The sequence below is a fragment of the Ambystoma mexicanum genome, chromosome 2p (assembly GCF_040938575.1).
Source record: "Ambystoma mexicanum isolate Mex_15411 chromosome 2p, UKY_AmexF1_1, whole genome shotgun sequence".
NCBI classification, from domain to species: Eukaryota; Metazoa; Chordata; class Amphibia; order Caudata; family Ambystomatidae; genus Ambystoma; species Ambystoma mexicanum.
This window is the reverse complement of record NC_090923.1, coordinates 1,125,589,805-1,125,733,983: the sequence shown is the minus strand read 5'-3', so window position 1 is coordinate 1,125,733,983 and position 144,179 is coordinate 1,125,589,805. Positions and strand designations below refer to the sequence as shown.

General features: G+C 48.3%; 1 protein-coding gene across 1 annotated transcript; it reads right to left on the bottom strand.

Moving 5' to 3' along the window:
• Nucleotides 1-39,956: 39,956 nt before the first annotated feature.
• LOC138567191 (calmodulin-1-like) lies at nt 39,957-131,034 on the bottom strand. Its single transcript, XM_069645166.1, has 6 exons — nt 130,861-131,034; nt 117,268-117,298; nt 107,508-107,651; nt 106,782-106,888; nt 76,750-76,885; nt 39,957-41,478 (listed from the first exon to the last, which is right to left on the bottom strand). Exons 1-6 carry the CDS (start codon nt 130,861-130,863, stop codon nt 41,450-41,452), a joined length of 450 nt encoding a protein of 149 aa, XP_069501267.1. The 5' UTR covers nt 130,864-131,034; the 3' UTR covers nt 39,957-41,449.
• Between the last annotated feature and the right edge of the window lie 13,145 nt (nt 131,035-144,179).

Sequence of the window (144,179 nt, the reverse complement as noted above, 5' to 3'; positions counted from 1 at the left end):
ACTCTTTAGCTAATAGAGATCTTTAGCTAATGAAAATGCTCCTGTTTATGTTGTCTCACCCACTGCTTATTGGACACTGATCACTTCAGCTTTAGATCAGACCAAAATAACAGCAGCCGAGCAGATGCATCAAAATAAGATATAGTTATGAAGCAAGCCCTTTACAATCCTGTTTCTGCAGCTCTTACCGTTATGGCGTGATGTAATAACTGCTTGCCGAGTCGGATTACAATCCTCTTCTGTTATCCAGTTTCTCCTCACTGTCAAGTGGCCAAAAGTTTGAGACGCTTACTGCCATACACTTGGCCACTTCCAGCTCTTCGCTGTGGACGCTTGCAGATGCTGATGAGACGGGGTAGGTGAAATAAATGCTGCTCTGCTTCCGTGGCAAGTACGCGAAGGACCAAAAGACCGGAAGACTCTGCACCCGACTCCGCGGAAGGTCCGCGGCAGGGGTCGGCTTATGAAAGGATATGGTTTTGTCGCAATAGAGAGAGGACTCCGTGGCTGTAGCAACTAACAGGAACAACAGACAGTCAATTGGACCGGAAGATTCTGCACCCGACTCAGTTTGGCCATTTTATGTTTGCACTTGTCACATATGTTGTATAACCATGGATCAGTTGTAGAAGTAAAGTTAATATGGGTGGCATGAATGCAAAGGTTGGGCAGTTTATGCTTGTTTTTGTGACGAATAATTCTGTTTAAATGTTTTCAGTATATTGGAGTTCAGTTCCCACTTGTTTTGCTGAACCCCTAGCCTGCCTAGACTGTTTTCCAGGAAGTTGTATATTCAAGCACCAGCACTGAGAATCCACATGTCATTCCTTACGCACCCGAGTGCTAAATCTGTTGGGTGGTTTGGCACAGCACTGGGGTGTATGATGCCTTGTTTATGTAAAACATAACTGGGCCATTTATTAGTGTGCCCTTGTGGACTGTTTGGAAACGGTGCCATGACTGCTTCCCAATTAGTAGTTGCAGGACATATATACTTGAAGGGCGCCTTGTTGAGGGGTACACCTGCCCTGTGTGTGGCAGTGAGCACTCGCTCCCCCCATCCCAACATGAACGCATCAGTTATGGTCACTTGTACAGGCGGATTAAAAAATGGATGGGCCTTTAACACTTTTTGGGGAAACCGTCAAATTACCACTATCACTAAACTATGAGCCACTCTTAAAGGAGGTACATGTGAAGGCATGCAAACAGGATAAGAAGCACAGGAAAGAAGGCTTCTTGGGAGTTTAATTATTGTTTAAAGCGCTAAGGACAGGTTTGGCTGATTGAAAATGAGTCAAGTCAGCACCTCTATGGTGTGTTCCCCCTTCCTGCGATGGGTAGACCATCGACTCCACTGAGTTTGTTATTGCTCAAAGGAATGTTATGTGATTGGGGGTTGGTGGGGGTTAGACTATTGCACATTTGAGAGCCCGAGCTGATGTAGGTCAATCGTCAGCTCAGTGTTTAGACGACACTGAGAGGCACTAAGCCCCATTATGATCCATCATTTTAGCAGGGGTACAGTTGTATCGCCGGTGCACAGCAAGTACCGAATGAATTAATTTCATGATGATTACAGTACTCTCCCTCCTATCCAACTGGTCGAGTATACAGGGGGCAGTGGGGAAGCTTCCTCAAAAGAGGATGCAGTCACTAGGTTTTGGAAGGAGTGGGTACACGCAACCATCCCTTCCAGTGCCAGGCCCTTCCCCACCCATGCATCACCAACCATCATCCCAGTTCCACGAGTTCTTTGAGCTGTGGAGGTTGTCACACAGCATTTGATTAAGAGTGGATGGCTGGTAGAATGTTATAAAAGAAGCAGAGCAAGGATTAAGAGTACCCAAATCCCCATGAAGGTATTTGTGTACTCTGGAGTCCTACTATTCCTCCTTTCTAACTGGTTGGGAGACTAAACTACAGACCCAAATACTAAATGGATGACACAGAATATGCCTCATCAGGCTATAAGCAGAGAGATTGTGAAGGACTTGCTGGCCAAAAGAAGCAAGTTCTTGAGAAAATGCGTCCAAAGAATAGTGCTTAAAAGCATGACAAGTGTCCCAGGTGGATGCCCTGCAGAGGTCAGCGATGGGGGGACATGTCTCTGGAAGGCCACTGATGTGGACTTGGCTCTGGTGGAATGTGCAAGATGTTTTTTGAAGAACCCGGAAGTCTCAGTACTCATAAGCTTTTCAAGAGACTATCCACTAAGCAATGGTAGCTTTAGCAACATTGTTCCCAGGTCAAAGGCACCATACATAGCTTATGAAAAGGTGGTACCATTTACGGTTCTTGTCACAGCAAGATTGTGCAAAGTCTCCCCGGTTGATGAAGCATTCGATATGGGGTAGAAGAGCAGAAGAACAATTTCTTGCTTGAATTGAAAATCAGAAAGAACCTTGGGGGTGAAGGAACACACATAGTTTGAAAGACATACTTATTCTTATGGAAGTTGCTATCAGGATCCTCTGAAGAAAGAACTGGAAGCTTGCTTATCCTCCTTGCTGAAGTAATGACAAGTAAGAAGGAAACTTTCCATGTAAGAAGATTCAAGTCATGAGACACCAAGGGTTCGAAAGGCTTAGGCATAACAGCTGCCAAAACCGGATTAAGGCCCCACTGGGGAACTCTTTGAAGGACAGACAAAGATGAAGACCATCAAAGTGCTCGAAATACATTATAAACGGATATCAGACAGATCTAGGTTTGGTATCAGCAAGCATAGCAGTAATCCTTTCCATGGCGCACACATGCCAAATATTTGCCCACCACAATATGCATCAAGAGGCATCTGTTATTCTCCAGTTATGGGAAATGGCAAGTTGTGCAGCCATCAACATGTGGTTGGGCCAGCTTTCGTTGTGCTGCTTCAAGAGTGAACATCTCCTGATCGTCTATATCACCCAGTAGAATTACCAAAGGACCTAGGGGAAGATGCATCCTTATAATTTTGCATGTTAAGTTAATGCCTATCCAGAAAAACCTAATTTATGGACATTGCCTCCATATGTGGGCCATGGAACCAATCCCACCACACTTGCTCCAGCGAAGTGGGGAAGGGCTCAGGGTACATTTTCTGTATTTCACCTGGGGTGAAAGGCCAGCGGTAGATGACTTTGTACACATTTTCCATAATTGTGGTACGTAAGGATGTTTTGGCGGCTCTTTTCTATATGGTTTCTCAGGATGAAATCTAAATGAAGCACTAATTCTTCTTCCCCTCACCTCATGTCACTTTGCGTATCTTCCGAGCCTATGTCCGATAGTTTGTATACGTTAGAAATCCTCTGCATCAAGAGGTTAAACAATGTCAGTTTTTCAAAAAGATGTTCGGTCCCTACTGCCACCATTTCTGATTACCTGTTGGAATAGTCATTGAAACAAATGGAATCTCTTGGTTTCTGAGACAGTGAATGCTGCTTTACTTTGTTCTAATGTTAGAGGAGTGTCTCATATTACAGGGCTGGCCTAAGGGGCGATCGAGCACAGGCAGTTGTACATGGTGCCAAATGGAAGTGAGATGATCCAAATAAAGGGCACCCCACATCGGCCCTTAAACTGGCCCTGTGCCCCGTCAAGCTTTCTGAAATCTGTGTGCATGGGCTCCGACTTCAGAAAGAAAAAGTCAGAGTGCATGCTCTCACTGCACATGACAGGAAACCAGGAAGCTCTCCCCCACTTCCTGTCTGCAGAGTGGAAGCTGGAGCATGGGAATCAAATGCCAGAGTGGAGCCTTCCTGGGGAAGACTGATTGGGTCTGGAGCAGGTAAGAAAAAACATTTGACATTCACAATACAGTTATGCTTGGCCATTAGATAATAAAACCTTATTTTCTCCTTCTAGGGATGAGGTTCTGCAGATGGACGCTTTGACGGATAAATCACTGAATGCCATTTCTACAGTGGGAGAGATCTCAAGAGGGTAAAGGTTTGGACAATTTCAGGTTTCCCCAGTACTGAAGTAGTGGACATAGGTAACACTGGTGCAAGCTTAGCAGTAACGGGATCCTGGGTCGCCCTAGACTCAATCACCAGAAGAAAAAGGAGCTGAGCTTTGCTGCGGTGGTTGTGGCTAGGGCCTAGAGTCTTGGGTGCATGGCCAAGACCAAATTTATAAGCACCGAAGTTATAAGCCACTATGGGTATGATATGCTGCGGCGGTTGTACTTATTATAATATACTTACTGTTTGGTTTGGTAACTGGAGTACTTATATTCCTTGTCAATTTCTGTGATAAAACAAAAGATCATGTTAGTATTGGTGGTTTGTAACGGCTTATTACATTGAATAATAGACATTTTTTATTTATTTTGACCCTCATATTTAGTAGATTACAAACCAGTGTACTGTGCAATTTGCTCAGTTTCTGTGTTGCTAAAATCATTGGGTCTGTGGGGGGAAAATAAAATCCATGTCAGATTAAAAGAAACCTTTTTTGTTATGCTACAGTCTATTTGTTTGTTTTCAGTTGTTTCTGGCTAATGTTCCATCTGTTGGCTTGTTGCAGATTTTTGGAGCAGTTAGATATAATGTTATAATGTAGTGGTATTGATTTATCTGTTTGGTTATTGCAAAATCTTGGGGCAGTTAGATACTTGTTGGCATATTTTGACAGTTTATAGTTTAATTGAAGTTTTGTTAATGTTTAAGTACAGATTAGATATTAAATTTTGGTTTTAAGAAGATTAAATAAGCGTTTGTAAGATTTGCTGGTAATCTCTGCTTTAGACTAATGGTACTATCATTACATTCAAACCATCCACATTTTTTTTATATATATATACATATGCAGTGTAGTGCCCTGCATTGGTTGTGGCTCCTGTGTGGTAGATTATACCTATTGTTGTGAAGGTTTTCTTACCAAGTGATACTTGACCATGTGTGAATCCAGTCAGCTTGCAGTTGTTTTTGGTACCATCTACATTGTAACGTAGAAGCATTAGTATTACGTATTTACTATGCGTTTGTATTAATAAGGTGGAACAATTATCCGAATTGCAGGTAGTACATAATTTACCATGGTTTGCATTTTGTACAAGTTGCTGAAATGGAACAGATTCACAATTAGGTACGGATACATACACAAAGCACTCATTAGGGATTTGTTCCTGTGTCACATTGTTGCAGAGAGTGCATGTATGTTTCCACATGTATGAAATCTGGAAGATTTCATTTATAGGTATGTTTTTGTTTTCCAGTACTTGTTTAAGTACTGGAGAAATTCTTGTGGATCTTCCTGTGATTTTATAGTGAATTTCACCATTCCAGCACAGTAGTCCAATTGTTGTCTTATTCCATGAACACTATACGTGTTGTCAGGATTGTTTGTTGCATTTCTATGAAGTACTAACATTTGCTAACACAATTGGTCTGTACTGTGTAAGTAAATGTCAACAATTGGTGGGAATTGAAATAGAACATTCATTGTTACATTTGGGTAGCATCTTACACCAGTTATATTTGAAAATTTAAATGGACCAGATAGGTGTGTGTCCAAATCATTTTTTTGGAATGTGTGTTGTTTCTTTGTAGAAGTACCCAAGTTACTTTGAGTAATATGTTCTTCTTTGGTTGTAGTAATTGATGAAGTATTAGCTCCTTTTACTCTCTTTGGAGGATTTGCAGTGACATCCTGTTGCATTTCTGTTTGAATTAGTTTTCTTTTACAACGTTTTACTTTTTGTGGAACAGGATGTTTTTAGATGGGGGGGGGGTGTATATTGAACATAGTTTATTGTATTCTAAAATGTAAGGAATAACAGCGTTTACTTTACTTGCATCAAAGTTGATTAGAAATAGACCGTCAAGTGTACGTAAGCGTGATAGTGCTAAGTAGCTCATGCCTTCTTTAAAGACCGTTACCAATATCTATCGATGCTTTGTCTAGGGTAAGACCTTGTGATTTATGAATGGTGACTGCGTATGCAAGAGTTAGAGAAAATTGTTCTCGCAGTACAAACATGTCTTTGAAGAGAAGGAATCGAGATGTTGAGTGTCCTATCCTTTTCACTTCTGAAAGTTTGTCAAAGAGAATATTGACAAACTGAATGTTGTTGTCACATGGGTATGTTTGAAAGCCAACAACTGTACTCAGTGCTCCATTAACTAGTCCTTGATCCACGTCAAGGTTACGTTTAAGCATTACTCTACAATTTAAGGATAATTTTAATATTTTTTCCAACCCAGCTGTGTTGGAGATTGAATTTTCTAAACTATTTAGTCTTGTTGTGGCTTGCTCACACATGGGTGTCATACCATGTACGTCTAGTTTGTCTGTGGCGCTAATTTCCATTATTGGTTGCATTTCTTTATTTAACATTGTTTCATTGAATTTGAAACAGCTTGCAAGAGTTGGCATTAAGGCCATACAATTGACATTTTTGTGCGCCAATTGTTCCATAATATCAGTTGCCCATGCATTATCGCCATAAAGTGCATGAATGTGCCGGGTTTTCAATATTGCTTGTGCTTCTTGAGATAGTATACCAACTCTAATACCTTTTAAGATGTTAGCATAAGTGAGATCTGCAGATTGCTGCAGGTTTTCTGTTACTTCTCTGTATTGGAAATGTTGCCAAAGGTTGACATTTCCTATGCTGCCAACAGTTTTACGGCAGAGTTTGTGTCCTAAGGTTTTAAAAATAGGTACTCCTTTCACTGGTGTCAATTGAAGAAGATCTCTGAAAACAATGAGTTTTCCTCCAAAGAGCTCTTCGTAGTTTGTTTTGAGTACTTCTTGTAATCTGAGGTGAATCAAAGCCATCATTAGGTTGGAGACCATGCTCACTTCATCTATTAGTAGCATTTTCATTTGTTTTAACACTCTGCGTAGTTCTATTGCAGCTTCTGTAGAAAGTTTGTAATAGTCTAATTTGTTTTGGTGTTCTACTGGAAGAAGTAGTAATCGGTGTAACGTGACACTGCCTATGTTGTAGGCAGCTAAACCTGTGGGGGCAGTGACAACAGCTGACAGTTTATCTGTCAATTGTTGAAGGAACTTGCTGATGATTTTGATTAAGAATGTTTTGCCTGAACCAGCTTCACCACTGACGTACAGTAGTATAGGTTTGTAATTTTGGCAGGTGCATTCTTTATTTTCATGTTGTACACCACGTGCAATTACTTTTAATTCTTGAAAAAAGCTATGCTGCTCATTGTTTAGTTTTGATTGTAGTATAGTTAAGTCTTCTTTATCTTCATACTGACACATGGTGTTTTCTACTTCGGTCATAGCTAATTCTGCCTCATTTGCTATTAGTGGCTGTACCAGTGGTTCTTGGCTTCCTGTTACAGAAGGTTGACTACTGTCAGGAGTGTCCTTATTTAGTTGGACCTGGAGTAGTTCTTCGTGTTGCTGTTCATTGTGCAACATTGTTTTGTAGTGTGTTAAGTTTACATCAGTTATAGTGCTTTCATTTGCTTTGAAAGCGTCTTCGTAGGAATCATAGTTATCTAGTATTTCTTCTTTTCTCCATGGTTTAAAGAGTTGTAGCAGGGACATGTAATATAGTTCTTTATGTTGAGGAGTCCTTAATGACAATTTGATATGATTAATTAAACTTGGTTTGGTGAGTTTTACTAAGCTGCCTTCACAATTTGTCACTCTGTATCTACTTTTTTTTTCATCGGGTTTTATATTATTTTTGTATGTGAAGTTTTAGGCTATGTGGTATAGACACATGGTTTCCAAAGTGGTACTTCTGTTTGGGGTAGTATGTGTCCAGCAAATTGTTTTTCAAAATGTCTTGGCTGTTGGGATAATTTTTGGCTATTGTTTCTATGTCGTCGTATGATTTGAGAACTCTTTCTCTAGATTTAGCAGGACCAAGACTTAGCCATACTGTATTTTCAGATTTTCCATACAAAGCAGTACCAGTTAAACAATCTGCTGCTTCATAGGAGCCACATTCTCTGTGGGAGAGCATTTTTATGCCCAAGCTGTACAATTTCTGAGACAGTGTTTTGTCTGATGACAGGTCATTCCAGAGGTCTTGAAGCTCTGTTTTTTCTGCTTTGGTTAAGTATGCTGTAACATATTGTGCAACTGCAGTGGAAATGTCTGCAATGTACTGCACATCTATGTTTGCATTCCATAAGAGGGCAATGATTGCATTGTAATCATTGATATATTTTGCTTCTTCTGTTCTTTTTATGCAATATGTATTTTAGGTGATTTACCTTTAACACTATGTCTAACTGAAGACATGAAGTTGTTCACCTGACCTGTTTTTGTAACCGGTCTAGGGAAACCAAAGTGGCATTTGGTGTAGTATTTCCCCTTTGTTTTTGTATTTGCGACGACAATATTTGCCACATTTGTGTCTTTTGAAATTGTAAAATGTGTGCATGAAGATGACTATTTGTTGCTTCCGATGGAATTTCACAAGGGACATTTTTAGATGAACTGTAACACAGTGGCATCATTGTCTTGACCAAATTTAGGAGCATCTTTAATCCATAAAAGCATGTGGATATGTGGTGCTCCTCTGGCTTGGTATTCTTTTCTCCAAAAGAAGTGTTGCACTTCTGAGGGGAGGAACAGTTTTATTACAAATAAAGTGTAGCATAGCAATGATGAAAATATCTTGAAACATTAACAGTATCTAGAGAACAAAGTTCTCCAGGTGTTAGTATATCTATGTTTGTTTTGTTTGATATGCGTAGGAAATCAACTACAATCTTCACATGCATATTCTGCACAACTTAATGTAACAAACCAGGGGGGGGGGGGGGGCAAGGTTTCTTATCATACAACGTACATCTCCATGGCGTCGGAACCAGTACGCTTTAGTACCATGCAGGTTTGCTAATAGATTTGTAATAACCTCATCTTTTTCTTGCACTTTTTGTAAAAATTGCGTAGCTGACATTTTGAAAGTGGGTTACTGATTTTAATGTGTGTGCAAATCCATAACAGAGTTGCTAGTTCACTTTCAAAGAGTAGGTGGAATATGTATTCTACATTTTGTCTAAATCTGGGATCTCCAGAATACATCCGTAACAAGCGGTATTCTGATACTGTTATTTGAATAGGTCTATCATCGTACCTTCCTCCTTTGCCAGTAGGAAAGAGTAGAGGAAAGGAACGTGCTTCTATACTTTTTTCCCATATGCTGATTGGTGAGCCTTTCATTGGTCACATTTGGTACGTTTCTAGTGCATCTTCTATGGTGTCAGTACAGTGCAATGGATGAATTGTATAATGGTCTAAATATTGGATACTGTAGCAGGATGTAGAAGCTCAAATTGACCAGTTTCTGGTGACTCGAATTATTTCAGTGGTTTCCTTCAATATTCATTACTTTGTAGTATTCATTATTGTCTTTTAGATATTGCAAGACTTGTCTAACTTTATGTAAGTCTAGCAGTTGTTGCCACATTTTTTTGTCTTTTGTAGGTACACAATTTAATAAGATAATGAAAGATTGCTCTATTGGACGTTGCACTCCCAGAGTGTGCACATTTTGTTTTAGATCTAATGGTAAATACACTACTTTGCCATGAATGCCTTTCACCAATTCAGAGGGAGGTAATTCTGCTGTTTTTGGTTGAAAGCGTATTATTGCTTAAAAAAAGGGGTGCACTGTTTGAATTATGATGCTCATATAAATTGGGTTGTTGTAGGGGTTTTGGTAGTGGGAATAATTCCAAATTATTTGTGCTAGCATGCGAAGGAGTTTGGTTAAGTTTTATAGTGCAGTAACTGCAAAGTATTAAGGGGTCAGTTATTTCGTATTTGTTTTCTGCTATAAGGTAGAGAGCTAATTCAAACCATTTAGAATCTTCATTGTCTATTTTCTATGTTAGGTCTACAGTTTTTGAGTTACTTTTTAGTTCTGCGACAACACACACATGGTTTGGTACTTCAGCAGATGTACTTTTAAATTTCAGTATTTCTTTTTTGTATGTGTGTAGTAAAAGGTTGCCATGCATAGAATTGTCGCTAGTCTGTTGTAAAGCTATTGCATTTTGCAAGTTGCTTTCACTTCCAAAATATTTTTTCTGGATATAGTCGATTTCTTCGAGTAGGTCTTTGGCTGTACCATGTAGAAGAATGTTATTTAAATTGGCTAGTGGTAAAGCACGACTTTTAGCATAGTACAGTTTATAGACTAGATGTCTTATAGTTGAATGATGTGTCTATATAATTTTGATATGATGGAAGGTGGTTTTGCAAATAGGTCCTGAAATGCAGGCTAATGAATGTCCTTGTAGTCCTGTGTATTTGTGCACTGGACATGTATCATATTTTGCAGTAGTTTCATTTTGATTTTGTCTTTGCCTTTCACATACCGATTAGGAATTGGCGGAAAGACTTGGAAAGATTTTTTGGGAATGTTACACATTGACGTGCATGGCCATTTGTATACTGGACGTTCTGGTTCAGTCCAATGGAGAGGTAATTCTGAGTTTTCTGGGGATATTTTTGTAAGCAGTATTTCTTGTTCCATTATGTATTAACATTTTCATAACCTCGTCCACTGCTATGTATGGCAATTGTATTTGTTTGCTTTTGTTTGTATGCTTCATTAAAATAAGGTTCTGTGCCTTTGGTGTGACTCCATTCACCTCCACAGATATTTAAGAAGTTATTTTTGTTGACATGTCGTTTATTGAGAATTCTTTTTTGTAATTTAGTCATTAGTTTTGTTAGTGGTTTCATTTTGTTTAATACTAAAATATAACTTTCTTTTGAGAAGGATTGCACTGTCTATCAAAGCTTCTAAGATTCATTTTCTACGGTAGGTTTTAAGGGTTGTGCATGATTTCTCTCCTGTTTTTATAAGATTTTGAAGGACTCTGTGGCGGAACATTTTTGCTAAAATACATTTTTTGGTATGCTTACTTGGCTCTATATCAAGATTTATAGGAGCAGTTTTAGCAGTAGTGGTAGCTGAATTATTGTTAATTGTTTTCTGTTTTGTTTTACATTTTGATAGAGGAGGCAACGTTTCTGTACTTGAAGCTTGCTTTGTTTCGCTAAATGACTATATGCTGTTTTGTTTAAACTTTTTGTACAAATTCTGCTAGAGATGGATGCTTATTTTGGACACTTCTATTTTCATTTGCTCTACTTCTGCATTGCTTTCTACAGACTTGGTTTTTGGTAGGCATGCTTTGTGGTCTGTTGAAAAAAATAAAGACGGTATGGGTTGGGCTGTTCTGCAATGTATGTGTGCATGAGTGAGTATGAGGGTAACGATGTATGTGATGGTGTGTGATTGTGCAACTACAATTAGTTGGGATGGCTATTCTTGAATTGGTATGTTACTATACTGGGGTTCAGATGACAGTAGAAAGTAAGCTAGTGGTGAGGAGAAACACAAATAGTAAATCTAATGGTATAGAATTAAAACAGTTCTTTGTTCTACAATACTAACATTCTAGGGGCGAGTTATGTCATTTGTGCGCTGAAAAACAGGGATTTGTGTGCCATTCTGCCTGCAAATCCCTGTTTAACAAATGGGGATTTGTGGGCAGAATGGCGCACAATCTGTTTTTTTGGCATAGAAATACCATGAATGAACCCCACAGTGTGTTTGAGTAACAGTAAAAATATTATGGTGGTATTTAACTTACTTTTTTGTGTGGAATGAGCAGGTTTCTTCGGAGTTGTTGTTTGTACTTCAGATTCTGCTGCTGCTTTTCAGAAGAGTGGTCTTCACTGCAATTGTAAAGGAAAGAAGTTAGTAATTTTGTGTGTTTATAGCACTGATGTTAATTTAGAGGTTTTTGTAGAAGTATTCTTGTTTGATATCTGAACATAGTGAGTGCATGCAATTTTGTTTGACTATGTGCAGTCTTTATATTTTACTTTAAATATGTTAGTTCAACATGCTTTGCAAATGTGTGTAAAAAGAAATTAAATGGAAGATGGGTTTGTCAGTAAGTTCATTTTATAGGTTATCCAGGTTAAAAGGCAGTTAATCTGTTTATATGCATTTATAAGAATTGTACATGTACTATACAGAATATATGCATACCTGTAGTTTGTGTTCATGCATATGGATTTGCATGCAGCTGCAAGTAGAAATCTTGGAGACTTGTACAGTGGTTCTTGTAGTAGGTGCTTTCCAATGATATGACACTTGTGCTCAGTGATTCAACAGTACATTTGCAGTGCTGATCCATGATGATGGAGTTAGATGTAGAGGTCTTGGATCTGATTGGTGGATGGTTGTGTGACTGCTTAGCTGTAGCCAATCAGGGAATGGCCCAGAGAGTGAAGTGGAAATGGTAGAAGGGCTTTCCATGTTACGATACGTCTGCGGACATGGCGGTAGTCCGCAGACATCACACGTTACATACGGGGATTTTGGGCTGGGGAGGTATGCAAATGAAAATGAGCAGAGCAAGGGATTGGTCAGTAAAGTTTAGTGGGTTTGTTGTGTCAAGAGAGTTTGTCAGAAAGTCTTTTTCCTGAGAGAAGAACAGATAGCTATGGCTGTGTGTTTCAGAAAACAGACTGTCTGGATTTTGGGAGATTTGTGGATACATTGGTTGAAGGTGCATGCAGAAAGCTGTGGAGTAGCTGTAGATCTTGGATTGCCACATGTGGAAGTGCACTGGCATGGAGTGCGTGGAATGAAGTGGTTGGACTTGGTACCTCTCTGTGCTACTTTGGAGACAGAGCATCATCCCGACATAATGATAATTCATTGTGGAGGGAATAGTTTCTGTCAAGTCTACTAAGGGATGGAAGGGTCTCAACCCCCTCTCCCGAACCACAGAAGCCGAATAGATCGACCCTCCCACTGTGGTTGGCACGGGCATCTGAATGTGAATACAAAGATAACCACGTGGCAGCCAATGGGGGGGGGGGAGACGGAGTTAGGGGGTGATGAGACAAAGGAAATGTAGGGAAAAGAAAACATGCATATCTAACACATGACCTCAATCCTGAAATGTCATACTCTTGCTTACCATACTTGATAATGCCTATCCTGTGCTACTCCTGAGCAGAATTGCCTAGCATCTAGAGATCCAATTTATGTTGTACCACACCAATGACCTTATATATGTAATGTATAACACCTAGAGCACATGAAGAAACACAAACGGTATGGCACAAACAAGGGAAACTTCCCTACATGAATTCAACACAACACATGGCCCACATATAACATAACCAAACATAAATCATGACTTGTCCATGGATGCGTGTACGGAAGACTCTGTTCCAGATTCCACTCTTTCCTGCAAGTATTGCCTCATACTCCGGGTATCAAGCATGTTACCAAAGCTTTGGCCCCATTCCTGTAGAGCGTTAGATACTTTCCAAAATTAGACCTTAACACAATGCACAAGGTGCTAACATAAATACTTCAGTGCACTTATCTTGGGGTCCGGGTGACTCGGGAGTGCACCCGGACATCAGGACATGCCGCCTTTGGAGCGCCGTGGCTGTGTGTAACCTCTGCCGCGCATAAACTGGAGACGCTGCACAACGCAGCTGTAGAGCGAGTTCACCGCCACAGCCCGGGAGAAGCTGCCATGGAGTCCGCCGTCGCCCGAAAGGATCTATAGGAGTGGGCAGGCAGAAATCCGCCCGCTAGCCGCCAAGACCGCCTGAATCGCCATCACCGCCGCGGCCTGGGACAGGAGACTCGACTACTCTCTCTCCCCACCATGAATGCTTGGATCACCGTCAGGAGCCCATTCACGCCGTGCCGACCGCCTGTGCTGCACAATCAATCATCAGCACCTGTGTATGGGCGGTCAACGGCTAAATACTCGCATAATGAACTCCAGCTGTCTCACGGCGCAAAGCCCATGAACTACAAACTGCTCCTCAGCATGCTGGGAACGGTAGTCTTTACCCTTAGTTTCTCAGATACTGTCTCCTGGGCTTGCCCCAAACCCTATTCCTGACAGTTTAGGATGTGTGTCTGGAGTTTCTTTGCAATGAAAGAAGGACTTGGGAAGGTCATGGAAATGTTTCCAAATTCTCAAGTAATTTTTTCTCAGATTGCGCAGAAACAAATGTGGCTGCGTTGTTCTTCATTTGGTGCACAAAAGAAGAAATCGAGGCGCAATGTCAATAAGGCTGTTTGTGCCTTTCTAAGAGATGTTGGCATGTCCTCTTTTCACAATGAAAATATTATGTTTCGTAGCACACACATTTTTCGCAGAGATGGAGTCCATCTGACTTATGATGGCAATCAGATTTTTCTGAGAAATGTACAAAATGCATTGCAACCTTTTTTGGAATTACAGCCATCCATTTTGCAGTAGGTGTTGACCATTTCAAGTTTTTCAAACACAAACACCACCAAAATGCTCTTTTCAGAGCCACCACTTCCTCCCAGAGGAAAGTGCAATGGTTATGATAGGGCAGCACACCAAAATTTTAGATGTCCGCCAACTGTCCGCAGACTTCTAAAAAAATACACAGGGCCCTGCTCCATATATTTGCCACTTCTATTTTTAAACTGTGAAAGGCGGCTCTGAAAAGAGCCTTTTAAAAAAAAAACATTTTAAACACACAACACACTAGGAGAGGAGGGGAAAGTAGGGTGGGGGGGCACCAACCACGGGGATAAGAAAGGGCGGAAGATGTAGGGTGGGCCTTACTTGGGTAGTGGGCAGGTCTTCTCGTGCTCCGAGACCGTAGTCTCGAAAGCACTATGAAGTCTCTCCCCCCCTGCAGAGTACTGTGTCACAGTATACACACACACACAAACTGTGACCCTCGAAAGGTAAGGGTCATCAGGATTGCGTATGGCTTGTGAGGCAGCTGGAGGGATACGTGTTCCTTGTGGCGACAGGATCGGAAACGGAGGCTGTAGTAGAGGAAGTCAACCTACTACGCTCCTCTCAAGGTACAACCTTGCGAATGGCCCCACCGTGGAACGACCTTAGGTGTCGCTTCATAGTTGTTGTACCAATGCTGTACGAACCAAGCCTCCCGCGACTGAGCACCATTTTGCACTCTTTGCAGGTGCTTTGTTCGCACGCTCCTTGGGTACGTTACCATTAATGGTAAATAACCGCCACACCCAAGAGTCACGGCGAGTGCTGGTAGTAGGGACTTCCACTACCTCATCCTCCTCTACATCCTCACTCCTGTTCCCCTCTTCAGACCCTTGAGGAGGTGGTGGGGAGGGGGTGGTGCTGAGGTAGATGTAGCACCAGGTGGAAGCAGAGGATCCATGGTTGCCATCAGGTTTCTGAAAAATCAGAAAGATTGGCAGCCAAAGTACAGTGTTCCGTCAGGTAGCCAGAAACACCACGAGGATGAGCTCTGGGGTGTGACCTTTTATAGGGGTGCTGGTGTGTGCTTCGCGGACACCCGTGCTGTCCGCAGACAAATCGACCACCAAAAAAAGGCTAAAAAAAGTCCCAAAAAGTATGTAGAAAGTCAGGATCATTGTCTGGGACATGTGCTATGGTGATTTATTATAAAATATTGTAGATTGCCTGAAAAGGTACTTTTAAATTGTTCAGGGACACAAACAGTGTCCGCAATTAGAACACACACTTAGCATGGGCGTGGTCACAAGATGTCTTCGCGAGCATGTCCGCGAAGGGAACGGTGTCTGCAGGACACCAAATGCACGGAAACTGTTTTGCGCATGCACGTTGGTGTTCTACGGACAGTGTTCGGGTTCTCAAACTAATTAAAAGTGTGACACAAGTGTACCCTGACAGCTACGGACATGCGCAGTGTTCATAGGACTTATGGGTGTGGTGTGCATGTGCGTAGGTCCTGAAACTAATTAAAAGTGCAACACAAGTGAAACGAACAGTTACGGACAGGCGGTTGTTCTTAGGACAGTTTCAATTTGCCTATGAATAATACAGACAGTCATAGCGTCCACAGGACCTCCCCATTTTGTTTATTTACGAACCTCCCAGGACACTTGATGTGTTCTTAGAACAGTTCAACCTGCCTACGGACAGGTATAGTGTCCTCAGGATACCCCCATTTCGTTTACAACATTTCAGGACACCGTGCAAGTTCTTGGAACTGTTTCGACTTGCCTGCGAACAATATGGACAGGCGTAGTGTTCTCAGGACACCCCTATTTTGTTTATTTACGAACAATCCGGACACCCGTGTTGTTCGGACAACAAAACTGACTTTTTTTAAAAAAAAGCACAAAGGACTAAATTAAACACACAGATAACATGTATTTTTCATTATATATATATACACACACACACATATATATATATATATATATATATATATATATATATATATATATATATATATATATACACACACACACACACACACACACACACACACACACAATTTAGGATAGAGAAGGGGAAGCAGAAACTGACACAAACACAGGGGAATTGGGGTTTTCAATAGAAGGAGAATATTAAGGGAGTCTAATCAAAACGTTTTTCTAGGTGGGGAGGGTTTGGGGATAACTGACTGGGATATGGAGAGGGGGGGCAGGTACATGTTGCACAATGGTATCTCATTTTCTCTTTTATATGGTCCTCGACAAAATCTTTCAAAAGGTGGAAATTTGTCATGAGCTTGTTCATTTTTTTTCTTCCATGCGCTGGAGAGTTTGTTCTAAAGTATCTTGTTGTGTATTGTTTTCAATGTTTGTATGGTCTGTAAAAAAAAAAAAAAATTATATAAGTGCACATAAAGTAAGGAACAAGTTACTTACCTGTAACTGTTCTCCAGCATGGGTCTGGCATTGAATCACATGCTCATGAATATTCTGCGTCGTCAGGCTGGGAATCCTCTGTAAAGAAAAAAATCAGTATCAGTTTAGTTTCTGAACTGTCTTTCTTAGTAGTAACCAATCACTGGTCTCTGAATCATACTGCTCCCAACCAATGATTGCCCTCTCCCTAAGCCCCTCCTCTGGCAGCCATCCTCAAATTTGGTAGCACGTAAAGTGGCAGTATGACCAAGTGAAGAGCCGCAGAGGGGAAGGAGGGAGGGTTCACATGTGAATCCATGCCAGACCCATGCTGGAGAACAACAGTTACAGGTAAGTAACTTGCTCCTTCTCCAGCATGGGGTCTGGCATGGATTCACATGCTCATGAATAAAGAATACATAGCAGTACACATGCTCAACCACGGGAGGTGGCAAAAAGGCTCAACATTAAGCAACTCTTACCTCCTCACCAGGCCCACCTTCAGGCGAACAGGTAGCGCAGCACTGCTTGGCCGACTCTGGACTCCTCCCTGGAATCCCAGTCGACGCAGTAGAATCTCGTGAAGGTGTGCGTCGACCTCCACATAGCAGCCCTGCAGATGTCCAGAAGGGGCACACCAGACAAGAACGCCGTAGTAGCAGCGATCGCTCTGGTCGAATGGGCTCTCGGACAGCCGGGCAATGGTCGGTTGGCCAACCGATGACAGTGCATGATGCAGCCGGAGAGCCATCTGGAAATGGAAGCCTTCGAGAGAGCCTTCCCTTGGTTCACAGGTCCAAAGTTCACAAACAGCTGTCTTCCAAAAACTCTTTGTTCGGTCCATGTAGAACTTAAGCGCTCTAGCTACATCCAGCAAGAGTCCTCTCGGCCGGTGACGAAGGCGACGGAAAGAAAACTGGCAACACCAAGGGCTTGTTAAGATGGAAGTCCGATGGCACCTTGGGCATGAAAGAGGGGTGCGTCCTCAGCACCACCCTCGTATCGTGAAAAGTCAAGTATGGAGGCTTGCAGGATAGGGCCTGAATCTCTCACACGCATCGTGCGGAGGTGATGGCCACAAGGAACGCTGTCTTCCACGACAGGAACTTCAACAGAGCCGAATGCAAAGGCTCGAATGGTGGCCCCATGAGCCTGGTCAGCACCACGTTGAGCTCCCACGCCGGGGCTGGAGCCTTCACCGGCGGGAACGATCGGAACAGTCCTTTCATAAATTCCTTAATCAGTTGATGAGACCACAAGAACGGCCGTCCTGCAGTGCTGGTGTATCAGGAGATCGCTGCCAGATGTATCTTGATGGAAGCGTCAGCTAGTCCAGCTTTGGCCAGCAACAGTAGGTATGGTAGCACTTGAGGTGCTATAATCCATAGCGGGTTGATCTTCTGTGCATGGCACCAGACAGAGACCCTCTTCCACTTATGTCAGTAGCACATGAGATTTGAGGACGCCCTGGCCTTTGCAAGAACCTCTCTGCAGTCAGCCGGGATATCGTACCCTCCAAACTCTAGTGCTGCAGGAGCCAGGCCTGCAAGTTCAGTGACTTCGGGTCATGATGAAGGATGGCGCCTCCCTCTCTGGAGAGAAGATCTGAGTCCGTCGACAGCTTGACTGGTGGGGACACAGAGGTCCAGAAGGTCCGGGAACCAGATCTGTCTCAGCCACACCGGTGTGACTAGGATCAACCTGCACTGGGACCTCTTGAGCTGGTTGATGAGTCAAAGCAGCAGCAGCAACGGAGGAAACGCATGCAGGAACAGGCTGTCCCAGGGGAACGAGAAAGCATCGCCCATGCTCCTCGGCTGGGGGAACCTGCTGGCAAACCTCTGGCATTTGGAGTTTGTCGCCGTCAAACAGGTCGATCTGGGTTTCGCCCCATCGTTGGAAGAGTCGATCCACATGATCCTGGTGTAGTTCCCACTTGTGGCACGAGCGCAGCTCCCCGTTGAGTGAGTCGGCGATGGTGTTTATTCCTTCCGGCTGGAAGGGAATCAGAAACATCCCCTGGGCGACGGCCCAGTGCCACAGATCCTGGGTCTCCTTGGATAGGGCTGGGGATCTGGTGCCTCCCTGCTTCCGGCTGTGGTGTTGTCGGTGAAGATCCTCACGACCTTGCCCTTGAGGGACGGGAGGAACGACTTGAGCACCCAGAACACGGCGTGGAGCTCCAAGATGTTGATGTGGAGAGACCTCTCCTCCGGGAGCCAAAGGCCTCTTGCGTGGAGATCTCCGGTGTGTGCACCCCATCCCCTCCAGGGAGGCGTCCGTCGTCACCGTCTCCTGGTGTGCCGGGGTCTGGCAGTCCGTGCCTGCTGTGAGGTGTGCACGGGTGCCCCACCACAGGATCGCCCGTCAGAAAACCTCGTTGAACGGGATCTTGTCTTCGAAGCTGCCCGCCGCTTGCATCCAGCAGGAGTCAAGGAACTCCTGTAGAGGACGCATTCGTAGCCTGCACAGGCGCACTAGACAGATACATGAGGAAATCATACCGAGGGACTTGGGATCTCACCCTGGCCACGTCCGTGGCTAGCAGGCGCTGCACCTTACCTAAGATGGCCTTCGTCCTTTCCTCCGATGGAGACGCCAATCGTTCCACTGCATCGAGCTTCGCTCCCAGAAACAGTGCCACCTGCGACAGAACCAAATGGGATTTCGGGTAGTTGGAGAAACCCAGCTCTGTGAGTAAGCTGACGGTCTCCGCTGTGTGCTCGACGGCGAGTTTTGTCCTTGCACGGATGAGCCAGTCGTCCAGGTAGGGGTAGACGTGGATCCCCTGCAGGCGCAGCCGTGCTGCCACTGGTGCTAGGCACTTGGTGAACACCCTGGGTGCCAACTTCAATCCGAATGGCAGAGCTCTGAATTGGTAGTGGCGTCCTTGGACTACGAATCTGAGGAACTTTCGGTGTCCTTTTAGGATGTGGAAGTAAGCCTCCTCCAAGTCAAACGACGATAGGAAGACGCCCTCCTCCAGCTGTCCCAGCACGTGCTGAGAGTGACCATCCTGAACTTCTGTGCCTTGATGCATTTGTTCAATTGACGTAGGTCCAGGATGGGGCGCTAACCACCCGTCTTCTTTCTGAAGAGAAAGTATCTTGAGTATACTCAAGAGCCCCGGGGCCTCTTGGGGACAAGCTCGATGGCACCTTTCTTGAACATTGCCTTTACCTCCAACAGCAGTTGAGAGACGTGATTTTCCTTCCTGGCCACGGGAGGAATGCGGGGACACTTCTTTTGGAATTTGAGTGTGCCCGTGGGCCAGGGCATCCAGCACCCAACGGTCAGTGGAGATGGACTCCCACACACTGATGAACTACGCCAGCCGGCCTCCCACCGGGGTGCTTCGGTGGGGGCCCGACGCTGCGGCTGGTTCAATCTTGCTTGGAGGCAGCCTTGCCGCCTTGGCGACGACGCCGAGATCCCCTTGCTTGCTGCGACCCCTGTAAGCCTCCTGGGATGAGGAGCGGGCCGCCTGGCAGTACGTAGAGGAGCCACCGCCTGATCCCTTGGAGGCCCCCTGTCTGCCTCCGGCACTCCAAAAGGGCCGTCGTTGCTGAACGACTCCCAGGGCTTGGGCCGTCTCTGTGTCGGCCCTGATGGCCTGCAGCGACTCATCCACCGTTTTTGTTGCCGTCGAACGGCATGTCCAAAACCCTGGTCTGCACATCCTGACGGAAGTCTGTCGCCTTGAGCCAGCCACTTCGTCGAAGGCAAACACGGTTGCCTAACTGGCAAAAACCAGTGTTGGCAATGTCCATTGCCACCATTATGGCGTGGTCTGACGCCACCTCACCTTCCTGCAGAATCTCCAGGGCCTCCGCCCTCTTGACCTCCAGTTGGAAGTCCAGTAGGGGAGCTATCTTGTACCACAGCTCCCTGTCGTAACGGGCCACAATCGCTAAATCGTTGGCCGCCTTAATTGTCGCCGCCGAGATGACCCGTCGCCCCTTGGCGTCCAATTTTTTACCCTCGCCGTCAGGTGGGGAAGTAGAGGTTGAGGCTGTCGCCCCCGTCGCCGCCTTCTTCTTGGCCGCCGCTGAGACGACCGAATCCGGCATAGGTTGAGCCCTGAGGCACAAAGGAGCGGCATCACGGACCCGGTACTTCTTCTCGTACCTGTCCCTCTTGGCAGGCGTCGTGGACAGGTTCTTCAGGATCGCAAGTCCCTCGGTCCCAGATATCGTCGAGTAACGGTACCGCGAGGACCGTCTCTCTCTTGGCCTCTCGCCGTTGATAGAGGAAACCCTCCTTCTGTTCCTCGGGGCAGAGCTCGGATGCCATGGCGATCATGGCGTGAAAGGAGCCAATTTCGTCGGGCGGGGAAGCCCGAGGGAGTGGTGATGGAAGGTCCATGCCATCGTCACCACCGTCGTCATCATCCGTCGCTGTCGTATCCGTCGCCATGTCATCCCTGGGGTCCGGTGAGGGGGATGAGGGCCCACGGGTCGTGGGGGCATGAAGGGCAGGGAGGGATGAATTCTCCGCTTGTTCAGACGTCTTCCCGACTGGCCCGGCTGTGGATCGTCCGCCGGGGTTCGTGGTAATCTTGTCCTTATCTCCGTGCATAAGGTTTGGATTGCCATCAAAATGGCCGCCGAGTTGTCCTGAGGCTCAGGCAATGGCTGTGACAGGAGGGAAGGCCGCTCCTCCACTGGGGCCTCGTCGGCACCACCGTCGCTTTCTTCGACCACCTCTTTGGGATTCCTCCCCTGGGATCGTACCTTCTCGTTGAGGTTCTTCACGGTTTCCACCAGCTCCTCCTGAATCCGTGTCATAATGGCCACCGCCCCCCCCCCCTCTTTTTCCACCAGGGTCTTCAAGGGGGTCTTGTCGATGGGCTGGAAAGAGGATTCCCTCCGCGGTGGCAGGGAAACTCTGGGCCCCGAGGTCACCTCCACTGGTGTAGCCTCCACAGGCTTCGCTAGGATCGCCGCGACTCCCTCGATAGAGGCCTTAGCCAGGTGAATCAAGGCCTTCACCACCTTGGGCGCGCTTGAGGCCTTCACCTTGGGGGGAGGGTACCGCCTCGCTCCCCCTCGGCTGAATCCTTCGAGATCAACAGGGGCGTCTCGGATTTCCTCTTCCCCGAACCAGAGCATTGGCTCGTGGTTGATGGTCCCGGGGAAGGTGCACCCTGCCTGGCAGCCGAAGAGCCTGACCGTTCGGCGCTCCCAGTGCCCGCGGTGCTTAGCCTTCTGCTGGGCCCCCATCACCGGGGCACCCTCACAGGACTTAAAAGACCGCTCTGACCTTTTCTTCTCCTCACCTGCTGGGCCCTTCTCCAGCCAGCTGGCGAGGCGGGTACGACAATCCCTCATGGTCCGTTCTGATAGGTTCTTGCAGAACGCAGTGTCCTTCTCCATATGCGTCTTGTCCTCATGAAGGCAGTAGAGACATCTCGAATGCTCATCCTCCTTGAAAACATTCTGTAACCCGCATCCAGGGCAGTTCCTGAACAGCTTGGATCCGGGCGTCTAGCTTCCCTTGTCCTGGGCCATGTCCATGGTAGGCCTCAGATCTTCTGGAATCCTCCAAGAAGCGTAACAACGAAAACTTCACCCTTGAGGAGCGTAGAAAATTCCGAAACGGGTCCCCGTTGATCAGAAGTAGAACGGTGGAGCTTGAGGCTCGATTTAACCGAAAAAAGAGAAAATCTCTTTAAAAAAAGCGCACACACACAGTAAAAGCTTGAGAGCTATAGCACAAGGACTCCCAACACTTGAACGTGCGGTAAAAATCTGAGGATGGCTGCCAGCGGAGGGGCTTAGGGAGAGGGCAGTCATTGGCTGGGGGCAGTATGACCCAGAGACCAGTGATTGGTTACTACTAAGAAAGACAGTTCAGAAACTAAACGGATACCGATTTTTTCTTTACCGAGGATCAGCCTGACGACGGGGAATATTCATGAGCATCTGAATCAGTGCCAGACCCCATGCTGGAGAATGCTTATTAATTTGGTTATACAGAGAAGTGTCTACCATTAGTTTCACTATCTTCAGACATTTCACCATGTGGGAAATTCTCCTCAAGCCATTCTAAAGTATTTGACATTCCTGTGTGGAAGAATATATATTACTTGTATTGTATCTAATATAGACATTTTAGAAATATATAAGAAAAAAGAAGTTTACTTACTAGATTGTGGTAAATTGTCTTCTCACTGTTCTATAGGTCTGCTGTTGCTCCTAGCTGTGCAGTTTCTGTGGGGTAATTGTGTTAGAAGCATATCTTACTTGTTTTGGTATATTCAATTTTAGTATATATGGTATTTAAATGGATGGTTGATGTGATATATGTTCTACTTCTTATTTATTACTACATATAATGTGTTTGTGTGTTGGTTTTTCAACTTGTGCAGTTTTTACATGGCATGATATAACAATTTAAGATACCCCTGAGTTTTTGGGTAGTGTTGCTGTTGTCCGCGGACATCAAAATCTCGAGCTGGGGGTTCAGTATGTTCTATTACTTTGAACCATAACATTCCTTTAACAAAGTTTTTTTACTGAAAATATATATCTCAAGTCACAGTTTTTTGGGTTTTGTTAGGGCTGGTCTGTTTGGCGACACTTATCCAACTTCTGGTAAAAGTGTAGTTGCTGGTTTATACTTGTTAATGATTTCTTGAATTTATCTGTCCCGTCCTGCTGAGGAGGTTAGAATGCCAAAGAACCACCGAAAGTAATAAACAAGATACTCGCACATAGAACTGCACCAGTTATTTGTTTTTACACATAGGTTTCATCTGAAGAAGGAAATAAAAAAAAAAGTAATGTAATCGCCCTTTATGACGACACATGTTTCGGCTCTGGCAGCCTCTCAAATCATAGCTTGTGCATTATTTTTCTGTATCCGTCAATCTCTTCACATGTGCTTAATATTCAGGTTACATCCCGTTGCTGCGTTCTCCAAAATCTCTTGCGTCGGCTGTTAGGACATGTGATTGACATTATATATATCAATCATGCATTACCCACCGTAATAGCATTTCTGATTGTCTTAGATTCACATGCTGTGCATATAGTCCGACATCTAGTGGAAATCATGGAGTATTGCAGCTTTCTTTCAAAGATCGAAAGGGGCCGTCAACATGGGCGTGACTAACATTATCCGTGTAGTGTACCCAAAATCCCTCACGCGTTGAGGTCCCTGTGGTTGTGTTTTTTCTGTCACGAGAGAGCCTTCTAGTCAGCGTGGGTGGAGTACAGAAGAGAAGGTGTAATAGGTCTATGTTCCATCTACTCCACAAGGGGCAGAAGGGTGGGCACATGCAAATCTATGCAAACAGCATTTCTGATGATTGGATTACAGTAATGCAGGTCTTCTGATGCTTGTGAATCTGCTTAGAATCACATGCTGTGCATAGACTAGCGAGCAGTACCCAGAGATGGTGTGAAGGAACAATAACAAAGATGTCTTGGCATCGCTTGTCCGACCTGAGAAGGCCTAGAGTGTGTATCCAGGCAGTGGTGTGGTGCAAAAGGTATGTACAGAACTCCAGGTTTCTGCTTTGCAAATGGACTCAAGAGGAACATTTGCAATTAATGCTATGGTAGCCCCTGTGCCCCAAGTAGAGTGTGCTCCAGGCGTGAAGGGTAGATCTCTCTTGGCAAGAGAGAAACGGTGTGATGCAGTTTACGATCCACTTTGAGATAGCTGACTTAGAGACAGGGTCCCCTTCTCTACTAGCTGCCACTGAAACAAAGAACTGGTTTGGTTACCTTAGTGGCTTTGTTTTTTCCAAACAGTAGATAACTGCTCTCCTTACATCCAGTGTGTGGAGGCTTATTTTTCACCACATTAGTGGGGTTCTGGAAAAAGGTGGAAAGTTCTATGGATTGGTTAACATGGAACTTTGAGATAAATATAGGTCCAAAGCAAGGGTGTGTGCGCAAAACCTCCTTATCTTTGTGAATCATGACGAATGGGCCTTGAACGGAATGGGACTGCAGTTCACCAACTCTCCTATAGAGATGATCACCACCAGGATGGCGGTCTTGTAGGCATGTGCTTTAAGGCTAGCCTTATGCATTGGTTCAAAGGGAGGCCCCATTAGTCTGGTAAGAACAACTTTTGGGTCGCACCCGGGAGCTGGGTTGGAAATAGGGGGATGAAGTCCCTTTACTCCTTCCATTAATGCTTTAATTACCAGAATTTTCCACCACAAAACTATGCTCTGGGACGTGGTGTACACCGAAAGCACAGCTAAGTGGACCTTTAGAGAACTGAACACCAGACCTGAAACTGACAGATGAGTTAGGTACAGGACAATATGTTTAGGTGAGCTTTCAATAGGATTGATGCATTTGCCGTTATACCAGATGACAAAGCGCTGCCATTTGCTGGAGTAGCAATGCATGATGTTAGGTTTACGTGCTTCTCCGAGTATGTCCATACATCTTTGAGGGAGTTGAAGGTGTCCGAACTCTATGACCTCAGGAGCCAGGCTGCTAAGTTGAGAGTTTGAGGACAAGGATGTGGTGTTTCCTCTTGGTCTTGAGACAGCATGTCGTACGGTCACAAAAGCTTCCGGGGAGGGGAGACTGACATTGTGATGGGAGAACCAAGGCTGGCAGACTCACATTAGGGCCACCAGAATTATCCCGACTGGCTCTTTTTGCATCTTGTACACTATTCTGTTGAGCAGGGGAATCCGTGGGTGGTGGGGATGGGAGGGGGAAGCATAGATAGATTTCCTCGACCATGTTATCCCAAGATTGTTCCCCTTGGAGCAGTTCCGAGGGTACCTGGAGGCATAATATGGGCACTGGGCATTCTCCAAAGTGGTAAACAAGTCGACCTCTGGGAAGCCCCATTCTGCAAAGACGTTGAGTACAATGTCCTTCTGTAGTCGCCACTCGTCTTCTACCGGTAGAGGAAAGTCTCTGCTGAGTACATCCGACAGAGGATGGCGTTTCCCCTGGAATATGTTGTAACCAGAGGAACATCTTGTGTTTGAGAACCCACTTCCATATGTTCTTGGACAGTTTGGTTAGCCCTAGAGAGTGTGTGCCCCCTTGTTTAAGGAATACAAGGCTATAATACTGTCTGAGGACTAGAACTGTATTCCCCTGGAGGTGTGTTTGGAAGGCCTTCAGAGCCTTGAACACTGCTAGCAGTTCCAACAGGTTTATGTGATTGGATGCTACTGCTGGGGACCACAAACCATGTGCCATCTGTTGAAGGAGATGATTTTCCCTCCCCTGCCTCCCCCCACCCCACCCAGTCATATGTGTCTGGTGAGAGTGGCTTCTACTGTGGGGGTGGTGACGGTTTTCCCTTGACCACCCTGCAGAGATGGAACGAGAGCTGCCAAGACAACCACTAGATCTTCCCGACACCATTGGCTTGAGAGCCACTCTTGTATGGGACGCATGCGAGCATGAGGTACTAGGTAGATGCAGGACACCATCATCCCTAACAGTCACCTTGCAACTGGCTACGCAGTGAGGGATCTGGAACAGCATGTTTTGAACCCTCTCATCAGAGGGATAGACGAGGTCGTCTTTGGTCCAAATTGGAGCCCCCAGAAACTGTTTACTTGGCTGGGGTTTAGACAGTACTTTCTCGATCGAGAAACCTAGGTTGAAGAGGAGAGCTACAGTTTTCTGGGTGTTTGTTTGGCATGTTCTGTATGAATCCCCTGTTATGAGCCAGTTGTCTAGGTAAGGATAGACTGGAATGGACTGCCTGCGCAGGTGAGCAGCTACTTCGGCAAGTACCCTTGCGAGTACCCATGGTGCTGAGGCAATGCCAGAGGGGAGAACCTTGAACTGATAGTGGTGTCCTCCATCATGAACCTGGGGTACTTTCTGTGCGCTGTCAACATTGAAATATGTAAGTATGCATCTTTCATATCCAATGTGGCCACGTAATTCCCCTGCAGCAGTAGTGGAATTACCTCCTGCAGTCTTGTCATCCTGAATTTTTGAGCATACTTGTTTACTGGGCGCAGGCCTAACAGGGCGCATGTCGAGATCCTTTTTGGGTACAAGGAAGTGCACTGAATACCCTAGTTTACCTGGTGAATGGGTACGACTTCTATGGCGCCCTTTTCCAGAAGGACTTGAACCTCTTCTAGCAGGATGCGCAGGTGTTCTGGCAACAGGCGTCTGTCTGCTCTTTGGTGGGTGGTATCGAGGTGGTCAGAGAAACTTGATGCAGTAGCCGTGGGTGACCGTTTTTAAAACCCTCTGGTCTGATGCGATCCCCTACCCAGGCATGAATGAATAAGCAGCCCCTGACCAGGAAGTCGTGGGAGGGGACCCAAAATCGGTGAGTCACTTTGAGGTGGAGGCCAGGGAGCCTCTAGGAGTATAGAGTTCCTGCCTCTATGAGGATCTCTTTGTTGATATTGGCTGTTACCAGAAGAGCCTTGGCGGGAGGACCAATGGGTACTTCCCAAGCCATATTGTCCATGGGGAGAGCGGGAAAGATTGTCCACAAAAGGAATGGCAGGAGGTAGAGCCTCCATGTTGGTGGAAGGGCTTGGCCGTGATCTGGCTGAGCGATTTCAGTATTTCGTGTTCCTTTTCACAGTCTCCAGGGCATCATCAACAGCTTTCCCAAAAAGAATGCCGTCCTCAACTGGTTTGTTAAGAGGTCTGAGTTTCAGGTTTAAAACCAGACTTCTTTAACCAAGTGTGTCTCTTAAGTAAAGTCCCCTGGGCAAGAGTGCGTCCAGCAGTCTCAGCAGAGTCCAGAGTATTATGTTGCGGGTAATGCGTGTTCCCTCATCCATGACCATCGGCAGGTGTGATCAGTGGGCTCTGGGACTTCCTGAATGTCAACTTGGGACTGGGTCCCATTGGACATTGCTGTAGCTTGCCAGGAGAGTTGTATTGTTTGCGATCCTAGTAGAATAAGCCGCAGATGCAGTGCCCCGTTTACCGAGGGCATACCGTTTCTTACAATCTTTATCTGATAGGGCTTCCGTTGTGGAAAGTGGAACTCAAACCTTTTCCAAGTTGTTGTAACCACTAGGGTGTCCAGTGTGGCATGACCCTGTATGTATAGTGGGTCGGAAGGTGAAGGGTGGAATCATTTTCAACCCAGAAGTTGACTGCCCTTGTGAGAGTGTGACAAAAAGGAAGGAGCTAGGCGTCTCTTCATAGAATTGAGTAAGGGGATGGCTAGTCAGAGGCTTCTCCTTGAGGGTATCCTTAACAAAGTCAGAGTCCGGGGCTGCCTCATGTGTTGCGATCTGGAAATGATCGTCCACATTTTTTTTTAAGCTAGCCTCGAACAACATTTGGTCATCTACAGGCGACGAATCCCTCTGTGGAGGTGAAGGGGGATCTAGCCAAATGATGTCCAGGTCAGGGGTATGTGTTGGTGATAGCCAAGGGCCCTGATCCCCCGACTGATATTGATCACAGTCTGGGTCTCGATCAGCTGTGTTCTGAGCAAATGGATTCTTGTCCTCAAAGGTAGCCTCCTGTGTTGGGTCCTCTGAGACATCCAAGATGTCCTCCTGGTGGCCTTGTGCAGAGATGGGACATTTCTGCAGTTTAAAAGGAATGGGGCAGGAGTCCTCTTCCCTGGGTCTTTTGGGAGTGATGCATTTGTCAGAAAAGTCAATAAATTGAGCCATTTTGTCCATAGGGAAGACGCAGAAGGTTCTGGCGGTGGAAAATGTTGCCCAGATGGGGGAAGATTTTCCTAATAAGGCCTTAGAGAGGCTGGGGGCTTCAGAATACTCCTCTAATCGAGAGGTGGTGCTCTTGTACTCTGTAGCTGCCGAAAGGATAGCCAGAAGGCTTTTGCAGATTTTCGGCGATTGAATGGAAAGTCTCGACGTGCCTGACGGTGCTGGTGACTTCACCGAGGCCTTAGGTGCTTGTGCACACTTGGACGGTGTGTCAGCAAACGTATTTTATTTTCGGTGAACACCCTTTCCAGAGGAATGACCAGTCGCACGGCGCGAAGACGGTTGCATGGAGGGCACAGAACCGCGAGGTACGGGAGGCGCTGCCAAGGTTTTCGGCTGCCCTGTTGGTGTTTCACGCGTCTTTGACGACTCCGCCAAGGAGGCCTTTGGGGTTGTGTGTTTAGGTATTTGTAGTGCGTGTGCGCCCTTGTCGCCGGGCTGTGAACTCCCCATAACAGAGACGGTCAGTCGGGGCTGGGCATTTGGGAGCCTGGATGGCTTCCAATTCGGAGCCATGGCTGCCAATGGATTAATCGTCTGAAGCAACGGAGCAGACTGGGGAATGGCTTTCCGCCTGCATAGCGTAGGCCACCCACTGTTTAGTCCACCTGTCTTTCAATGTTTTCGGTCGAAAGAGCTTACAGGACTTGCATGAGCGCTCTTTGTGGTCTCGAGGAAGACGCTGATTGCAAAGGAGATGGTGTCCTACCAAGAAAATCTGCCACTACAGGACGGGCAAAATTTAAAGGGCGTCCTCTCCATAGCAGAGGGTGACGGCAGCCAGACCAAAAAGAGAAAAAGAAGGGAAAAGAAAATACATTCTTAAAGAAAAACCCAGGGCTCCACTCACCCTACTGTAAGGGCCTGGCCAGAGGCCCAAGGCCACGTGGTCGACAGCCTTCGAGCACTGTGGATATCTTTGGCAGCAAAAAGCCCACAAAGCAGTTGTCCAGAAGGTTAGTCGGGAGACTAGACAACCATAGGACGTGGGGACAAAATAGGCACTCTTAACTCCTGCAAGCTATGCAAAGGCGACCAACTAGGTTGGCAGAAAAAAACAATCTGAGGAACCTCAACGCATGAGGGATTTTTGGTACACTACACATCAAATTAGGGATAGTGCTACAGTCACGCCCATGTCGACATCCCCTTTCGATCTTCGTAAGAAAGATGAAATACGCTGCAATTTCCACTTGATGTCAGACTATGCACAGTGTACAGAAACAGGCCTTCCCATGGGAAGGAAAATACGTTCCCCATGCTCCTCGGCTGGTGGAACCTGCAGACAAACTTCTGGCATTTGGAGTTCGTCGCTGCAAACCGATCGATCTGGGGTCCGCCCCACTTGATGAAGATGCAGACCACCTGGTCCTGCCGAAAGCTACCACTCGTGGCAAGTGTGGGAGTCAGCAATGGTATTCTTAACTCCTGCCATGTGAAAGAGGACAAGGACTATCTTTTGTCCAACGACCCAGTGCCACAAGTCCTGTGCCTCTTTGGAGAGCACTGCGGATCAAGTGCACTCCTGCTTCCTGATGTACATCATCATGGTGGTGTTGTCTGTTAAGATCCTCACCACTTTGCCCTTCAGAGACGGAAGGCATGACTTGAGGGCCCAGAACACTTCCTGCAGCTTCAGGATATTGATGTGAAGATCCTTCTCTGCCTGCCACAGGCCACTGGCATGCAGACTACAGTATGGGGGGGGCTTTGTAACCCTGTGCCCCAGGGCGATGTTGTAGTGAACACCACCACTGTATCGCCGACGGAAGTCCTCGTAGAGGGGTATCTTGTCCGGGAAGCTTCTGGACACCTGAATCCATCAAATGTCCAGGAACTCCTGAATAGGTTGCATCCATAACCTGCAGAGCTGGATAAAGTAGATGCAAGACATCCTGCAGAGAAGCGATTTGATGGTCTGCACCGTGGCTGTCTTCAGTGACATTTGTTGCACTTTCCCCACAATGGCAGCTAGCCCTCTCCTCAGAGGGCATCGCTAGGCAGGAGACTGTATGGCGTCTGGCTCCTAGAACAGTGCATTCTGCAATGGCGTTCGCAGGACTTCAGATAATTGATGGAGAATCCCAGACCTGTCAGTAGCTGGACGGTCATCTCTGTGTCAGACAGCCAACTCTCATGAACTGGCCCAAATGAGCCAGTTGTCCAGGTACGTGTACACCGGCTTCCCCCGTAGACGCAGATGGGCCGCCACCGGTGCTAGGCATTTCATATACAAGGGGAGGTCATTGAACTGGTACTGCCGTCCCTGCTCTATGAAGCATAGGAACGTTTGGTGTTTCTTGTGAATGGGCACGTGGAAGAAGGCGTCCTCAAGGTCCAGCAACGTCAAGAAGTCTTCTCCTTCCAATTGGCCAAGCAAGTGCTGCGTGACCATCCTGTATCTTTGGAACTTGAGGTACTTGTTAAGAGGTCCCAGGTCTACAATGGGCCGCCAGCCCAGTTTTCTTTTTGGCTAATAAGTATCTGGAGTCAGAGCCCCAGAGTCGGTCGAGGCCCCCTTTCACAGCATGGACCATACCTCCTCCCAGGGCCATCTTAAGCACTTTTGGGGTGCTGGGCACAGACATCTTTGGGGTCCCCGCCACCAAACCAAAGGAATTAAGGAATCAAGAATACTGGTCGCACCCCCTACCCCCACCTGTCACGTTCACAAGCTATAGGTTGATATGCTGTCTCGCAGCATAAGCACATTTACGTCCTCAAGTCCCCTTGCCCTCTTCATTCTTGCTCTAATCAGCATTTCAAGATCAACATTAGTCTACAAAGGGTTTACTGTTGTAGTACATACAGGATACTTTTTATCAATAAAAACCAGGAAGGTAGATGTAGTATTAATGCAGGACCGTATGTTAAAGGTACATGTAACCCACAATAGACAGAACTCACATTAGCTGCCTCACAGAATGCGAAAGTGCCCATGCATGGATGAAGACCACCAATTGGAAGGAAGGAGAACGCTATACGTACTGTAGCATGGATAGTCGAGGCAGAATAGAAGCGACCAGGAAAGTGTCTTTATCCAGAAAGATTGAGATTAGAAGTGTGATACATTTTTCAAATAGTGTTGCCATTAGATATCAAAGAACAAATGCCTGTTTTGTGCGATATGAATATGCTCACTATTAACAGTGAAACCATGAATAAGGCTTTTATGACGATCATACCATAAGGAAATACACTCGGAAGGGCTGACAATTTTGAAAGGTTTAGGGACATGCAATATTGAGAGGTTCGGCAATACAAGATTAAATGAAATGCCTAGGAGCACACATTGGTTAAGTGGGGCATAGGGAGAAGCAGGGATTTGTGCCAACTCTGCAGTTTCTGCATCTGAACACTTTTCCAGTTCTTACCATGAACTAAAACAATCTACTTTTAAAAAAACGGACTTGGATAGTACACAGATCACATGACAATTTTTAAACAAAATATTATAGAAGGGTGTTATTCAAAATGGGAATGAGTCTAGCTTCATTCTCTCCATCATCAAGGGAAGTATATAAGAATCAGCATACCAATCAATGTGATTTAACAAATGTAATCTGGGCTTGTCTTTTGTATTTTAAATCTTTAAATACTTCCAAAACAATGGCTTGTGACATTTTCATTTATAAACGTGCATACAAACCTTTCACTTTTACCAAAAGGCAAACCTTTTTTGTGTCAAATAAGCAGACCTTAAAATAAACTTGCCCGAGGCCTGCAACATATGGTCCACTCTCTTCTGGGGACCATCCCTTCCACCCAAATGGCCTTCATAAGAAAGATGAAGTAATGGGCTAAATGATACTAGCAGCATGCAAGAAGGCAAACCTCACAGAAGACAACACAGCAATGTAAGATATATTAGATGACTTGACCAGGATAACTATCGTCTGCTGGCAAATCCAGGATACAAACGCTGTTGTTCCATAGTCTTGAATTAGAATACTTATTCACCTCTTGGGCTAACAGTTTATGCCATTGTTGGAGGCGATTGCCTAGGTTTTAAAACACCCCATCTAACTAAACAAACCAATTTCTAGACCTTCACCTTACTGATGTTAGTTTTTATAGCAACCCCCATCTTATCTGGTACAGGTACATTGCAGATGTTCTGCAAAGCCAAGTACATATGCGGGCAGGTTTATCAACTTCAGAAATAGGAAAGGCTCAGCCAGCCTTGCTGGAATGTGATATTCTAATTTTGTATATGACCACTTATCGCTGCAATGGGTGCTTCACGCACTGAGCTTACCTCTGAACCATTGTGGCACTCAATTTATCAATATGCATTTCACCATTGCCTATTGCAAATGATCATCATTACAGCAGGAAGGAAATCATTTTACAGAGTTGTGCCATAAGGAACACAACTACGTATACCACAGTGAACACAGCAAGCAATACATGATGAATTGATCAAGGCAGAATGCACTTGCCTAAAAAGAAAGGCAATGGGTTTAGAGCCTCAGCAGCACCCCATAAAATATCCTAACATGTGCTATTTAAGACTAGTGAACAATGGAATCTTACTTCAGATCAGCTAGCGTTGTGGGGCCCGCTCCTGGCAAGTGCCCCTTTAGCCCTCCCATAAAAACGTCTCTGCCTCCTCCAAAAGTTGAGGGATGTGCTGTTCCTGCCGGGTCACCGGAGGAATCCACAGACACCTGTGCTGAAACTCCAGGGTATGTCTGTGGATGAGGGCGTCTAGCCCCCATCTGTTGGTGTAGATCTTCCACTCGTAGACAAATCCCAGTCAGCCGATCTCCCACCGGGGTGCATGGGTGGGGGCCTGATGTCCTGGCCGATTCAGTCCTGCTTCGGCACCGGAGCTCTGCACCTTGAGGGTGACAGCAGCATGGACCACCTCCACCATAGGCCTTGGCATGGCCCCTGTAGCCCCCTTGTGTCATGGACCTGGAGGGCTGGCAGTACGAGGAGAAACCTTTTGGCGATCTGCTCGACAAAAGGGAAGAGCAGTGCCGCTCAAGCGCACCCAGGGCAAAAGGCGTCTATGTATTCGTCTTGATGGCCTGCAGGGATTTGTCGACAATCCCCAAAAAGGTGGTCTCTGAACGGTATGTCCAGTACCCTCACCTGGACCGCCTGGCGAAAAAATTTGTGGCCTTCAACCAGCCTTGACGACGGAGGCAGACACCGTTCCCCATCTGCCAGAACCTGTGTCGGTGACTTTCAGTGCTACCTCCCCTCCTGGAAGAGGGCCATCATGGCCATCATCTTGTCGTCATGGAGGAACTCCAGAATCGGGCCCAGTTTGTACCACAGCACCCTGTCGTTCCTGACCACGATAGCCAGTGCGCTGGCTGCCTTGATGGTTGACGCTGGTGTAGATAACCTTTCCTCCGCATGGCATCCAACTTCTTTCCCTCGCTGTCTGGAGGGATGGAGGATGATGAGGAAGGGTTCGACAACCTTTTCCTCGCAGTCGCAGACACCACAGAGTCAAGCGATGGTTATGACCGTAGGCACTTGGGTGTAGACTGGCACCTGGTACTTTTTCTCCAGCCTATCGCACTTTGCTGAGGCTGTGCAGAGGTTCTTCAAGAGGGCTAGTCCCTCCTCCCACAGGTCATCCAGCAGGGGTACCACCATGATAGTCTTGCTTTTGGCCTCTGGTACAGGAAACCTTCCTTCTTGGTCTCCTCGGGCGGAAGCTGGAAAAGTTCAGAAGCATAGGCGACCATGGAATGACCCCACCTCATCCGGTGGGGACGCTCTCGGGTGCAAAGATCCACCCACCTTGACGATATAGTCATCCGTCGTCACCGTGTCTGTCCCAGTATCCGGGTACACCGGTGGGAGGGCACCTGATGCAGAGGAGGCTGAAGCAGGGGCATCGGGTGACGCTTCCTCTTAGCCAGAGGCTGTTCGGGGGCCGCCTGAACCAGGGCTTGCGACATCCTTTTCTGGATTTCAGACACCAAAATGTGAAGGGTGGATAGGATGTCCAGTGGAACTGGTGTGATCAAAGTGCTAGGGCCAGCGCCGTTGCTGGTGTTTCCGTGGTCATCGTCCTCCATGCCCTAATGGACAGTGTGTAGGGCCTCCAGGTCCTACTTGTCCGTGGACGAAACTTCCATGACCTGTGGCTTGACTGGTACTTCCTTATTCCTTCCCCCGCCCCCTGAGGGGTCAGCTCCGGGCTCAGACCGCATCCTCTTCTCTGGTGTACCAGCCGGCTTTGCCACAGTGGAGGCCAAGACAGTGTGTTCTGTAAGGATGGAAAAGCTCTGAAGTGCGGTGTGTTTAACAAAGGATGACCTGTGGGTTTTTTTTATTTTTTTTACTAGCGGGCATTGCCGGCCATGCTCTCCCCAACCAAATTGCAAAGTCTAAGTATCTGAAGTAATGGCTTCCCATACCCGAAAGTGAATTGCCCAAAGGAAAAAGTGTGTGGAGAGGGGACCCCCCCCCAAAGAGGCGTTGCCAAAATGGTGCTAATGCTGTCAAAGATGGCCTTCTCTGCACTCTCCTACATCTGCTTGGACGAATCTCTCCCCTTCAGCATGTCTTTACTGAGGCAAATTGCATGCATCCCTTGAAGAAAAAGAAAAGGATGGGAAATGTCTAAAGCCTTGACCCTGGAGAAAGAAGAAAAAACGAAAATAAAAATGGCACTTGCAGAGGGCTTGGTTTGTTTCACTGCCATTCTGAGACGTTTCCATGGCCTTAGACCCGTTTTGTGCAATTTATTGCTTTTGTGCCGAAGAGGTTGGCACTAAACTGCATGTTCCCAAGCTTGCCCTGCGCATCTGGAACAAAACCAGACTCTCACCGAAACAGGCAGTCATCCACATACAGACCAGCTTGCAGCAACTGGCATGCTGCCTTCCTTGCCATTGGCAATCATGTCTGAAAACCCATCTCTGGTTTCAACTTCAGGGCATTGGCTAGCACTCTAAAATAATAGACCATAATATATAGGTGTTTTTGGCCAACGCTCAAGCAGTGTGAATGGCCTTTTGTGCAGTAATCCCTGACCCAAAGATCTTTTTGCTAATCATGTCCCTTGTGACCAACCCTATCGGAGGTTTAAATTTGGAAACAAAAACACTTCAAAACGTAGCAGCTTTCACTATCTGGCTCTCACTTGTTGGATACTGCAATAGAACACTGGGTCCATAGGTGCCGCCATATATTTTTCTCCCCCAATTCTTAGTCTACTGCTGGTGTACGACAAGGGGCTTGCCTATGTGAGCGCATTGGATTGGTAGTGGCCACATTGAAAGACCAGTCTTTATGCAGACCTTCTAAAAATGTTTGTTTGATCGTACTGGACTAAAGGCTTTGATGGTGTGCTGCCACCCAACTCCTCCACCATCTCAATTGTTTTAAGGAAGGCAGTGTTTGGATGGCATGAAGGCTAAGCCTGCTGGTTTTCTAGATCCACTGACTTCTTGCGATCTGCAACCAGCTCAAAGATGTCAACGTCCCCTACAGTCAGTTCTGTTAAGGATGTTTGACCAGGTAAGGAGAGGGTCTCCAACCTGGCCTGAATAAGGTCACCCTCATCCTAAATTGTTTTTAGTGTGTTCAAGTATTGTGCCCAGGACCTTGGAGCACAACTCTTCACCTATTGCAGCTTTCCATTCTGTAACCATCTCAAGCAAAGCAGAAATGGATCGGTCAAGGTTGGTCTTTGGCACTAAAGAAACTGGGGAGGTTCTTGTGGAAGTAGGAAGGGCAGAGCTTGAAGCTGTGCTGCAGCTTCCATGTATTAATATCCCCGCAAAAATATCACCATATTTTTTCAGCAATATTAAGGCATGGAACCTGCGGGGGACACACCCGCAAAACCCATATTATTTTAAAAGGTGCGGGTGGGTCACCCCTGCAACCCCCGCTCCCAATAACCCCAAATATCCCCACCAAAAATATCGCCGTATATATGGTCACCGGGAACGGCCATAGGCGATATTTTTAGTGGGGATAATATTACCCGATACCGTGCTGCGTCTACCCTCACAGGAACCTTTATCAGCCAAAGGTGTAGCAAGTCCCAGCTTGGTCATTGGGGCCAAAGCAGTCATTGTCAAAGCATTGGTGAATATTTCCAGCACCTTGGTCTCTTGGCACACACATGGAAGAGACGTCCCTCCCATTATGGGGTTGTGCGGGGTGCGGGGTGAGGGGTGTCAGAGGATTCACCACTCATCCTTTCTGGCTCGGCATCTCTTCTTGTAAAATGGGGAAAGGTGATGCTATTCACTTGAAGAGAAATCTTCACTTTCATGTGCCTCCCCACAAATAGTGGGCAAATTAGACAACTTCAAATTACTGTCCCTGCAATACTAAAGCCATGAAGGTAAAGGGGGTGCAGGGAATGATTTTGCACTAACAATTTCATTTCAGTGTTCTGAGAACCATGTGCAGAGCGCATGGAAAAAAAAGGAACAGAGGTCATGGGGTATGATGTGCTCTACTTATAGTGGAGAATATGTCATATCTGGACCATCAGCACTGAGCTACACTTGACCCCCTGCTGACATTTTTCAAGAGCAGCTGTAGAGTATGTATCAAGAGAGTAATCTGTGGGAGGATACAGGTATCTTAGGTATATTAACAAATGGTGGTTCCTCAAGTTTCTCTTGCCTTTCCCATAGGATGTTTGAAGTTTTGGGTATGGTCTCAAAACTCTGCATTTTCCTAATGGGGAAACCTGGAGTATGGAAGAGGCTTCAAGATCCTCTTCAGACTCTTCCTCAAAATCCTCATGCTCCGGAGGAGAAACCAGGTTCAACCTCCTTAGTTTAGCCTATTATGCTGAATCTGAATTAGTAGTTTCTTTTCGCAACAAAGGTATCGGTGCCAATGTGATTTTACTCGGCTGCTCTATGTGAGAGGTACTTGAAATGTTACACTTCTGGGAGCCAAGAGAAAGTAACATTTTTGGGATTAATGTTTGTAGACTCTTCAACCTTAAGAACAAGGTTCCCTCTTAAAGAGTGGACATGTAGTGTAGACCAGACCATGTACTAGCAGCCTTTCTCAGATATGCAAAAGTGATTTGGCACAATGTTAGGATGGCAATTTTATTGATTGTTGACATCAAACTTTTAAATGTATTTAGAAGAGACACGTGCATGCATTGTATATATAAAAAAAAAACTTTGTGAATAGTAGTAAACGACTCACCCAGTGAGTTTGCTCACCTTTCCGATGCACGTTGTAGAAAAGAGGAAGGCTACTTTGTGTCTGAGCAACTTAAGAGAAGCTGTACTGCATTGGCTTAAAGAGGTCACATTAATTTCTGAAGGACAGTACTTTGATGTCAGGCAGGTTTGTTCAACTCGTGGGTCAACCTGCTTTACTCCTGCCATTGAAGCCTGGACCACCAGCATTTTCCGCCACAACACCTTTTGTTGTGAGGTAGTGTAGGTATCTAGTGCGGCAAAATGGACTTTACCAGAGTAGTAAATTAAGCCACAGTCAAGGAGATTAAGCAGATCGGTAACAATATCTGCAGGTGAACAGTCAATTTGACGGACGTGTTTTTGTCATGCGCTTGGTTTCTGTGCGTCAAGCAGCATTTCCATACATCCCAGCTGGAGGTGTAAATTACCCTGACTTCAGGAACCAAGCTGCCAATTTCATAGTTCATGGATTTGGGGGTTTCATCTGCAAATCTGGTTGCATCAGCTGGCTGCGAACTGGATACACCTTGACTGGTGGGCACACTAAAATTGTAGGAGGTGGTGATATCATGCCTGCCTTGCCTACCTTGGTGCAATAAGAATTATGGTTGTTCGCTTGAAGTAGTTTAACTACACGGCTTAGAATAGGAAACAGAGGTGCATTGGGCAAGCATATGCAATTATCCCTAACCAGTTCATCCATTGTGTTGCCTGGGGGACCCGGTTATTGGTACCTGGCGGGGCAAAGGCTGGTTATTTTGCATTTCCCTTCGTTGAAAGTGTTGGGGAGGAACTAGGATCCTCCTGCACCACCAAGCGCTTTAGAATTAGGCAAGTACTCTTAGGCGCTGGGTAGGCTTTTTCATGCAAATATAAAACACACAGACATGGGCAGGTACTGAAGGACATGGGCAGACACTGAAGAAGCCAGTTATTGTTTAACCATAAGGCACAATTAACGGTTAGCTGAATACATTTATAATGACAGATCCTTGGCAAATGTATGTGCTATAGAGGAGTAGTGCTCCGTCCCAAAATGAATGTGGCCTGTGCTAAAAATGGATCGCAGGGCACATTAAGGCTAGCACTGGCAGAGCACACGAGGTGACTCATCAGCTGTCGACTGTCAAGAGCCCATGCAGGATGAGAATAGTGATCTGCATGTGTCACAAACTGCAGAATTATGAAAATAAGTTTTAAAGGAGATTACAGGACCAGATAAAAATATTAGAATTAGTGAAATATTGCTTCAGAGGCTGTCGAGCCAGGTCTCGGGTTGACACTAAAATGTCTGCGTGGACGTCCTGGTCTTTGGTTTCATTGCTGCAGTGAGTGTTGGTGTGGAAGGTGCTAGTTTTAAATTCCCTTTCTCTGCCCGTTTTGCCGGGCTCTGTGTCACGCTCTCGTCTGTTCATTTGTTGGTGGAGGCTCTGCTCGAGGGTGGTGTATCTTGCCTTTTGCATGTAGTACGAGCTCTCAATGCTTTTTTCTCAGCTACCCTTGTTGTTGGCACCTGTGTTTGCGAATTTTAGTGGCTTCTCCATCGCCTAGAGACTTCACCATAACCCGCTCCGAGGTGGAGCAGTCGGAGCTGGGGGATGTGACGCAGGACTAGCTTTGAAAGGGCCTCATTGTTTGGGTGGGGAAGGGGCATATGAAGGCCAGAGTTTTTGACAGCGCTACCCCCATTATGAAGTTCACTTTTTTTGGCACTCCAGGCAGCGGCCTTCGGTGTGGTCCTTTGGGAGACAACCGTTTAACACCTTGCGCAGAATTTAAATGCTGTATTCTCCATGTGGGCCTCAGCAAATCAAAGCTTGCCTAGTTTTGAGTAAAACATAGGGACAAAGACATTCTCCAGAGCTCTAGGAGTGTATAAAAACGTGTGCCCCTCCCTCACACCACCCCAACTCTCCCTACTGCATGCCTAGTCAGGATGCTCTTTCATAGGATGCTACTTGTCAAAGTTGGCAAAAACAAACGTGATGGCGTCGAAAATGCTCTCGCAACGAACTTTGCTGTCAACAAATGCCAAAAAAAGAAGATCCAAGTAGATGCCTGTACATGTAGGATAGTTCTAGTGTGACAGGCATGCCCCCGTCAACACATTTCTTACTGAGCCAACCACGAGATGGCAGACTATGTAAAGCATATGAAGCCAAGTAGATTCACAAGCCCCAGAAACACATACGTATAAGCGCCCAATATTAACAAAATAGCCCTCTATTAGGACGCATTCAGTGCAGGTATACTATTCATCCTTAAAATCAACACTATAGACTGGATTACCAGAAGTTACCATAAGCAGCCTCACAAAAGCTGAAAGCATTCACTTAGCGTTGCTTCCTTCTCTTAATAGAAGGTCACCCCAAAAAGGGGAAACCAAACGAAGTATTGCCTCCACTCCACCGAAAAACAGTTTTTCACTACTACTTTAGGGATAATCGCAATGGGCACTAGACAAGAAGTGTGAAATACAAGCAGTCCCTGCTCCTACACAATAAATAAGCACATGTTATAGAAATACAAGAGTTTATTGAAAATAAGAACATATCACCATATTACCACCATGGAATGGAAGAGAAGCGCCTCCTCCCCAACCCCAGAGGCCAATATAGTCAGAGGGGATGAGGAAGTGGAAGCACAAGAAGGAATGAAATTCTTTAGTTTCTTATTAAGCAGCTTAAGAAATGTTCAGAGCACACCCAAGTCACAATATCAAAAACGCGAACGCAGACAAAAAAGGCAGAAATGGATATTTGGACACGCAACAGGGGGAGGGGGGGTGGAGAAAGGACCAACTGAAGCCAGCCGTCCAGGGAAGAACAAATTGCTCACTGGAGTCTGGCATTTTGGATGCTACTGGTGTTGTGGCTGCAAGGACAGAAATGTAGAGCAGGCAGAATGAGTACAGCGGGTACACCATTCCACTCACACAAAAAAAAAAGTTTGTTGGTACTTTCTGGGAACTGTACTGATGAGGCCACTGCTCTTGCAGGACCTCTAAAAAATAAAATAAATCTGCTTTCTTCTAATTGAGGGGTTTGAGAAAACATTGGTCTGTCCTTCACTACTTCAATTTTATCATCAAGTTGCATTCCCATTAACCGCCTTAGTACAATCATACAGGGTATACAAACACCTCACTGCAGCATGCACGGTCCTGTTCATAGCTCATACATGCAGGGAGTGAGGTGGATCAGCGGGAGGAGAGGAAGAAAATGTTAGTTCAATGTGAACCTAACAGATAAGACTTCACGTTTGCATTACACAAGCTGGTTTTTGGCTGAAAGAATTCCAGGGATCCGAAACAAAGCCACTCGGGTACTCCACAGCACACTCTCGGGCAAATGAGAACTACTGGAAGAGAGTTCCGGTGAGGATGTCAAGTTCAGCCTCCTCCCAAATTCAAACTGCAACTTGTGAGGATTTCCTTTAAACTCCGCTTTCACAAATTTTCATGGTGAACTTGCACCCAAAAGGCAGAAAGGAAACTACACCACAACAGGCAACTGAGCTTCGCTCTATTTGGCAAATTCATTACTGGAGCCCTTTGCTTCTCCTTAAGTATTTGTCCACTGAATTCCATCTTTAAAAGTTTGAACTCTGACACCAGACATCCTTAAGTAATGACCTGCATGGGAGCAAAACAACCCACGACTCCCCACTGGCACTGGGACAAGAGCAGGGTAAAAGCAATGGCCCTGCCAGTTTGTTTCTGTCCCTGCAGCCATCTTAGAGGAAGGGGTGGTTAATCACAAGATCACGCTCCGACAAGAATGTGCAGCTGCACAGGGCATGCATTGTGGCGATGTCCCAGGGCGCTTGGTATTATCATACGCCCACGGCCAGACGAGGATGGTCAGGTCATACTCGACAGGAAGGGCCAAATGGAACTAAATTACAAGGGTTAATGGGGCAGTGGGGACAAGGAAGGAAGCAGAGGGTAGAGAGCGAAAGCAGGTAGTCTCCATCTCTTGCTCTGCTGCAGAGGAACCTTCTGGAACATTACTTTGAAGTCATCATCTGTACAAACTCTGCGAAAGAAAAAGAAAGATGTAAAAAGGCACGATTAGTTACTACAGTTTAAAGCATTGGCCAGATTTTATTTGTACAAGACAGATTCTACTTCAAAATAGGTGTGAAGAAAGGAATGGTAATATTCATGTTCATCAAATAGAGACCTGGAAGGAAACATGCAGGGCTGAGAAGGAATGGTGTTCACACAGATCCTACATATCGCAATCCTAGACTGTATATTATCCAGGAAATATAGGAGATTTATGCCCCATATTGTCTATTGTCTCAAACCATGGCCTTTAAACGAACTCACTTTGTGTAGGAGGGGAAATTTACATTCAGGCACATTTGAACCTCTTAACAGATTCACTGGTGCGACTGTAGTGCCAAGAATAAAAGAGTAAAGAGGACTACAAATCTAATGCGCAAGAGCAAACTACACTCCGGGCCTCATTCCGACCCAGGCGGTAAGTTACCGCCTGGGTCGTACCTTTACCACCATGGCGTAAACTACGTTTACGCCATGGTGGTTGACGGACTTACCGCCCCATTCCGAGGTTGGCGGGGCGGTAAGTCCTCAATCCCCATTTACCCTTCCCCATTCCCATTTTTGCCCCATAGGGCATAATGGGAGTGGGGAAGGCGTTAATTACGCCACCGTAAATTACGGTGGCGTAATTAACAACAAGGTCCCTTAGCGCCATGGATTTTAACACCTGCTAAAAGCAGGTGTTAAATCCTCCATGGCGCTAAGGGACCTCGGAATCAGGCGGTAAGGGTCGGCGCTGTTTACGCTGCTGTAAACCCCTTACCGCCTGGGTCGGAATGAGGCCCTCTGTGTTTTAAGGATATCCACAAAGCAAACCACATAAAATAAGAGTTTCTTCAGTCTGTGCTTATACTGAAAAACTGGTGTGGTTTGACTCTCAAGGGAGGTACATCAAGATCCCTGAAACAAGAAAATGCCAAGCTTATGCAATAGCTGTGGACAAAGGGCAACACCCAACTGGAAAGGATGACCAATTGCAACTAGAACTACGCTCCAAATCAAGGAAAACCCATTTGTCATTAACTAAACACTGATTGGTGAATAGATCGACCTAAGTTCTGAAATGAGAGGGACTAGGACTAGCATGTGTTGAGAAACCAATTTAGGACATCGGAAGCAAATTATGAAGCTTAAAGCTCAGTAGGTCACACCTGGGGACAAACAAGCTCAAAAGGAGGATGGCAATTCACTGGGGACAAATAGATTCAAGCTCAGAGTGAAAAAAGCCTATTCTAGGGAGAATGAGCACCAGGGTGCATGCTGAAATAGAACATCTAGGGCTGTACAGACATAAGCCCAGAATGAAGGCTAACAGTTTAAAAACAAACCGAGCAAAGCTTAAAATGAAGGTGCCTGAATTTGATAGTCAGCAAATAGGCATAGAAGAACAAGCTTAAAATCCCTATGCTTCATTACAACACCGGAACCAAGTTCAGTCTAGCAGAATAGCCTGGTATTCAGCACAAGCATAGGACCTATACTGCCTACTAAAAGCAAGCATTTCCAATCCGGACACAACCAGTTAGTTGGAAAACCTTCCTCCCAGGATAAAAGGATCCCATGGTGTGTAAAACTATGTGGAAAGTTAAGTAACAGGTTACTAACTGGTAACTGTTGTTCTCCAATAAGGGTCTGGCATGAATTCACATGCTCATGAAATATTCCGTCAGGCCTGGAATCCTCGGTAAAACCACTTTCACTTACAAACGGTCTTCTCCTACAAGCCAATCACTGAGCTCTGGGTCATACTGCCCCAGCCAATGACTGCCTCAGCCAATGACTGCCCTCTACCTAAGCCCTCCTCTGGCAACTATCTTCAGATTTGGTAGCATGTTAGTGACAGTATGACAAGAAGAGCTGCAGAGGGGCGGGAGGGTTTGCATGTGAATCCATCCAGCATGGGGTCTGGCATGGATTTACATGCTCCTGAATAAAGAATGCATAGCAGTACAACAATAAACAATGGGAGGTGGCAAGGCTCAACAGAAGCAATTACTCTAACCTCCGGACAGGCTCACCTACAAGAACAGGCCTTCCCACGGGAAGGAGAACACGTCCCCCATGCTCCCCGGCAGGGGGGAACCTGCTGGTGAATCTATAGCATGAGTTTGTCGCCGTCGCAAACAGATCGATCTGGGGTCTGCCCTACCTGAGAAAGAGGCTGTCCACCTGAGCCTGCCGTACCTCCCACTCGTGGCAAGCATGCAGCACCCTGCAGAGGGAGTCTGCGATTGTGTTTGACTCCCAACCAGGTGAAAAGCAATGAGGAAAAACCATCCCTCGGGCGACGGCCCAGTGCCAAAAGTCCTGCGCCTCTCTGGAGAGCGCCAGGGATCTGGTACCCCCCCCCCCCCCCCGCTTCCTGATCATGGTGGTATTGTCCGTGTAGACCCTCACCACCTTGCCATCGAGGGACGCAAGGAACGATTTTAGGGCCCAGAACACTGCTCGTAGTTCCAGAACATTGATGTGGAGATCCCCCTCCTCCGGTAGCGTGGTGACGTCCAGTGTGGGCTACCCAGCCCTCCAGGGAAGCGTCCGTGGTGACTGTCTCCTGATATGGGGATATGGGGGGGGGGGGGGGGGGGGGGGGGGGCTCTGAAATCTGTGCCGCTGGCGATGTTGGAGCACACGCCCCACCACCTTATCGCTCGACAGAACTTGTCAAGAACAACCTTGTCTGCAAAGCTTCTGGACTCCTGGATCCACCGTGCGTCCAGGAATTCCTGAAGGGATCGCACCCGCAACCTGCAGAGTCGGACCAGGTAAATGCTAGACGGTCAGCACTGTGGCGATCTTAGTGCCAAACGCCGTTGCACCTTGCCCAGCATGGCTGATATCCCCTCTTCCTGGCATCCTCTTCTCTGGAGTTTTCTCCACCGGCTTGGCAGAGGCCTCCCACCTCAGGGGAAGGGCCACTCTGGGTGATGTTGGGGTCCCCTGGACCGTGTAAGCCCCTTTCGCCTTCAAGATGGCGGCCACCACCAGCTCCATTGTTGAGGATTACTTCACCTGGACCACCTAAACCAGATCGGACACCTTTTCGCTGCGCCTTTGTCTTCTCCGGCTTCTCCTGCAGCCTCCCTGGGTTAGCCGATTTCCTCTTCGAGGAGGAGCTGGAGCAATGAATCGAGATGGGACTCGCTTGCTCGGTGACCCTGACGGAAACAGACCAGTGCTTGGCCTTGTTTTGGGCCTCCACGGATGGAGCGCCCTCAAAGGACTTGACGTACGATCCTCAGACCAGCCGGTCCTGGGTGAGGCATGCCCCTGCTTGCCACGCAGGGTAGGGCCTTTGGCCTTAAGCCACGCCACCAGCCTACTGTGACGATCCTAGACGGTGCACTTGGAGAAACCAAGACCGATTTCACAATCTGCTTCCCTGTGGTCCGGATGGAGACAGTATAGGCATTGGAAGTGTTTGTTCTCCCCCAACATGTTCCTCAATCCGCAGCTGGAGCATATCTTGACATGGTCTGGCGTGCGGTGTAGACACAAAGGCCTTCTGGAATCTGATGAAAGTCAACGATTCTTGCCCTTCAGGGGCATTGAACAACGTCGACAAACAGATCCCTGCTTGCTGGGCAAAGGAGCGAAAGAGCACATAGGAACTCGGTGGGGGGGGGGGGGGGTTCGTTAAGCATGAAAACGTAGAAAAGCTATGAGCAAAACAGGAAGATTCCCAACACTTGAACGTGCAGTAAGGGAATAGTTTCTTACTTGTAACTCCATTTCTCCAGCATTGGTATCTTTCATGGATTCACATACTTAGAATATTCCCAGTCGTCAGACTGGGACCCTTCGGTACACATATATAGCCTTTTCCAATAGGAAAATTTATGACACTTTTGTGTCCTATCTACGTCCTTTTAGGACCCGCCTACGCATGCTCCGTAGGCCGTCCCCGTATAAGAGGCCCACCCCCGCGGTTCCCCTTCAGATTTCAGCCCCTCCAAAGTAGGAAGGGTTAAATTTATCAAATACATTACATTCGGGGGAGGTTGGCGGGCGCATGTGAATCCATGAAAGATACCAATGCTGGAGAAATGGAGTTACAGGTAAGAAACTATTCCCTTCTCCAGCATTGGATCTTTCATGGATTCACATGCTTAGAATAGATTGTATAGCAGTCACACTTGAGACGGCGGTGAGAATGTAATGTAATATACCCTCAACATACTACACAATGCATATGTACAGTAGGAATAAGCTACCTCATACAACCTTACCCACATAAAACAAACTGTCATTAAAAAGGTAGACAACAGATTCTCCACAGCGTGGAGCTTACCTTACTGAAACAGATGGCGCAGGACAGCTCTTCCCATCTGCACCTCGTCCGCATGCTGCCTGGCAAGGCAGTAGTGGCGGGTAAACGTGTGGGGCACTCACTGACCATGCCGCAGCTTGGCATATGTCCGTCAACGGAATTCCTGCCCATAAAGCTGTTGAGGAGGACATTGATCTTGTAGAATGGGCTCTAGGATGTCCTTGCAGTGGCCTTCCGGCCTTAGAGTGACAAAACGCAATCGTCGATGAGACCCATCGAGCCAATCCTTGTTTAGAGATTGCTTTTCCTCTCGTCGACGGACCATATGCGACGAACAGTTGTCTAGTAGACCTGAATTCCTGTGTACGATGTAGGTAAAATTTCAGAGCCCTCTTAACGTCCAGGGTATGAAGAGCTTTTTCTGCTGCCGATGATGGTGTGGCGAAGAAAGTAGGGAGAACAATGGACGAGTTTGTGATACACTGTCGGAACGAACATAGGATTAGTTGCCAGGACTACTTTGTCCTTAAAGAATCTTAGGTATGGCGGATCTACGACCAGCGCTTGCAGTTCCGAGATTCTTCTAGCTGATGTGATAGCAATCAAGAATGCCAACTTCCACGAAATGAATTTCATGTCGGACGTGGCCATAGGCTCAAAAGGCGGTTTCATTAAGCCTGCCAACACTGTGTTGAGACTCCAAGTCGGGGGGAAACGTTTTTCCGGGGGAAAAGCTCAAAATAAACCCCTCATGAAGTGTTTTACAAGTCTGTCGCTAAATAGAGGAGACGACTGCCTTTTCCTTGTGAACCTCGAGATGGCCGCCAGGTGCACCTTTATCGATGTGAAGGATAATCCCCTCTCCGCCAAGAGGAGCAGGTAAGGTAGAACTTGTTCCGGCGTCACCGACAACGGTTGTAGGCCTGTTGTCCCCTACACCATTCACAGAACCTCCGCCACTTAAAGGAGTAGGATTTGTTTGTAGAAGGGGCTCTAGCCGCCTGCAGAATTTTTTGACAATCCTCCGAAACGTCTAAAGCACCGAACTCCGAAAAGTCAGGAGCCAGGCTGTAAGGTTGAGACTGTCCGGGTCGTGATACCACACCGTGCCTTTGTCCCGGGATAGTAGGTTCTGGACTTTCGGCAACCCTATGGGATGTTCCAGCTACAGGTGAAGCAGGTCGGAGAACCACGGTTGCCTTGGCCAGTATGGTGTCACTAGAATTACCCGGCAATTGTATCTGCGTATCCACTGTATTGTCCTCCTTATGAGGGGGAACGGGGGAAAAGCATAGAGGAATATGTCCGTCCATGGGAAGGAGAATGCCTCCCCCCTGGAGCCCTCTTGAGGCCATCTGCTTGCGTATTGCTCGCATTTCTTGTTGTCTTAGGTCGCGAAGGCGTCCAGAGGGGGGTGACCCCATTTCTCGAACACTTTCATCAGGTGAACTGTGTCCATTTCCCACTCGTGTATCTGGGCCATGCTTCTGCTGAGGGAGTCTGCTGAGGGAGTCTCCTGGAAGGTGATGAGCCACGATGGAAATTTCGTGCTTTAATGCCCAATGCCATGTTTTCTGGGCTACCATGGAAAGAGTTCTTGATCGCGTCCCTCCTTGTTTCCTCAGATAAAACATGGCCGTTGTACTGTCGGTCAGTATTCGTACTCGCGAGCCCTTGATGTGTGGTAGGAATGCCTTCAAGGCCCATCGTACTGCTCTGAGCTCTAACACGTTTATGTGTAGGAGTAACTCCGTTGGAGACCAGCGACCTTGCGTTTGGAGAGCACCCATGTGAGCTCCCCATCCGGTTAGGGACGCATCCGTGACTATGGTTCGCTGACACTCCGGCTCCTGTAGGGGTACGCCGTTGTTCAGATTGTGGAAACTGCCACCACTGAAGGGTCCGAAGCAGCTGGTCGTCGATGGTTATCTTGTCTGACCACGATCCTTGAGCCTGCGTCCATCGGTCCGCGAGGAATTCCTGGACTGGCCTCATGAATAGGCGAGTTTTCCACCAGATGGATGCAGGATGCCATGGCCCCTAAGACCGAAACGTATTTTCTCACTGAGATCTTGTCGCCGTAGTCGGCATGCTTGTTGATTGAGTCTTGAGGTTCTGTCGAGAGAAGGTTTCACTAGCCCTAACTGGGTCTCGAACTGTGCCCCCAGGAATACCAGCGATCTCGATGGCTGCAGAGAGGATTTTTCAAAGTTTATGGCGAATCCCAGCTGTTGTAGAAGCTGCATGGTGGCTTGTAAACTTGTGTTGGGTCGATGCTGGGGAGGATCCCCTTACCAGCCAGTCGTCGAGGTATGGGTATACATGGTGGCCTTGCTTCCTTAGCCAGGCCGCTACTGGAGCCAGGCATTTCGTGAACGTTCTGGGGGAGGTCTTGAGCCCAAAAGGAAGAACCGTGAATTGGTAGCGAGTCCGCCCTAATACAAATCTTAGGAATTTCCTGTGTTTCCGACACATTGGAATATGGAAATACGCGTCCTTCAAATCCAGGGACGCTAGAAAATCCCCCTCTTGAACGGCGCGGATCACTTCCTGCAGAGTGAGCATCTTGAATTTTAGGCTCTTTAAAGACTTGAGATCGCGCAAGTCTAAAATGGGACGCCATTTACCGTTCTGCTTTTTTACGACAAAATATCTTGAGTAGACTCCTTGACCTCTCTGTGATGTTGGAACAAATTCTATCACGCCCTTTGCTAACATGAGTGTTACCTCTTGTTGCAGTATCTTCAGATGGGAATGAGCGGTGAACGCAGGTGGAATTTGCGGAGGGCTGTGTTTGAATTGTAGAGAGTGTCTTTCTTATAGTATCCAGCACCCATTGATCCGTCGTTATTCGTTCCCATTCGTCGACGTATGCTGAAACTCTTCCCCCCCCCAGAACGGTGTGTTGTATGTCACTGCTGATCTTTATTTTGCTCGTCTCTCGACGACGACAGATATGATGGTCTTTTCCTGGAAGTCCCGGCGACGGTTTGCTGTTTGGGAGGCACGTCTGTATACCTGGGAGGGGTAAGCTGGTCTGCCAAAGGATCTGTCTCCAGATGCAGAGAATCTTGAATTACCTGAAGCCCCTCTAAAGGGACGAAAAGACTTGTAGTTTCTGCCACTCTGGAGGGCACCCAATGAACGTGCCGTGTCCGACTCCTCTTTCATTCCCTTTAGGGCTTCGTCCACCTTCTCACCGAAAAGAAGGTCTCCCTCAAAGGGCATATCTAAAACTTTGTATTGTACTTATGGCCTGAAGTAGGTACACTTAAGCCATGACTGTTGACGTAATACGACCCCATTATTGACTTGCTTGAAGCCTGACTCAGCGAGGTCCACCGAAATGTTTATTGCGTGATTTGAGGCTTCCTCACCTTCTCGGACGAGTAACATTGCTGCCTTCCTATGCTCTTCCGGAAGATGATCAAGCAACAGAGCTAGCCTGTGCCACATCACCCTATCGTATCTGGCAACAATTGCCAGAGAGTTTGCGGCCTTTACTGTGGTCGCTCCCACGGATAGCACTTTTTTGCCAAAGGCATCTTGGCATCTCGCTTCGTTCTCAGGAGTCGTCGTGCACTTGTGCTGGGCCTTCGCCTTCCTCGCCGCTGCCGCCGACACCACCGAGTCTGGCGTTGGTTGGGAGGATAAACACTTGGGGGTAGACTCTGGAGCCTTAAACTTTGTTTTTTCTGTTCTTCCTGGGACAAATCAAATTATTTGCATGCCTTCTCCATCATAGAATAGAATGACGCAATGTCGTCCGGAGGGGACGGGTGAGCTGGGCTTCTAGGGGTTTCCAACTCCACCTCTGACTCCCAGGTTGGATCCCTGGAGGGGGATGATGAGATATCCGACATGGCTCCCGTCAGACTCCGAATCTGGCAGCTCACCTTCCTCTTGTGCCAGTGCTGAGATTGGCGTGCGTAGGTGCGTCGGTTGACGGGACGGGCCTGGCTCGTCGACGGGGACTGTGGCAGGTTTGCCTGAGGTAGTCTCTGGTCCAACGACTAACAACGACTGAAGCGTGGACAGAATTTCCAACGACAAAACAGATTGAGGATTGAGAAGAGGGGCAGATACCGGTATAACGGATCCCCTCGTCGACGACTTGTCAGCCACTCGTAGCCCTAGGTCTGCTGGGCCAGCTATTCTCTCATTCTCGTCCTCCGAGGGCAGCAACACAGCCTGTTCTTGTAGTAAAGTATCCGGGGGGGGGGGGGGGAGTCGGATCAAAAACTTCAGGCCTCCAGTAGAACCCCCGTCGACAAGACCATCGTCGTTGTGACGGTGGATGCCACCTGCGTAAGTGGCAGGGTGGAGGCCGATGACTGGTGGTTTTGGCGGTCGCGCCTTTTCCACACTTGACTTTTTACTCGACTCGTGGTCGATCTATGATGATCGCCCGAGGAGGATTTCCTTTCCTTTTCATGCTTTTTTGATGATTTCTTTGACGAGGAGTCTCTAGTTGAGTGACTTCCAGACGACTCTTTTTCCGTCGGTCGAGATTTCTTCGCCAGTGGTTCTGACGAGGTAGAGTGGCGTGATGTTTTCGCCGATTGTGTGGAGCCTACCTCCGAAGGGGGGTATGCCCCCGCTCCATCATTCAGCCATGCCACCAGTCGTTGACTGTGGTCTTTGAGGGTTTTTTGAGAAAACCCTTTGCATATGTCGCAGTTATCCGCTGAATGATGAGTGGAGGCAATATATACAATCCATATGTCCGTCCCCCTCGTAAACATTTTTCAAGCCGCACGTCGCGCATGGGCGAAACAGCGCTTTTCCTGACCCGGAGGACATTTTCTGTACTCAAATTCCAGTAATGCAACCTTGTACAAAATAGTAAGACAACGCGAGGAGATCCCACTACTTTGGAGACGGTTGAAATCTGAAGGGGAACCGCGGGGGCGGGCCTCTTATACGGGGACGGCCTACAGAGCATGCGTAGGCGGGTCCTAAAAGGACGTAGATAGGACACAAAAGTGTCGGAAGTTTTCCTATTGGAAAAGGCTATATATGTGTACCGAGGGGTTCCAGTCGGACGACGGGGAATATTCTAAGCATGTGAATCCATGAAAGATCCAATGCTGGAGAAAAATCTTTCGATGGCTGCCAATAGTGTGTCTTAAGGAGAGGGCAGCCGTTGGCTGGGGGGAGGGGAGGGGGTAGTATGACCCAGAGCTCAGTGATTGGTTTATAGGCAAAAACAAAAGTTTATAAGTTAAAGTTTTCTTTTGCTGAGGATTCCCGGCATCCGATCAGATTCACATGCTGTGCATATGGTCTGACATCCAGTGGTAACCGCAGAGTATTGCATCTTGTCTTTCGGGGACCGAAAGGGGACGTTGGCATAGGCGTGTCTGTAACACTATCCCTATCGTGACATGTAGTGTACCCAAAATCCCTCACGTGCCGAGGCCCCTCCGATTGTATTTTTTCGGCCATGAGGGAGCCTAAGGCTATTGTGAGTGAGTACATGAAGAGAGAAAGTAGTAAGATGTCTATGTTCCTTACACCCCGAGTGGGGAGGCAGACAGCATGTGAATCTAAGCAGATACAATCATCAGAAATGCTATTAGTGAGTAATGCAGGTCTTCTGATGCTTGTTTATCTGCTTAGAATCACATGCTTTGTGCATAGACTAGCGAGAAGTACCCGGAGTTGGAGGTGGGTTATGAGAAGGAACAGTAAAGAAAAGATGTCTTCTTACTGCTGTCCCACCTGAGAGTCAGATCTAGAATGAGTGTCTAGGCAATAGTGTTTTGTAAAGGTGTGTACAGAACTCCAGGTTGCCGCTTTGCAAATGGACTAGGGGAACATTTGCAATGCATGCTATGGAAGCCCCAGTGCCTCGAGTAGTGTGTGCTTTAGGCTTGAAGGGCTGTTCTCTTAGCAAGAGTAACAGTGTGATGCATTTGACAATCCACCGAGTTAGCCGATTTAGGACAGGATCCCCTTCTCTGCCAACTGCCACTGAAACGAAAAACTGGTTTTCTTCAGTGGTTTCGCTCTTTTCAGGTATAAAGTGGGTAGTTCGATAGATTGGTTCACATGGAACTTTGAGATGAATTTAGGCGCAAATCTGGGATGAGTGCACAGAACTACCTTATCCCTGTGGACTGTAACAAAAGGGTCTACAACAGAAGGGGTCTGTGGTTCGCTTACCCTTCTAACAAAAGCTGAAAACAGGGAGGGGTCCTGCCTGTAAACAATTCTTTTCAATTGCAACTTTTGTTAGCCCGTAGTCCTATCCCTGTGCTGGGCTCCCCCTCGAGTTACCTCCTTTGTAGATATAGCGTTTTGCTATAATAGGGAACTTTGAATTACCTCTATACATTGTTCTTCACCACTTAGTTAGGGTTCCGAAAATACATTTACTCTTCGGCTCTGCCCACTGACCCCACACTACTGGTTAACAATCACCCTCTTTCCCCCTGCATCTTAAAGATGTAACACTATGTTTTTCGGAGGAACACATCCTTGAGATCATACAAGGCCCAACCCTATTCAACATGGAAGGCGCGCTACTCCACAGCTACTACTGATGACCTTAATCTAAAGAAAAAAAAAGGCTTTTTAACAGAGGTCCACGGGCATTTTTTTTTTTTTTTTTTTTTTTTTTTTTTTTTTAAAGAGTACCCGAGAGCCAATTTAGTTCCCTTGGGGCTTATTTTTCGCAATGCACCTGCTCTCTTCCTTGATGATAAAATCTATATGCAAGGCTTCAGCAGAATAGCAACGAAATGTAGCAAGGACCTCATGGTGCTTACAATCACCACGGCTCAAAGGATACATCAACAGATCTCCATTGATAGTATACTATCTGTTTGCCATATATCTGACTAAACTTGCACCTGAATGAGTTGCAATTGAAAAGAATTGTTTACAGGCAGGACTCCTCCCCGTGTTCAGCTTTTGTTAGCCCATAGTCCTGTGCCTGTGCTGGGCTCTCCCTCCTGTTACGCCCTTTGTATTACACCAGACAAAGCGTTTCCACTTGCTGGAATAGCAATAGCGGGTGTTAGGTTTCCTAGCTTCCCTGAGAATGTCCATGCATCTGAGGGTCCCATTCTGTGAAGACGATGTCTTTGTACAGACGCCATTCGTATTCTAGGGGCAGTGGGAAATCTCTGCTGAGCACATCTGTGTTTGATAGCCCACATCCAAATGTTTTGGGACAGCTTGGATAGCCCTGGACAGTGTGTGCCCCCCTGCTTGTTTCGGTAATACATGGCTGTGGTGCTGTCCGTCAGGACCAGGACTGTCTTCCCCTGTAGTTGTGTTTGAAAGGCTTTCAGTGCTTTGACCACCACTAGCAGCTCTAACAGATTTATATAGTTGGATGCTACTTGTGGGCACCACACTCCATGCGCTGTCTACTGAAGCAGGTGAGGGCCCCACACCCTGTGAGATGCGTCTGCCGTGAGGGTGGCTTCTACTGCGGGGGTGGTGAAGGTTTTCCCCTTAAAGAGGTATTCCCTCGACCACCACTGCAGAGAGAACGAGGGCTGGCAAGACAACTACCAGATCTTCCCATTGTCAGCTGGCCTGACACCACTGGCTGTTGAGCCACTCTTGCATGGGATGCATGCGCAGCCGCACGTGGGAAACTAAGTAAATGCATGACGCCATCATACCTAGCAAGCGCATGGCCTTTCGTACTGTCACCTCCCGACTGGCTACATATTGAGGGATCTGAAAAAGCATGTTCTAAACCCTCTCGTTGGAGGGGGAAGACGAGGCCGTCCCTTGTCGGGATTAGAGCCCCCAGAAATAAGTTTTACTTGACTGGGGATTAGACTGGACTTCTCGTTGATAGAGAATCCCAGACTGTCCCAGACTGACCAGGTGGTCTACGGTCTTCTGGGTGTTCAAAAAGCATGTGTTGGAAGAGTCCCCTATTATGACCTAGTCGTCTAGGTAAGGGTAAAACTGGACGGCTAGTTTGCGCAGGTGTGCTGCCACTACTGCCAGGACCTTTGTAAACACTGTTGGTGCCGAGGCAATGCCAAAGGGGAGCACCTTGAATTGGTAATGCCGGTCCTCGATCATGAACCATAGATATTTCCTGTGCGCTGGAAACATTGAAATATGAAAGTATGCATCTTTCATGTCCAATGTTGCCATGTGGTCCCTCCGTTTCAACAGTGGGATCACTTCCTGTATCGTTAGCATACGAAACTTTAGGTTTTATAAATGGGTTCACTGGGCGCAGGTCTAGACCAGAGCGTATGGTGAGGTCCTTTTTGGGTACAAGGAAGTACACTGAATAAATACCCTCGTTTACCTGAAGAATAGGGACAGCTTCTATGGGGTCCTTTCCCAGAAGCGCTTCCAACTCTTGATTCAGGATCTGCAAATGGTCTGGCGAGAGGCGTCATGACCGTGGCAGTCTGAACTGTGGTGGTTTGGTGAATTCCACGCAGTACCCGTGGGCGACCGTCTTTATGACCCACTGGTCTTAAGTTATCCGCTCCCATGCCACGTGGAAAGATGTTAAATGCCCCCGACCGGGACATGGGAGGGTACCTGAATCTGTTGGCCATTTCTGACCAGAGGCTGTGGCTCCTCTGGGGTTAGGGCCTCTGCCTTTGCTGGGTTGTTGACCCCTAGGTGGTTAGTTGGCAGGGCTTCCGGATGTTTGTCCAGAGTTCATTCCTCAAGATGGCATTGAAAGCCATTTGATCTTCTACAGGCGAGGCCTGGCGGGCCGGAGTGGTGGGAGGGGAAACCAGGCATGGGACACCAGTGTCCTGATCTTGCGTAGGGAGCGTCCATGGCTCTGTCTCCATTTGCTGGGTTTCCTCCCAGTTGTCCATGGCATCCGCCTGGTCATCAGGGTAGTCTTGCAGGAAGGAAGGGTCTTCTTCCTCGTCATAGATGTCTTGGTAAGGGTCCATCTGGACCACATCTTCATGGTGGACAGAAGCTGAAGGTTGAGAGTCAAGATTTTCATGGAAAAGTGAAGCGAACACCAAAAGAGGGTCTTCACAAGGATGCTCTGAACGCGAGAATCCTTTCTAAACGGTCCATGCATCCTTTAAACTTTTCCCTGGTCCACTTAGATGAACCAGAAGGGGCAAAAGATGGAAAAAACTATTTTCCTCTTGTTGGCGTCGGAATTTGTCCCCAAGAGTGTCAGACAGAGGCTCCTGACTGTCCTAGTAGTTTTCGCAAGTACTGGGGCACCATGGCGTGTCTTTAGACATGTCCGCGGCACGCTCCATGCGTTTCGACGGTGTCTTAGGCGTCAGCCCAACCGCTGAAGTAATCCTTGCGATACTGTCCTCAATCTCCGCCGAAATTGGTAAGAGTCAACGGGTCAGCAGTAGATTTACCGTGGCATCAGAGGGCTTAAGCGGTAGATATTTCACCTGTGGAAATGCTAGGAGGCCTAGGAGTAGGTTTCGGGCCTACTGGGGCCTTAGGGTGCACCTGAGCGTTGGATGATTGCGCTTTGGCATGTAAACCCAATTTAGAGGTAGCGCCCTTATTTTTGGAGTGCCCAGTCGCAAGACGCTGCTGCGGATGCAAGGAAGGCTGGTGATCTACCAGATCAGAGGATTCCGTCGAAATTTTTGGCGGTCCTGTTGGCACTTCACCTTTTTCGACGGAACAGTCGAAATCGGTGATGGGGTTGTGTGCTTAGTGTGTGGGTTATAGTTACGCTCACCTGGTCTCCACAGGTGTGCCGATCTTAAGTGGTTTCACGTGCCCACTCTGAATTCCGCTTCCGTCACCAAGATGTGCCTAAAAGGTTAAATGAAATGTTACCCAACTGTAAGGTGGAAGGCCCACTCCCGCAGCCTTCTAATACACCTCGCTGCTATGCCTCACCTTAGTTTTATGAATGGCAGGCTCTCGTTCACACCGGCGTGCTGAGATAGTCTATATACGCTATTGTCCTGCGCGACTGACCTGCTGTTCTTTGCATTTTGCAGGCGCTGTAACTACGGGATGGATCGTGTGGTGAAGCCTTGCGGGACCGATAGGAAATGCTGAATTCAGGTGAGTAATGGCGCTGCGTAAGAATTAAATGTCCAATGCGGGCTTTTCGCAATGCGGCGACTCCGGAGCAGCAGGCGAATGATGGCGGCGGTTGAGTGATGGTACTTCGCCGGATCGCCGGAATGACCAGCTCTCAGGTAAATATTAACAGTGCGCAGAATAGCGATGTGGATTTCTTGGTCTGCGCGGCTAACCTGTTGTCTTCCTTTTCAGCTCAGCAGATGAAGACACTGAGGTTCAGGTTCTTCACCTTTCTCTTCCTTCCTTTGCAAGTAACTCAAGAAAAACTGGACAGGCGTAGCTGAAGACTGGCCTGACGGTAACAGACACGGTGAGCGTTACGCTGCAGGAGTGCAGAATAACGTGAAGCGTGTTCTGTACTGAGGGTGTGGTTTATATAGCCTTCAGAAAGTAGTCCCCAGGTAAAGTAGTCCAAGCAACCACACCCTAGAAAATAGTTCCCCAAGCAAGTAGTCCCTTCAGCCTGCCTCAGACTGGTCTACACGTGGTTCAATATTGGTGATCGAAGCATGAGCCTAGCGCCAACGGCGCCAGGACTGAGACCAGGAAGCCCCCTTGGGAGGGAGGGGGGGGGGGGTCCTTTGGGGCCTTAAAGGCCCCATGGATGCCGATGCCCTGGGCAGGTTGGTCTGCACCTGTTTGGGGGCATGAACCGTGACAGTTATGTACACCCTTGTTGCCCGGTGTTGCCCCCCAAGCGAGACTTTCGTCAGGCCTAGAGGGGCCGGCAGACCTAGAAGCGCCCGCCTCAAGGTCGATCCCATCTGACACAGATGTCTGGTCATCATCAGTGCCCCCGTCACAACATATGCGGGCCACCGCTTTACACAGCACTCAAGGGTCTTAGGCTGAAGGAGCTTATAAGCCACACACCGCTTCTTGTCGTGATCTAGGGGTAGACAAGAATTACACGTTGTGTGCTTGTCTTTCCACAGGTACCTGACCCTACACTTAGGGCAGAACCTAAATGGTGTCCTTTCCATAGCGAAAGGTATAGACAAAGATGACCAGACCTAGATGGCAAAGAGGGGGAAAGAGGAGAGACATAATGAAAGTTATGGCTACCCGACCCCACTCTCTCTACTGTGTAGGCTGGCCAGAGGGCCCACCCATGTGGATGGCTCACCCGCCGTATCTTAGGTGCCGAAATCCACTGCCGTTGAAACTTGTTAAGTCTTCACCAAAGTTGCTTGAATCGAAGTGACTTAACGAGAAATAACCGACAAAGTCGGTAATAAAGATAAATAATGTCTCTTATGACGAGCTCCGCTATAGGGTGACCAGTTATCTGGGCGGGGAAAATCAGTGAGTGACCTCGGCGCGTGAGGGGATTTTGGGTACACAAAACGTCACGATAGGTGTAGTGTTTCAGACATGCCTATGCCGAAATCCCCTTTCGGTCCCCTAAAGACAAGATGCAATTCTCCAGTTGGACCATATGCACAGCATGTGATTCTAAGCAGATTAACAAGCATCAGAAATGCCAGACCCCATGCTGGAGATGGAACAAGTTACTTAGCTGCAACTACTGTTCTCCAGCATGGGTATGGCATGGATTCACATGCAAACCCTCCCTTCTGCCCCTCTGCGGCTCTTCTTGGTCCTACTGCCACTTTACGTGCTACCAAATCTGAAGATGGCTGCCAGAGGAGGGGCTTAGGTAGAGGGCAGTATGACCCAGAGCTCACCAATTGGTTTCGTAAGATCCTATCACATGTGCCAGGCCGGAACACATCCTGGAATCTGAGCAGACTCCACCACGTGATAGCTAACACCAGCAGTTCTGAATCTGACTGTGGTGTCTTCACTTGCCGAGATCAAGGCATTCAACTCAGTGCGGTGGGACTTGCTATGCGCCACCCAGCAACATATCGAAGTTTGATCAGCCATTCATAAAAAAAAAAAATGGCCCAAACTGATACATACTATGCCTACAGCCAGAGTTATAACAGGGAAACCTCTTGGACGGGTGGGACCTGAGCAAGAGAACCAAAGAGTGGTGCCCGCTCTCCCCCATGTTATTCATCTTAGCTCTGCTGCCCCTTGCAGCTTTCCTCCAAGACAAATTCACTGATGCAGGTATACTATACTGGTGGGGGAACAGCACGCATGTGGTTTCGTTGTACGCAGACATGCTGCTTAATTTGAACAAACAGAGGTCAATTTGATGCACATACTTGGAAGTTCTGGACAGCTTTGCTAAGTTTGCTGGCATATCTATTAGCAGAGAGAAATTGGGATTGTTGCCCCTGGCGGGGCAAGCAGGGCTAGAGTGGAGGTGTCTGCCGAACTTAGAACTGCAGTGGGCCACAGATATTTTCTGTGGCATGGGAGTGAAGGCCCATCATGACCCAAGAAAGGAGCACAAAAAATATGCTTAGGGGAATCAAGAAGTTCATGGAATTCTGGCAAAGGCTGCCCTTGTCAACGATGGGCAGAGTGGCGCTGCTCAAGATGGTGGGGATGCAGCACCTATTGTACCACTTTGCGAATATACACTGACATCCTAAAGTACTAGTTCTGTGAGCTCGATTCCAAGATCAGGCAGGGGGTTTATTTGGGGAGGGAGGAGGTGCAGAATCTCATGGAGCACACCAATCGGGGACTATAAAGAGGTGGGGTGAGGGGCAAAATCGGGTGGGGTCAGAATGCTTCATTTTGAATCATGCTACCTGGCAGAGCAGTTGCACTTTGTCATTACATGGTTGGCGAATCAGGCCTTGCTAGACACCGGCTTACTGCTGGACGTGGTCAGGCCTTATTACTTGTGGGAATTCCTCTGGGCAAAGGACATTAGCTTGCACGGCAGGTCCAGGCTACTAGGGCTGGGTCGGAAGATTTGAAGACTCTGGCGGTTTTTGTGTGATTGAGATCCGTACTCCATCAACATATCCATGGCAGCAATCTGCCGAAGAAACCACTGGGATGTCTGTAGCTTCAGAATCTACTGGGAACCTGGAGGGCTAATCACCTTGGCGGATATGTTTAATGATCATAGGTTGACCAGTTTCCCTGAGCTGACCGAGGGGTAGGACTTCCAAAGTGGCCAGTTTCTCACCCATCTCAGAGTAATGAGGCCAGGTGGCCTGAAATCCGGGAGGCACGAGAGGGACCTGGTCCTGGACATTCTATATGACATATCAGAGGTAGGCCACGCTGTCTCTAGGCTTTGTGAAATGCTGCTAGACGCACTAAAAACTGACACTCAAGATGAGAGCCAAATGGGAGGAAGATGTTGGGAGGCAATTCACTGATGAGGAATGGGCCAACATGCTGGTGTACACGAAGAAGGGGTCCAGAAATCCCAGAGTTAAATTGACAGTTATATATCACGCACAGGGCATATATGACACTGCAGGCAATCTCCCAATTCCCAGGAGCAGAAAGTGCCCCAGATGTGCAGGCGATGAAGCTGGTATGTTGCATATGTTTGGGTCCTGTCCAGCGATTCAGGCCTTTTGGTACACAATGCTGGGAAGGCAGCAAACTGGGATTTCCATGTACGATTGGTCATATGAAGCATGCTGGAGAGACATGTTCCTGTGCAAACACGCCGAGGCCCATCTCACTAAGATACCAAGATGAAGTACCTCATATGCACACCGGAAAGTGCAGGATTGCGTTTATTTACTCATTTGTAGAGCGCAACAAATCCAGAGGCATCAAGATGCTAGTTAGAGAGCGCAATTTTGTGAAACACAATAGTACATAGAAATGACAAGCATTTAAAACCTTTGGTCCACTAATGATTCATGGTGCCGTGATTGGACTGGTAATGGGTTAGAAGTCTTGCGAGAGGAGCCACGTTGTGAGGCATTAATGGAAGGTCCAGAATGACCTGGATCTTAGTGGCAAGGCATTTGTTAGGCAGTTTGTATGCAGTACCCTTTGGGACCACTACACACAACTAGGACTACAGGTGTAAGTAAAACAACCTTTGGTAGAAGTCTGTACTACACAGTTTTGGTAGCGTTGCTGAGCAGCCAGGCTCATCTCAAGAGGGGATTGTGAGTTGTAAAGATGTTACACAGAAGTCTACAATCACAAGTATTCAAAAAGGCTCTTATACAAAGTTTCTTGGTAAAACACTGTCAGTTATAAAACATTCACTAGAAGGAGGCAATATATCTCAAACATACTTCAGTATGTTACACTATACGTTTGAGGCATTTAAACTACTTTGAAGGAGGAGCAAAATGGCAGAGTACATTGAAGTGGGAGCAAAACGGCATAGGTTAATAAAAAAGAAGATTCGTTGCTTTTATACACTGCAAATAGTTTGCGTTCACCAGAGGAGTCGATTCAATGGGCTAAAGTCTTGTATAGGAGAAGGCAGTTCTGAAAAACGGAAATATCTTTGACAAAGTTCTCAGAAGTAGTTTGTAAAAGAAAAATTCATATATTGGGTCACAAGCTGACTAGGCCTGCAAGTTGCCAACGTTTCAAGCACTTTCGCAGTGAGAGTTAAGTTCTCAGTCAGGTTTTCACAGTACCTTACAATGAAGAAAAAGATGCAGCTGAATACTTCTGTTCCTGCAGACCTCAATGTTCCTGAGCCTCAGTCGTGGGGACAAGAGGTAAGACGTTGGGGGACTCCTGCACTGCACTGGTTGAAAAGTTGGCACTGGCAAAACTTCACTTTCAGTAGCTGTAGTCAAGCACACAAACTGGTGTCCCTCCACCTGGTTATTCGTTTCCTGCAGCACTCTGGGGAAAATACAACCAGCTCCAAATATGGTAGCCAGGTGGCTTAGTGTCGAGTTGATTGGTCCAACCAACTCAAAAAGGGAGAAGTCGTCCTTGCAGGGCTTCTCTGTCGAGATGGTGATTCGGACCTGCAGCAGGGCTTCACCTGGCAAACCAATGGTCCTGGAGTTGCAGCAGCCGTCCTCTTCAAGCTAGTCTTCATTTCTTCCGTTCCAGTAGTCAACTCTGCCTTCCAAGCCAAGAGACTCGCCCTTTATTCAGTCCTCTCCCATTCATTAAAGCCTAGCTGCCACTCACCCAGCAGGGGAGGCGGGGGGGGGGGCTGTCCTTGCCGGACAGTCAGCCAGCCAATCACGCCAGAGTGCATTTGGGTCTCCTATGAGACTGAGCACATGGAGTTTCTGGCACCTACCGCACTTCCTGCCCCACCCTTGACACCCGGGCGCCAGAGGCGGTCTTCAGTCCTGAAGCCCGCCAAAGGGGTATGAACAAAGGGACCAAACCTGGTTTGCGCGCAGAGACAAACTCTAGAAGGACCTTTCCAAAAGGGAATGGCGAACAAAGACGACCACGACCGGTTTAAAGAAAGGGGGCTCAGGCAACATCTTGAAAAACCTGGCTCTCGCGATTACACGCTGCCGGTGTTCGAAGTTGGGAAAAATCATGGTAGTTAGTCGTAAAACCACTGCCACCAGCCATTTCGAGAGGAAAGGTTAGCATTTGACTGCTACATTAGTTTCTAGACATAGGGGAATACTTGGTAACCCCTCCAGCACTGTATTTTAAGACAGTGTGTGCTGCGTCTAAGAATTCGAAAAAGACTAGTAAAGTCAATTTCACTTTACTTTCTCTGGGAAACAGTAGTTTATCCCAGAGGAGGTATTTAAACCTTGGGGTAGCCTAAAATACTTCCTTTTGTCAGTGCACCGAGGGTGCTGTGTGACAAATGAAGATGCCGCCTAAGGAGTTGTCTAAAACTCCATAACCAAAGAAAACACAAGAGTAAAACACATTCAAAATACGAGAGTGGGATAAAAGGCTCACACACTCCGGGTAAAAAAAAATTTTTTTAAAAAAAATCCAGTCCTCAAAATCCAGCAAAGTTGCTGGGGTCTGTAAGGTGAAGGGAATTAGCACATTTATGAGAATTCTCCCAAACAGCATTCCAATGCTTTGTGGCCACTACCGGGAAGCTTCTGCCCCATGCTTTTTGAAGTTTGAATCTAGGGATGAGAGGAGGTGCGAGTGGAAGGCCCTGATAGGTCCATTAGATTGTGATTTCTTAAATGTCTTCAAAAGTATCTGGGGGCAGTGTTTGCCAGGCATTTGTGGGTTAATCGAGCATGTGCAGGTGATTGAATTAGCCCAGTGACCCTACTGGGCCTGTTATCTTTCAAATATTGTGGCCATTGGTTGTTTCCTCTCCGGCTCGCACCTTTGCAGTCCCGTTTCTTCCTTCTCCCCTGCCCGCCCTCTGCCCGCCTCCCAACCTGCACAGTCTCTTATTGGTAAGGTCATGACTCATTACACACCAGGGCAGCCCCTGCGGCTAAGGGCCCCAAGGCAAAGCAGCTCCAACAGAGACGACTCTACAAAGTGTCTGTAGGTGTCCGCAGAGGAAAGCCAATGAAGCCAGCAGCTAACAGACACCAACAAAAACCAAGTGCGCTTGGGTGGGTTGTAGAGCAATTACTCTACACCAGAAAGCCCCTGCCACTCTACCTTACCTTTCCATAACATCTAGACGGGATAACGAATGTTGCATGTGCTATACTTGATGAAAATATCAATGTTACATGCCGCACACTTAGACGGAACTTGGAGGTTAGCATGTGCCAAACCTAGATGGAATTGCGAATGGCAGCATGTGTCACACCGAGATGGAATTTATGATTGTCAACAGGTCACACACTTGGAGGGAATCATGACCATTAGCTTGTTTTGCATCTAAATAGAATTGTGCATGTTAGCATGTCCCAGCACGGCCCACACCGAGACAGAAATGTGAATGGTAGCACGTGCCTCAGAGATGAAATCGTGAACACTAGCTGGCGTCTCATCTCAGATAGGATCGTGAAGGTCAGCATATGTCACACTTTGATGGAATTCTGAATGTTAGCATGTGCCACACCGACGTAATCGTGAACATTAGCCGGCTTCGCATCTAGATGTAATCGTAAACACTAGCTGACGCTGCATCTAGATGGGTTAAAAATGTTAGCATGGGCCATACCTAGATAGAATTGTGACTTGGCATTTGCCCAATTAACCAATCCACTAACAGTTTCACCCCTCTGCATATACCTCTCAAACTCTAGCCAAACAACCACAAACCTATAACACAATTTGCACAAACTTCTCTACAACAACAAAACAAACAGACTCGCACAACAGCATGCGATGACTACTGACCGGAAAACACCCCAAGCCCAGCCAATGGAATTCCGGGTTGAGGCCGCTAACAGCACATCACTGCTCTCTTGCACTTTTCCAGCTTATTCCCACTAACTCACCCCCGCACCTCCCTTTTTCAGAGCCGCCAGGGGACCACTCGGTGGCGATAGTGCATGGTACAAATAGCCTTTAACATTAATATGAGAGTTTTGAACAGGATACAAATCACAAAGAGGCAGCCAGTGAACACTTCTTCTAGCTGATTTTTTGGGATATTCAATGCTGCTCTTAGTGCATCATTTTGTATGATCTGTAGTTTTATTTATGTTGCTGGTGGTGGTAGTTCCTGCGAAAAGAGCGTTACAATAGTAGAGACAATGAGCCCTCTTGCTATCGTAATGCAACTGTCCCTGGTAAGGAAGGGTCTATAGAGGTTGATACATTTGGTTGTGTAGGCTGCGGACGAGGCAATAGCATTTACATGTCTGGTTAATGAAATGAAGAAGTCCAGGTAGACCCCCCCTAGGGTTTTGAACTTCTCTGGACACTGGGATGGTGTTAGAGTCTATTATTAAGTTTAAGGGCGTTTGTGAGTCAATAAGGAGCAACTCTGTCTTGCCGTCGTTCAGGCATAAAGACTGTAGTGCCGTCCAGGCCTGGATGCTTTCATAGATTTTGCTCTGAGAGTGGGAGTAGTTGCCAGAGATGGGTGGCGTCATAGTTGCCAGAGCCAGAGCTGGGTGGTAGGATTTTATCTTCATTGTTAGAATAGGATATACTCAGGGTGTTGAGCAAGTCGAAGAGAGGCTTCATTAAAATACTATATAGTGTGGGTGAGAGAGGGGAAAAGACAGTCATTTTCGGTTGGCTAGAAAAGATGCTATCCAGGTTATAGCTTTAGCAGAGCAATGGGCTGCCAAGGAGAGGTGTAAGCAAAGGATTGTGTGATCAACCAAATCAAAAAGGCACCCGAGAAGTCGAGCAGGCGAGCATGTTTGCCATTGTCCTTCAGCTCGTCCATTTGGATTTTCAAGTATAGGAGTGCCGATTCCATTCCGTGATCTGGCCGGAACCCGGATTGGCACAGTCCAAGAAGATTATTGGCTTCAAGGTATTTTTGGATCTGTAAGTAAGCTGCTCCGTCTAGTATTCTTAGTAGGAATGGGACTGTCGTGATGGGGTGGTAGTTGGTGGGGATATTAGGCTTAAGTGTCGGCTTCTTGGGGAGAGGGAGGACCCAGGCGTCTTTTAGGTTGGCAGGCACGCTACTGGTGGAAAACTAGGTGTTAGAGAGAAGCAGTGAATGGTGCTAGCTCAGATGCAGTCTTTAATGACCGAGGCTAGCCAGACATCGCCTTAACATCTGGATGGCTTTAGGCTTTTAATAATTTACTTCTTAAATTTCAGAAACCGGGGTAAATTCAAACTGGTGGGTATGCAGTACTGGGGTGTGGTCTGGTGGAGCCTCAGTGGACCGTTTTTTTTTTGGCCAAGAAGTGATGAGATTTTGTGCAGTAGTATGTTGATGCACTAGGTAAGGTATTTTGAGACAGCTGGCTGGAGGGGGCAACTGGTGATTCAGGGTCCTGCAATATGGCAAAGAGCTCTCAGGTGCCACAGTTCGCTTTTTCGATTCTCTTGTTGCACGTAGTGCTTTTGGCTTGGAGTATGACCAGTTTATATATGTTTTGGACAGCGAAGAAGTCCTCAGGAGACCCCTGCATAGAGGCATGGTGGGTGTCCTGCAGAAATGGGCAGAAGCTGAAAAAGTGTGGCATTGCGCAGTATATAAGGGACGGAGGGAGGACCGTAATGAAGTAACGGCATTCGAATGCACTACTGCAGGCAAGGTTTACCCCCCCCCCCCCTCGAATGAAATGCTGCCTTGAAGACACGTACGTATGCCTTGTAGTATGAGCACGGACGGATGGCACGGGGTAGTCAGTGAGATAAGGTAAGCAGGGAGGGAGTGGGCACAGTGGGAAATGTGGTGGGAGGGGCGAGGCATGCACTGGTTTGGGTTGTATGTTGTTCACACGTTAGGTTCTTATGGATTGGTCATGTATATGCAGGTTCACAGGAACGTAGGTGGGACACTCTGGATGGGAACACTAATTGATGCGAGACACTCATCTGTGCTAGAAACGGATAACAAACTGGGAACGACACGATTGCTGATGCGATACAGCGCAGGATATACAACTTGCTGTAATATTTTAAATAAGGAATAAAAGAGAGACACCAAGAATGTTACGGTGGGTTTAAAAAGGTTTGAAAAAAATCCCTTCACCTGAAATATGAAAGTAGGACAGTCCATTTGAGACAAGTCACATTTCAAAACCCCACCTAGTAGCATCGCTGGAGGTTGACCTCCAGTTTTGAGCCACAATAGCAAGGCATTGTGGGTATGCAAATTAGCCCAAATGCAAACCTTTTTCTTCAGGAAATTGTCTTTGTCCAAGAGGGCAGTGCTACTTCATACATGGATTAATCAACCCAAAATAGACATTTGCAAGGCCCCTGGGATTGGGGCTTCTTCGACTCATGTTGAGAATGACAGCTCAAATTAGACGGGCTATTACGTAGTAGGAGGAGGAAAATGCTGCATTCCAAGTAGTAAGTCGCTCCCATTCTGGTGGGAATGTGTAACCACAGTTCAGGCTTCACAAAATACATTAGCATTGCAGAGTTCTTTAAGAGAATCAAGCACTGTTTTGTTGGCACTCTACACTGGTCAAGTGTCCTTTGTGAAACGGTTGTATGCACTAATTGCACTTTATGCAGCTGCCCACTAGATGGAAGCTGTGCAGCCGATAAATCCCAGTTACCTAATGGTCAATCTGTGGCAGTCTGCCGTTCAAGCATGCTAGTGAGGGCAGTCTGTGGGTGGGTTCTGGAGCTGCTCCAAGATGGATGTGTACTGAAAACTAAGGAGTCTGCCTAGGAGTGGTCACTAAGAGCTGCAAGTACTGGGTACAAAGGTGTCCACCATTCTGCCAAAATACTCCACATTACACCCGCAATGTACAGACTGCAATTTTCTCGATTACATTTTGGGCGGTGCAATACGGGCCTGCATGGAATTCATCAGGGCTTGCAAATATGCCTCATAGCTTTGATTGGTCAGGAAAACCATTTTCAAGGGGTTTAAAAGCTTGGACCCAAGAGCATGGCGTGTTTTGTACCCCCAAGCTCTGGTTTGGAGGAAGAGAAGCATTTTGGGGGTTTAGAAAAGAACATTGTTCGTAATGGTTGTTTAATGACCTTTGGATGGCAGGCAATGGATCTAAGAAGTTGGAACTCAGGATGTGGCCGTTTGTGTCCATGGAGGACAAAGGCTTGCTCACACAGCTGTCACCAGCACTCTAGGTGGCAACCGCCAGACCATGAGCGACACACAGCAATGGCAAGCTGACCTTCAATGGAAGCGCTGCACCATAAAGAAAATGTAATATCTGAGGCAAGGACAACACTACGTCAACACCTACTTCAGGCATATGGGCTCTTTGTACATTCCTGCTAGGATAGATCGTAAGGGAGGGTAAAACTGCACTAGATCATATGGTATCCCCGCCTGTTGCAGCCACAATGCACCCTGCTCCCTCCCCTAGAGGGGAAAACAAGTTGATATTTAAATTGTTGCCCGAGACTATAGCGAGCATGAACACAAACTACTCACAGGTCATTTATATTCATGAATGTCCCTGCTCCCCCATTTTACAATTATGGCTTGAGCCAAAAATAGGCCGGTCGCACCTTCTGCGCACCTCTGCCACTGCATTAGTGAGCATCTGCATTGTGGGGGTACAAGGGATTTTCTCCTTGAATCTTAACAGACCACTAGGGGGCGTGGAGCAAGATGGCCGCATGAGACCAGAGCTCTGCACCCCATCAGCGACAGTTAATACATTTCCACACCCAAATGCTCAACTGACAGTGCCCGAGTGGTGCAGGTGGAGAGGAGCATCTTGTGAGGACCCCAAGTGATTTTGCTGACCGAAGAGAGCAGCAGAAGCAGAGGGGGTGGCGGGAGACGTCCTGCGGTACTGTGCCTACTGTTGCATGGCCGATGCCACCGGATCATCCAAGGACAGGCAGCAAGTCAGTCTGGTGAGGCCAGGTGACACCTGCAGTAGGGGAGACGTGCTTCCAGACGGCTGTGAAGCCATGCATTACTTACCGTGAAAGCATTTGATGGTTTTATCTGCTTAGATTCACATGCTGTGCATAGTCCGACATCCAGTGGTCACTGCAGAGTATGGTATTTTGTTTTTTGTAGTGGAAAAGGGGACGTCGACATAGGCGTGTCAGTAATGCTATCCCTATAGTGACGTGTAGTGTACCCAAAATCCCTCACGCGTCGAGGTCCCTCTGTATTTTTTCTGCCATGAGGGAGCCTTATCTTACATGAGCGAGTACAGAAAAGAGAAAAATTAAGACGTCTATGTTCCTTCCATCCGAGCGGGGAGGAAGGGTAGGCGCATGTGAATCTAAGCAGATACAACCATCAGAAATATTTTTACGGTAAGTAATGCATGTCTTCAATCTGCTTAGATTAACAAGCTGTGCATAGACTAGCGGGCAGTACCTGGAGTTGGATTGTGAAAAGAACAGTAGATAAAAGATGTCTTAATACTGCTTGTCCCACCTGGGAATCAGATTTAGAATGGGCATCTAGATAATAGTGTTTTGTAAAGGTGTGTACAGAACTCCAGGTTGCCGCTTTGCAAACGGACTCGAGGGGAACATTTGCAATGAATGCCCCAGTGCCTCGAGTAGAATGTGCTCTTGGCTTGAAGGGCAGTTCTCTCTTAGCAAGAGAGAACCAGTGATGCATTGGACAATCCATCTAGATATAGTGGATTTAGAAACTGCATCTCCTCTTCCTGCCGCCACCGAGACAAAGAACCGATTAGTTTTTCTCAGTGGTTAAGTTCTTTCCATATAAAACATGACCGCTCTACGCACATCAAGTGTGCAGGCTTTTTTCCTCCCAAGTTTGATGGGTTTTGAAAGAACGTTGGTAATTCTATAGACTGGTTGACATGGAATTTTGAAATGAACTTCGGTGCAAACCTAGGGTGCGTGCGTAGAACTTCCTTATCTTTGTGAACTGTTACAAAGGGATCTAGTATAGAGAGCGCTTGTAATTCACTTACTCTCCTAATGGAGGTGATAGCCATTAGGAAAGCAGATTTAAGAGTAAGATTCTTAAGGGTTGCTTTGTGCATGGGTTCGAAGGGGGAGCCCATTAGCCTGGTTACTACAACATTCAGGTCCCATTCGGGAGCTGAGTTAGATATAGGAGGGTGAATTCTCTTCACTCCCTCCATGGAGGCTTTAATAACTGGAACTTTCCACCACACCACCTTCTGTTGAGATGTAGTATATGCGGAGAGTGCAGCTAGGTGAACATTAATAAGGTTAAAGACTAATCCTGAGTCTAACAAGTGAGTCAGATATAGAACAATCTGTGTGGGAGAACAGTCAACAGGGTTGATGTTCTTAGCCCTACACCAGATGACGAACCGTTTCCACTTGCTAGAGTAGCAGTAACGAGCGTTCGGTTTCCTTGCCGCTCTGAGAATGTCCATGCATCTCTGTGGGAGCTGAAAATGTCCAAGTTCTATGACCTCAGGAGCCAGGCTGCCAAGTTCAGGGCCTGTGGGCATGAGTGCAGCATGTTGTACGGGCAGGGTAGTTTCACCGGAGGAGACAGTGACATCTCCATCAGATGAGCGATCCAGGGTTGCCGGGCCCACATGGGGGCCACCAGTATCATGGTAACTGGTTCGAGGTGCATCTTGTGCACTATCTTGATAAGGGGAGTCAGGGGGGGGGGCATGGTTTGGGGCGGGTGTGTTTGAGCGTAGACAAATTTCCCTGACCATGTTATCCAGAGACCGTTCCCTTGGAGCGGTTCTGGGGGTACCTGGAGGCGTAATCTTGGCATCGGGTGTTCTCCAGAGTTGCGAACAGGTCGATTTCTGCTAAGCCCCATTCTGCAAAAACATTGGAGACTGTCTTCGTGTAGTCACCATACGTACTCTGCGGGCAGAGGGAAATCTCTGCTGAGTTCGTCTGCCAGAAGATTGCGTTCCCCTGGCAGATGTTGAGATAACAGGAACATGTGTCCGAGATCCCACTTCCAGATGTTCTGGGACAGCTTGGAGAGTCCTGGAGAGCGAGTGCCCCCTGGCTTGTTCAGGTAGTACATGGCTGTGGTGCTGTCTGCGAGGACCAGCACTGTTTTCTCTTGTAGGTGTGTCTGGAAAGCCTTCAGTGCTTTGAAGACCGCTAGCAGTTACAGCAAGTTTATCTGTTTGGACGCCACACTTGGGAGTCCAAACTCCGTGTGCAGTCTGATGGGATAGGTGAGGGCCCCCCCCCCCATCCTGTGAGGGATGCGTCTGTGGTTAGAGTGGCTTCCACTGCGGGGTTGGTGAATGGTTTCCCTAACACAAGGTTTTCCTTCGACCACCATCGCAGCGAGAGAACCAAGGACTGCTAGACCACCACTAGATCGTCCCATTGTCTGCTGGCCTGACACCACTGGCTGTTGGGCCACTCTGCATTGGGCGCAGGCGCTTGAGGTACCAAATAAACGCATAACGCCATCATTCCTAGCAACCGCATGGTCATGCGTACCGTCACCTCCCGACCAGCTACATATTGAGGGATCTGAAAGAGCATGTTTTGGACCCCCTCGGAGGGGAAGACGAGGCCGTCCTTTGTTTGAATTAGAGCCCCTAGGAATTGCTTGACCTGGCTGGGGTCTAGACTGGACTTCTTTTCGATGGAGAAGCCCAGGTGGAACAAAAAGGTCTACAGTCTTTTGGGTATTTGAGAAGCATGTTTCGTACGAATCCCCTTTTATGAGCCAATCGTCGAGGTAAGGGTAGACCGGAATGGACAACCTGCGCAGGTGGGCCGCTGCCAGTACCTTTGTGAATACCCTTGGCGCTGAAGCTATGCCGAAGGGTTGCACCTTGAACTGATAATGTTTGCCTTCCATCATGAACCTGAGGTATTTTCTGTGCGCTGGCAACATTGAAATATGAAAGTATGCATCTTTCATGTCCAGTGTGGTCATGTAATCCCCGTATGAGCAGGGGAATTACTTCCTGCAAAGTCACCATACGAAATTTGAGGTTTTACAAATTTGTTTGCTTGGCGAAGATCTAGTAAAGGGCGCATGGTTAAATCCTTTTTGGGTACAAGGAAGTAAACTGACTAAATACCCTTCATTACCTGCGATAGAGGCATGACCTCTATTGCTCCTTTTTCTAGTAGCAGTTCCACTTTTTGAAGAAGGATGACAAGGTGCTCCGGGAGTCTTCCCCTTGGGGGTCTGAATGTAGGGGACCGACTGAATTCGATGCAGTAACCGCAGGCTTTAGTTGACAATACCCAGCGCTCTGTGGCAATTCCCCCCCCCATGCTTGTAGAAATGATGTTAACCGACCCCCAACCGGAGATGCATCGGAGGGGACCCGAACCTTTGGGTCATTAGGTGTTGGCAGCTGGGGAGCCTCTGCGAGTGGGGCCCCCCACCTCTTCCTTTGGCACGACGTTGTCCTCTGAGCATATTGTCCACTGGTTCCCCGAGTGGAGTATTGTTGGTGGTTGTGCCGTTGGCCACAAAACAAAAAAATAAAAATAAAAAAAAAAACCTGTTGCCGTACCCTCGCTTGTTAGGAGGTCTTGTGATCTGAAGTCTTTAGGGTTTCAAATTTCTTCTTAAATGTCTTCAGTCCATCGTCCACCGCCTTACCAAACAGGCAAGAGTCCTCGATCTGTTTTTTGATGAGGGACGCCTGGGTGTCTGGCTTAAAACCAGAGTTCCTGAGCCAAACATGATGCTTGAGAAGTACCCCCTGGACTAGTGACCGGCCAGCCGCCTCCGCAGAAGCAAGTGCATTTTTAACAATGCTTTGGTTAACCCGCGTACCTTCCGTTAGAATGGCTAACAAACGGATTCGTAAGGGCTCAGGCGCTTCTTCCAGTCGTTCGCGCAATTTTCCCCCATTGGGCATTAGCGGAGCTTGCCAGCAAAGCATCGTTATTGGCAATCCACGTGCAGAAAGCTGCGGAGGATGTAATCCCCCCCCCCCCCCCCCAAGGAATACAGCTTTTTTCCCTCCTTGTCTGGCAGTGCTTCACTAGCAGATAGCGGAACCCCCCCCTGCCCTCTTCCTTGGGGTTGTTACTACCAAGGAATCAGGTATAGAGTGACCGCTAATATAAAAAGGATCCGACGGTGAGGGGCTAAAAAGCTCCTCAATTCTTGGGTTGACCCCTCTAACCAATGCAGGTGTGGATAAAGATAGAACGGGACATCTCTTGATTGAGGCAAGAAGGGGAATGGCCTGACTATTAGGTGGTTTCTCCTTAATTATCTTTTCCACAAGAGTAATCTCCCGTGTCAATTTCAAACTATGCTGCTGCTCTTCGTAGCAGTGCATTGAAAGTAAGCTGGTCATCTACAGGTGACGGGTTTCCGACCGGTGTGGTTTGAGAAGGACAGATCCAAAACGTCAGGGTCTGTTGACGCCCCTGGAGACTGCCATGGCTGTGATCCACCTATGTCTGGGTCTTCTTCAAAGCCACTTCCACCCATGTCTGGGTATTCTTCAACGCCCTCTACAGGGTCTTGTAAATCTTCAGTATTGAGGAACTCTTCATCTTCGTGAAAATGTGGCTCCTCTTCAGTGAGGTCATATGATTCCATATCCTCTTGAAGTGGGTTGAAGAGTCTCGGATATTTGGCCCTAGGGTCTTGATAAAGTATCTCTCTAGGCCTTTTGGGTGTGATGTGTTCAGGGGTGGACACAAACCTACCTAGTTTGTCCATACATGATTGGAATCTTTCCAAAGTCCACCGGGAACTCCCTGAACGGTCTAGTGGCGGAAGGTGTCCGGTCAAAGTTTCAAATCAAAAGGGTCAAATGCCTTTTGATCGAAACCAAAAGGATCGAAAATAAAAAGGGTCAAATTTTTATTTATTTATATATTTGTTTGGTATGTGAAAAGGTTTTTTAAACGTGAAAACAGGGGGTTTGGGGGACCCCCTCTACCACCCCCCAAAAATAAAAGGCCCCTTTTTTCGGTTCTTTTGGTGTCGAAAAAAAAATGCATTCAAGCCTTTTGTTTTCAAACCTTTAACCTAGAACCGTGGCAGAAAGGTGTGCTCCTCTGCCTCTATGCGTCAAGATCGTGGATGTTATACCCCCTTCGCCCTCCGAGAAACCTTCTCGTGGGCCGGACACTGGGAATGTGAGGGGAGGTTCCGGCGTCTCTGGCCCTGTGAGAGGGTGCTGGCGACTCTTTCGCCGTTCGTCTGTGAGGGTCAGTGGAGACTATACGAGCCAAGCTTTCGACGACTAGTTTGTCCGTCGAGGGTTGGTCATGAGCGGTTTTCGGCGGTGCCGGAACCTTTTCGCCGACAGTCGCTCTCTTACAAGGCATTTCGTCTGACGTTTTGGTGATAGCGCCCTTAGTTGCGGAGAGGGCTGGCGACCCTTATGGTCGGCAGAGGCTGCCGATGGATTCGGTGTCTCCGTTGGCGCTGGGGCCTTTTTCAACTTAGTCGATAAAGGGCCGTGGGTTGTGTGTTTCATTTTTACTTCATGTGCGTCAGTGTCGCCGGGATGTACATCGCCTTAAGTAGGGCGTGAACCAAACTTTTCGGGACGGGGACAGACGCTGAAGAGCGGGAGCACACTTTAGAGGGGTCGATACGGAGGTAGCGTTATATCACTGCCCCCCTCGTCACATTCGGCGGCAGCGGCGGGTGAAGAATCAGCCATCGACAAAGCGTAGGCTGCCCACCTCTTGACCCTGCGATCCTTTAAAGTTTAAAGACGAAGGAGTTTACAGGCTGCACAGCCTGCCTCATTGTGGTCGAGGGGTAAGCAGTGGTTACACCGCTTATGCTCATCTTTCCAAGTGAATTTGCCGTTATGAGGGCAAAATCTAAAAGGAGTCCTCCCCATAGCGGAGGATGCAATAACAAGTGATAAAGAGCCTGAAGGAAAGTGGGGGTGGGGGGGGGGGGGAGAAAGGCATTCTAATAGGAAACAGAAATGTCCCAACAACCCCGAGACTCCCTGTGTAGGCCAGCGAGGCCAGGCCACGTGTTCGGCAGCACCGATAGGATCGCCTCTGTCGAAACAACCGCTGAAGATCTCCACAGGGAAGTTGCTTAGGCGTTGAGGGCTGGAGGCGTTTGGATTTAACGATAACTGACAAAAAACGACCAAGGGTCGAATAAATGGTAATGGCAATGTCTCTTACGAGCTCCGTATAAGGCGACCAGTATTCTGGGTGGAAGAAATCAATCTGAGGGACCTCAATGCGTGAGGGATTTTGGGTACACTACACGTCACTATAGGGATAGTATTACAGACAAGCCTATGTTGACGTCCCCTTTTCGACTACGAAAAACAAAATGCAATTCTCCGCAGTGACCAGTGGATGTCGGACTATGCACAGCATGTGATTCTAAGCAGATTAACAAACATCAGAACAGTAGTTTCAGCTGCAGAACCAGAGTGCGGTGCAAAGAGCACCAGGAAAGGGTTTGCGGCTCCACGAGCACCAGCAGAAGGAGTGGGAGATCCACCCATCAAGGCGATGGTAGATAGAGGGCGCCTGAGGGGAATGGGGACACCTCGAGTGGAGGCACTCCTCCCCACAAGTGGAGTGATTGGCAGGCTGCATGCGTGCTGGGCAGCCCAAGGTGAGCAGGGTGCTGTGCTGGGGACTCTTCTGTTGGACAGGGAGAGGCAGACTGCAACCCTGCTAACAGAAGGGTGCATTGCCAGCTCGGGTCATCCAGAGAGGGACGGTAAACTCTGTCCCGCCAGGGGGTGAAGCCCTGGGAAGGAGCTTGATTACGACAGAAAGCCAAGGTCAGATTCCAGGGGCATGCCAGACCAAAGTCTGCCTGGCTCTCCGTCGTAATGAAGCTCCTTGCCAGAGCTTCACCCCTGCCAATCACTCCCTGGCGGCACTGCGTTTACCATAGGGCCCGGCGGTGGTTGCAGAGACTAGCCTGTAGACTCTGGGTGTAAGCAGCAGGGGTCCGGCAGCCAGCACTTTTAAGGAGTTAGAGATTTACCATACCCTTGTGTGGGCAGTGGATGGTGTGATAACAGCAGAGCCTCAGCAGTGTGCAATTAAGGAATGGGGGCCCCTGCATGATGAGAGCAGACAAGTGATTGTGCACACCCGCAGTGCAAGAAAGGTAGACCACGGGAGGACGGCGTACCACCTGTGCGAAGCATCGGCAGCCCCGAGGGCACACTGCAGGTGGTAATAAGAATACGGTGGGAGTTGGAGCACGACGAGTAACCACATGGCTAGGCCTTGGCTGCGTGGCATAGGCACATCCGGGAAAGAGTACTCAACTCTCAAAGAGTGAAGTACAGGGAGGAGGATACAGACTGCGGTGGTCTTGGTGGCAGGTGCCTGGGGAATATGTTCAAACAATCCTACTTGAGCTCAAGGCATTTAGGGCAGAAGTGCAAAGAGGGTGGCGGCCCAAGAGCACAATCAGTGGGCGGCGGACATTACGAATGTGAACCTAGAGGCGCGGATTAAAGAGCATGAAATTAGGGAAAGGGAGGAGTGTTGCAAACTGGATGTGGAAAACAAAGGAAAGTCTCTGGGGTCTCCTGTGCATGGAGGAGAACTGGACTGGAAAGGGGAATATTTTAGGACCTGTCCACATATACACAGGAGCAGGAGGAGGAAATGTAGGCCCCTAATTAAATGGCTCCAAGAAGGGATACTATCAATGGAGCCACTTCACCCTCTCATTTGAATATAACAGAACGTAATGAGCTTAAACAGGGGGATGTGGCAGCCCAGTTTCTGGCAGAGCTGTAGAAGGACGGAATGAGCCAGGAGCGAGATGGAGAGCGCAAGTTGCGGGAGCGTTTCAATAATGTCTCTCGCCCAGCAAAAGGGATGTAGGAAGGACACTGCCACCAGGAAATCGAAGCTCCAATCGAAAGCCCCAGGTTGAAGGGGCTCTCAAGTGGATGGTTGTTTAGCTCATGTTTGGGGGTGGAAAGGTTTTTACTGCTTTATCCAAGAGGGAAGGCGGTCCGTTACCATAGGGAAGCTCTTGAGGTGGGGAAATTACTAGTTGAAAGACTGCTATGCTAAATGTGTAGGGGCGGAACACCCCCCCCCCCCCTCAACAAGAAATCCCTCACGGACATGTTCTGCAAAATCCTATGTTGTTTGGGTTGTTCTTACAAGAACCCCACTATAGGTAGGGGAGGGAACGTGCTCTGAAGGGGGCTGGTATTGGGCTAATGTACTGGGCATAGCACAAAACTAGTAAGGAGGGTGTGGGGATTATTCGATCGTGCTCTATGCAACTGAGAGGTCCAGATGAGGAGATTTGGGGGCCGGTTTGTAGCAGTGAAGAGGCTTTTAGAGGGGAGGCTGATCACATTGGCGTCCCAACACGCTGCCAAGGTGAACCGATTTGATGATCTTCAGCGGGTGTTTGATATTGGAGGAATGGAGTTATGGTGAGAGTTGGAGGGGACTTTAACAGGACTGCGAACCTAGCAGTTGATTCGGGGGTGAGGAACAATGACAAAATAAAGGAGCTAGAACACAAGGACTTTGCAGTAACTCTGGGATCACTTTTGAACTGTTGCCTGGAGGTCCAGCTTTCCCTAGGTGGGAGGCTACACCTTTTTACCCCCACACCAAACATACTAGGACTGACCTGCTAGTAAATAGCTCCCCTCAATTTCAAACTCTGAAATGCAGTTCCACGTGGAGAAGAAGAGTATCGAAAAGGCACACTACCATTACAGGTACTGTTTCTTCATACGTCGCCATGTTCTTTTAATACAAAAAGAAATTATGGCATCAAGTACATGGGGTCGAGTTAATTGTTCTTGGGTCAAGTAGATATTACAAGTATTGCCCCAACTGATGAATCAGCGATCTGTCATCATCTAGATAGCCTCCCAATAAAACCTATGTGTATTGTTAATTTTAATGTGTTCCAACTGAGGACAGTGTTCGAAATTGAGGGGAGCTGGGAGCCACTTATCTCCCGCTTGTGGCGTAGAAGAGCCTGGTAAGCTTGACACGAACAAACACCATGAGCTAATTTTGGCTCCCCTGGCTAATTTATGCATAACAAACACCTATGTGAATTTAACTTTGCGCATTTGGGACAATCTATAACATTAGGACACTTTTTATGCTTTAAAATAAGAGTCATGAATAATGGAGAGTTATATTTTTGCATCATGTGTGGAAGTTCGTTTTGCAGAACACTGTGCTAATTCCTTGTCCTGTTGCCGTGGTAGCACCTAGTCACTGGTTAATGCTGGCTACTCAGGGGCTGCTTTTAGCTCCTGCTTACCCAATCTTAATTTCGATCCATGGTGGAGAGCATTTAATTAATGCATCATCTAAGGTTTAATTTCCCAACTGTAGGATGAGAAAATTTGGTCAAACAAATCTTTAGTATTATCATTTTAAATATTTGTTTTTTTGACCGGATAACTCCAGTCACACAACGCCAATTTGTATTTTAATAAAATAGGAATTGCCCAACATGTCCCAAGAGAAACGGTTTATTCTAACGCAAATGCCCTATTCCTGCTGCAGGATAATGGCATGCATCCCTTATACCTTGTCTGGGGAATATTTTCAAACCTTTATCTAGTGCTGGACAAGTGGAAAACTCACTTTCACCATTTGAAGGCATTGATGCACCCTCTCAGTACATAAACATTTGTCACTTTACTGTTTGACCCCCCCCCCCCCCAACACCAACCAATCTATAGCACGGACCTTCATAGTTGACCTGTCCGTCTCCATCGACATCTGCTTCTCGTATCATCTCGTCCACCTCCTCGTCTGTTAGCTTTTCGCCCAGATTGGTCATCACGTGACGAAGCTCAGCCGAGCTGATATAACCATTGCCATCCTGTTAGGAGGAGGGGGGGGGGGGAAGGAAGCATGATTATGGATCCCAGCCAAACTGCTTCACATTAATTCAACCTCTTGACATCTTGTACAAGAAAAACTTGGTATTGAACCTTGGTTCTGGGCTATCCCTAATGATGGGTGCAAGCAAAGGTAAAATAATCTAGAGACCACTAGCTGAAACATGAACATTGAGCCTGTGCCATCTTTCTGGGAACATTTCCCTAGCATAAGGTGCTGCCTGATATGCATGTATCTACTTCAGGCTGATAATACATTTTTTACATGGCGCTTTAAACTAAAGCTCTTTAGATAGGTCATTTAGATACATTATTATTATATTGGAAGATTAAATGAAAGGTAGGCTTTATTTAGCACAAAAAAGCTCAATTTACAAGGGCATGGGCAAGAAATATAGGCTTTAGCAAATGTTTGTGCTTAGGGTCCGATGCAGGCTCCCATTCCGCAATCAATGCCATTTAGTGGTTCCAGGAAACATTACACTAGAGAATCAGCCTAATGTCTGCCTTGTGTAGTGGGGGCCAAGAAGGGAGGTTACTAAAAACCATGCAATTGAATATCATGCAATGTAACATTTCTGCTTTCTAAACTAAATCACAACAAAGACAATAGTAAAGGGAGATAGTTACTGTAGATTTCTTTGAATACGAATACCATTTCACCTAATGAGATGTGTCAGTATTTACTTCACCGAAAATGGTAGGGGAAATGGTATATGTGTAATGCATAATAGGTGGGGTTGTGGAGTAAGGGTATAAAAAGGTTGGGTAAAGAGGGGCGGGTCTCCCCACGCATAAACATTTTTTAAAAAGTAGAAAAATTAAATTTCTTTTTTAACATCAGAAACTTTATATTTTAACTACTGATCTATACCAAGGGTTCGGTGTACTAAAAAAAATATATATACTAAAGAGTTTCATTTGGATTAAACCAGAACATAAAAGAAATGTTCCATCTCTTGCCGTTCCTCCACCCCTCAAAGAAACACTAGGCAATTAAATCCAAACTGAAGTGGGTAATTTAGTACAGCTATATGTAGATTGATACAGCATACTTTGAAGATATTCCATCGCTGTAATAATCACCCATTAATGTCACAAACCCAAAATGTACAAAAAAAAAAAATAACACCCCCGTTCCAGTACAAAAATAAAAAGAAAGTTAAGAAGCCACAACTCTTTATATCCTTCATCAGTTCTGACCATATACTGGCTTAATCCCCCAGTACTTCGTGTAATGAAACCCAGCCCAAGTGGGACCCTGCGAAATGGCCGAGGGGGGTTAAATGTAAAATCGGGCATAGTTGTGGTAAGGTGAACAGGGAGGTTCATGATAGAACACTTTGTGCTTAATTGCTACTTTGACAATTTTTACAAAATTCAGTCATCGTGAATTCATTGTTCCAATAGTGAAGGGTGTTGACCCCCTCATCGTTTTCTCTTGTAACGTTTCTTGAAGCCTTGCTGTAGACTGTTGATCAGGTTGTTCTCTTTTGCGTCCCTTATCTTAGGTGCTTGCTTTGCCTTCCAGGTCAAGGCTCTGTAAAATTGTTGCTATGGCCAGAGGCATGTTCTCACCACAGATCCTCCACCAAGTCCTTTCCTCCAGTATGCATGTCTCTTGCCAGTGATGTTTCAGGTAGGCAATTCTCGATTCAGCCGTTCCCGGGCATGACACCAAGAGGAAACAATACAACACCTCCTAGTTATCTTTACAGTAACGGCACAAGTTTCTGGTGGATTGCCCTCCGATGGCCAGGCTCTCGTTATCCTGGCCCTCTTGCTTTGAGAAATATTGTACGCAGTGATAGGTATGGAAACTTCAGATATTTCAGTACCTCATCTACGCTTTGGGTGGTCATGGGCAGATGTGCAGTCAGTTTATATTTGTTTGATGCGTCTGAGTCAATCCAATCCCAGTTTTTTAGTTTGATTTTCACTTTGTCTTGGATGCGGTCTATTTCCTCTTGTGAACTTCTGATGGTTGAGAGTAGGTCCAAGTTTTTATTGGACCAAGCTGTCAGCATCCGTTTTTCCCCACCCACCATTTGGTTGTGGATGATTGCGAAGATTTTCGGGCGTGGGTTTCCCCGAATTCTGCTGAAAAATAGCAAGCAGTTTCTGTCCACTGCTGCTTTCAGCGAAAACAGGCAGAGTTCTCTTCTAATTAAGGCCACCAGGGTGGTAGTTTTAAAACCTTACGCCAGAATAGGCCCTTGAGTTTACTCCAGGTCTTAACTGGGATTTGTGGCATCGCTTCAGCGCCATAAGTGATAGTTGGTATAAACTTTACTTTATAAAAATGGATCACCGGCAGTAGGGAGAATTTGCCAAATTCTCTATCGAGGATCATCGCTTGCGTTGCTAGTGTGATGGTCCTAGCATAGAGTGACTCATGCATTGTCGTTTCAACTCTACTTCTGTTGATTTTAATAGCCAGGTAACTGAAGTTTGTTACTACTTCCAGTTTGAGAGTGTAGATGCCAATGTAGATGTTCCGCCTTTTTAGATGACTGCTCTATGATCATGACTTTAGTTTTGTTTGTGTTTATTTCCAAGTCTTTTTTTGTGTGTATAGCAGGAGGCTATTTAGCTGGCGCTGTAGACCAATTGCTGTCTGATCCAGGAGAATGTTTGATACGGATCCGCGCAGTCAGTCTCTTGTCCAGAAGTAGTGAACCAAATAGCTTGCCTATTACTTCAAGCAAAGCTATTGGGTGATAGTTTTTGGGCTCACTTTTGGGACCCTTCTTAAAGATTGGAACGATGTTTTCTGTTTTCCAAGATTCTGGTTTATTTTTCTTGGCTGAGCTTCTGCTGATCTCCGAGATAAAGACCGCCCATTTATCCGGGTCAGATTTTAATTGGATGTTTGTGATCCCGTCTGGGCCTGGAGCTCTCGAGTTAAGGTTTTTTTTTTAAAAAAGAAATTCAGGATCTAGGCTTTATCGTGATCGATGTCCCATTCAGATTCACTGAGATTTTCTTCAAGACTTGCCCCGGTTGTCACGCGCTAGAATAGCTCTCTGAAAGGATTTAACCAAGCTTGTTCACTGACAGTTCTGTATGATGTCCATGGTGGATGTTGCCTCTGACTAGGGTCTAGAAATCTTAAGGTTGTCTGTTATATACAGCACAAAGCACGAGTGTTCTACGGAACATCACAAGCCAGGATTTATAGGCATTTGTTTTTATTGCCAGGGTGTTTTTTTTGTGTTGACGGGCTGGTTTTAGTGCACCTGTTTGCTCGCCTCATGATAGCTCGTTTTTCGTTAGTTCCAGGTTGTAAGTATGCAGATGGTGCTTCGATGTTTCACTCTTTTGAGTCCTTTGCTGTGCAAACAGGTTAAGGAGTGGGCGATAATCCAGATCTGGCATGTTCAAGTCCCCCTCCAGTTGCACATGCCAGCACTTATATTCCTTTGTGATGAGGCGAATGGCTTCCTTCGTCAACTTTAATCGTGTGCCCCGAGGACCAGTTTCTACTGTGGTCTTCATTGTTTGAAGGTTGGCTTTTGTTGCCGGCCATGAGGCTACTAAAATGTGATCACTGTCGTTTTGACCACTTCAAATGAGTCAATCGCATATAGATCTTTGGAAGCATAGATATGATCTATGGTGCTCTTTTTGCCTTCCCTTTCCCAAGTCGGCACGTTTCTCTCGATTTGATGCAAATGATCTAGATCTCGAGATTCCACGAGGTCAGACCAGGCAGTGCCCCTCTTGAATGAGTATGCCTTATGTTGGTTTCTGGTGGTGGTTGGTATTCTTTGCAGCTGTGTCATGTCCAGTCCCATGTCGGGACAGCTTGTGTTTTAAGTCCCTGCATACTATTGTATGGTTTACAACGTATGATGCGATAGCTTCTGTCATAATTGAATCCACAGTAGTCAGGAAAGTTTTTGTCGATTGAGCTGTGGGGTTCCAGTAAATATTCATTAATAGTTGAAGTTCAGCTTCTTCCGTCGTCGTTCTGGGGTTAATGTGGTCCCAAACAAGAACAGCTTGAATGAAAGTGGAAGAGACCAAACTTCGTTCTATGCTTAGTGGCCCTCCTGAATGGGCCGCTATTAAGAGGCCAGATGCTGGTTAAGCTCGTATCCATCTAGGCTTGGTAGTGTTAACCAGGTTTCTTCTAGGCATAGTAGATTGCAGGAGCTGAAGCTGGTGTCTCCTATCGTAGTTAGGTGGCTCTGGCCTCTGGTGTTCCATGACCCTATAGTTAATTTTTGCACTGGGTAGTTTCCTGGGCTTACCACTATAGTGTGGTGATTAAGGTTGTTAGCCGATTGCTATTTGCGAGAGTAATGTGACAGGGCCGCTGTGATTCATGCCCATCTTTTGAGTTCTTGGTCTACTGCACTTTGCGTTTATATTTGATGATTGGACTTCTCTGAAGTCCCCCTTTTTCTTAGGATGTTACTATTGCTCCCTTCAGTTTTCAGTTGCAGTCTCTATCCTCTTCCAAGGAGTCGGCCTCAGGAGTAGTCCGGTTTCATGGCTCAGTTTTTCTTCATTGGTTCATGTTCTTGTCTAATTCTTGGACCGCTCTGCTGATTTCTTCCAGAGTTGCTATATCAGTGAGGGAGGGGTTGACTGTACCATAAAGCATGGTGCCTGTGTGAGCGAGGTGGAGACTGACTTGCTTCTTTGGTTTAGATGTGGACTATGATGGGTCGAGGATCAAACTTTCTCCTCTTTTTCCCGGATTTGGTGCTCAAGTCCTCTCATCAGCGGTTGTTTCCCCTAGGTCGTAACCCATCCTGTGTAGTTTCCCAGCGATGTGGAGCAGTGTTTTTTTATCGTAAGGGAGGTTATGTAGATGAAGATGCTGTCTGTGCGTCCTTTGAACAAATTATGGTTTTTATGTCTTCACTGCAAATTGAATCATCGCTCAGGATATGGGTGAACAGACCCATTGTGGTTCTTCTGTTTAAGATGACTCACCTTTGTCTAATATTCTTTCCAGCTTTAGAGCCTGTGTTGAGCGTCATGTGTGAACAAAGCCGATGCTTGTGTGGTCTGGTGTTGATTTTGAGGCGTACAAGGTATGCTTTATCAAACTTTGAGAATGTTGTCCTTTGTTTATAGCAATTGTCTGAATGACCTTTTCTTTCAGGCGTTGAGGGTTTTTGATCTGTGTCTATTTCTTTAAGATGTAAGTTTAGTGTCTTTATAGGTTGTTTCCCTTAGGGGTAGTACCCCTCGTTTATTTCGATTCTCATGGCAATGGCCACACTCGTCTACTAGATGTCTCCGCTTCCTCTGAGTTTTGAACGATTGGTGAAGCCTTTTCAATGGCAACTGGTACTTTCCTTGAATCTGCTGGTGATTTAGTGTCACGTCTGCAAAGGATAGTTTTTTTTCTCCTCGGTCCACCGGGGCCACTAATTCCAACTCTGAATTTTCGATGGAATATTCGCTGATGTTCAAGAGGTCAATTGTGTTGTCTTGCGACTCTTCCTGTATCATTGCCAGTTTGGCATTCATGTCTGACTGAGAACTACAAGCAGTCTACACAATCCCGCATCGACTTTCCTTTTGTCAAATGTTGATGTCAGTTTTTTTGGGTTTCCAACCGTCTATGGTTTATTGTTCTTCTCCGTTCGGTGGTTGGATTGTGTTTACTTCGCTTTCTTGGGCACTGGTGGGCATATAACGTTATTTTTATCCTGCAGATAATTTGAGTGTGCTGTTTTGTTAGCTTTTGAGTGAGTGAGAACGTTTTGGCTAACTTGTTGGTCGATATCGTTGGTTTGGTGATGTTCCCAACGGCTGGTTGCCCTCCATCGTTCTTTGTCTATCTGCTTTAGAGGTGGGTCTTTCCTTGATCTCTTGTGGTGGTGACCTAGGCAGATCTTTCGCCCATGGCTTTGTAGCTGTTGAGGTGTTTGGTCTCCTTGGAAGATACATCTTTTGCTCGTTTCTGATTTTCTGTGGTTGAGTTCCTATGGTTGTGGATCTCTCTTTAAACTGAAATACGGTACTTTGGAGGTGAGCCTGGTAGAGTGCCAGGACCCTGGATGTCAAGTGTCATTGTGCCTTGGTCTCTTGTGTTGGCCTTCAAGGCTTTTGCAGCCAAGATGTAGCCTTCTAGGTGCATCAATTTGGTATTCATGAGCGCCGTAATTGATGTATGGTCCTTGAGGGTCTCGTTCAGAGACTCAAAGTGTCCCGAAGCGGGCCAGGGCGATCGGGACCGCTGACATTATTGCAAAGATGTCCAGTTTTTTTGTTTGGGGAGTTTTTTTTCTATCATCTGCGAAGTGACGCTTTTTGATTTTCTCTTTGATGAAGTTGGTGAAAGAGGAGTTTGAGAGGCATTTGCAGTCAGTCCCTCACCAGTTTATATCAAGTTTGGTTTTAATTGGGATTTTGGCTCCGTCGAGTTTGTAAATGTGATAACTTGGTTATTTGGTTTGTTGGTTGAGAACCTTTGAATGAGGTGGACTGTGGCAGCCCCGTGTTCTCCGATGCAGTAGCAGTTCCCAGTAGGAACTTGTTTGAACTACGGGCATCTGGAGTCTTGTGTGGGCCATAGTGCTATCTCACTGGAGTCCAGGTGTGACCGTGACTAGTCCGCCGCTTTTGAATGTCATGGTGGAGCTATCCGAGTCTAGGTTCTAGCCCTTCCAAAATGTTGGCGTCTGACAATTTGCATGGTTGTGAAGACGAGATTTTTCCCAGTTTGTTGAAGAATTTCCCCAATAGGGTTATTGTCATGATACTTTGAAGAAGTTACTTTCCTGCATTGACTGGGTTCATCTGTTTTCGATAGTGTAGTGTGAGCTGTTGGCACTGACTTTTCGCTCGTTTTGCCTTTTCTGAAGTGATTCCACGTTTTTTTTTTAATCTCCATTGTTGCAGTGTTAATGTCATCAGGTCATGAAGTGGGGAGGTTGTCATTTTTTGTCTAGGAGGGCCCTTTGTGTGGCCTGGTTTGTCAAAATCAAGATGATTGAGTGGTTCACCTCTTGTCTCCCCTGATGTTCTCTTAACACGTTTGTCTCATACAAATCCGTCTCATATGCACCGCCCTCAATTGGGTTAATTGTGTATTTGCGATTTGAGTCGTTCAAATCAAGCTGTGGGCTAGGCAGATCTTCCGTGGCTGCGACTGGGTGGATTTCACTTAGAATGTTCAACTGCTGAGTTGTTGTAAGCTTCAATTGAATGTTTCCGGTGATATAATTCCCCAGCAGTATGGAGGTTTGTGGTTTGCTCGCTACTTCATTGGTTTTGTTGTTATCCTCAGTGTTTAGTAGCGGGCTGAGCTTTGAAGTCGATGACGCTTTCCCACCTCCTTCAGGAGGCTCCCAAACTGATACATTGCTAGTTGGTCAGTCTTCATGGGTCCACTGCTGCGAGCTCAGCATGTTTGCTGTGTTCGAACCGCTCACAATAACTCTCCCCTCTGCCCCCACCCCATGCACGCACACACGCACTCAGCCATCTGTGGCACTGGTTCCAGCAAGGTGTGTGACGGCTGTAGCGTGTGTCTCTCCCGCACATGCAGCAGGACCGAAGAAGTGCGAGGCAGGGAGGCGGCCCGTACCGGTGAGTGGCTTGTGCGGCGACCGCAGCGGGGGAATGGGAGGGTAGTGCTTGGGTTCAGGGAGCTTTCTCTTACTTTTCGGAGCTTGATCGAGTGACTAAGTACTCCTCGATCTGATTTGCCATGTAGATTGATCGTGGCAGGGCTCTGTGGGCAGCTTTGTTTAATTGTGGTCCTGGCGATCTTCCCCTATGTAGCGGCCGCTCGAGGTATTTTCCCTCTTCAGCCACTGCAGCCATCACAGCCAGACTGCACTTCTGCAGCAGCTCTGGGGCAGGTTTTGAAAAGGTCAGCCTTTCCAAGAATGAAAGACAGTGCAGAAAGACTGATCAGCAACAGGAACGTACAGTCTAAGCTGCCAGACTGCACCTCTGCAACTAATATGCAGACACAATGAACAGTTGAATTAAGAAACAAGTTACTTGCCTGTAACTTTTTCTCCAGCATGGGTCTGGCATGGATTCACATGCTCATGAATATTCCTCGTCAGGCTGGGAATTCTCGGTAAAGAAAAATCTGTTTGTTTCATTTCTGAACTGTCTTTCTCCTAAAAACCAATCACTGATCTCTGGGTCATACTGCCCCCAGTCAATGACTGCCCTCTACCCAAGCCCCTACTCTGGCAGCCATCTTCAGACTTGGTAGCACGTAAAGTGGCAGTAGGACCAAGAGAAGAGGCGCAAAGGGGTAGGCGGGAGGGTTCGCATGTGAATTCATGTCAGACCCATGCTGGAGAACAACAGTACAGGGAAGTAACTTGTTCCTTCTACAGCATGGGGTCTGGCATGGATTCACATGCTCATGAATAAAGAATACATAGTAGTACACACATGCACAACCACGGGAGGTAGCAAAGGCTCAACATAAGCATCTCTTACCTCCTCACCAGGCTCACCTTCACGCGAACAGGTTGCACAGCACTGCTCGACTGGCTCTGGACTCTTCCATGGAATCCCCGTCGACACAGTAGAATATCTTGAAGGTGTGAGTCGCCCTCCACGTAGCGGCCCTGCAGATATCCAGCAGGGGTACACCAGACAGGGATGCCATAGTTGGTGATCGACGGCCAGGCAACGGTTGGTTTGCCAACCGTTGACAATGTGTGATGCAGCCGAGAGCCACTTGGAAATGGAAGCCTTGGAGTGGGCCTTCCCATGGTTCACAGGGCCAAAGTTCACCAAAAGTTGTGACGTCTTCTGGAAACTCTTCGTGCTCTAGCCACATCTAGCTAGTGCAAAGTCCTCTCAGCCGGCGATGAAGGCATCGGGAAGAATACAGGCAACACCAAGGGCTCGTTTAGATGAAAGTCCAACGACACCTTGGGCCCTCGTCTCGTGTAATGTCAAGTAAGGTGGTTTACATGAAGGCCTGGATCTCTCCCACTCGGCGTGTGGAGGTGATGGCCACAAGAAAAGCCATTTTCCACAACAAAAACTTCAGTGGCGCCAAATTCATACGCTCGAACGCAGGACCCATGAGCCTAGTCAGCACCACATTGAGTTCCCACGGCAGGGATAGAGCCTTCAGCGGCGGGAATGAACTGAACAGTCCTTTGACAAACTCCTTAACCAGATGGTGTGACCATAGCGACGACCGCCCCAGAGATCTGGGGGAGCGGAAGATAGCCGCCAGATGGACCTTGAGGCATGGGCCAGTCCAGCCTTGGCCAACGACAGCAAATACTGCAGAGCTGTGACTCAAGAGGATCGATCTGTGCACAGCACAAAACAGCAAACCTCTTCCATGTAGGTCCATAGCATTTAAGAGTAGACTATGCTCTGGCCTTGGCAAGCACTTCCTTGCAGTCCGCTGGGAGACCGTAGCCCCCGAATTCTAACACTGCAGGAGCCAGGCCTGCAGGTTCAGCGATCCTGGATTGTGGTGCAGAATTGCGCCTCCTTCCCTGGTGAGAAGATCTGCTACCACTGGAAGCTTGACTGGAGGGGCCGCTGACATGTTGAGAAGGTCCGGGTACCATATCTGTCTCGGCCACACCGGTGCAACGAGAATCACCCTGCACCAGGACTGTCCCAAGTTGATTCGCTAGTCGAAGAAGCAACAGCAATGTAGGGAACGCATACAGAAACAGGCCGTCCGAGGGGAATGAGAATGCATCCCCCATGCTAACCAGCTGGCGAACCTCTGGCACTTCATCCCAGTGCCACAGGTCCAGCACTTCCTTGGAGCGCCAGTGAACTGGTGCCCCCTTGCGTGCGGATGTAAAACATGGTGGTGGTATTGTCCGTGAAGACCCGCACCACCTTGCCCTTGAGGGACAGAAGGAATACTTGAGGGCCCAAAACACTGCCCACAGTTCCAACACTATGTGCAGCGTCTTCTCCTCCGGTAGCCACAGGCCTATTGCGTGAATACTTCCGGTGTGAGCTCCCCATCCTTCCAGGGAGGCATTGGTTGTAACCATCTCCTGGTGAGGTGGGGTCTGGAAATCCGCACCAGATGTGCGCAAACTCCCCACCACTGTATCACTCAACGGAAACTCTTGTCGATTGTGATCTTGTCCTCGAAGCTTCCGACACTTAAACAAGCGTCAAGGAACTCCTGCAGTGGACGTATCTGCAGCCTGCACAGCTGAATGGTATATACCCATGACGACATCATGCCGGGCAGAGACTTTATGGACCTCACCCATGCGATCTCCAAGGCCAACAGTCGCTGTACTTTGCCTAAAATGGCCACTATCCTCTCCTCTGACGGAGACCTTGAACTGCAAGGGAAGGGCCTTGAATTGGTAGTGCTTCCCTTGCAGTGTCCTTTGTGAATGGGGAAGTATGCATCCTCGAAGTCAGACGACAGCAAGTCCCCCCCTCTTCCAGCTGTCCGAGCACGTGCTGAAGTGTAACCACCCGGAGTTTTTGGGACTGGATGCATTTGTTCAGTCGACGAAGGTCTAGAATGGGCCTCTAGCCCCCGGTCTCCTTTCAGACGTGAAATGGAGTACACTCTAGAGCCCTGGAGGACGAGCTCTATCGTGCCTTTCCTTAGCATGGCCCGCACCTCCAGCAACAGCTGAGGGATGTGTTTTTCCTGCCGGGCTAACAGTGGTATTCGGGGACACTTCTGTTCAAATTCCAGGGTGTGTCCGTGTGCGTCCAGCACCAAACGGTCGGTGGAGATGGACTTCCACATGCTGACGAAGTTCGCCAGCCGGCCTCCCACTGGGGTGGACGGGTGGGGGCCCGACTCCACGGCCGGTTCAATCCTGCTTGGATGTCAACGGGCTGCCTTGGGGACCCTGGCGACGACGGATGTCGTCCTCCGAAGGTCTTGGAGCGGCCCCTGTTGGTCTTCTGGGCCGAAGAGCGGGAGGGTTGGCGGTAAGAGGAACCCCCGCAGAACCCCTTGGAGGATCCTTGGGACTTGTTGCCCGACGTCCGAAAGGTCAGCTTCCATTACTGAAGAGTGCCCAAAGCATGCGCCGTCTCTGTCCGTCTTTATGGCTCGGAGAGACTCATCCACAGCCATCACAAATAAATTGTCCTCGAAGAGCATGTCCAGCACCTTCGACTGAACGTCTTGCTGAAAGTTGGTGGCCTTGAGCCAGACACGACGAAGGCAAACGCTGTTGCCCATCTGGCGCAACCCCACGTTGGCGATGTCCGTGGCCACTGTGATGGCCACTCTAACACCACCTCGCCTTCCGGCAGAATCTCCAACGCTTCCGACCTCTAGCCGTCGGGAAGGAAGTCCAGGATGGGAGCAATCTTGAACCACAACTCCCGGTCGTAATGAGTCGCGAGGGCGGCCTCGATGGTAGTCGCTGCCGAATAGATGACCTGTCGTCCCATGGTATCTAACTTCTTGCCCTCGCTGTTCGGTGGGGTGGCAGCCGCTGAGGCAGAACCACTAGAGCATCTCTTCCTGGCCTCTGCAGACACCACAGAATCCAGGGAAGGCTGGGCCTGTAAGCACTTGGAGTCTGGCACCCTGTACTTTTTGAGGTGACCCCTCTTTGCAGGAGTTGTGGAATGGTTCTTCATGAGCACCAAACCCTCATCCCAAACGTCATCCAGGAGATGGACAGAGAGAATGGTCTCCGGAGCGAGTTGAAAAAGTTCTGATGCTTTGGAGATAGAGTGAAACAAGCCAATCTCGTCCAGCTGTGAAGATCTGGGCAGCAGTGGCAGGAGCTCCCCTAAACAACTGCCATCCATGCCCCTTGTGTCCGGATCAGTCTCATCCCTCGGGCGGAGAAGGGAGGCAGGGGTTTCGATGGGGACGAAGGGCGGCGAGGAGGTGGAGGGTGCAACCTCTTGTTCTTGGCCGGGGGTTCTCACCCATGGGAGTGTTGGCTGTCGCTGGCGCCGCGGGCGCTGACGCAATAGGCATCCTAGTCTGGCTCTCCGATACCAGCATATGCAGTAGCAAAAGGAAGTCCACCGAGTTCTCTAGTAGGTACCCGAGGTGGGGGTGGCAGTTGAGGTGCAGGCGGAATAAGTCGCTGGAGCACCAGCTGGGAGCCCAAACCCAGGCCATCTTCGCCTTGCTTCTCTTCGACTGTGTCCGCACCATCTTCGCCTTAGTTGACACGCTTGTAGTAGGGCATGCTTCCATAATTTCTCTCCTCCTGGGTGGCTTGCAGACGGTGAGCTCCTCCTCGGAGAGAGATCTGTACACTGGACCGGCCACCGCAAGTTCTCGGGGAGATGACAGCCATCTTCTCCGGGGTCTTCTCTATGGGCCGGAAGGCAGCCTCTCTCCTGTGAGGAGAGACACCCTGGCCTTCGGGTTAGCGTCCTGCGGAGCCTCTCGGCAGCCTTCACCAGAGAGGCTGCCACCCCCTCGATGGAAAAATGGGCCTTTGGTGGGTGCACCTGGGCCTTCATGGTCAGGGCCGGAGCCTTGTCCTGCCTAGCCTTCTCCTTAGGGAGAAGGTCCGAGCCCAGATTCCCCCTTGGACTTCTCCGGTAGGATGGACTTGGGCCTCCACATGGGTTTGCCCGGATGGTTGGACTTCCTCTTCGCCAAAGATCCTGAGCGTTGACTGGTGACGGAGGCTGGAGACATCGAACGCGACCTGGCTGCCGAGGAGCCCGTCGCAAAGGTGCTCCCGGTGGCAGTGGACTTGCAGTGTTTAGTCTTCTGTTAGACCCCCGTGGGAGGGCCGCCTTCAAAGGACCAAGAAGCCCAAAAGACATTCCGCAAGCCGCAGCTGGAGCAAATCCTGAACAGGGGAGTTAAATCCTTTTCCTCCAACATGGTCCATGCAGCGTAGGCCTGAGAATCTTCTAGAAGCCTCCACAAAGAAACTCAATGAAATCCACCCTTAAGGGGGGCACTAAGAATCCGAAAACGGGTTCCCATTAATCGGACTGTTGATCGATGGAGCACAAGGCACGATTGACCAAAAAATAGAGAGTAAACTGTCAAAAAATGCAAAAACGCAGTAAAAGCCAGTGAGCTAAACACAAGGACTCCCAACACTTGTACGTGCGGTAAAAATCTGAGGATGGCTGCCAGTGTAGGGTTTAGGTAGAGGGCAGTCATTGGCTCGGGGCAGCATGACCCAGAGTTCAGTGATTGGTTGTTAAGAGAAAGACAGTTCAGAAATGAAACAAACTGATGTTTTCTTTACCAAGGATTCCCAGCCTGACAAAAGGGAATATTCATGAGCATGTGAATCCATGCCAGACCCCATGCTGGAAAACTATTAGTTTGTATGAGTCATCTACTGTACCAAGATGACCTTAATGCAGTGAACACAAAATCTACATATGAGATTATAAGACCTCCCCGTGCACAGGCTGTACCTTTGTCTGCTATTGAGAGGATTTCTAGAATCTGTCTGGAGAAAATGCAGAATCCAATGATGCAGGCCTCTGGACACTTCACAAGATGGGGGAGACTGGTTCTAGCAACAGCCACTATTTGCAGGCGATGACATGCATCCTTCCAGTTGTGGTCACAGAAGGTGACTACCAAAATACTGATCATCAATTCGGAACAGCAATGGTTCGGGCAAGGTAGCCCACGAGAGCTGCTCAGTCCACCGGGCAGTTCAGTGACACTTACAAAGGCTCTGAAGACTGGATCCTCGAGGAGGTGCAGAGACCAGTAGGTCATACTAGTCCAAGTGCTGAAGCACAGCTCAGGGCATTCAGAGATCAGGCAGAGGAGCATGGCTCCACAAGGCCAGACACAGGAAGGGATACTGGGCGACTTCGGAATCTTTGGAGCTTCAGCAGGCTGCCCTTCTTCAAGAGGTTCTTGGCTCCAAAGTAAATCTGAAGAATAGCTGCAGAGGTCCTCTTATCCAAAATTCGAACTGGAAGTCAGCCCATCAATGCTAAGTTTCTGCACCTTTCAAACAGCCAGTAGCTGGTCACTGGTTTCACATCTGCCCCAGTAGCAGACTTTCTACAGTTCCAGCCCCATTCCTGGGCACAACACACGCGCTCACTAGTCCACGAAAGCTTCAGCCAAAACACACACAAAAAAAAAAGCTGAACACCTTCAGCTCTAGACCTAGTGTGATATCAGCATTGGCAAAAAAGGGAGCAATCGGTCACAGAAAAGGCATCAGACCACCCCCCCCCCCTTCACGTAGCATCGCAGACAAAAAGGACAAAGGGAAATGACCAGGTTGACGTATGAGGAAGCCCGTTTATGTTGCTCTATCCAGGGTTATGCCAGAATCCGTGTTCCCACCGCCGACTACTACATTAGAAGCCATGATAGCTCAGACCAATCCCCCACCCAAATTCATCCACTCAACTACCCATAGCTGGGTGGCTTTATAGTATTTGGCGATATCAGGGCAATCAACCGTGCTGTGTGGGGCACATTAGGACAGTTCAATTTACTCTGATTTGTTCCTCTAAAAATGAAACGAAATACTTTTTGTATGCCCTCCAGATCCTTCTGGGGCACTGTAAAGGGAAGGGTCTGAAAAAGTAAAGCAGACAAGGTAAGATTTTTTTCTTATTAGTGCCATATCTGGTACACAACCAAGAGAGTGTAAACCTTTTCCATTTGTTCATATCTTTAATAGACAAAGAATCTTGGAATGTTGGCTCCAAAAAAGGGATGTGAATTTAAGGGTCAGATTGATGCAGATATTCAACAGATTTCAGTGCCCATCTATATGGGTATACCAGCTTTATGGTTTTCACCATTGTTGGGGACTGTAGTTAGATTTTTTATTTTGATGCCAAATCTCCTTTACCCGTGAGACCCCCAGCACTTTTTGCTGGACTCATGGATTTTTTTGGTCTGTCTTTTAAGTGAGGTGGAGCCTTGTTCCCCACACATGCTTTTGCTAGTCTATGGGAAAACAAGGGGTTCATTACTTTTGTACTTTGAGTCAAGTTTTCCTCCATATTTTCTAGGCATCTGTAATTTACTTTTGTATTACACAGCAGGTGCAGTGCTAGTTGGAGCCCTTTGGGCTTTCCTTTGCATTTTCTTTTATTTTCCTTGTGAGAACTAATGTTCCCAACAGTATAGGGATACTTTTTATCCATGCTAGATTTTATATTGCTAGGGGTTACCCCTTTCTCACTGATCCTGTTATGTTACAGTGACAAGCATATCTGAATGGCTGGTGGCAGTGGAGGTGTTCTACCGACTAGGCTCCAACAGGAAACGAGGGAGGAATCCGAAACTCTGCAGCCCTGTCTTCTGGCATGCCTGCCTGGAATGTTCCAACTGGGGTCATCACCCAACGTTTGAATGTAGATTGGCTGGGCTCCTGGATAAACAACCATTGAATCCCTCTAAAGTGACGCTGCTGGCCTGACCCAGCTTTAAAAATGACAGGGAAGCTCTGAAGAGGGGACTTCCTTCCATGGACTGGTGGGCATAATCAGTCCCAAGACAACCTGCAATTTGAGCCATCCGACATGCTGCAATTTTTCAGGGCTGGAAACCGCCAATACCCTGGGACATGCGACCATCCTGCAAGGCATAGTCTTCCGAAGAACGAATCTTCCTGAAACTTGGTGGACTCCTGCTGGTCCTCCACAAGCAAGATCTCACTCCTCAAAGTTCCCTCACCAGAGTTCAGGACTGAGCAAGCGGATCGGACAAGAACTGTGTGGCTTCTCTGAAACGAAGCATGAAGAATCCTTTGCTAGGAGCCCACTCTGTCAACTGCTGCTGTGAAATCCCACCCAGAGTCCCTCCTCTCTTCACCACGACTAAGGAACAGGAGATGGGGGCTGCAGCTGCGCTCGCGTGAAGGCCTCCAGATTCATCTTCATCACTCAAAAGGTACTGTGTTTCCACTATTGTAAAGTAATTGCAGGCTCTGTAAAAGATGTACCTGCTTATGTTCTTGTACTTCGATGTTATTCCTGAAACTGAATAACCCCAGAAGTTTACCTAGAATTGCATACTGTCATTCCATTAGTAGTTTACACAGTGGTTTACTAACAGGAAGTATTGCATTGGTTTATATTGCATTTGCTTATTATAGTAATTACGTTTCGAAAGAATTAGCTTTACATGTGTGTATATATTAAACCAATTGCGTTTTATTTTGGGCCTATGTATGCTACAAGTTCTTTGTACCTCCCTACAGCCCTCCCCTCCCATAACCACCCTTATCTACTACACTACCATTACCTTGAGTGGTACACACATACTAGTAGTTGGAGCTCTTTATTGCCAAGTAGAAAGTTCTTTCGGTGGACTTTAGAAAAACTGCCCTAACAGGGGCACAGATCTGTTGACGCACTCAGATTTATCTTCATTAACTTTGAAGCCAGAGTCCATTAAATATGCATTAATTCCTTCAGAGATACAAGGTAGAGTCTTGTAAATGTGTCAATGATAGGAGACCATTGTGCACAATAAGTCACTTTATGGGTGTTTCTTTGCCATGTGCCAGTTTGCTCTTATTTAACAAGCAAATGGAGCCATCGCATAGAGCAGTTGGGATAACTGCCATCCCAGTTTGTTACCCCTGGTTATTGGAAAGGAATCTGTAAACGTGCTGTTAATGATTACCTTGGTTTCGGGGCTTTAGTTTGCAATCACCATTTGACGAAAGCTTTCCCTTATTTTCGAATTTCTTTAGGACCAACTCCAGATACTGCCAATCTACCCGGTTGAATGTTTTCTCGGCATCAAATCTTGGTATTTTGAAAGGACAGATTTGTCCAGGATATGAACGTTTCTTCAAGTTTCTATTGAGCAGAAACACAGACTTGACTTGACCTATTGTTATAGCTTCAAATCTGTTAGCTACCAGGGCAATTAGGCGGTAGGACTACAGTTTTTGGGGGTTCTTCCCTGGTTTAAGAATTGATAGTTTCATGACTCTGGCAACCCCATGAAGGAGTTACATAGTAGCATACCTCTTATAAAACAATCTGCATTCTTCAGGGCCTGGGTTTTGCCTCGGTTTAAGTCGGGCTACAGCTTTTGTGGTTTCTTGGACCGTTATTGGATTCTTAGGTCCTTTTTTGTACCTCATTTAGTTGGGGCAATTCTATTAAAGACCGGAGGCTCCCATTAAGCTTCTCTTTCTTTTATTTAATTATTTAAGAAAGGCTCAGCAGCAAAAATATTTTCTTTAGTGCATAGAAAATATGTAACTGAAAAACATAAACAGGTAATAATGTCAAATGTCTTTAACAGTCCTGAAACACATAAAACTCAATTTCCCAGGAAGCCTGAGGAAAGACCAACGTGATGTCACCAACATGCGACTAAATCCTCCAATAAGCATATCCCTCCATAAACAGTCCAGGATATGATGGCACTTCCTCTTTCTTTGCTGCTCACAGCAAGAGATAAGTGCCTCATATTCTAGATTATGTTTCCATTATATGTATTGAATTTACTTTGATTTTACTGAATATTTAGTATGTATTTTATGATTACGCGCGTTGCGTTCATCGCGCGTTATATAAAGGGTTAATTCCTTTCCAGTCCGACGCGCTCGCATCACTCGAGCGTGACTGGCATTATCTCCGACGCCAGCTACTTCCTGCTGGCGTCGGAGAGTACTGCGCTAGGTGTTTATACCTCATTAGGCTTTTATAAGCCGTGTTTTTCCTTGTTTTGCGAGGGCCCGTCTTCACAGACTCTCGCAAACGTATTCCGCCTTACTTCCTGAGGCGGCTTGCATTGCCGGGCCTCGGGAAGCAGCAGTTAAGTCTCTGTGTGACCGCGATTCCACTCGCGGTCACCAGAGGAGCACCTGCTGCTGCAGGTCCATTCCTCAGCTTTCTGGCGCCCGCAATCGCTTTTCCGTTGCATTTCACAACAAATTTAGCGATCGCGAGTGCCAGAAGCTGCAGCTTCATTTAGAACGTAGTTTTGTCACTTTGAAGTGAAAGAAAATAAAGGGAGACAGCGGACAGCCGATTCATGCCCTTCTGGACCTGGGCTTGGGCCGATATAAGACTCCCCATTCCATACTGTGGGGATAGAGAGAAGGTGGTCTGCCCACACAAAAAAAAAAAAAAAAAAAAACAATATATGAAAATATATTCAGATTATATTTAAAGAAAAAAAGAAAAAAAAAGTAGGGTAAATAGAAAGGTGCTAACATGGCAGCTCAGTACTTCCCTCAGGAGGGCCAGGATTGGTCTGGATACGAGGAAGATACTTTTGATATTGATGAAGTGGCTATGGCTTCCAGCCTGGAAAAAGTGCTGGGTTCCACAGTGGAGACCAGCATCAAGAAAGCTGTGTCAGAAATGCTCCTGCCTAAACAGCAACGCCTAGATAACATGGAGGAGCATTTACAGGAAAAATCCCTACCAAGAAAAAAAGAAAAAAGAAAGCACCTTTCAGATGAGGGGGGGGGGGGGGGGGGGGCGGGGGGGAAATGTACACCGGCTCGCCTGAGTAAAGACTCTACGACCCCCCCGAGCCAGCCAGTACCAGCCACTGCTGCCCTATCAGACGCCTTCTCCAGGCTGAAAAAGGCCTTTTTGAATAGGAAGGAACTCCCTTCCGGTGACGAACCCTCTTACCACGAGGAAGAAAACAGGGACATCGGACCCTTTAACCCAGAGGGATATCTGGGCTCTGACCCAGAGGAATATGAACGTCACAGTCAATCTCCAGTTTCTTCGGACAAAGATGCGCAGACAATAGGGTCAACCCTCAACCTCAGGGATTACGGCAGTCCCCATCCCTAATAAGCCAGCCAAAGATTCCCTTTCCTCAAAAGGGAGGTTTACTCCAGAGGACTTAGTGCACCACAGGTCTTCACACTGGGAACCATCTTCTAGGACGACAGACTACATTAAAAACAGGCTACGTAAGCCATTGGACAAAGAAGTCCGAGCAAGACTCAGGGCAGAATGTCCACGCCCAGAGATCCCAGATAAGGTGGCCCTGACACCGGAGTTAAGACTCCAAAATTACTACTTTCCTTGGAAAGAATACTAAAGATCCACGTAAAGGCATAGATCGTGCCTGGAGGTCATGCCAAGACAGAGTGCTGGACGTCACTGGTCCACTGGCAAAGATAATGGACCTGGCTGAAGTAGCCATAAATACAGAGGAACCCATTGATCCTCTGATACTATCAGGTTGGGCTCAAAGAGCCATATGTTTGCTTGGAAACGCCAGCTGTGCCATATCAGCTGAGCGCCGCAAAGGTATGCTCTATAAAAATCGACGCTAAGCTAAGTGAGTTAGCAGATTCTGAATCTGGAGCGGCAGCCCAAGGTCTCCTTTTCGGAGACTCCTTCATGAAGGAGATGTCAAAATTTGTGGGCACCTTCACTGCGCTGGACAAAGCGCAATCATCCATTAGAAGAGTTTTTTTCTACAAAAATTCTCACCAGGGCCAGACGAGGCAGAGGTCGCTCTTCCGGCCGATACTCTTTCGATAGAAGACCTCAACAATCCAGGGATCAACAAGCCTGGCAAGATCGCACAGATACCTTCTTCCCATCGAGAGGGCGAGGAAGAGGTCGCGGTTGGAGGAGAGCCGGCCGATATCCAGCTCAACAACAAGCCACAGGTCAGTCTACCCATTGCAGCCCCCAGCGCCGCAAACGCCTATAGGATTGAGGCTAGCTCCTTTTGCCCATGCTTGGGATTCCTTGTGAGGGGACGCATGGGCCAGATATACAGTTCGCGACATGCGCCTAGAATTCTTCGCACAGCCCTTTCAAACAGCTCGTCCCATTCCAATGTCCAAAGGGGACGAGGTTGCATTAGACAAAGATTCGCAGTTTAGCGATGAAACAAGCAATTCGCCCCTGTACAAGCCAATGCGGTTTCTTCAGTCCAATATTTCTGGTACGCAGAAAAGAGAAAGTGCGTCCAGTGATAAACCTGAAGGCTCTCAACGATTTCATCGTCTACCGCCATTTCAAAATGGAGGGTATTTACATGCTCAGAGACCTTCTGCGACCCAACGACTGGCTTATGCGTTTGGATCTGAAAGATGCGTACCTCGCGGTACCCATGCATCAGGACCACGCAAGCCATCTGAGATTCTCTTGGAATCTGCAAAACTGGGAATTTACGAGTCTGCCCTTCAGTCTTTCTTCAGCTTCTTGGGCTTTCTCCAAACTCCCGAGACCGGTAGTAGCACATTTAAGAGAACAAGGCCTTCGACTGATCATATACCTGGACGATATGATCTTTATGGCTCAGTCTCAAGCACTGGTAGAGCAACAGACCAGGTTAGCCATAGACCTACTGCACAGTCTCGGATTCCTCATAAATTGGGGAAAAAAAAAAAAAAAGCAATCCTTTTTCCGTCCAGAAGCCTAGAGTTTCTGGAGTTTGTGGTAGACACCGAGTTAGCTCAACTTCGTCTTCCCACTGCCAAAATTCATTCTACCAAACGGGAGATCCGCAGACTCCTACAGAGAGAAGAGATTTCTCTTCGGGATTTAGTGAGGGTAATAGGACTTCTCTCCTCCTCTATCCAAGCTATCTTTCCCGGACCTCTGCATTATCTCGAGTTAGAGACTGCAAGGAAAACGCCGTCTCTTATTCACCACGGATGACTGTCACCGGAAGCAAGAACAGAACTCAACTGGTGGCTTACGCACATGGAGGCCTGGAACGGCCGAGCTATCTTCGGGTCTGCACCAGACATAGTGATGGAGTCAGATGCCAGCCGTTCCGGCTGGAGCGCGAGATGCAGTTCAGTAGCCACAGGAGGAACTAGGTCTCCTCTGGAACTCGAGATGCATATAAACTGCCTAGAGCTCTTGGCGGGTTCCTTCGCAGTACGCTCCTTTGCCAAAGACAAAATGAGTTGTTGTATCTTACTGAAAATGGACAATGTCTCTGCAGTAAGATACATCTGGGTGGCACCAGATCTCGACCTCTAGCGGAATTAGCCAAAGATTTTTGGCATTTCTGTCTACAACACCGGATTTCGGTCACAGCGGAGTATCTGCCAGGCCTTACGAACGTAGTGGCAGACTTGTACTCCCGGAACACGACCGATTACAGCGGAGGCTCGACAGAGAAGTCTTCCTCCAAATTCAACAAATATGGGGTCCCATGTCCAAGGACCTGTTTGCCTCTCGCCTGAACACTCAGCTTCCAGTGTTCTTCAGCTGGAATCCGGATCCAGCAGCGACGGATGCTTTCCTCCAACATTGGACAGAAGGGGTGCACTATGCCTTCCCCCCACCCCTTCAACATGATTGCGAGGACCCTGGCGAAGGTCTGTCAGGAACAAACACAGACCTGGTATCCAGTGCTTCTGGAACTTTCTTCGGATTTTCCAATCCCTCTACCCCAATTTCCAGATCTCATGTTAGATCCAGCGGGACATCGTCACCCTCTACTCCTCCACGGATCTCTGACCCTAGCAGCCTGGAGGATTTCAGGTCAAGGTGGAGAGTTCCAGGCATGTCCCACATGGCAGTCAGCCTCATCGAAGAAAGTTGGGCTCCTGCCACTCTCAAAAGATACTCTAACTCTTGGAATGCCTGGAGAAACTGGTGTCAAGAAAAAGGACTACATCCAGTTTCAGCACCTATAGAGGAAATTCTGAATTTCCTAGCATCCTTAGCAGAAAGAGGTCTAGCCTACAGGACAGTCAGCGCGTACCGTTCAGCCATTTCAGCAGGCCACAATCCTATAGAAATGATTCCAGCAGGAGAGCACCATCTAATTTGCAGGCTACTCAAGGGCATCAGACTTACAGTCCCGCCTCCGTCCCGTTACAGCAAGCTTTGGGGCGTTAATAAAGTGCTCAACCTTTTTCTGTCCTGGCCAGATAATAAGTAACTATCCCGCACTGCCCTATCCGGCAAACTCACTACACTGCTCTGCCTCGTCTCCTGCAGGAGAGTTTCTGATGTCAAAGCCTTAGACCTAGCAGGCAGAACCTTTTCCCCCCGATGGCATTATATTCCACATACATAGAAGGACTAAGTGCAACTCAAGAGTGATCTGTTATCCTGCCTTCAAGGATCAGCCCAAGCTCTGCTTAGTCAGATGCCTGAAGACGTTACGGCGCCTCTCAGGACTGCGCCAGAGGGGCAACTTTTGATAGCCTTACGCAAACCTCACAAAGCAGTTTCCGCCTCAACTCTAGCACGCTGGGTGCGGTGGACCTTGACCCAAGCAGGAATAGATACCTTGCACTTCGGAGCCCACTCCGTGAGAGGAGCCATGGCTTCCAAGGCCTTCCAAGTCGGGATCCGACTAGACGACATCATGAAAATGGCAGACTGGGCAAGTGAATCTGTGTTTAAGCAATTCTACCTGAAACCGGTAGAACAGCCGGCATCCGTTGTGGTAAGTAAGCTTTAAACTAGCATAATGGGAGCCTCCGGTCTGGACGTAGAATAAAGATTTTCCATAATGTCTTACTAGAAAGTCTTAATTCTATTAACGACAGAGGCGAGCATTATCCCACCCGGCGAGAAATTTTAACACATCATTCTGAATGGTTATACATATATTGCAAAATGATTGCTTGATTTTGAATACAGTAGTGTTCATTAAAGTATCAACGTATTTCTCTCCCACCCCTATATGGGAACTAGGGTTGTAATATACATGAACTGATTGCGATTTTTTCTCTTGACAGCGTCAACAGACAAGTCTGCCTAATACTCGGCATACTTTCGCTTCTATGAGATGGCTTCAGTTCCACACTTTCTACTGGACAGTTTTGCAGCTTCGAAAGAGGAAGTGTCATCATATCCTGGACTGTTTATGGAGAGATATGCTTTCTCATTGGAGGATTTAGTCACATGTTGGTGACATCACGTTGGACTTTCCTCAGGCTTCCTGGGAAATGGAGTTTTATGTGTTTCAGGTCTGTTAAAGACATTTGACATTACCTGTTTATGTTTTTGAGTTACATATTTTCTATGCACTAAAGAAAATATTTTTGCTGCTGAGCCTTTCTTAAATAATTAAATAAAAGAAAGAAGCTTAATGCTCGCCTCTGTGTCTTTAATAGAATTAAGACTTTCTAGTAAGACATTTTGGAAAATCTTTATTCTACCTCTTTCAAATATTGTATGTGCCCCAATATCTGGAGGTGCTGCTTCATAAAGCCCTTCATAAAATTATTCATAGATTTGTGCCATAACATCGATCCGATCAGTCAATTTGAGCGAGAGTCCAGAAAATACCCTCCCAAAACATAAGCAATGCATTCTGTTGGCCGAAAACCAACCGCCTCATATGTTCGGTATTAGTAGTACAGACTCGTAAGCATGACCAGAGTACGTCCATTTTGATGGAATAGAATTTGCCATTTTGTCTAATTTTTGCTTCTTGCTTTCTTTTCAAACTGCTTTGCTGTGAACTTATTCTATTCCGTTATTTCATTGTTGCTCATGCATAGAGCAAGGCCACAAGATACATGTTGAAAAACAACACAGGCAATCCAGACAGCAATGCCCGGTCTCCCCCTCACAAGTCCTTGGAAGTAAGCAACAAGGCATTTATAATCACTACGCAGGTGCCAGCTAGTCTCGCTGATGCGGTAGAAGGAACAAGTTACTTACCTGTAACTGTTGTTCTCCAGCATGGATTCACATGCTCATGAATATTCCCCGTCGTCAGGCTGGGAAGCCTCGGTAAAGAAAAAAACAGTATCAGCTTCGTTTCTGATCTGTCTTTCGTAGTAGTAACCAATCACTGATCTCTGCGTCATACTGACCACAGCCAATGACTGCCCTCTACCTAAGCCCCGCCTCTGGCAGCCATCTTCAGATTTGGTAGCACGTGAAGTGGAAGTATGACCAAGTGAAGAGCCGCAGAGGGGTAGGCGGGAGGGTTCACATGTGAATCCATGCCAGACCCATGCTGGAGAACAACAGTTACAGGTAAGTAACTTGTTCCTTCTCCAGCATGGGGTCTGGCATGGATTCACATGCTCATGAATAAAAAATACATAGCAGTACACACATGCACAACCACGGGAGGTGGCAAAGGCTCAACATTAAGCATCACATCAAACTCAACATTAAGCAAATCTTACCGCCTCACCAGGCTCACCTTAGGCGAACAGGTTGCGCAGCACTGCTTGGCCGACCCTGGACTCCTCCCTGGAATCCCGATCGACGCAGTAGAATTTCGTGAAGGTGTGCGTCGATCTCCACGTAGCAGCCCTGCAGATGTCCAGCAAGGGCACACAAGATAGGAACGCCGTGGTAGCTGCGATCGCTCTGGTGGAATGGGCTCTCGGACAGCCAGGCAGGGGTCGGTTTGCCAACCGATGACAGTACATGATACAGCCGGAGAGCCATCTGGAAATGGAAGCCTTCGAGAGAGCCTTTCCCTGATTGACAGGTCCAAAGTTCACAAAGAGTTGTGACGTCTTCCGAAGACCCTTCGTGCGGTCCACGTAGAACTTCAGCGCTCTAGCCACATCCAGCGAGTGCAAAGTCCTTTCAGCCGGCGACGAAGGCGACGGGAAGAAAACAGGCAACAACAAGGGTTCGTTGAGGTGGAAGTCCGACGGCACCTTGGGCATGAAGGAGGGGTGCGTCCTGAGCACTACTCTCGTGTCGTGAAAAGTCAAGTACGGGGCATTGCAGGAAAGGGCCTGGATCTCTCCCACCCGTCGTGCGGAGGTGATGGCCACAAGAAACGCTGTTTTCCACGACAAGAACTTCAACGGAGCAGAGTGCAGAGGCTCGAACGGAGGTCCCATGAGCTTGGTCAGCACCACGTTGAGCTCCCACGCCGGGGCCGGAGCCTTCACCGGCGGGAACGATCTGAACAGTCCCTTCATGAACTCTTTCACCAGACGATGAGACCACAAAGACGTCCGCCCCGTGGTTCTGGTGTATCGGGAGATCGCAGCAAGATGAATCTTGATGGACGTGTGCGCCAGTCCAGCTTTGGCCAGCGTCAGTAGGTACGGCAGTACTTGGGGAGCCGTAATCCGCAGAGGGTTAATCTTCTGTGCGTGGCACCAGACAGAGGACCTCTTCCATTTGTGTCCGTAGCATTTAAGAGTTGAGGACGCCCTGGCCTTTGCAAGAACCTCTCTGCAGTCGGCCGGTATGTCGTATCCTCCAAACTCTAACGCTGCAGGAGCTAGGCCTGCAAGTTCAGCGACTTCGGGTCGTGATGGAGGATGGCGCCTCCTTCCCTGGAGAGCAGATCCGCGTCCACTGGCAGCTTGATTGACGGGGACGCCGACAAGTCCAGAAGGTCCAGGAACCATATCTGCCTCGGCCACGCAGGTGAGACGAGGATCATCCTGCACCGTGACCTCTTGAGCTGGTTGATGAGCCGGATCAGAAATGGCAATGGAGGGAACGCGTATAGAAACAGGCCCTCCCAGGGGATCGAGAAAGCATCGCCCATGCTCATCGGCTGGTGAAACCTGCTGGCGAACCTCCGGCACTTGGAGTTCGTCGCCGTCGCGAACAGATTGATCTGGGGTGTGCCCCACCGTCGGAAGAGGCGGTCCACTAGATCCTGTCGTAGTTCCCACTCGTGGCACGAGCGCAGCTCCCTGCTGAGTGAGTCGGCGATGGTGTTTTTTATCCCTGCCAGATGAAACGGCACCAGAAACATCCTTTGGGCGACGGCCCAATGCCACAGATCCTGCGCCTCCCTGGACAGGGCTGGGGACCTGGTTCTGCCCTGTTTCCTGATGTAGAACATGGTGGTGGTGTTGTCGGTGAAGATCCTCACCACCTTGCCCTTGAGGGACGGAAGGAAGGACCTGAGGGCCCAAAACACTGCACGGAGCTCCAGGACGTTGATATGGAGGGACTTCTCCATCAGGAGCCAAAGGCCTCTCGCGTGCAGATTTTCGGTGTGCGCTCCCCACCCTTCCAGGGAGGCATCTGTGGTCACTGTCTCCTGGTGGCCGGGGGTCTGGAAGTCCATGCCTGCCGTCAGATGTGCGCGGGTGCCCCACCACCGGATCGCTCATTGGAAACTCTCGTTGAGTGTGATGCTCTCCTCGAAGCTGCCCGTCGTCTGGATCCAGCGCGCGTCCAGGAACTCCTGCAACGGGCGCATCCGGAGCCTGCACAGGGGGATGAGGTAAATCCAAGAAGACATCATTCCGAGGAGGGACTTGATGGACCTCACTCTGGCCGCGTCCGCAACCAGCATCCGCTGCACCTTGCCCAGAATGGCCCTCGTCCTTTCCTCCGACGGAGAGGCCAGAAGCGACACTGCCTCGAGCTTCGCTCCCAGAAACAGTGCGTCTTACGCGGGCACCAGGTGGGACTTGGCGTAGTTTATGGAGAATCCCAGGTCCGTGAGAAGTTGGACGGTCCTTGCCGTGTGCTCCACGGCGAGCTCCCTCGTCTTGGCTCGGATGAGCCAGTCGTCCAGGTAGGGGTAGACGTGGATCCCCTCTCGGCGCAGCTGCGCCGCCACCGGTGCGAGGCACTTGGTGAACACCCTGGGTGCCGACCTTAGTCCGAAGGGAAGGGCTCTGAACTGATGGTGACGCCCTTGGACCACGAACCTGAGAAACTTTGTGTCCCTTTAGGATGGGAATATGGTAGTAGGCATCCTCCAAATCCAACGACGACAGGAAATCGCCCTCCTCCAGCTGACCCAGGACGTGTTGGAGGGTGACCATCCGAATTTCTGTGCCTTGATGAATTTGTTCAGTCGTCGTAGGTCCAGGATGGGACGCCATCCTCCCGTCTTCTTCACGAGGAAGTATCTTGAGTAAACTCCGGAGCCCCGAAGCCTCTTTGGGACGAGCTCGATGGCGCCCTTCCTGAGCATCGCCTTTACCTCCAAGAGAAGTTGAGGGACGTGATTTCTTTCCTGGCCACAGGGGGGACGCGCGGGCACCTTTTTTGAAACTTGAGCGCGTGACCCTGGGCTAGGGCGTCCAGCACCCAAAGGTCGGTGGAGATGGACTCCCACACGCTGACGAAGCTCGCCAGCCGGCTTCCCACCGGGGTGCTTCGGTGGGGGCCCGACCCCACGGCCGGTTCAGTCCTGCTTCAACGAGGCTTTGCCGCCTTGACCTCCTTGGCAACGACGGCAGGGTCCGCCTGACTTGCCTCGTCCCCCTGTAAGCTTCCTGCGACGACGAACGGGCCGCTTGACGGTAGGTGGAAAATCCGCCGCCGGAACCTTTGGAGGCACCCGGTTTGCCTCCGCCGCTCCGAAAGGGCGGCCGCCGTTGCTGGAGAACCCCAAGAGCCCGGGCCGTCTTCGTGTCTGCTTTGATGGCTTGAAGGGAATCGTCCACTGTTTTCCCAAACAGGTTGTTTCCATCGAACGGCATGTCCAAGACTCTGGTCTGCACGTCTTGACGGAAGTCAGTAGCCTTGAGCCAGCCGCCTAAGGCACCCGCCGTTGCCCAACTGGCGAAATCCGCCGCAATCGTAATGGCGTGGTCCGACACCACCTCTCCTTCCTGCAAGATCTCTAGGGCTTCCGCCCTCTTGTTGTCTGGTAGGAAGTCCAGCAGGGGGGCCAGTTTGTACCACAAATCCCTGTCGTAGCGGGCTACGATAGCCATGGCGTTGGCCGCCTTAATCGTCGTCGCTGCCGACGAGATGACTCTGCGTCCCATCGTGTCTAATTTCTTTCCCTCGCCGTCCGGCGGGGAAGTAGACGTAGAGGCCGCACCCCCCCCCGCTTTCTTCCTGGCCGCCGCGGAGACGACCGAGTCCGGGGTCGGCTGTGCCCGGAGGCACAAGGGGGCCGCGTCCGGGACCAGGTACTTATTCTCGTACCGATCCCTTCTAGCCGGCGTCGTGGATGGGTTCTTGAGGAGGGCGAGGCCCTCATCCCAAATATCGTCCAGTAGAGGCACGGAGAGGACCGTCTTCCTCTTGGCCTCGCGCCGTTGATAAAGGAAACCTTCCTTCTTCTCTTCCGGGCAGAGCTGGAAGAGCTCGGATGCCCTGGCAATCATGGAGTGAAACGATCCAATCACGTCGGGCAGGGAACAAGTTTACAAGACCTTTAAGCCATCCTTCATCTACAAAATTTTCCTAGATTGCTCTGCCATACTACAGCTTTGAAAGTTAAGATAATTCAGAGGAAAATGTCCTGAAATACAAAGCGCTAAAAACACCCAAGAAAAATCCCCCTCAACACCCTGGACAGATCATCAAGAATCACCATGGACTCATCATGAAGAATCCGTCTAGTGCAGGGGGTGTGCAACCTGTGACTCTCCGGGTGGACTAAAACTCTCATGATCCATCACCATCAACGATGCTGGCTAAGGGTAATGGGAGTTGTAGTCCAAAAAATATCTTTAGAGGTTGCTGCAAACCGTGTAGTTTCAGCTTTCACTGGATGGCTTTGTGGTGTCAGATTTTCTATTTGGTCATCTGCATACGAGTCCCACGATTCTCCCTCGCAAAAAGCCCAGCCACTCGTGGCTGCCATGTTATCCTGAGCCTTACTGCCTGAACTGCATTGCCCTATAGCATTGTGTGCATGGCCAAACTGAAACTTATTTGCGATGCTCATATGATGCAGCTCGCTTCTACATTGCTTGCTGACAAATTTTCTGTTTGGCACTACCAAACAAGTTTTAGACCACCGACTTTAGCAGATAGAATTAGCAACATTAGGAGGACAGGTATCACCTGTGCCGTGTGAGAACTGTAGTCATAGAAACTGCTAAACTGTGAATATTTCAACTTACTCAGGTCTGGTGCATGTTCCAATGTTTACTCTCCAATGTGTGAAAAGCTTGCAGAGTGTTTGTATACTCAGAGTAGCTTGTTGTGCACAATAATTGTTGCCACTGTGCAAGTCACAATCCACCTCTTCCATAGAAGAACCTATGTGCATTTTTATATAAAACCCTGTAAGCCCAGGAAAGGGGTTGATGCACCATATACAGTCCGATCGTTGGTTTTGTATCCTGCCTTGTGGATCTGTATTCCGCTTTTCTAGAGTGCTGTACTCAAATTAATTCCCCCACCAACATGCTGTCTCTCCCTTTCGCCCATGTCACACTTCACCAACACTCCCTCAATATCAAAATATTGATCACTACATTAAAATCTGTCCTTAAAATCCATCTTCCCTTGTAAAGTTTCCCAGTCTTAACCCATCACATAACCACGTTTTGCATATTTAAAAACTTGAACTTCTCATTAGTATTTAATGTTTGTATTTACTGTGCATAAGTTATCCCATGTGTTGTGCCCATTTCAAAAACCACCATGTAATTTGACTCACGACCACCAGGCTCAGTTGTGCCTAGCTTTTAATGTCCATTGTGTAGTGTGCCTTATAAATATAAAAAGCGAACTATAATAAGGACTGTTCTTAAAGGAGGTTTTTATGTTTAACATGCTTTTCTTGCCCAATAAATCAACTGTACTACACTTGTAATCACTGCCCTTGAGAAGAAACTGCCAAATCAATTTTAATCTCTTTAATGGTTTTCAGTGCACCCATGATACAGGCAGGTAAGATAGCTCAGCAAGCATAGCCATCACCAAAGTCCAGGACACAAAAGGGGCACTCATCACTAGCCGTTGGCTAGTGAGAATTGATCCTTTGCGAGTAAGAAATGGTGCTCTGTCTATGTGTAGAACTAAGATGGCAAGTGACTATGGCGGGCTAGTAGCTTGCAACTTGAAAAATGTACCCCTACCTAAGGCAATGCGTTTAGCCTGAAGGGAATAGGTTAGAATCCTGGCAATGACCCAGCCGTTCACTGTAACATTCTTCACCCGCACCTCCACCTCCCCTCTCCTACCCCCCTCAACCGCCAGACTCCCAACCGACATTGATGAAGGGTGTTCTTTTTTTATTAAACCCCAATTACTACAGAGCTTCTAAGCTGGAACATCCGACATGTTCATGTACAATAATTACCATTCTAAAAATAGTGAAATTTAGGCAAGACAACTCACTTTTATTTCTGTGAACAACCCTACTTCCCCTTTGCCCTTATCAACTAAATATGCATACTGTAGACCTCAACTCACCTTATCGAACACTTTGAAGGCTTCCCGGATTTCTTCCTCACTGTCTGTGTCCTTCATCTTCCTTGCCATCATGGTAAGGAACTCTGGAAAGTCAATGGTTCCATTACCTGGAAGCAAGGAGAATATGGTTTTATTGGAGTAAAGGGGAATATCATGGGAGAGTTAGGGTATATTATACAGCAGTGTAACCACACCAATTTTCTTGAATAGGTTACACAGGAGCAGAGTGGGTGAAGAACTCTGGTTACATCTGCAGTGTTGTGCACAGGAAAAGAATGAGTTAAGTTCACAAAGAAGCACACCGTGCTAAAACCATGAGAGCAGAGCCTCATCCAAAAGGATCGTAAAGGCAGTAGCGCAGGAGTCTCCAGCAATCAGCTAGACTGATACCCATGGTGTGTGGTGTAAGACGGCCAAAGCTGCGATAACACAAAAGAGTAAGCCAAAAATACAAAGAAGAAGCTGGACACAAATGACAGGTTGTGGTCAGATGTTGTTCCTGTGATGGGAGATGCCCTAACAGGAACATGTGGCAGCCGAGCACTGTTTACAAAGCATTGTGCAGTTATACAGCATCTACCACCCCACCCGTCAATGCCCCTAGATATCATACCACCACAGAGAAGACTAACAGCACTGAAGAAAATAAAATGGCTGCCTCTGCACCCTGCATAGTTACAGTAATTACAGAGCAACGGAAATTAACCAGATCGCCTATACACTGACCATCAGCATCCACCTCATTTATCATGTCCTGCAGCTCAGCCTCGGTCGGGTTCTGGCCCAGCGACCTCATGACAGTACCCAGCTCCTTAGTAGTAATGGTGCCATCACCATCTTTGTCAAAGAGTGAGAATGCCTCCTTGAACTCTGAAAAGGGGAGAAAAGACAGTTTATTACAAAAAGGAGCATATCTCAGTGGAAGAGATGAAAGGCCAAAACAAACAGTCATAGCAAGAGATGTGGACAGCTGGTGTACTAGCAGCGTACAGGTGAAAAGCTCTGAAGCAAATATGAAGGTAATGCATTTTAATTCTAAATTATTTATGAGCAGCCTTAGCAAATCTGGAAGGCACAGGCACATCGCAGTCTTTCAGGTGATAACACATAGGACCCGGGCAGACCTGGGTGTGGAAGAGTTAGAATTTGTTGAGGATTAAAGTTTCAACTAAATTCCTGATCGGATAAGGAGCACCATAGTCTATTAGCCACCACGTAAAGGCAACATTAGTTATCCACCAGCCTAACTATTTCGCATGTATTTAACTATACAGACATGGAAGGAAGAATCTCAAGGTAAAGAACTCTGGCTGGGAGGGGGCAGGGGGGGGTCTAGGAAAAGGACTGGAAAAATAAATAATCAAGATACATCACACACATTATCAAAAGCCCACGGCGTGGTGCTAGTTGCATTGAAAGAATATGGTTGGATGTAATTTTGTAGCACCGGAACAGGAAAGCTTGAGAGCATGGAAAAGTTTGCTTTTGGAAAATGCTGCAGCCATCCAAGTGTGGCTTTACGATGCACCAGCCATTTAAGTAAATAAACCAAGAAAGCAGTGTACCTCGTCCCCTCGGGTATTGTATTGGGGGGGAGGGAAGAGGAAGGGGAAGAGTCAAAAAAGCTAATCCTGCGGCCCTGATGGCTAAGACATTCGAACTGGACAGACCTTGTACCTACTATCTAGATGTTTCAGCGGCAGAAGGTTCACTCCTCCAAGTTGGGTTATCTGCTTGCTTAAAGAATGCTCTCTTCAGCTTCCCAACTACCAGCCCTTCCAGCCCATTTTGTCAGCAGACAAAACATAGCATAAACCCAATGAAGCTAGCAGTGGCCATCAACACACAATGTGTAAATTTCTATGGGCAACTATTTTTACACTGGACTTTACAAGCAATTTGGCAATTTACCATGAACTGAACTTGTGCTAAATGCATTTGGCTCGGCTTTGACACTCAGGAGTTGTGACAAACAGACACTGGCTGGCAGGGATTTGACAACAGAAAAGAAAGCACTGGGATGCTGATCAACAGCCGAGTGTAAGCAGTATGGAGTACCCAGAGGCAGGGTAAACACCTTCACGCTTCATCTTCTAAAGAGCAGTGTACTTATGTCCATATACTACTCAGACACACACACGCTGCCATACCAGGCAACCAGCTACAAGGCCCAGAGAACGTTTGAGTCCTGCCGGTACAGCAGTAGCAGTTTTAATCTTTCACCCCCACCATGCAGGTGCTCTAGTAAATAAAAAACTAAAAATTACAGCTACTTTAAATCTCACAAATGCACACTGATAAATCCTAAGGGTTGGAAAACCAAGGAAATGCATATCTAGCCCCATCAGAAATTGTAGAGGGCCGGGCAGTCCCTGGTGACATCAGGAAATCTGGGCGGGTCTAGGCTGACTGACAAGATTGCAACGCAGCATTTTGGCAGTTGGTACAGACGGGCCTCTTAGGTAGAAGCCTCAGGAGTGAAGGAGTTCCTGGTAAGGGGTCCCATAATTACACCCCTAGACTAAGTTTGTTTCTAAATTCAGAAGGCCCCCGCTTCATTTAGGTATGGGAAGGGCAGCCCCACCACATACAACTGTTGGGGTTTGGGAGTGAAGGGGTTTTATTCTAGGTGTCTTTCACGAAATAGAGCGTTTCTGATTTAAGCAGTCCCCTTGGTGTTCTTTGGACACAGGGGATCAGAGTGAGACTGACCCAATGAAACCTATTGATAGTGTAACATTTCAGTTAGGAGGCTAAGGAGGAAAACCAGGCATGTGATCAAGTATTAAACGACATTAAACCGACCTCTCCTCCTCACTCCTGTCCCCAACCACTCAACTCCTCTTTCTTGGAGACTTCAATATCCACCTTGATGCCTCCTGTCCTCCCGCTGGACCCTTTTGCGACCCTTGCGACTCTCTCTCACTCTCTATTCTCTCGTCTGGGCCGACCCATTCTGCAGAGCACACTCTTGATGCTCTGATCTCTTCTGACCTTCCCCCTCTCCGTCCCCCTCTCCACTCCTCTCTCCTCGAGTGATCACTTTCTCCTATCCTCCCACCTCTCCTTCCCTACCCCACAGGCAAAGCCACCCTCATCACTGCCACCCACCTTCGCAGTCATCCGACCCATGAAGCGCGTGTCAGTTGAGGCTTTCGCTACCACCTTCTCGCCATCCCTCCCCCTTCGGCTGACTCCCACCCTGACACAGCCCTCTCCACTCTGCTATATCTGATACCCTTGATGTCCTTGTCCCTGTCATGAGAATCCGCCTGAAGCCCAAAGCCAAATGGATCTCGTCACCCTTAAACGCAAGTGCAGGGTGGCAGAAAGGAAATTGGCGTGCTTCATGTTCATCCTCTGACAAACTGGCCTGCCGCCTGCTCCAAAGGCAATACCGGCTCTCCGTTCTCACTAAGAAGAGAGCCCTTATCCAAGCCCCCATCTCTGCGGCATCTAACAATTCGGCTGAACTCTAAAATCTGCAAGGAGCTGGCCAACCCTGCTGCAGTCTCCACCTCTCCTGTCCCCTCCCAGACCCTCTGCACAGCACTGGCCTCTCACTTCAAAAACTCAGGACATCCTGTCCTCACTCTCCTCCTATCACCTCCCCTCCTCTATTCCCTGCTCTCCCTCTAGCCCTTCTGCAGCCACCCCTCCTCCCTCCTTCTCTGCCTTTGCCCTTTTTTCTGCCGACGAGGTTTCGAGACCAGTCCGATCTATGAAAGTCTCACAGGTCCACCCCTGTTCCTCCAAAACGATCAAGGACCACAGACTCCCTGGCGCCTGCCCTGGCTGACTTCTGCAATCACTCCTTCGCCTCTGGAGTCTTCCCATCCCGCCTCAAGCACTCCCTTGTGCACCCCCTTCTTAAGAAACCCTCATCCGACCCCTCATGCCCAGCTAGGGCAAGCTCCTGGAGAAACGGGCCATCTCCCAGCTTAATCTCCATGCTGAATCTGTTGGTAGTCTTCATGACCATCAGTCTGGCTTCAGAGCTGCCAGAAGCACGGAAACTGCTCTCCTGAACATCCATGAGGACCTGCTCTCAAACCTGGACTCTAACACCCCTTGTGTTCTCATTTTGCTCGATCTCTCTTCTGCCTTTGACACAGTCAACCACACCATCCTGCTCAACCGTCGCCGTGATAACCTGGGCATCACTGGTCAAGCTCTGGCGTGGCTGACCTCCTTCGTCTCCAATCGACCCTCCCAGGTCCAACTGGGTTCCTTCCTCTCCGACATCTTTCTCTACCTGTGGTGTCCCCCAGGGATATAACCTCTCCCCCTGGCTGTTCAACCAGTATCTGGCACTTCTTGTTCACCGCATCGCTGCTCTGTGTCACAACTTTCAGTGCTAACGCGGACGATACCCAGCTCATTTTCAGGCTACCCTCGGCCTCCTCTTCCCCTTCCCTCATCTCCGACTGTCTTTCTGCTATCCAGGAATGGTGTGCCGCCAACGACCGCTGCCTTAATGCCAGTAAGACTGAGATTCTACTTATCGGCACACCCACTCCCTCCTTCCCTGCAGCTCTCTGGCCGGCCTCCCTTGGCCCTCTTCCTGCAAGGCAAAAAACCTGTGGGTCATCTTCGATTCCACACTCTTTCTCTCCTCACATATCTGACGTCTCTAAGAAGTCACACTACCAGCTACACCTCCTCAGAGGTATCCTTCCTTTCCTCTCCTTCCCCCAGAAGCTCACTGTCTCCCGAGCCCTGGTTCTCTTGAAGCTGGACTATTGTAACAGCCTCCATCTAAATCTTCCTGCCTCTACTCTCCGCCCTTTGCAACTCATCCAAAATAGGACTGCGAGACTTGTCCTTGGCCTCAAGCCCAGGGACCGTATCTCTCCAGGACTGAAATCACTACACTGGCTCCCAGTGGCTGCGAGGATTAAGTTCAAAACCCTCTGCATTATCCACAAGGCCTTCTGGGGCCTTGGGCCAAAATACCTTCAACTCTCTCTTCCTAAATATCTTCCTTCTCGAGCTCTTCACTCGTCCACCTCCAACTACCTCAGGGTCAGCCGCTTCTCCAAGCAACGAGCTGGGGGTAGATCCCTCTCCGCAGCAGGGGCCTCCCTCTGGAACAGCCTTCTCCGGAAGCACCTCAAAACCTTCCTCTTTGCCTCCGCTTTCTCTCCCTCTCTCCCCTGCTAAATATCACTGAACCTGCAAATGGCTCACTCACCGATCTGGGTCCTTGGTCCAGCCACTCTTCCCTGCACTACGGGACTGTCTGTATCCTACAGCCCCTTCTCCCGGCACTTACCTTGCCACCAGCTGGCCCCATTTATCTTGTATTCTACTAACCATGTACTGCACTTTCCCCTCTCCCCTTCCACTTGCACTTTTCCCAGTCCCCTACCACTTGCGATCTGAATGACACCTGGCCTACTAGGATCGTTGTCTGTCTCCCCTTGTCCCCCCCCCCTGCCTCATTGCGCCTTGAAACACTTGTGTATAGGCGCGTTACAAATGCCATATCATATCACAACGTTCTAGCAAAATTGGTCCAAGATGCACACTTAAGCATCAGGTGTGGGTGGGGGGGTGGAGTTTAAATCTACTTTTGAGGTCAAACCTCAGTCAAGCCTCAGGGCCTCAGTTTATTTTTAGAGATGCCAGCTATGGGATTTATGTTAAAACAGGTAATCAGTCTTCTGCGGTTGTTTGGTTTTGTCCTCAGTGAATGAATGCCCCATTAGTTGTTCAGTTTAAGAATGAGGCAGAGCCTCATGGGGAGATTCTCAAGCGGCTTGTGAGAGTACCCACAATAAGGCCTATCACAAGTTACCGATATAGTGGTAGTCACACAGTGAAGACCTTACCAGCGCTCGGAAAGCGATGTGGCAGGAGAGGGAGTGTCCATTTGTGTGCATCAAGTTAGAGCGAGTAGCGCAAGCTCCAGTTCCTAGGTGCTACATTCTGGAGGAGTTTTCCACCCTCCAGACCCACCCCCTCCTTTCACCTGAAGCAAGGAGTTCATGTAGGCACCCAGCTTGAGGCTTTATTAAACAGCACAGCTGGGTGTGCCATTTCCACCCAGTGTAATCCATATAAGCAAATATACACCTCGGGAGAATGTATAAATTAGGCATTCTACCGGACTCCATTCATGCACTGCATAACCTGGCCCGTCAGGCCCTAGTGTACGCAGTGAGAATTGAACTGCTCTGGTGTGAGGAATTAGACCATCCGCACGGGGAGGGTGCGCTCGCCTCAGTCTTAATTATTTATTTATTTATTTAAAAAAAAAAACAGACTCATGGAAATTAATGATGGCAGCTCAACCTAACATTGATCCCAACATTCACACTAACTACCGACCAATAACCAATGTGATGTGCCTTTCCTCTTAAACATCTTGTATAAAGGAGCCTATATCCATATTCAGAACCACCTCCAGACCAACAACCTTCTGGGCCTCAGACAATCCGGATTTCGCCCCAGACATGGGACAGAAACGGCCCTTCTGGATTTGAAAATCCCAATAGACTAGGCAAGAGACAACGAAAAACCTGCCTTACTCCTCCTACTGGACCTGTCGGCAGCTTTCGATCTCGCCGACCACAAGATCTTAACCATCTAACCACAGCAGCCACTATTTCCAACAAAGCTTCAGCCGGGGTCAACGCCTTCCTCTCGGACAGATCCATGAGGGTCTTCTCCCCTACTGCTTCAGCCGACCCAGCCCCCCCATCTCATGCGGAGTCCCAAGAGGATCCTGCGTCTCCCCCACACTATACAATATATTTACAAAGCTCCTATTTGACCTATTAAACGACCATGGTGCATCTTACACCAACTACCCCGATATGCAAATTCTCACTACACTCTCAGGCAACTATCAAACAAACTCCACTCTTCTAAACAATATCCACAGTAAAATCCAGTCCTGGATGGCCATGCATGGATTATGTCTCAATGACGATAAAACAGTTATTACTTTGGATCAAAATTGACCCAAACTTGGCCCCAATTACACAACCTTCAACATTGACTGCAATCTCATCAAAGTGGACAATGAAGCCAAAACCTTAGGCTTTTATCTTGACTTGGTTTTAACCCTACAAAGACAAGTCAACGCCACCTCTTCCACATCAGTTTACACTTCAAAACTAATAAATGTCTGCAGACCCTCTGTCCACAAGCAGCTGCACCACCCTTGCTAGAGCCCCGATATTGTCCAAATTCAACTATTGCAACACCCTTATCTCGGCACCAGTCAAAGAAACCTGCACAAGCTTCAAGTACTGCAAAATAATGCCTTCCGTTCTGCCATAAACATTCCACGCTTCCATCACATCTCACAAATCCGATGCAACACGAACTGGCTCCCTTATCCAGTACAGAATCATGTTCAGAACTCTTATATCACCCATAAGTGCCTAAACAACTCTGCCCCTAAGCATCTGACTGACAAATTCTCCAGACCAACCAGAGCGCGCCACACACACACACACACACACACACACACACACACACACACACCCCCCCCCCCCCCCCCCCTCCCCCCCTCAACATTCCCAAATTCAGGTTATCCAAAGCAGTAGTATCCAGCTTCCCTGTGCTTGCAGCCATGGAATGGAACAAACTACCGCTGGCTCTCAGATTAGATACTATGTTCCTCTCCTTCTGACACAAAGTAAAATCCTGGCTAGCCTCACAAGCCAACTAATCATCTCCTGTCACTACTACCACTCTCCAGCTCTCCTGTAAATTCCTGCATATTACCCGTCATTGTTATTGTTGTACATTCTTGTATTTTATACATTGTATATTATCTATGTTGTCTATTAATCCCTGTATGCTTCTTGTACATTACCTTGCTCAGTAAGCATAACTCCTACTATATGTATTCTGTAACCATGTTCTCAAGTAATGCGCCCAGATAGCCCTGGGTTCGGTGTGCTATATAAGCAAATGAAAAACCCCAGGAAACGTGTGGGGCTAATCTGCCCCATTTACCTCTGCTCACTGCACAACAAACAGTCAACTGTACTCTGGGGGCACACCGTCTACAGGCGCAGTCCTCCCAGTCACATTTAGCTGGAATGTTGACAGCCACTGGAACATCAAAGCACCTCAGGAAAGGGGAAGGCAACACCTTCCTTCGGCCATGGCCAGCCGAATTAAAATATCAAAGGCTCCATGGATCTGCCCTCTCTACTGTCCAGGTTCTGCTGGTGGCGGCACATCCCGATGACAGTTAATTGAAACAGGCCTGAGCGTAGAACTGACAGAAGGCGGCAGGACACTAACACCTGATATGCAATGTGGCAACTTGAAGCTAGCTCCCCCCCGTCTGTATGAAGGGCAGTAAATGGCATGCATGGGACAGCCATTTACAGAAGCAACCCCTGCTGGGGGATCCCCTTTCAGAGGCAATTAGTATGCAATTTCAGGGAGACGGAAGTCAGTTCTCACCACAAACTTCAAGAGAGACCTGCACTTTGATCAAGAGTCACAGAGAGCTCAATTAACCACAGAAACACGTTGATCCACAACAGACGGGAAGATAGGTGGTATTTGGTAGTACATGTGGTCACCCCTTAGCTTTCCTGTTACAAAGCACTCTGGTTAGGACCTCACGCATAACAGAAGATTGCTGGTGGTGCGCCAGGATTGGGTTATTAAGGTAGGCTTAGTCCGCTCCAATTACTGGGACCCATTTTGTTTCAAAAGATCGTCGAGACCCTCTTTTGGCAGATCAACCGACGATTTCAAAAGGAGTAATAAGGACTCATTAGGACCTTGGCTGAAAGTAGTCTGCCTTATAGCTTCCGCCAGTGAAGGAAGGCCAGGATTTCCAAGAGGGAAGCAAGAGCCCTCCCATAAAAATCTCCCAGGGACCAGAGAGATACCGAGCTCAGAGGACCTATCCAGCAGCTCCAGAAACGGTACCCAGCCGGCAGACAACGGGCTGTGCTAGGTTCTGCCAGCAAGCAAGCTTCCTAGGTGGGAAGTGCCAGAGAGTGTCTGAACAAAGGACAAGGACGTTGCCTGCAAACACTTCTCCACTTTGGGCCGTCCGCCTTAAAGGACGACACAAGCCGTGCGGAGATGCAAAGAGTGCCAAAACTAGCATTAACCAGCGTCCATCGTTTAAGAACATTTGAGATAGCCGAGCCCTTGCACCGCTGACTGTCGTCACGCTACAGTCACTAAAGCTGGCCGAGACGTCTCGACCAGCGTCCCAGATCCGCCAACCAGCACAGAGACTTTTTTTTACCCTGAGCCGCTATGTAGGCCAGCCTGCAGCCTTCCGGCCAACCTCGTTTTCTGATCTGCCTGCCGCCTGATTAGTTGTCTCCCATCTGGAACTTTGTTGCAGGAGCTGCAAAGCATCCTGAAACTGACTTAACGCTGTCGACCATCAAGACCATCTGAAGCCCCAGGTACATTGTGGTTCTCCGAAGTCCCCTAGTGACATTTACGACCCCCTTGCTCCCTTGGTGCTGAAACCAAATAGCCTTGACCAGTTAAGACTGATTGCTTTACCGATTACCCTCCTGTCAGTATCCAGAGGGCACCCCTTTCCTTTGTGAAACTGTCTATCCTCAAGTGGGCTGTATTTTGTAGTGTGCCAGAACTGTCTGTTGTAATACTAAAGTCGATATTTTTATACAACCTTGACTGGACAGTCCCTTTTATCAGTGGGTATTACATTTTTATCGTGTTGCAACTAACCAACGATCCACAACCTTGCAGAGATAAGCCTGCCGGTTCCGTCCACGTTACCAAAATTGGACAAGGAGGTTTATAATTTACTTGTGTTCCAATTTGTTCGGATCTCTTCTGGTGTACTAGAGGTGTGGGGCCGATTGATGGTTTAGAAACTGATATTCATCCCTGGACCACTGGTGCCCTGGATGTTGATTTATCACATCTAGTACTTTCGGCGCCCCTCTCCTGTTGCAAGATAGTTCCATTAAGCCTCTCAACAGAAATGTTAAGATCTATTGTATCGTACAAGAGGCGGAAAAAGTGGTTGCAATAGCACAGACTTGCGACAGGCCATGGTACTACCTCCATAAACTGCACCCTATCAAACATGCTCGTTCTGTAGCAAAAGTGCATATGGTGCAACGGAAATTCAATGGGCCTCCATATTAGTATACTAGAGGTCTGCAGGTCACTGTGGCATTGCAAGAATTTGATAACAGGCTGCATTCCACCGTTAGCAGAATCACTCAGCAGAAAGGGGGACATGCACATTCATGGGGCACACATTTCTGATTCCTGACCACATCCTTACTAGCACCACATAACTGCCCTTGTTAACATTTGTAAGCACAAAGCCAGCACAGAAATGACAGCCTTGAGGTTTTTGCCCGATGTTGCTTGGGGAACCTCACCTTCCTTGGGGATGCAGGGTCAACCATAAGGTGAGCAAAGGAAGGGTTATCAATAGACAATAAGGATGCACAGAATCCCAACAATCTAGTACTGAACAGTAGAAAAGATGTGAAAAACTTACCACCGATCTGCTCCTCTGTCAGTTGGTCTGCCTGCAGAAAGGTAGAAAAGAGCAAATGGGTCAGAGCAAATCACTCCTCTCTCTCTCTCTCTCGCCCCCCCACACACACTGGGTGACCTAAACAGATATTTGAAAAGGAAAACATACGTGGGGTGCGAGAGAATGGGAGCTGGTTCACTGGGAACATACTATGTTTGGGGAATACACAGTTCTTCCATTGCAACCTTCCTAGCTACCCGTCACTGGGTTTAGGCTACTTGAAAAAAGCAGGTTAACGTTGATTTGTAAAACGATGTTGATCAGCAAGATCCATCCTGTTGGACAAGGCCCCTGAACACTAGGAACTGGGTCACAAATGAAAACTAAGCCCACAATACGATGATGGGAATCAGATCCTGAACAGGACCTTTATTATGGTTGTGTATCTGCCAACGCGTTAGAATCAACTTCAGGCATGAAGACTCCCTATACAATGAAGGTATTTTAAAGAACAAGGTCATTGCAACTTCACCGTTCCAGCCAGTTATAGTGACGCATACCTTACTGTTCTCCTAAAATAAGCATCACAAGTTTGAAAGTATTCTTGCCACAATCTTTAAAAAATTAAAATGTTAAACTGAGATAGGAGACTGTCGCATTTGAACCATAGTGTCACACTGCCCCTTGCCCCTTCCTGTAATCTTTCTAAAGTGTGGTCATGAACTGATTTGTTGTATATGCATAGGATTCAACAGAATTAAAGCTGAAGCACAAGAGACTGGCATGGATATAGTTGGTCAAGGAACTACTAGGTTGGCTGTGGTCTTCAGGAGGCAACAGTTTTTCAATGGGGATTTTTCATAGTGGTCTTCCAAACTGTGGGGCTGGCTTCCGCTAAGAAGGGGGTTGGGGGGGGGGGGTCGCAAAGGATGTCCACTGTTCACAGTTGGGGAATAGGGGGTTTAAATGCGAGTTCTCCACCTCAGATTCCTAACTGTTGAATCTTTTCTGCCACATGACCAGACCGCAAATAAAGATTCTCCCCGCCCATTTCTGAACAGAAACAATTCACCAAGTCCTTCCCACAAGTGCTCTTCCAATGTTCAAGCAGTTGGGCCCTGGGGCTTCTAGAATGCTTGGCATTAGAAGACCATTGTCCGTTAATCTACACTGTTGGGAGCATGAGCTCTGAACGTGCCTTTTTTTTGTTACAAAAAAATCTAAAAATGTTTGTTTTTATTTAACCTGCAAGGATTTAACATTTTGTGTTTGGGTAGAACATTATTTATGTTCAAGAGGCAGGATCAACAGGCTATGTCTCTGTATATTTAGTGCAATGTGAACAATTCCTTCAGACATTTATTTACATTCAAGATGGCTATTCAGAGAATCTACCATGAAAGACCCAGGGGCAAAACTTGTGATGTTTGGAAGGTTTTCAATTAATCATAATCTCTGTCCTTGCTCTGGGCAACCATCCAGATCATTGTACTTCAGTCTGCCATGCCATTAGAGAACAGTACAGAACATTTGAAATTAGGCTTGTTCACAAGGGGCAGCTCTGTCTGAACGGCTTGGTCACACCACTTCTGAACGAGGCAAGCAAATCTCCCCTGACCCCCATGTTTCAACCTCAATGGGCATTCTCAGTGAGAAATAACTTGGGTCCCTAAGAACAGCAGGCTCAGGAACCCCCCCCCCCACGTCTGGGCCCACCAGTCAGGATCCCTGGAACTCCAAAACAGCTTCTAAAACTCAGGGCATGGTCATTCATCACCTATTCTTATTCCTAGCGGCATTAATGTCCAAGAGAAATGATTGAACAAATAAAGAAACTGGTTGGCTCATGTTTTTTGTGGAACACTTACTGTGAGGGCCTGCAGCATGTGTTTAGGTCGTCAAAATAGGCTTTCGATTTCGACAGTGGTGCAGGGGGTAGAGGAGGGTGGGTATTTGTGTGTACACATGTTTACGGGGGCGGGGTTCGGTTGGAAGTGAGCTATTTGTGTGGAAAGGCTCTTTAGAAACAGGTGATCATAGTCGGCGTTCTTTAGGCAAGATGGTGTGCGTGTTAAGGTGAACAAGTGGATTTGTATGGGTTTGGGAAGAGTTCTTATGGAGAGGAGGGAGGGAGGGCGGGCGGGCGGGGGGGGGGTGGGGGGGGAGTGTGTGGTATTCAGTGGGGTCTCTCTTTAAGAGGGTTACTATTTTACATTGGTTCCTTTGGTTAGGACAGGCATTTCTGAGGTTAGCATTTTGATATGGGGTTAATCTTGAACAAAAAAAAAAGTCAACTCTGGACTGCCAGTATTATTTCAGAGCAGTCGTCCGATAGTTAACACTCGGATTATTTAGGATTACTTACCGTAATCTTCATTACTCCCAGACCTACTCTTCCTCGTCCCAGTATTCACCTATGAGGCTCTGCCTCCCATTCAGGAACTTTTTTCCTTTCCAGGGTATAAACCCCTATTACCCACAATCCTCAGTTCATAGCAAGACCAGACAGACCATGGGCTCGTCCACACCACGGCAGGGAGTGGAGGGTTGGCAGTGTTGTGAGGAAGAGAAGTAATGACCATTACCGGTAAGTAATCCGAGCATTACTTCCATGTTCCTCTTCCCTGTCCCGAGTACTCTGAGGCATACCTAAGACAAAAACAGTGAAAGGGCCCAAAGAAAGAGGCCACCAAGGAACCAATGCAGGAACACCCAAATGTATTGTGCAATGGACAACCAAACAGAGCACTACATTTGGGCCACGGACAGCACCCCAACCCCAAAGGAACCATCCTTTGGATTGCCCACATTCAGTCTATAGTGAGAAATAAAAAAGGTATTGGGTCCGCTCAGGTAGCGGCTCTGCATCTCTCATGCAAAGAAACACCTCGAGCATCACCCCAGGAAGCAGTCATACCCCTGGGGGGTGGGGAGGGCGACCCTGCAACCTCGAAGGGACAGAAAGCCCAGAGGCCAAATATGCCATGGAGAGAACAGGCCACACCCAGGCTCTTAAGATACCGGCCCACTAGACCATGGTCAAGCAGAGGTACCCCGGAACCTTCTAAAGAGCCTTAAACTTCGCCCACTGGCCCCACAGGGTGGCAACCACCAACTCTTTATTGAACCCATGCCGCAAAAACTGCAACACTGCCGGGACATCTCAACTCGGAGGGGAAAGCCTGGCAGCCTCACACCAACAGAGAAAACAGGCCCAATGCTTATGGGAGGCCCTCAAGGTACTAGGCCGCCTGGAATGTAGAATGGGTTTTTCTACACCAGAGGTGGAGACCAAAGTCTACCAACTTTACCTCTCAGGAACCAAGCAGACCAGAGGATCACAGAAAAACCTGACTTCTGACCCACCCAGAGAGGGTACGACCAAGTGGGAATCGTCCAGGCCTCCCGGAGATCCAGGAGCAATGGGAGCCAACCCTTGCGAGCGAAAATGGAAATCACCAAGATTACCAGAGAACAGCACCAGCAGATCTTCTGCACCACCCTGGGAATGAGCGCAAGATGGGGGGAACTTATACAGGAGACCCAAGGCCACTATATTCGGGGCATCTACGCCCCCCCTCCCCCCAACAAAACCTCCTCCAACTGAAACCAGGAGCAAAACCAGGTAACCTTGGCCGAGGGAGGGGACGCAAACAGACACAGCACCAGTGTACCAAACCATTGACAAATCCCTGCAAACACCCGATCAGGCAACACCAACTCCAGGGAATCGGGGAAACACCCTGCCAAGATATCTGCCACCACATTTTCCACTCCCCGAATGAGCACCGCCTCCAGGGACAGCAAGTGCTGTTCGGCCCAGGCACCAATACACCCTGCCAGAGAATTCAGGGCCCTCGAAGAAGACCCCCCCCACACCCCCTATAGTTGACATAGGCCATGGCATAGGAATTGTTGGTCCGGATCAATGTCCACCCCCTTGGACAGGAGCAAACCACAGGAGAGCCCGATGAATGGCCACCAACTCCAGGACCGACGAAGCCCCACCACCCTTGCACAGACAGAGAACCTAGGAAGGCCGCCATCAGGTGCCGGTGGTCAGAACAACCCAAGGGGAATGAGCCAACTACACCCCCCCTCGGAGAGGACATGTGCAACCACCAAACCAGAGACTCCTGTAGACTTTGTGAAATCGGGACCTGGTACTCGAAAGACTGGAGGAAGGGGACCAGTGCTTCAGGAGATGTCCCAAAAGGGGGTGCAAACGAACACACAAGACGCCATGGGCCCTGCACCACCAGGAGATCCCTTGCCGAAACCGAGGGATGGCGAAGGACCTTGGAAAGGACCATCAGACGATTGAGCGTGCAACTCGTTGCCCAGTAAGCAAAGGGAGCCGGGTGGAGAGTCAGACAATCCCCAAGGTATGCAGGCCTGTCTCCTGCCCAGGACCAGGCAGGAAGGAAGTGGAGAACCCAGGCCCGCCTCGCTCCAAACCGGCAGGTGCCCCGCCACCTAACAGGCAGCTGTTTGGACAGAGGGAGGGACCCAGCACCACGGAACACTGCCTGCGCTCGGGACCCCCCCCCCAGTAAGACGACATCAGGGCCCCAAAGCAGGCCGCCATGACTGCAGAATGGGGAGGTCCAACCCACCTCCCCACAACGTGACAGCGGCGCGACCAAAGGAACCCAAGCCCTGCCGGAGAGGGATGGGGGGTCCGTTTCAGCAGGCTACGTGGGAGCGGGGCGAAGAGAAGGGAAAAAGGTCAGTACGCAGTTGTCTGCTAATAAAGTAAGTCATACAGATTCTCTCCGTTGTCGCATCCTTATTACTTGGGCCTCCCTGGCTCAACAACTGGTGATGATGTTTATCCTCGCAACCCAGAGTCATCCTCTCCAGCGGGCGGGTGATCCCACCACGCTGCGCTCCAGATCCAGCGATCCATTCCAGGGCGCTTCCAGTGTTCCTCCATATGCACCCGGCGATCCTGCTGACGTTGCAATACCCGATCCCAGGCCTCCATCGTGGGCGCATTCTGGATGCTCCATGCTGCTGGTGCAGCCCAAAAAAACCCAGCATCACGCTGCGCGGCAATTGGCCAGCGGCTGGCCTCTCCCACATGCAGGAGCACGGCAGCGCATGCTGCTCCATCAGGTGGGTGGCTCCTCCTCCACTCCTGCAAGTCCCACCAATACTGCGGAGCACCTCAGCCGCATGTGGCTCGCTGGGGAGCACGAGCCTGAACAGGCCAGGACTATTTCCTCTGGCAGGACTACTCCCTCAGGGACCCCCCCCCCCGGCTCACGCCTCAAATGGCCCTTCAGTTAACGCGGCGGGCCTCCTCACCAGTACAAGTGGGACACTTCCAAGCATCCGGCCCGAGCACCACGCGCACTGCTCGACATCACTTACTCAAGTGCCACGTGTACCTACTGAGCACAGCAAGCCACCCACCGTGCAGTAAGCGCTGTCCACGCAAGTCGACTACTACCAGGGGCATCACCAACACGGACCGCCTACAGGGGGAGATCCCTTCTCTCCCGGCCTGCCCACGGCACACAAGGAGACCCACGCTTAACGGCTCACGGCTACTTCAACTAATGCACTTGCCACAAAGAGTGCACCAGCACCACAAACTCCTGCCACGCCGGACCCTCCTGCAAGGTCCACAGCCACTGCATGGCGCATGCCACGCCTGTTCAACATGACCCAGCAGGCAGACAAAAGCCAGAGGTGGGTGTAGTGGTTAGATGAACAACTTCATTAAGGTGGCTGGTGGAGAACTCACTGAATTTACAAAACATGTTCCTCATGGCTGGCATCGAGGTCAAGACGCTTATCAAGACCATTCCCCCAGAGGATCATCCAGATTTTGCGTCACTGTTGACTGCTCAACAAGAAAATCGTTGAGCCCAATCGCGACTACGAGCAGTACATGTTCAATCAGTGCACTCAAAGGGGGTTGGGGGGGAGAAGCAGTTGACTAGTTCATCACTCGCCTAAGAATCAAGGCACACACTGGCAATTTCACGCCTTTTTGCTGGATGAAGCAATACGGCTGAGGGTGATAGACGGGTGCCTGTGCCAAACCCTGAAGAAACAACTACTCAAGAAATCACTCTCCATCGATGAAGTTAGTGAAATGGCCAACATCTTTGAAAGTGGCCCTAATGTCAGGGGGTGCCAGCACCAAACAAGACAAGAACAAACTCTGCTGTGGGATGGTGTTCCCTCATTCAGGGACATGCCCCGTCCTCTCCCAGAGAAGGCCACTTTCAGTCTGTCTGCAGGGAAGGCAGCCTGTTTCCCACTCTGCAGATGCCACCTCAACCACAGCACAGAATGTACAGTCGAACCCCACAGAACCTGTCATACCAGATGCACCCCTACCAACAAGGGCCAAGACGGTACGCAAGGGTGGAATACCATTAACCAGAAGACAACCACCAAAACGTCGAAGCATTTGAACAAGACCTGCATCTTGTGGACGAATACAACGGACCACCTCAGCCACAATCTGCCAGTGATACATGGACCCACCTATGAAAGTGACAATTACGACCAGTACTTTCAAGACGAATAGGTTAACCCCATGGACGATAGAGAAGCGAGGGAGGCGCCAAGGATACCGTCAATATAGGTGGTAGACAATTCTGCTTCCTGATCGATTCCGGGGCCACCGTTAACATTATGGGGGGAAGAATATCTACAAATCCCAGATGGGCCAACACTAACTCAGACGATGTCCAGTATCTTCCAATGGGGCGCAGGACTTACTCTCCACTCCATTGGACACTTCAAGCGCCGGATCATTCATAAAGGACTGTCCGCAACCACAGTTCTACATATGATCCGAAGCCCACCAAAGAGCGATGCTTGTTCAGCTTCCACAGAGCATCCTGTCTGGACTCATTGATATACATGTCTATGAAGGGGACATAATACATGCGGCGGCGCATCCAAGTGACACGAAAGAACAGGTCTGCACGATAATGAACGAACATCCACCCACAGGCCCCATCACGAAAGACACGATCCTGGCTAAATGCCCACTCCTCTGCAGATGGTTGGGGAAAATGAAAGGACCCCCTCATCAAACTACACATCGACACTATGGTCCGACCCGTACTCCAACATCCCAGGAGGGTAGGCTTCCACCTACAGGTCGCAGTCTCGACCAAGCTCAACCAATGGCATTAGTGAACCAGTCACAGGGCCGACCCTGTGGGTCTCCCCCCTTAGTGATTGTGCCCAAGGAAGGGGGGCGCCTGAGACTGTGTGGACATGAGAATGGCCAACACCGTCTCCCAGAGAGAACGTCAACCAGGGCCCTACATAAAAGACATGATTGTTCAGCTGAATAAGGCGGTACTATTCTCCAAACAGGACCTCAACCAGGGTTATCATCAGATGGCACTATATACCGAATCAATGGGCATCACCACGTTCGCAACTCACAATGGACTTTTTCGCTACAAACGCCTCAACTTTGGTATCGCATCGGCGGCTGACATTTTTCAGGGGGCCATCAGACCGATTTGGGGAGGTCTGAATTACAGTGGCAACATTCTCGACTACGGAAGGACTCGAGAGGAACACGATGCTGCATTACTCGCAACCTGTGCGGCTGTCCAAGGAGCGGATCTGACATTGAACATAGACAAGTGGCAGTTCAGCAGAACCAAACTGAAGTTCTTTCGCCATATTTTCTCTGCGGGTGGCATGACTCCAGACCCTGACAAGGTCCCCACTATCTCCAACCTTCGTGAACCATCCCAAGTGGCTGACTTACAATAGTTTCTGGGGATGGCAGGCTTCTTGCCTTGCCAAATCCCACACTACGCTTCCATCACTGAGCCACTATGACGCCTGTTGCACAAGGACACTATTCGTCTGGTCGTCCGAATGTCAGGAGGCGGTTGACACTATTAAATCTGCCCTGGCGGAAGCCCAGCGGTTGGCTTACTTTGACCCAGACTGGCACACAAATTGTCGTGGACACAAGCCTGGTGGGGGTAGGGGCCTACTGGCCAAGACAAATGGGCTTAATTCCGACCCCAGGCACATCGTTGCCTATGCCAGCAGGGCGTTGGCCCCGCCCGTGTGGGAATGTGACCATTTCCACAACTTTGTAATAGGCAAAAGGTACACACTCATCACCGACCACCATGCTTTGCTTTCTCCGTTTGGGAACCCCCTTACCAAGATGCCCCGCAGGATAGGGGCATCAGGCTTCAAGAATATGACTTTGAAATCATTTACAGGCCTGGGGTTGAGAACCCCGCCATTTATCTATCAAGACATCCGGTGGGCAAGCCTATTTCCAGAGCCGGGGACACAGTACATTAACTACGTAGCATCCAATGCGCTCCCACTGGTATTTCACTGGAAACTGTTCCTGGAAGGACTACCGCCGGGCCATGCTAAACCACCCAGGTGTGTGCAGGGACTGGCTGTGAAGGACAATGCGATGCTACCGAGAGGGTGCCGACTCGTCATCCCTGCGACCCTCATAGCAGACGTAATCAAGACTGCACATGACTGAGGCGCCGACAACACAAAAAGGCAACTTCAGTTTCACATGTGGTTCCCCTTCCTGGACTGGATAGTTGACAGGTGGGTAAAAAACTGCATAGCGTGCCAATGCAAAGCCAGAGCAGACGCACCCGTCCCACGCCAACCAACACTCATCCCGGAGTATCCATAGGAAAGGTTCACTGTTGACTTCTATGGACCCCTGGAGTCGGGAGAGTACCTTCTACTGTTCACAAACGAACATTCAAGATTCCCCATCGTGAAGAAAACAGCATCCACAGCGTTCGCTCATGTGACAACGATATTTGACGAAGCATTAAGTGAACTGGGAATCCCTGGCACAATCAAAGTACGACAACAGGCCGCCATTCAGTAGACATGAGTTTTCAGCCTTTGCGAAACATATGGGGTTCATCCATCAGAAGATCACTTACCGCTGGCCACAAGCCAATGGAATGGCTGAGCGGTTTATGGCCTCCATTAAGAAAACTATGCAGAGGGCCCGCATCGAGGCTGCTGACCCACATCAAGCACTAAGTCTGCTGCTTCGTGATTACCACAACACTCCCCACGAGGCAGCCAACAAAACCCATGCCTAACTAATGATGCAATATGAGTTTCGCACCCGCATGACCCAGTCTGAAGCGGACCAGGAGTTAATAAGAAGAGAGAGTGGAAAGAGAACGCTTGAGCAGAGTCCAACATGAGAAGAGGGGCCAAGCCCAAGGAGTTCCAAGTAGTGAAGTGCTGGTGAAGCAAGCAACCGCGAAGAAAACAGGCGCAATTTGCGACAACGCCATTTCAGGTCACAGCCATTAAAGGAACCATGTTAACGGCTGAGAAAGGTGACAAGGAACCGTTCCTTATTTAAGCATTTGGTAAGATGAAAGACCTCCGCCGCCTGACCCCGATCCTGAGTTTCGAGGGTCCAGAGCTGACCTGTGGACACCCCCTGGAGAAACCCATTGCCACGTATTGGAGCCAGTTGAAGTCCTGGTCCGCTCCCGGGCACCGAAGGAAGGGCCAGGCCCCAGCGGACAATCAAGAGACCACTTCACTTAGTAGAAGAGTGCTAGGTGGACGTCAGGACATTCATCCAGGGGTGATGTTAGCAGGCTGTCGCTTTAAAAGGGAGAGATCACGTGGGGGATGACATGGGAGGAGAGAAGGGAAAAAGGTCAGTACGCAGTTGTCTGTTAACAAAGACGTACAGATCCTCTACGGCATGGATGCACAACATACAGCCTGTGATGCTGCTGGATATGGCCTGGCAGGGTTGAAGACCTTCCTAATGGAAGGCGGCCCGCAAGCAGCAACGGCCACCCTCCATTAAGAAAGTCTTTGTTTTCTTCCTTGCCGGGCCGTGAAAAAGACTGCCCCTCATTGGCTCAGTCAGCACACACTACGTGACTCCAGTGAGTCACGTAGTGCGTGTATGCTGCACCAATGGGGGGCCAGCAGTGCGGCCGACGTGGCCAATGAGGCTTGATGCCGGAAGGCATTTCAGCCTTGCCACGTCAGCCGCACAAAAAGTCACCCCCCCGCCCGCCTGTCTTCTCTGCCCTGCATCTCGCCCGCGAGTTCATAAAAAAATGCTTTGTGAACGACAGCCGGGCGGGCAGCAGCATGGCAGGCTTTACCGAGCCCCCAGCTTCACTGAGGGAAGCTGGGACTTGGTGACCTAATCTGCCCTTGCAGGGGCGCCGAGTATGGCCGGAGATAAGACGCAGTATGGATGGCCCTTTGTTCCAGCCATACTGTGTCTCTCTCTGGCGGCCCAGGTAAAAGCGGGGGAAAAATGTCGTTTAGAAATTGTGGGACAGATGCAAAGCAAGAGGCTCTTGCTTTGCATCTGTCCCCTCAATTTCTAAACATCGTTTTGGGTTTGGTGTATTTGTACATCTGTGCACCTCTGTTGGCAAGAGGGGTGCACAGATGTAGAGGTACACCCAACTTTTGATGGGACAACATCAGCACCTCTCAGTTCAGCTGCTACACTCTTATTGACAAGGCCCCAGCACTTAAAAGATGTATTTCTTTTTATATTATAATGCATGTACTACTCAGAGGTTTCTAAGCACGGTCCGAGGGAGCAAACCTTTGCTGCTCTGTGTCGTCTTGCTTCCAAGGCGAGCACGTTGCCCCCGAGCTATCCTTCTGATACTCTAAAGATCTGAAGTAAATTTAATGATACAGAACCAGAACTATTGAGCAAGTCTGTCATCAGAATAACTCAACACTGTCGTGGTTATACAAGAACTCATATTTAAAAGGATGGAATTATTCAGAATTTAGCAGCACTATTCAATAACCCAAAGTTCTTAAGCATAGTTAATGTGAAAATACTACACTTCTCACCGTTGGGACAGTACTGCCACTTGTCACAGAGGCTTCTACACCTTTTATGGGGCAGCACTGATGCAGCCTACTGTTTACATGCTCAGAATTGTAATTTCTCAGCAGGACTGCAACGCTATACCATTGTGTTCTATGTGGAGTGCTTCTTCACCACTAATGTGGATTCATGGCTCTCTCCCAGTGTCTAAATAGTAGATCTGTCTACATTCAATTGGCAACAGGCATGCCGGAGCTGCCTGCTGTCCATAAGCTGAATGAAAGAATGAGCTCTCAGACACAAGTTATCACCCCTGCACACACATTGAATGAATATGGTATGGATCTATAGATCGAGAAACTGGAGTGACAATTCAGAGTGTTTTAACAGAAATATAATTGTCTTCCCAGATAGGAGACTGACTCCATTAATATACATGGGGTCACTGAGATGACCAAGAGTGAAACTGTACATTCAGTTGTGAGATTACCAGCAACGGTTGATACTATGCTCCAAGGAGGGAGGTGCCCACTCAATATATCACACTGTTTAAAGGTGTGAGACCCATCCTGAATGCTTGCCCAAAGATCCTTGGCCAGAGTTCCACATTGAAGAAGTGAGCATGTGATCCGGGGATTTGCGTCCTATAACTGCTAGTGTTGTCACTTCCTGTATTTGCCCCCCCCCCCCCCCCCGGGAAATTCATAAGTCAGCTCCGGCTGGGATTGTTTCTCCTTTCCCCAAACAGCCGTGTGTTTCATTCTTCTGTCCTTAAGGGGCGGGGGGAACCATTACTGCTGAAAGCAGTCATTCCGCAATGCTGGGCACACTAAGACTGGGCTATGAAAAACAAACGCTTAGTTGTCATTGGATTCCTTCAGTCAGTATGATAGCTCAGCGAGTTAAGTGCCTGTCTCTGACATGGGTGTGCAGCTTTCCGTTTGGCTCGCTTAGTGAGATGAGCCCTTGCCTCCGATGGCTGTGTGAATATTTGATTTTCACTACAGGGGCAGAGATACCCCCCACCTCTGCCTGATTATAAGCAAGCGAGCAGCCCAACCCATGCCCTGGCCAAACATATTTTATAGCACTATTCATAAGGAATTGCAAAAAGTCATACGATTAACAGGAACTTAATTTTAGCAACTGTCAACCTGCTGAGCTACCCTGATAGCCTTCTACTTTAGACATAGTGTTTGGTTGAGGGGTGGGTGTCATGGGGCATAGTGTCGCCCTCCAAGAGTGAACCCAAAAATAAAGCTAAAACAGGCACAGTTAGGAGATGAACATACTTTGCTTTTTGTGGAAACATGACTCAACGAAGGCCATACTCCTCTTGGGCAATCCAAAATAATGGAATGTCCAATCAAGTGTCAATAAAATATATATAATTTAAACAGACGATATGCAATTTATATTAGAAATAAAACAATGTAAAATGTGTAGTACAAAATATAAGTTTGAAACACAAATAAAATCATTACACCTCAAAAACATTCTTTTTCCATGTGTTGGGGGGTTGAAAAAGCCTCCTGCGACGCCACGCCCCACCGTGCCTACCGCCCTACCCAGATTTACTTTTCGGCCCACTACAGCCATCATGTAAGGTACTTTCGGCCCCTTTGTCAAAATCAGTTGTGCACCCCTGCTCTACGGTGTCGTGTCCTCACTACTTGGGCCTCTCCGACTAAACAGTCAGGAGCCACAAAACGGCTTGCACCAACGGAGCACAAGCCCTGTAAGGGTTACGGAGCATGCCCATTTACTCAACCCAACCCCAAGCCCTGCAGGGAGCCCGGGAGTTCTCACCAGGAGCATGACGCTGCCCTGCTGAAGACACCCCCCAACACACCCCCAAGATTGTAACGTCCCTCCACTGAGCCCCGCTCCTGGAAGATCCAGTCCGTCAGACAGGATTAAAAATGAATTGTGGTAAGTAGCATAGGCGTAATTTTAGGGGGGCAGGGGTGTTTGGTCCGCTCCCCCCGCCCCCCAACTTTCATGGCACTCCATTTTGTTACCAATCATTTGGCTAGGGCACCTTTTCTTCAGATGTCATGCCCCCCCCCCCCACATTTTCAGTAACATTGGTAAGTGGGTTTATACCCACAGAAGAAAAAAAAAATAATATGGCAGGCAGAGCCTCACAGGCGAGTACTGGGGACAAGGAAGAGGGACATGCAGGCAACACCTTGATTGCAGCTGTAAATGGGCTACTGGTGTCTTGGAATGTCAACCAGGGGTGCCTACAGCCACTTGAAATACATGTTACTTGCAAGGTAAGCCTCTTCAAAACACTGCATTTGCCAGGCATCTCACCATCTTCCAGCTGTTGCTATCTTAGGTAGTACTGTTATGGCAGTGCCTGGCAAATACCTTGCCATTGATTACACAAAAGGCAGAAGTTGACTTTGCCAATTAACCAAGCGCTTTCCTTTTATCGCCACCCCTCTGACAGGCAAGGATTCTTTCTCTATTGCGAAGGGACTAATTTTATCACGTTATAGGTACTATTAATTCAAGCATATTTTCGATAAAGGGTGACGCTAGGACGGACCTATACGGTGAACTCAAATATTTAAGGCTGCGCTACAAGTTTCCGCTTTAGGTATGTAGTTTATATTAGATCTTTAAACAATTGTCATTTTTTGGGTGGGGCTCTTCAGACAGTGGCTGGTATGCGATCCAAGGAATTGCTCTAAAGCGTACATACCGCCCACCGCGAAATGAACCATCCCACATCACCTTCTTCTAACCCGCCGTGTCGATCATCTCCTTACCATGATGCTTCGCTATCACTTTCCTCTGCACTCTTTCTTCCGTGCCGTTTATGCTGCGTGTCTCCACCCGCGTCCGATGCAACTGCTACACGCGCCGAACAGGAACAGCAATAGACCCTTCCGCCCTCAACTGGCGCCTCCGAATCGAGAATACGCATGCGCAGGGCTTTCCCTACGCTCTACTTTCGAGACCATACTCTAGTACCCCATAGGCCGGGCCTGGCGCAGATAGAATGAAGTACGGGTCCAGTCTGGAAATAAACAGCCATCTTTAAGCGGATGAATCCATAATGGTTTTGGGCCAGCGCGATTTCTGAAAAGTGAGATGTTTATGCATTTTGAATAATGGTGTAATAACATTCTGTACGTCACATACTTTTTAACGTATTCTATGGATTACAGTAGTATTTTAAATCAATGTTTTTCAGTATTATAAGGATGAAAAACAAGAGAAAATATTTTACTGAGATGTAAATGTGACTTGTAGCTCAGCTGTTATTAATATGCATGAATCACGTCACCCTTCTTTGTGTAACCTTACTTCACTGAAGCCTTAATTGGGAAGGAAGGCCACAAAGTCATTTATTTAAGTCTTTCTTTTGTGTTTATGCCCGACGCTCTACTGTCAACCGGGCTTGTCAATGCTTGTCTCTGGATAAGGTTCCCGGGTCTTCTGTCACGTGGCGGGCCGGGTAAAGACGATTGGCCTGCTCATATCTGCAATGCGCAGATGACGTTATAAAGGGGCGGAACAACGATGTGATATTTTTGTCTGCCGACACGCAAAAAAGCAGGCTTAAAGCGGAAGCAGTGAGTGTTAAAGGGGTAGGCTGTGAGTCCTTCTCTGGGAATTAGCGGCCAAGGTACCGCGAAACTGCTAAACTTTCATTCGACCGGGCCCGCACTAATACTAAACCATCAACAGCCAGTCCCAAGCAGGCGTAGACTGGCCTTCAGACCAACACTCGAACCAAAATTAAAAAATGCTACTATGGGCCAGTTTTTTGGTCATTGTGTGTCAGTTTGATGTTACTTCACTATGCAGCTGGTAGTTTTACCATTGTTGCTGAATTTTTTTAAATTGCATACTTGCATCACATTTTATCAAAAAAGCTACGTTTTGGGCCTCTTTTTCATTGGTGCATGAGATAATTCCATTCCCCAGTACGACTGTGTTAAAGCCGAGCTCGGCCTGGGAAGCGGTGGCGCAGCAATAAACGGGCAGACACGGAGCTCTGCATTCACACGTCATTTTTATTTAACGTACAACTAGAACTTACCTTTCCCCGCCCCCTCGCGCGTCACTTCCCCTCCTTCCTCCTGCCCCATTACCTTTGAGACATCAACTTGACATCTCCCCCCTTTTTAAACAGTTACCATATTCTTTGTGACAGTCTGGTGGGCCTCTAGTCCATTTCCTCAATCCATTGGCGAGGTCTGTTCCGGGCCATCTGTGGGCGTGTATGACTCCGCCCTGGCGACAGTCCACTCAGCATTTTCTTTCAGTCCACTCTCAGCATTTTTTTTCTCCACATCCGGCTCCGATTCATCCGAGTCCCATTGATCTCCTTGGTAGGGATCATCTGATTCATAGTCCAATTGAGCCTGCACTCTCCCACTCAGGCACCTAGCTCCCGTTTATGGAAGTTCTTTGAAGTGGGACGAGTTCCTTGTGACAGATCCCACTGACCCTTGGGTGGTAATCATGGATCCCTTCTTCTGGGTGACAAGCCGGAGTTCTTCGCGAAATGCTGGCGTGTGCTTGTGCGCCATCGGTTGTCTGACCGCCACCACATCTCCCACCTCTATTTGAGATGCCTTTGCCTGCCGGCGGGTATTGGCGTACCCCTTCATTCAGACTTTTGCTGCTTCATCCCGCTTCTGCACCTCCGGGTCCAGAGCGGGGGGTGGGCTGATCACTTCAGCCTGGGAAAGGCACGTTTGCGTATTTCGTCCAAACAGTTCAGCCGGGGTCTTCCCCGTGGTGCTATGGGGTGTCCCCCTCTAGTCCCTCATAAGTTGGTTTAGTACCTGTTCGCATGGCTGTCCCGCCAACCCTGAAATCTGTAGGGCTCGCTTCAGGTTTGCCATAAATCGCTCGATCATCTCATTGGCTTGGGGCCATAGGGGAGTGATCTTTCTATGATGGAATCCGAGATATTCTGCGAACTGGGCAAACTGATGTCCACAAAACGGGGGTCCATTGTCGGTCTTGAATACCTTGGGTACTCGATAGGCTGAGAACATGTGGTCCAGAGCGGGAATGACATGATGGGCTGCAGTTGATGATATTAGTCGAACATCAGGATACCGTGAGTATTCGTCCATCACGGCTAGGACGTACTTTCCTCCTTCAATAGGTTCAAAGAAGTCGGCCGCGACTGCCTCCCATATTCTCTGTGGGAGCTCTGACATGACCAGTGGTTCTGGGTGGCGATTTGGCATGATGAGGCAGCATGTGGGGCACGCTTTCAACACTGCCTCTACTAAGGTGTCCATGTGGGGGAACCATACCTTTTGGCGGAGCATGCGTTTAGTGGATACCATGCCCCTATGGGTCTCGTGGGCTAGTTCGATGACCTTTGCTCTCATGGCTTGCGGGATTACCAGTTTGCTGTCCTATAGGAGCAAGTGATCTTCCGACACTGCAAGCTCATCTTTCATTTGTAGCAGACGTTCCACGTCCTCTCGCACCTTGCCTCCTTCGGCTCTCCCCCTTTCTTTTGCCCTTTGCCACAGCCCAGATTCCAGTCCTTCGCAGATGACTGGGACGTGGTGTGTCCTGTGGCCCGTTCAATAATGTCTTGTGAATTTCCTTTTAATGTTGACTGGAATCCCGCAGTACGGTTGGCTACAGGGCGTATGGAGTTGTCCACATGGAGCTTGACTTGCTTATTACTGAGTTTGCCAATTCCTTTGAATATTTTGGGGTATAAATTGTTTATCATTTCGACCGGGTCTATGTACTTGTGGACCATTATGTTGTATAGAATATGTATCAAGCCCATGTGGGCGGCCGCCTTAAAGCTTAGGATGCAGCCACTGTCTCTCTTTGTGGCCAGAACGTGTATTGGTACCCTAATTTCATGTCCTTTGTAGCGACAGATCCCGCTGAACTGTCCCAGACACTTCAGGGGTGTCTTGGCCCCTTATGCATATATGTCAACGGTTGCGGGATGTAAATTGGGTTTCTGTGACAGGTCAGTGTAGACTTTCTCACTTACCACATTAACCGTGGCTCCGGTGTCTATGAGAAACTCTGTTGGCCTCTCTTGCAGTTTGATGATGAGTGTTGGGCTGTACGCTGCTGCAGTGGGGTTGCCCAGAGCGTACACATAGGCCTTTTGCTTCTGGTCGCTCCCCGATGAGCTGGGATCAGAGTCAGTGGGGGATTGTTCCACCAGGTATCGTAGGTGGCGTCTTGACCTGCGCTCGGGTCTTGCGTGCATTACGAGCCTTCTTTTTTCTCTCCTCTGCTGCCGGTCTTCTCCGGAGTCTCTGTCTCTCTGATCACCTGTGGGTTGATTCTGGATGTTTGGTGTACTTTGGGTTGAGTTGTCGTTTGACGACCCCCGTACCGGCCTCTTGAGCGAGAAGGGTTGTCTTTGGGTCGGTCCCTCTCTCGGTCTCGGAACAGTCTACATACGGCTTTGAAATGGCCTTCTTTGCCACAAGAGGTGCAGCGTTGTCCGACCGCGGGGCATGTTCTGTCGTGCGGGTATTCAAACCCACATTTGTAGCAGAAGAGCTCTTCAGTTTTCTTCTCCGGTTGCAGCCTGTTTAGGATTTCTCCTGCATTGGTGTTGCCAAAGCTCTCCACTTGTGAGTCAATGGCCCTTTCGACTCTAGTTAGCGCTAGAATTTCCCCCAGCGTGCAGGATTTTTGAAGTAGCTTCCTGCGGAATGCTTGGGACTCGCATACTGAGATGATCTGCGACCTCAGGGCTTTGATATTTGAGTAGTTTGCAAAATCGCAGTGCTTTAGCTTGGTGCGCAGTCGCATCACCTATACGTCCATGGTTTCCCCTTTTGCCTGTTTGGTGCTGTGAAATAAGTGTCTTTCATAGTCTACATTGCTATGCGGTGCAAAGTACGCTGCTAGCGCATGTTTGAGGTCCTGGATCGAGTCTATGGAGTCCGGGGGCATTTCGTCAATGATATCACGTGTGGCAGATACGATGGCCAATTTTAGGAGGCACACTTGCCTGGCATCAGCAACTGGCCCTGTGGCTCCCATGTACGGATCAAAGTCTCTGATCCACTTGGTCCACCTGGGACCCATGTTGCTGGTGTCCGTCGCATCGAATGCTCCCGGCATCTGAGCTGCCACTGTGTCTGGTAGATGATACGGCACATCATCCGGTGTTGGTGCCACTGGCCCTGGGGACCCAGTCCCTTGAGCTTGTGCTCCTTGCCCATCATCTTGGCCCGACATTTTGCTTGGTGGGGGTGGTCACTTACTGGATATGTGCATTGCTGGCTGCTCCCTCTTCTTGATGGCTGCCGCTGGGGCACGAGCACCATCCGTTGGGTGTGTTGGATATCTGGATGAGGGTCCCTTGTGCTTTCTCCCCCCTTACAGGGAGTGGCTTCACCTCTCACCAACTTTGGATGGCCGCCAAATATGGCACGAGCACCATCAGTTTGTCCAAAGCCCCTCTGGGGTTTCCACAGCACGAGTGTGCTGTAGGCCTTGGTTTTGGGCCTTGTGTTTGTCCAGTGGCAGGGCTTCCCCTTTGCTGGTGGTGCGCACGTGCCGTGCACCTCTCTCTCCCTGTGTGGGCCTGGAACCACGTGGGGCTCTCCCCTCCGTGGAACACATGTGCGCTGTGTGATTATGAGCCGAGCACTGTGGGGGAGGCTCGCTCCTTCGTGAGGGCACGTGTTGTGTGCTCATCATCGCGGCAGCGGGCTGGGATTCCATGGCCCCTCCTCGCAACTGATGATCACCACCGCGGCCCGGGCAGCGTGCTGTGATACGCGCCACCTGGGCGGGCCCGCGTCTTCATGCACTCCGCTTCTCTTCCGTGTTTGCTGAGGGCGGGCAGCAGCACTCCCCTACGAGAGCTGCTCCGCCTGCTCTGCCGCCCTCCTTGTCGCCATTGTTAAAGCCAGGCTCGGCCTGGGAACACAGTGGTGCAGCAATAAACAGGCAGACGCGGAGCTCTGCATTCACACGTCCTTTTTATTTAACGTACAACTAGAACTTCCCTTTCCCCGCCCCCTCCCGCGTCACTTCCCCTCCTTCCTCCCGCCCCCCGATACCTTGGGGACATCAACGTGACAGACTGTTGTATGTCTCCGCTCATGGAGTACCGTGAGCCCCTCCCCATGCTAACAAAGACACACTTGTTGCTGGGTCGGGCTCCCCGATCGCACTGCTGCGGCCGGGAACGCCCACTTTATTTATAGTGCATGCGGCGGAGTGCAACGGCACTCTGCCGCGTTCGTGTGCCCTTAAAGGGGCAGCACCACTTTCCTCCTTTTTCATAACAAAACAAAGAACAAAGGATGGCTACCTACAAAACATCAAAACACACTGCACACCAGATAACAGAACCCTTTAATCGCAGCCACCCCCGTCCCGCATGTAAATTCCAGACCACAGGGTGTTCCCGCCAGGTCAGTGGACCAAAACATAGTCACTCAGGTGGGCATGCTTCCCCCTCACGATCCTCTGGGGATACCTCCTGCCCACTTCCGGATCGGGCCCTCCTCACCTGAGCTCCCCCGGGCCGGGTAGCTTGGCGGATGGACCAGGCCGCCGCCCTTGTTCTGGTACCTCAGTCATGTCCCTTCTCTGCGCTGCCTCCGGCCTAGATTCTCTCAGTTTCTTAGCGTTTCGAGTCACAGAAGCAGTTCCATCCGATGCGTGGCACGGTACTCTCATAGGAATTTGTAAAGGGCCCTCTGCAGACTTTGACCCTGGCCCTGAGCAATGCAAAAGACCTTGTTCAGGGTCCTCCTCAGGCGTTCCACCTCACCATTCACCCTGGGCCACAACGGCGTGATCTTTCGGTGGTGGACCCCGTATTCCTCCATCAAGTGGGCAAAACTCTCTCCCTGGTAGGGCGGACCATTGTCCGAGCATAGTACCTGAGGCAGTCTGTGGGTGGCGAAGATCTTCTCTACCGCGACAGCAACGTTCTCAAAAGCCACTGACTCCACAAAGTCTACCTCCGCGTATCTGGACCACTCATCCATGATCACTAGAAAATGGGTGTCCTGGCCTGTGGACCCGAAGTCAGAGTGGACAACCTCCCATGGCTTAGTGCCTCGCTGCATGGTCTCTATAACGGGTTCCCTCTGAGCTGGGGACGCCAGCTGGCACCACACACTAGGGATGTAATGGTATAACGGTATACCGTTAAAGATACCGTGAACCACTTAATTGAACAATAATAACCGTCACATTGTTTATACCGGTATACCGTTTACACCGTTAAGTGTACTTTTCAATGTGATTTGTAAAGGCTGCAGCAAGCAAGTGCTGCGCAGTCTTGGTCTTGCACTGTTGGGTGTGCCGTCTGCCAAGTAGTTTCAGTTGGAGCAGTTTTTAATGCCATTCCATAAACCACATGTGCCTGACACAAAATCAATATGTTAGCAATAGGAAGAATAAATACAGTGCCAAGAAAGAAAAGGGTTTAGTTTGGGTTGGCGGCTTTGGGGTTTATATATTTATAATGGATAATGTTTGCTAAACATATGACAATGGGGGATTTCCCTGGTTCTATCATTGAATTTACATATAATAAGTCACAATGCGAAATTCTCTATGTGGGTATTCCCTGTTGCCATACCAAAGGTTAACATGTCTATGATTACTGAACACCCTTTGGCCCGCAAGTAAACTAAAGGCTGTAACGTAAAGAGAGAGTGTGTGTGCGTGTGTGTGTGTATGTGCACAAGTGTATACTACCATCAGCCTCCATTGATCTGTGGCATGCAGGTTATCAAAATGGCAACATGTTCATCTTCACCAGTAGCCAGCGTGGGACCTAAAAGCCTAAATGACCACTTAAGAAAAGCTATTCAGTTTGCTTTGCCAGTTGCAGCAGGGCTCCCAGACCCCCCCCCCTCCACCTCTCCACACGTGTGTTTGTGTTTGGTGGAAGCAAGGGGTGGCATTTCAGTGGAAAGTATGTTGAAAAGCCCAATTCTGGCCCTGGGTGCCTGGTTTTGTTTGTGTTGATAAATCTGACAATTTATGACCTTTTAGAAAATATTTAAGATTAGTTAACTCCACCTGCTATACCACGATAACCATGATATACTGTCATTTGGCAAGAAGGTTATTGTACCGTCATAAAACTAATACTGTGACACCCCTACCACACACAGGCCGCCACAAACCCCTCAACCCGCCTCTCCAGATCCGGGATCCACACCGTTTGGCACAGACAGGCCTTAGTCTTGGCGGTGCCCTGATGTCCTTGGTGTGCCAGCTCAATCACCTGTGGGATCTTTACTTGCGGGATCACAATCCAGTTACCCCTGAGCAGCAGTCGGGCCTCGGAAAATGCCAGCCCATCCCTGACTCTCCATAGCTGTTCCAACGCCGTCTTCGCCTCCTGGGTCCTCAGTGCCAACATGTCCACGACAGACCTCCACGAGCCCTGTTGCAGGGCCGCTTTAAGGATGATGAAGCACTCATCCTCTGCTGCCGCTTGCTCCAGTTCACTGATCGGCACTGAGTTGGGTGTGCCCGCCTCCACCACCAGCCAGACATGCTCATCAGCCTCCTCCGCACTGATGTTCTGTGGCCCTCCTGGGTCTCCCCTCGGGTGTCTGGATAGGTAGTCGGCCGCATTGTTGTTGCCGGGCCTGTACACAAGGGATACTCTGTACTCCAACAGGGCCAGCATCCACCGCTCGATCCTTGCCGGCGGCTTCGAGGATTACCCCGCCAGTATGGGCAAAAGGGGCTTGTGATCGGTGACCACCGTCACTTGCCTCTCCAAGACGTACAGCCGGAAATTATGATAGCCCCACAGTACCGCCAAGGCCTCTCTCTCAATCTGAGAGTACCTCTGCTCAGTTTCCGATAGGGCCTTGCTGGCATATGCGAGTGGCCGGACCTCCGAGTTGGCATCGATCTGAGTGAGCAGAGCACCCAGTCCAAATGGGCTGGCATCCACCACAATCTCAGACTGAAGAGACGGATCAAAGAAGGCCATGGTGTCCTCGGCTGTCAAGGCCCCTTTTATGTCCTCAAAAGCGGCCTGCTCCAGCAGCCCCCACTGGCAGGTGACATCTTTCTTGGTGAGAGCATGCAGCGGCTCCGATCGGGACCCCAGTTTCTTGATGAACCGGCCACAATATGTGACCATTCCTAGAGAACTTCGGCTACGTTCTCTAGGAATGGTTTGTGCCTTGACAATGTCCTTCACCTTCCGAGGGTCCGGTGACACAACCCCTTCTTTGAAGACAAAACCGAAGAACGCGATTTTCGTTTTCAGGAACTCACACCTGTCCCTGTGTAATGTCAGAACAAGAGATTGGAGCTGCTCAAAGGTCTTCGCCAGCCTACCCAGATGTTCCGCCTCCAACCATGCAAACACAAAGAGGTTGTCACTAATGTTCAGTACTCCTTCCAGATCAGCAAGGGCACCACAGAATATATTCTGGAAGATCTTAGCTGCCGATGACACTCATAAACTCAGAAGTTTGTAGCGGTAGAGACCACAGTGAGTGGTGAACTTTGTAATGTACCGCATCTTGGGGTGCAGCACCAACTGAGGGTATCCAGCCCTCAAGTCCAGCTTTGAGAAGAATCCGGCTTCCTGCAATTCAGCGTTGATGTCATCTATGGGGGGGGCCAGATGGAATTCCCTTTTAATGGCTTTGTTTGGAAGCCGCATGTCCACACATATCCACACTCAGTATGGCCGCTTGGGCTTCCGGGCGATTACAATAGGAGAGACCCAGGGTGTCGGCCTTCCACCTTCTCGATGATGTCCAATGTGACAATATTATCCAACTCTTTGTCAACCAAGTCCAGCAGGTGAAACGGGACTCGGCGATGCTTCAGCGCAATGGGTTGAATGGACTTGTCAATTTGGAGTCTCACCGGGCCACCTGCCATGCGTCCAATGCCCTCAAACAGACAGCTGTACTTCGCCAACAGCTCCTGTTCATCCTTCATGTACACAAAGTAGGCGAAATTGACAACGCCAAGCACCTCCGCCGCCGCACAGCTCAGCAAAGTGTTACTACTGACAATCGTCACGTAGAAACGGACTCTGATCGATGCCTCACCATGTCCCACACTGGCTACGAATGCACCATCCAACGGGATGGGTTGTGCCCCACCGTATGTAAAGATGCAAGCTTTGGGAGTCAATAGCTTCAGCGGGCATTCCATGACGTCATAGTGCTCCGTCACGACCCTCGCCCAAAATCCCCTCTGGCAAACCCATTGGCCAGGTGGAGTGAGGAATCGGGCCTCTAGAGAATGGCATCCTCTTCAAAAGCCCTCATGGGGGCAGTCCTGGTGCCTATGGGACCAGGCTCATACACCATGTGCTTGGGAACTACTTTATTGTATTGTCAGCCAACATGGAGGCATCCACATAGCTTGGTTCCTAAGACCCAAGCTATGCGGTCTAGTGTTTTGGGTGTGGTAGCCTAGGGACTACTTTACCTGCACTATTTTGTTGGGGCTATTTAAACCACACCCGAGCAAGACAACATGCTTCGCGTTACTTTGCAGCTTGCAACGTGACACTCACCGTGTCCAGCTATTCCCTAGAACCTCAGAGAAGCAGAACCTGCAAGGAGACAAAAGGAACCTCATTAGGAGCAGCATCTTACCTGCAGTCTTCATCTTTAAACACTCGCAGCTACTGAGAACAGCTTCCTCGAATCTGCATGCCTCCCGGACAGAGCGTCATGAAAGAGGAAGATAGAGGCAACATTAATGAAAGCAGTAGAGACATTTACAAATTACGAACTGCTCAAAAGGCTTACCTGGGTGGTCGCCTCTCGACTGGCACCACTCCGGACATTCCACTCGCGCTGAAGAACACCATGATGTACAAGGAAGGAAAACACAGGTTAGCAAAGGCAAGACTTCGCAGCACTGCGCATAGCGCTTACTTACCGCATCATAGCGCTCTTTATGCGCCATCATCTACCAGCGGGGCTCAACCAAGCCAGTTCGCTGCGCTGAAGCTCCGCATACCTAAGGGAGAAAAAAGAGACATTTTAAACAAAAGAAAGGCATGAAGGATAGCAACAATACTAAAGAACAGCAATAAGACCTACCTGAACAATATCAAACAGACTGGCGTCAGTGAAGTAACTGGACCGCACTCGCCCATGAAAGACAACGCGCCCCTGCAAAGAAGGCAGGACGGAGAGTATGCCTAATTCTACCACAAGGTGAGGAGAGGGCGCCAGAGGGACTGAAATCATACGGGGGTGGAGGGAGGATACTTACCCAGTCGGTCAGTCTTGAACACAGTCCTCCTGTATTTTCAGGCAGAACCTTCCCCGCAGACCACATCAGGGCAAAGCTGAGAAGCATACCAGCGAGTACCCGGCTTGGTGGCGTCCCTGTGGATACCAGGTGAGCGTAACAGAACGCAAAGCCTACCATAACAAATCCACCTGGGCGCCATGGAGACATCAGAAATGGACCAATTGGCCCAATTACTAGCAGAGCTTCGTGCTGAGGTTCATTCTGCCCGACAAGAGACTAATGCCCTCCGGAGAGACCTAATAGTGACCAAAGAACGCACTGAAGAGATTAGCAGGCAATACTTGCAATCACAGGCAGGGCAGACGCCTCTACCGGGAAGTAATCCAACGATGCAAAGCGCCACCATACCACCCACTCCGATACAGATCACGTTACCTGGAACAGTGCCCGTGGCACCACCAGAAATGTTCTCAGGCGACCCACGGAAGTATGCGGCATTCATCAATCAGTGCCGCCTTCATTTTCTTTTTAGGCCTGGAGCATTTCCAAACGACCAAGCTCGGGTAGCTTTTGTCTTATCATACAAGAGTGGTAGTGCAGCTGATTGGTCGGTGCCGTTGGTAACCCATGACGATCCTCTATTACATGACTTTGGGGGTTTCCAGAGAGAAATGGAAAAACGTTTTGCTCGCCATACCCAGGAACAAGCAGTAGACAATGAACTCTTGTCCCTCCGAGAGGGGAATCAGGACTTGTTAACGTACATTGCTACCTTCAACAGACTGGTTGCCGAAGCTAGGTGGCCAGAAAACAAAAGAACCACGTTATTCCATCGAGGCTTACAAGGCGAATTAAAGGACGTCTTAGCCCAGGTGGTTGATCCACCCAGAGACTGCGCAGAATTAATAAATCTGGTCGTGCAGCTAGACCACCGGTTGCAGGACTGAAAGGCAGACCGGTCTAAGACGGACCCTCGGACCGTGTATATTCGACCAAGGAAAAACACACCCTGTATACCTGAAAATGCTGTAGAACCCATGCAGATTGGAGGGATACGGCCTCCATTAACAAAACAAGAGCGGGACAAAAGAAGACAACAGCAGCTTTATATTGTGGGAAACCAGGACATTTCCTGAAGGACTGTCCAGTAAAACCCCCAAGAAGAACAGTTGGGGCCACAGAGAAGGATGAAGCTAAGGAATCGGAAAACTACTAAGCTCGACAAACGTAGAGGTCAGTTTGTAGAGTGAGAAGAAAGAGTTGCTGACCTCACACTTTGCAATACCAGTGATCTTAATTAACCACCAACAGTCGTCAAGAATGCATGCCGTTGAAGCATACATCGATAGCGGAGCAGATGGAAAACATATTGATAAAGAACTGGCAGCAGAGATGGGGCTTCCTTTGTGTTCTAAGCCAACTATGGACAAGGTAACGACCGTGGATGGGACCGAAATCGCTTCCGGACCAGTAACCCAGTGCACAGCCAGGGTAACCTTGCTGTGCCAGGACGGACATCGGGAGTCTATTTCATTCGATCTCATCAACGCACCTCAGTTCAGGGAAATACTAGGGATGCAATGGTTGGTTGCTCACAACCCTCTGATAGACTGGCGGTTATGAAAATTAACCTTCCCCGGTGACTGCTCCCCTGCCTGCTATTACCAAGAGGAGAAACCCGACATCTGTATCCCCATGACTCCCGGAGCGACAGTATCAACCCTGGGAGCAACTAATACCTTGCCAAGTGAATACCATGATTTCCAGGATGTTTTCCGAAAGGACCAAGCCAATACATTGCCGCCGCACAGGCCCTATGACTGTCAGATCGACCTTGTTCCTGGTGGACAAATCCCTTGCGTCAGCATCTACGCTCTCACAGAACCAGAAAACCTTCATTTGAAATTCTATTTAGACCAGTACCTTGCAAACGGATGTATCTGTCCTTCGAAGTCCCCCGCAGCCAGTCCTTTGTTCTTCGTACTGAAAAACAAAGGAGACTTGAGAACCTGTATTGACTACCGCGCATTGAACCAGATCACCATGAAGAACCGCTACCCCTTGCCACTTATCCCTGAGATGCTAGACCAAGTTAAAGGTGTCCAGATTTATACCAAATTGGACCTTCAAGGAGCGTACCACCTGGTCTGAGTCAGAAAAGGAGATGAATGGAAAACCGCCTTCCGTACTAAGTACGGCTTGTTTGAATATCAAGTCATGCCCTTCGGCTTATGCAATGCTCCTGCGGCATTCCAGTATTTCATTAATGACGTCTTAAGGGAGTTAATTGATGTGTGCGCCTTAGTGTACATAGACGACATCTTAGTATACTCAGCCTCGGAACAAGATCATGTTCAGTCCTCACCATGCTCCGTCAACATTGCTTGTTTGCAAAGCTTGAAAAATGCTTTTTTCACGTTACCGAAGTAGAATTTCTTGGTTTTATCCTTACTCCAGGAGGCATCAGAATGGACGTGCACAAGGTAGATGCTATTCTGAAATGGCCTTCACTGACGTCTCTGAAAGGGGTACAAAGCATGCTGGGCTTTGCGAACTTCTACCGCCGGTTCATCCTAGACTTCTTTCAGGTTATGCACCCAATCACAGTACTATTACGAAAAAACAATAAAAAGTTTGCTTGGACCGAAGAAGCAGAAGAAGCCTTTCAGGAACTTAAACAAAGGTTTACCTCCGCTCCAATCCTGCGACATCCTCGTCCAGACCTCCCTTATGTCGTTGAAACTGATGTGTCCAGTCTCGCAATAGGGGCTGTCCTTTCACAGAGAGACCCGGAAACCGGCCAGCTACATCCTGTGGCCTTCTGGTCGAAAAAGTTCTCACCTCCAGAGATTAATTATGCCATCACGGACAAGCAACTCCTGGCTATCAAATC

Excerpts from the sequence above, each read along its gene's own strand:
- LOC138567191 (XM_069645166.1), bottom strand. Across the intron at positions 106,889-107,507 it reads AAATGAGGTGGATGCTGATG|GTAATGGAACCATTGACTTT; the intron begins GTCAGTGTATAG and ends CCTTGCTTCCAG. Across the intron at positions 41,479-76,749 it reads CGGACAGGTCAACTATGAAG|AGTTTGTACAGATGATGACT; the intron begins GTCCGTGCTATA and ends TTTCTTTCGCAG.